Source organism: Aplidium turbinatum, chromosome 17, assembly GCF_918807975.1.
Source record: "Aplidium turbinatum chromosome 17, kaAplTurb1.1, whole genome shotgun sequence".
In the NCBI taxonomy this organism is placed as follows: Eukaryota; Metazoa; Chordata; class Ascidiacea; order Aplousobranchia; family Polyclinidae; genus Aplidium; species Aplidium turbinatum.
Window position 1 is genome coordinate 2,916,274 of NC_137488.1, and position 144,179 is coordinate 3,060,452.

The window sequence follows — 144,179 nt, forward strand, 5'->3', positions numbered from 1 at the left end:
ATAAAAAGTTTGTTAAAAATTTATGTTTTTAAATTTTTTTTAATTGATAGGCCTATCGTGCTTTGAGTTGACTCAGGTAAGAACAATGCAACCTAAAACATATTTGCAGTTCTATTTAAATGCACTGCTATGGCCTAGACATCATGCATAAGCCTTCAGAACTAAATGCCGAAATCGATTACAGATAGATGTATTACTTGGGTCTTGTATTTGCCTAAAATGCTTTTTTCAAGTATTTTTATTCAATTATTTTGTTGTTAAAGTGTTTTTTTGTCATGAGAAGCTTTTAATGATATCATTTCATACTTTCATGTCGCCACGTGTTTGCTTGCCTAGACGTACCTTTTTCTCATTGCAATCAAGCGTGCCGCACATGCACATGCGAGATGTTTGCGTTAAAATTCACATGCATGCTGTGCATGTTAATGCGATGCTCGCAATCCTCACACGCAAAATACAAACGCTTAATAGCAGCGCTGACGCGCGATCTGTAGCATTCGTTTGTCAGAAGTTTAGAACCTTGTGTATAAGTCGCACCCCAAAATTTTGCGACTTATGCATGGATAAATACGGTAGTTAAAATATTTTTGAAAACATAAATTTTTAAATTTGGTCGTCGGGTGCAGGAATTTGGCTGCTGGGAAGAAGCTCTGGTGGACCATACTTGGTCATCGGAAAAATGAAGGAGTTAAGAGGCTTAGGTGTATTGGTTAATTTATATGGATGCAACCTAATTCGTACCCTGAACAGTTTGTACCCTGAAAAGATCGAGAGAAAAAATTAAAAAAAGCGGAAGTCGCTGATCGCAGTTTCCGCAAACAGTTTAAAATTTCCCCCCTGAAAAGATCGAGAGAAAGATAGCACAAAGATAGAGATCAATCAATAATAAATCACTTTCCTTAACTGACTTTATTTTTGACTCTAAAATTGATGTGTGTGCCCTGACTGAAACTTGGTTAGGAAGTTCAATTGATGGTCATGTGTTAAGTAACATCACTGCTAAAAGTTATGACATTTTGCATGTTCCCAGATCTCAAGGAAAGCGTGGTGGTGGTGTAGGTTTCTTGTACAATGTCTCTGCCAAACTTGACAAGAGTCAAATTTTTGCTAGCTATGAGTTTTCTCAGTTTGAACATATGGAATGTATTTCAAAGCATGGTAATATTCCAGTATTAATTTGTGTAATTTATCGACCTCTTCCCTCCATAAAGAATGGATTTAAAACAAGCATATTTTTTAATGAGTGGTTTAACTATTTGGAACAATTGTCTTTATGTAATAATGAAATTATTGTTACTGGAGATATAAATTTGCATCTTGATAATATTGGTTCAGTGGATGTTGTGCAATTTAACAATGTTTCATCTACATTTGGTTTGAAACAATTGATCAATGATCCAACTCATGCAAAAGGTCACACACTAGACTTCATGTTAGTGCGATGTCATACAAACATTGTGGTTGATAAACCACTAGTCATTGATCCATGTCTGACCAATGTTCAGGGTATTTTCTCCTCTGACCATTTTGCATTAATATTAAAAACAAATCTATACAAACCACCTCGTCCCAAGAAGCAAGTAAAATTTCGCAAATGGAAGAACATTATTGATATAGATTTTGCTTCTGATGTCTGTCTTGCTTTTCAATCTTTAAAATTGAACTGTTCTTGTGAAGAACTTGTAAAATTGTATAATTCAACTCTTAAATCTATTTCTAATGATCATGCTCCCATCTGCTCCCAATTGCTCACACTCAGAACAAAATCTCTCTGGTTTACTATGGAACTCAAGAAAGAAAAACAAATTCGAAAAAAGCTTGAACACAAATGGAGAAAAACTAAATTATCTATTCATTGAGATATTTACAAAAAACAATGCAAATATGTGAACATGTTAGTACTTAAGGCCAAGAAAAATTACTATCTTAAGCAAATCAGTGAAAGCAAAACTCCAAAACAATTCTTCAAATTTTCTAAAACATTGATGGGCAAAGATAACAGAAGTGTTCATCCAACTGGAAAGTTTGCTCAAGAAATTGCTGAATCATTTAACCCAGTAGTTCTCAAACTGTGCGTCGCGACGCCCTGGTGCGTCGTTTCAATTTTCCAAGGGCGTCGCAGAAGAGTTTTGTTTCGTAGCTGAATTCAGTTTATCTTATAAAGATGAGGTTAATCCTTTGATTAGCAGTTTCAGTTGTTATCAAAGTTGTTAACTTCATTAAAACACGCCCACTGAAGTCAAGAGTTTTCAAAAAACTTTGTGGAGAAATGAATGCAGCGCATCGGAGTTTGCTCTTTTAATTTTCATCCAAGTGGCTTTCGCTTAGAAAATTCTTTGAACGCTTCTACGAATTGGTGGATGAACTTCAGGCTTTTTTGCAGCAAGAAAATAATCCACTTGCTGATTGTTTAGCTCAGGACAATTTCTTATTAAAATTGGCTTACTTTACTTGTGTGATATCTTCGCCAAACTGAACATTTATATGCAAGGGCCGAATAAAAATGACATTTCAGATAAAATTGCAGCATTCGTTAAAAAGCTGCCATTGTGGAAGGAAGATATAGCAAACCTGTCTGGAAGCTCTCGATACTTCACTTTCTTGTCCAATTTGCTTGAAAAGAAAAGTATGACGCTGCCTTTAAATTTGTGAAGCATATTTGGGCAACATTCGTCCAAGCTCGAGTCGAAATTTGCAAAATACTTCCCAAAAAATTTATCAAACTACGAATGGATTCGTGATCCTTTCGTCCAACCTACTCCACTGTCTTTTACTGCACAAGAAAAAGAAGCCTACATTGACTTTTCTTGTGACAATTCCCTGAAAAGGATGTTTAATTCAGGAAATCCGGCAAATTTCTGGATTTCAATGAATGGCGATTATCCAGCTTTGGTGAAGAAAGCACTACGAATTATTATCCCATATGTCACGTCATATTTATGTGAAGCAGGACTTTCTGCCTTGGCGGTGATAAAAAGCAAATTTCGATCACCAATAAACACTGAAAGAAAAATGCGGGTGGCAATTTCAAAAATTCTCCCAAGATTTAATGAACTTTGTAAAAACAAACAAGCCCACACGTCACATTAGATAATATGCATTGCTTTTTGTTGTTGTATCAACAAACAAAACTTTAATAATAAGTTTCCTCATTAACTTTTATTTGCTGGTGCGTCGCAAGTTCAGAAAACTTTTCCAGAGGCGTCGCAACAAAAAAAAGTTTGAGAACCACTGATTTAACCAATACTTTTCAAACAAAATTAGTTTAATTAGGAATACTCTTTCATGTCTTGACCATATAACTGGAGGAACTCAGTCAGCAGATCCTTGTAACCATAATCACATTGATTTTTCATTTTCTAGTTTTTTTGAAACGGACAAGACTGAAATTCTTAACATTTTAACTGCATTATCATCTGCATTTTGTGAACTGGATCCAGTACCCTCATGGCTCCTCAAAAAGCATTCATCATCTTTTCTGTCTATTCTGACCTCCATCGTAAACAAATCCTTGACAAGTGGTCTTGTTCCCCCAAAACTTAAACATGCCGTTGTTCGTCCACACTTAAAAAAGCCTAGTCTAGACAAAGAAGAGTTCAAGAACTATCGCCCTGTGTCCAATCTATCTTTTGTGTCAAAAATATTGGAAAAAGTAGTTGGCAGACAGTTAAATGATTTCTTAAACGTGCAAAATTTATTTGATATCAATCAATCTGCTTATCGTCAACATCACTCCACAGAAACAGCTTTACTAAAAATCCATAATGATATTGCTACTGTACTTGACTGTAATCACAGCGTTGTTCTACTTTCTCTTGATCTATCAGCTGCTTTTGATACCATTGATCACAAAATTCTTCTAAATCGTCTCAAATCAGATTTTGGCATTACAGGAATGGCACTTGACTGGTTCTCTTCTTATCTTTATGATCGAACTCAATCTGTAGCAATTGACAACTCAATGTCTTCTGCAATGCTCAGGGTTCTGTTCTCGGCCCTGTCCTGTTTTGCCTCTACATAAAACCTCTGTTTGACATCATAAAGCGACATGGGCTTTCATACCACTCATATGCTGATGATATACCGTACAATTGTATTTGCGTGTTACTGATGAAGATTCATTGTGTTGTATTAAGTAAAAATTCCAAAAATGTATGGTTGATATCTCAAATTGGATGTCTTATAATATGTTGAAACTGAATCAAGAAAAATGTGAGTTTATTGTATTTTCTCCGAAACGGTGTATTTCAAAGTTTAATGACATGACCCTTACCCTGAGTAATATCAATCTTTCTTCTTCTAACTCAATTAAATTGCTTGGTGTAACATTAAATCAACATTTGTGTTTAGAAAACTTTGTCAGTTCCACTGTTAAATCTTGCTTTTTTCATCTTAGAAATATTGGTTCCATCAGACAGTTTATTAATGTTGATGCTTGTAAAACTTTAACTCATGCACTTGTGACATCCAGGCTTGATTATTCAAATTCATTGTTAAATAACATTCCACATTGTACTATTTTGCGTCTTCAAAGAGTTCAGAATGCTGCTGCTCGGCTAATTACTTTAACACATCAACGTGAGCATATCACTCCTATACTAAAATCCCTGCATTGGCTTCCAGTATTGTATCGTATTCGCTTCAAAATATGTCTATTAATTTATAAAGTTTTCCATGGTTTTGCTCCGAACTATCTGGACACTTTGCTTGTTCATTTTAAACCTGCCAGAACTTTGCGTTCTCAGCATCAATTGCTCTTGTGCAACCCTTCATGTAAGACACAATATGGAAATCGTACCTTCCCAGTTGTTGCTGCCAGTTGCTGGAACTGTTTGCCTATTTGTGTGAAAGAAGCTGAAAATTTAAATGAATTCAAAGCTCGCTTGAAAACGTTCTATTTCAATGAACATTATGACTGAATGTACCGTATTAATTATCACCATTGTCATGTACAGCGCCCAGGAGCATAGTTTGATTGTGGATGTAGCGCTATATAAATATTGTTATTATTATTATTATTACAAAGACGAAGTTGCTGATCGCAGTTTCCGCTAACCCTCGCTGATTGCAGTTTCTGCAATATTTTTCTGCACTTTCCGCTAACTCTAACCATAGACTAATCTATGCTCTAACCCTAACCCTCGCTGATCGCAGTTTTCGCAAACATTTTTCCGTAGTTTCCGCTAAACGCAGTTTCCGCTAACCCTTACCCAAACCTTAGAATAATCCATGCCCTAATCCTTGCTGATCGCAGTTTTCGCAAACATTTTTCCGCAGTTTCCGCTAACCTTTACCCTAACTCTAACCAGGGCTGCGATTTTTTCTTTCTTGTCGAACGACCAAAAATTTTACGCTTGTTTGTCGAATAGTAATATGACGTCACAAGAGTCATATTATAAGCGTTTGGCCGCGAGTTACCGTACCACACAAGTTGTGTGGTATCAAAGTCACTTACTTTAAGTTTTTAATCGCATGCTGGTTGAGTGATTGCAAAGGAGTATCAAGCGCTAAGTTATGTACCTACCGGACATGTATACAGCCCTCGAAATTAGCTTCCATCTACGACGGCAAAAACATTACCAAATCAACACACCTTGGATTGCGGCGACAATTGCCGTATGCTTTAATGTTTAATCAAACGAAATTTTATGCGCTTCTTCATCGCGTGTCACACGGTGGTAGCCCAGAGCATCACGCAAGCTATTTTATGCGCTGACAATGCTCTTGTGAACTGTAAAAAGTTTGCAACCGTATAAATATCGGCTTATTGTTACGCAAAAGTTATTCTTTCATCGAATGCTTATTGTTTACCGGTGTCGTTGCGAATATAAATCATGGTGAAAGAAGATACAGTTAAAAAGTGGAATTTTCCTGCTATTATCAAACAGAAGGAAAAGTTAGTGTGGTATTTTGCAAAATTTGTAAAGAATTTTATGACGGAAACAAATCGGAATTAGAAAAGCTACGGGGTCCAGTGATGAAAGTAGTACGAAATTCTATATCATAAATGGTTCTTTGGCAGTAAAGTAATGCTTCCGATCATATGGCATCGCGCGTTCATGAACGGCCAGTTTTGCGTCTTCAAGTATTCCAGTGACGACGCGACAACCTCATCCTCCGATACAGCATCTGATGATTCCGATTCTGACAGCTAGTTCTTTATCAAACAGACTCGTGTTTGCTCGCAGTATCTCAATTGTGCCGAAATTATGTTAGTGTAAACGTAAATCGAGGCAATCATCTCGCAGTGAGATATTAATTTGTTACTGGTACCTGGTTGAACAATTAACGTTATTTTATGATAATTCAACGTCACTAGATGTCGAATTAATGTAAAACAAACGTAAATTTCTTCTTGGGCATTGTTACGCAGGCAGCAAAATTCGTTATTTTTGCATTGACTTCACGTCTGTAGACGTTGAATCAATGTAAAAATGATGATTTTTGCTGTCTAGGTAAGCAATGTAACCCGCCAGGAAAATTAAATAGATTTGTGCTGACTCGAACGTTGAATCAACCCAAAATTAACTTACTTTTTCCCCCTGAGTTATTTAACGTAACAGCGTGCGTATCGCTACTTTTGGTATTATTACATCACAATAAATCAAACAGTGTGGTCGTGATAGACTACTCTAGTATGTTTTCGCGTCTCGTTTTTTCGATTCAACATCTGCAGACGTTGAATCAATGTAAAACCGACGGGTTTTGCTAGCTGGGTTGTGTGCTTTTGTGAATGCAAGTGCAAAATCGCCCATTACGTTACCACAGAAACCCTTCTAGTGGGTGGAAGTCGAGTTGCAACCGTGTTTATCTGTCTACTATTCTTTATTCACATTGCAAAACATTTCTGCAATCTTGGAACAACAAGTGCATTAGTCAGACATAAATACAAACTTGCAAACACGTTGACAACTAAAAGTAGCCTACTTCGGTTATTTTATCTATAAAAGAAAACCGTTGTGTCGAATAGCACTAAACGTGTGTGGCGAAATGTTTGATGGCAGGCGTTAGAACTTCGATCAAAGCATTTTCCCGCAGGGTTCAAAATGTTCTGGGAGAGAACTCCTTTCCATAAAATTGGCGGCTTTTTTCATCTGTATTTCTGAACATCTGATCGGAAACTAGGCTGTTTTCTACATGTGAAAAACTTTCATAGCAAGTATCCAACAGTCATTTTACCAGAGCAATATTGTTAATTGGCTCAAACGGCGAAATACATTCTGGCATAGACGTTCACAACTCAACGTAGCCTAGGTTATTTCATCTATAAAAGAAACCCGTTGTGTCGAATAGCACGAAACGTGTGTTGCGAAATGTTTGATGCCAGACGTTGCAACTTCGATCAAAGCATTCTCCCGCAGTGTTCAAAATGGCGGCGCTGACGCCTTGGGAGTTTCTTGTGTGAAGCGTCGCTTTTAGACCTTGCTTTGAAGTAAGCTACCGGGCGCAAGAAAGTTTACGTAAGTCAGCACTCTTATGATTGCATCACGTGATGCCCCCCCCCCCCGATTGTTTCTCGACCTGACGACGTTTAGTCCTCTCTCAGTTTTTTTTTCCTTTTTATTTTCCTTTTTTTTTCGTTTTTTTTTTTTTTCCGTAACGCACGGCGTTTGTCGAATAGTGATGGCGCGTGTCGAGTGACCTCGTCACCGAAAAAGGCAAAAATCGCAGCCCTGACTCTAACCATAGAGTAATCTATGCTCTAACCCTCGCTGATTGCAGTTTCTGCAAACATTTTCCCGCAGTTTCCGATTACCCTAACCTTAGAATAATCCATGATCCCTAACCCTCGCTGATCGCAGTTTCCGCAAATATTTTCCACAGTTTTCGCTAACCCTAACCCTCGAGTTGTTTGCGGAAACTCCGATCAACGACTTCGGCTTTGTGCTATTAAACTGCGATCAGCAACTTCGGCTTTTTTTAATTTTTTTTCTCGATCTTTTCAGGGTACAAACTGTTCAGGGTACGAACTAGGTTGCACCCAATTTATATATTTGTTATCTTATTGTGTATGCTATAGTTAACTGAGTGATTTGTTTACATTGCAATATATTCTCTGCGGGAACGCTAGTCTGCTAGCCAATGGCTAGTGAAAATTTGCGCGGACTAGTAGAAATGTTGCAGTACTAGTCCGATTGGCTAGTGAAAATATTCGCCGGTGAAGAAGAGCTTGTTGTCACTGTGTAATTGTGTAATATTTATATGTCCCCAAGCTTGAACATTTCCAAGCTCATACGACGAAGAACATTTTTACAAACAATATTTTATTTGACTTTTATTTTGTTTTTTTCCCCTCTTTGGATTGCTACCTTGTTGTAGTTGACAAGCTTGTGTGCCTCCGTGACCTAACGAGTTATGCGGGTCTGCTACTATTCGGTGAGTCCGATTCGGTGAGTCCGATTCGGTGAGTCTGATTTGGTGAGTTCCTAACCTCTAACCCCTAACTCCAAACCCCTAACCCTAAAACGGCAATGATAACTAGGCTACGCTACCCGATAATTTATAAAAAAAAATTGAAATAATCCCCCGTTAAGGGATCGGACTCACCGAAACGGGCCATTCCGGAGTTATGCTGACCCAACAAGTCTGGCGCTGACGGTACAGGCCTAACCAAACGCAATCCATCCAATAGTCCCCTTCTTTTGACTGTGAACGAATATTATGTATTGTATCACCCTGGCGATTGGCATGTCATCTCGTACTACAGATGCACACAATGTAATACAGACGAAATCGGTTAATCGAATCACCTATTTGCCAGACGTTTTGATACGATTATACGATTGATTCGTTTAACCAATTTACTAAAAAAAAGGTTTATTGTGAAGGGGTGTAATTGTTGGGAAGATGTCTGTGCTGACTAGGCTGCAACGCACATTACAACTGATGCTTCCTACAACTGTTTACAATTCTGGTTAAACTTTAAAGAGTTTACTAGTTCTGTGTTTACATAACACTATGCTGTATGTTTCACCCAGCAAAACTGGTCCTTTTTACATTGATTTATCATCTGCAGACGTTGAAACAATGTAAAAAAGACCAGCTTTACTGACTTGGCTGAGCAGGTATGATCAAAGCATTTTTCTGCAAACTGCGGCAATCGGACTTGTTTTCATCTCACCGATCTCTGTGACGTCACAAGGCGAACTTTGACCGTTGACGTTTTTGATTCAAGCGTACTTTTTAGCTCGTACCAGCTGTGTAGTTTTGAGTATGGAACGTGGCCTAGGAAAATAGTGGTATGGTAGAAAAACACCGCTCACACACATTGTTTTGAAATCGCAAAGTTTTTTTTTCAAGTCTTTTGCGCTGTCTGGTAAATTAATTAATTTGCAATGTTCTTCAACTAAACGAAACTGCACAAATGAAATTATGCACTGCATTTCACAACAGTAGGCTACTTTTTTTCAGCAATTTAAAAAAAATTCTCCAAAGTTTTCTGGTAAAAACTTTTGGACATGCTTTCCAACACTTCCCTGTTAAGCCGAAATAATTTGTTCATGTCCATTCCTTGGAAAGCCAGTCGCCGACGGATGACATCAAAAGCATTTAAACTTCTTTAGTGTGATTATTCCTTTTGTGTGCTCTTCTGTTTTGATGAAGCCCAGCTGTGCGAAAATTGGTTCTTTGTAGTGCGATGTCTAGCACATAAGATTATGGCCTGGGATTACAGACACTTGTCTTTGTTTTGAGCGCATGCCTCTGTCTCACCTTTGCTTCATTTCGCCTTTGAACATTGCAGACAATAATGCGAAGCAAAAAAGAGACATTCTCTTTTTGCTAACGGGTATAATTATACGATTAAATGAATGAAGTATGCAAACTAGAAGCAAATCCTGATGCTTTTATCCGACTTATTCTTTTAAGCGGTATGCGCTTAACCGATGTTTTTACTTAACATCAGATTGGATTTGGTTTGGGATTTCAGGTTTTGATTCAAATAAACGATTGATACGTTTAAGCAGTATACTATTAACCGATTTCGTCTGTATTACAACATAAATAAATATTAAGCACACACCGCAGTCACCGCATGCCACATTTATTTTTTATGTTTTAAAATTGCATTGTTTGGGTCTGTAGTACGATAAGGTGTTTTTGTGCGTATTGTTGCTCTCTTATGCGTACTGAAATCCTTTACTTTAGTTAGTTTCAGTTAAGCCAAAACACTTATCTTAATACATAATCAGACAAGTGAAAAGTCAGTAAACTGATCAGACTAGTGAAAAATCATGCGGGCTAGTGAAAACGGAGAGCAACTAGTCCGGTGGGCTAGTGAAAAAAAAAGTTAAGATCGACCCCTGCTCTGTCAGTGTTTGAGGGACAAATGATCAATTCCCTGCCTACCCATAACTTAATATTGTATAATTTATAGATCAAATGCTGATGATAATTGAAAGTTTTTTCTCAATTATTGGGCAACTGCATACACCAAATAACACTTTAAAATCTTATGATATAAATAACAATAAACTTTGTATATTCAGGTTTGTTGGGTGGTAAACAATTAACGGAAACATTGTTACCAATATGGCAGCCATGTATAGTATGAAGCCTCACTATACTGTTCCATCAAATATTGATCTCCCAAATAGTATGTATAAACTTCCAAGGGTTCAAGGTGGTGAAACTGTCCTTGCTGATTCTCAGGTACCAGTAATATGCTGTAATTACTGTATACAGTATTTCATACAGTAAATTTTGATTAAGTTTTGATTTTCTAAAAATATTGATGGATAGTTTAACTGGCAATGTGAGCAGTAGTTCAGGCCCTTAGGGGAATCTTTAGGCTAAACGTGTTACACGTTGTTTTTTTGCATATTTTTGCAGTTGATTAACCCAACTTTGATTTTAGTGGGTGCCGCAACTTTTTGGGTCACGTGATCAGTGATCACTGATCACCCCCAAATCGGGGATTTCCCCAGAAATCACGTTTCAGCTCTTTTTACGTCATTTTTGTGCAATTACATATTTGATTTTTGTATATTTTAACTTAAAAAGCACATACAAATAAGTGAGACAAAATAAACACCAAATAATTTGACTGATGACGTCATTGTGACGTCATCACATATATTTTTTTGCTTTTTTAACCTATTTTGGTCGTTTGCTGTTGGTTTTAGTTGGAGTACCGGTTACTAAAACCATTTCACAATTCCTAAAAGTAGTTTCGTCATGGTTGCATCTTTTATGACGTCATCATTACATTATTAAAACTAGACAACTTCAAATTCAGGAACCAAAGGTAAGTTTATTCCGAAAAAAGCGATCAAATACTCTCATTATAAGTTTTGCAAATGCTTAAAATTTTACAATTGCAAGCAATAACAATAATTCCAGTACAGTATGACGCAATAACGACGTCATCAAGGGAATAACCAGAAGAGCAGCTACCAGGGGTGAATTTCCCTTTTGGTCATGCCACTTTAAAATTTAAAATAATATGTAGGCCTAATTATGATCTACAAATCAAATTAATACACGACCCCAGATGATGCAATGTCAGAGTCTTAACACTGTTAATTCAAGATGAAAAAACTAGCGGTTTTCGATGTTAAATTCCTACCACACGTAATTTGATGTTAAAAAAATTCGTGTACGACAAGTTTTTTCAAGTTACAAGATAGAGTTTAGAAAGTCAAAAGCTTTTCTTGAATGATCAGTGTGGATTGGAGATGAAACGTCAATGTGGATTGAAGATGAAACATCAGAGAGGATTGGATATTTTGTGGTCGAATTGCATGTTTCGTACTCGCATGAACAAAGACTTGTGCATTTTATGGATTTTTTCTTACAGGAACATCGAGAGCCACAAGTAGACTGACAAAACGGAACAAGCTGATTTGCATCATTATGTTTCCAACCCCAAGCTAAAGGAGAAGGTAGTTGCTGAACATTTACGAGGCTTGATTTCCGTATTTCAGCTTGATGTATCGCTTTGCGTGTATGTTGCATCAGAGCAGCTGACGTTGGTGGCAGCTTTTCAATAGTGCAAGTGCAACCATTGGTAAACATCATATAACGGCATTCGTCTACATCCGTGATAGTAGGACCATTGCCATAAAGAGCTATGACATACTTTTGTATGTCATTTATAGAACTAGGTGAGCTTGAGAAATTCAGAGAGTTAAATAAGCCACACATTGCGGTAAGATTAAGCATCCAACAATCCCAAGCCTTTTTTTCCAAAGACGAAACAGTATCACAGATTGTGATAGCATAAAACAAAGGTAAAGAAGCGCAAATCATCGGAGATTGAGGTGAAGATGAAACAATATCATGGATTGGAATGAAGCGAGTTTTTTCTCCAACTCCAAATTCAACCCATAGTTTACAGATTTCTAACTTGTCAAAACACGAAATTGCAATAATTACTACATCAGTATCTACTGTTTTGGCTATGGCATCGGATTTTCCATGTTTCACATGGAGAAACATACGGGTGTCTGCCTCTTCGTGATCACATGGGGAAACCTCAGGCATGTCCAATGTTTGATTGTTAAGAGCTGTATCTAACGATATTACAACAATCGTAAACAAGTTTGGATCGACTGAAGTTATCACAGCTTGTTGAACCAGTTGATATAACGCAGTTTTGTTGCTGTCATTTCCCAAAAACTCAGACCAGTTGAGAGGAAGACGAGTATTACTTGTGACAGCCACGTAACATCCAGACCCTGTTTCTTGCAGAAGATAAGCCTCAAAGAGCTACTGCCATCACAGAACATGCCAGCAGTGTGATGTCAGCCGATTATGAAGTAGTGAAAGAATCTGCCTCGAAAACCGATCACTACGTCCTTGATAGTGTTGGGCGATATATCGAATTTTCGATACGATACGATATCTTTTCAATATCGATATTTATTTCAATATCGTTCGATATTTTAACTATTACAGCCCTAACTCGTAACTGCAAACCCCTACAAAACCGTTGCCGAGGCCAAACGGCAAAAGTTGAAATTGCATCGGCAATTGCTATGAACGTTTATTACTGTACTAAAAAATTGTTCCAAAACATGTAAAACGAGAAGCGAAAAATATACTAGAGTAGTCTATTCCGACCGCACAGTTTGATTTGTTGTGATGTAATAATACCAAAAGTAGCGATAAAGCGAGCAACGCGACACGCACGCTGTTACGATAATTCACGTTGAATAACTCACGGGGAGGAAAAGTAAGTTAATTTTGGGTTGATTCAACGTTCGAGTCAGCACAAATCGATTTAATTTTTCCGGCGGGTTATATTGCGTAACAACGATGCCCAATCAGAAATTTACGTTTGTTTTACATTAATTCAACATCTAGCGACGTTGAATTATCATAAAATAACGTTAATTGCTCAACCAAGTACCGGTAACAAATTAATAGCTTCCTGCGAGAAGATTGCCTCAATTTACGTGTGCACTAACATAATTTCGGCACAATTGGGCTACTGCGAGCAACACAAAGTCTGTTTGATGAAGAACTAGATGTCAGAATCGGTATCATCAGAGGATGAGGTTGTCGTGTCATCACTGGAATCGGACACATCAAGAGGCTCATCGCTTGGCTGTAAATCTACACTGTCTTCGCCGTTGTAGCGTGTAATATAGCGTCCACGTTTAGCCGCTTTCGTGCTTTGATACCCATCCACACGCCTCTTTCGCATAGCTCCATCAGGGAGTTGACTTAGGAGCAAATGTATGGCTGTGGCATAACGACTGGGAGGAATGTCTGACCCTAACCTTGCAAGCGCTCGTGTGGCCTCAGCATTTTTATTGCCGACGCTAATGCGCCATTCATGCATCTGCGTCGGCAATCACCTCGACACTTGCCGACACTAATTTCAAAGATTGAGAAACTCTTTTCTTAGTTAGAACAAAAATATCGAAAAGTATCGAAATATCGAGTATTTTTTCAAATATCGTATCGTTTTGTTTTTTTCAATATCGCCCAACACTAGTCCTTGATGGAGGGTTCTTGTTGCATCGAGTGCCATGGAAACTGGAGACAGTTATGGGTCTATTGCACAGTCGTATGCAGATTTTACCATTCGTCATTATCGCTTAGCAACGATGGTCTTTGATGGATATGGTGATCCGTCTATCAAAGACAACACCCATCAAAGACGCGGCATGAACGTCCACCCGGTTGTTCACTTTACTGTAGACACCCAGTTCATTGGAAAGAAGGAGCAGTTCTTGCCTCGAGCTTCCAACAAGGAAGGATTAATTTCTGCTCAACTGAGGAATAGAAGCTGCAATGTGATGAACGCTCCAGGTGATGCAGATGTTGACATCGTCAAGACGGCAGATGGACAGCCCTCATCGACATAGTACGACTTTAATTGGTGAAGACACGGACCTTTTAATATTGATACTACGCTATGCTGACACTGACCCAGACATTAAAGACCTCTACTTCCGCTCCGAAAAGGCTTACGCAACCAAGATACACGACATCAACAAACTTAAAGCAATCATCGGACCAGACATAATTATGCTTACAGCTCCTCTTCATTCACCGGTTGTGATTCAACGTCAAGGATATTTGGTATGGGGAAGAAGACGCTTTCAAGAAACTAGTGAAAAGTCAACCAATAATCAAAGAATGTGCAAATTGATTTATTCTCCCAAATCAAACAGACCACATCATTAAGGATCTTGGAAACAAAGCTATGACCGTTATGTTTGGCAACGATGGCAGTAGTAACCTAGAAACACAGCGATACAATACATTGGTCAAGAAAATTAAAACAGCCAAATCCTTTGTTCACCCTGAACTTTTGCCACCTACATCATCCTTTACCAAATTCCACTGCCTCAGAGTTTACTACCAGATTATGGTCAGGATGGGTAGGCTACTGACGATGGTATGGATGCTCTAGACTGGGGATGGAAAGTAGACAATAATCAGATGGTTCCAATCATGACGGACATGAAAGCTGCTCCGGACAACCTACTGAAAATGATCACTGCAATTGCGAATCGTGTTCACCTCACTGTAGTTGCCGGAGATATGTGCTACCATACCATGCTGGATGTGGACCATGCCAAACTGGTTCATGTGTCCATACAGCAATCACATAATTACAGACGATGACATCGAGAGTGACAGCGATGAGCATTAGTAATACTTGATCCATTTGTTTTCTTTACGCAGATTATGTCAAGAGTCTACATGACCACATCGTATGAGCTCTTTATGCCTGCTCAGTTAACCCAAATATATATAGAAATTTACCGGGTTTATTAATAAACAATACATTGTTATTGTACATTTTTAATTGTTTTGGCAGCCATCTTGGATTGCCATATTGAATTTATAGGCTATCAGATAATTTAACAATTCTGAGAATGGTCTCATTGACTTCACAAGGTATAAAAACCAAGATATAGACACCAAAACTACACGTTTTGGTCATATGATAACCTAGTTATGGTCAATTTACTGTTATTTTAATGGTTTGGCGGCCATCTTGGTTTGCCATATTGAATTTATAGGCTATCAGATAATTCAACAATTCTGAGAATAGTCTCATTGACTTCACAGGGTATAAAAACCTAGATATAGACACCAAAACTACATGTTTTGGTCATATGATGACCTAGTTATGGTCAATTTACTATGTTATTTTAATGATTTAGCGGCCATCTTGGATTGCCATATTGAATTTATAGGCTATCAGATAATTCAAAAATTCTGAGAATAGTCTCATTGACTTCACAGGGTATAAAAACCTAGATATAGACACCAAAACTACACGTTTTGGTCATATGATGACCTAGTTATGGTCAATTTACTATGTTATTTTAATGATTTAGCGGCCATCTTGGATTGCCATATTGAATTTATAGGCTATCAGATAATTCAAAAATTCTGAGAATAGTCTCATTGACTTCACAGGGTATAAAAACCTAGATATAGACACCAAAACTACACGTTTTGGTCATATGATGACCTAGTTATGGTCAATTTACTATGTTATTTTAATGGTTTAGCGGCCATCTTGGATTGCCATATTGAATTTATAGGCTATCAGATGATTCAACAATTATGAGAATGGTTTCATTGACTTTACACTGCTGGGTTTTTTTTTTCGCTGAGGCTTTTCGGTCATTTGTCCGAAATGACTTGAAAAAATTCGGTCATTTTTTATTTATTTCGGTCATTTTTAGTAAGGATGTGCCAATTAATCGGCATCGGTAGGTATCGGCATCGAAAGAAATTGCCGATTCTTTATCAAAGTTTCCTAATCAAAAGTAGCGCGAGCGCGTGGAAATACCGATCAAAGAACGGCTTCTTTGAACAACCGCATCAGCGTCAACGAGCATTCAGAGAGCGGTAGTCTAAATTATGACGTCACCACCATCTTCGATCAAAAGCGAACGAATTTTTAGCACAGGTGGCAATATTTTTACGCCTCAACGGAACAGACTTACTCCAGCAACTGGAGAAAAGTTGATGTCATTGCATTTTAATTTACGTGCCTTTAATTTTGAATATTAAAAAGCAGAAATGTTCTTTGTAATTATTGTTTAATCGTTGTAAAATTCGTAGTCACTGAAAGTTGCTTAATGTTAATATACTAAGCAGAGAGAAGTAAATTTTAAGTATAGGCCTGTTACGCTTAATGCGTTCAACAAACAATCGTGTGATTGCGCAAACGTAATTAAACCAGTTACACGGTAATCTTTTTTCACGTGTTTGCTAAGCAAAAAGATTGGCTGCAACTCGGTGTTCGAAAACAATACTAATTTCTTCACAAGATGTTTTTCTTTTTTCGCCTATTGATGCACTTTGAATGCAAGGCTGGTGTGTTACTTTTTTAAAGGTTTTTGTATATTCAATACCGCTGCGTTCATTTTCTTTTACACTCTAGTCTTTTTTTCTTCTTGTTTCTGGCACCTTCTTAAATTCTGCGAGAAAAATACTACAAACCGTACAAGATAATATTTTGCACACTGCATTAAGCTACATTGATTTTGCACTCTGTAAGCGATGGCAATTTGTCTCTTTTAACTGATTTCCGCGACAAATAAAACGCGTGTCTATCACCACTTTGTAGCGCGCAAGCAATGAAGAACTACCGTAAAAAATCACGCTGTCTAGAGCAGGCGACAAAGTGAACGCTTTTAGACATTTCAAAGGCAGCAACTTGTAACAAAATCGCAACCACTTGTATAGCACCAACTAAAAGCAGCTTTAATCATCATTTAACCAAAGAATCGGCATCGGCAAATATTGAAGAATCGGCATCGGCAAAAATTTTGTAATCGGCACATCCCTAATTTTTAGTCATATATAGTCAATTGACTATATATTTTTTCGGACATTTTGACCGAATTGACTATATTTTTTTCGGACATTTTGCTAAAAAATCGGTCAATGACCGATAAATGACCGAAAAAAAAACCCAGCTTTACAGGGTATAAAAACCTAGATATAGACACCAAAACTACATGCTTTGGTCATAGGATGACCGAGTTATGGTCAATTTACTGTTATTTTAATGTAGAGATGTACCGATATATCGGTATCGGCATCGGTATCGGTGATATCGGCCATTTTTTGAGTATCGGTATCGGCATCGGTATCGGCAAAATTTGGCCGATACTGTGGCCGATACTAAACATGTAAAAAAAAGGCGTTTGCTGCCGATTTTCTGCAGAAGCAAAGATATAGATTTTTTAAAGTAGTAACTAACGTCACATTGAAGTAGAAAAATAACAACCTGTTCAAATTTTTGATACCTCACACTCCCATGACTTCAAGCATTGTTTGCTTACAGTGATTCTTTCACTCAAACAAAACGTTTTGCTTCAGCAGTTTTGCGTTGTTTGATTCTTAAGTTGTGATGGAGACTCAATTTCTCCAATATTTATCATTTGTGTTTCTTTTTTACTTTCAGCAGAGAATAAAACCAGGCCAAGACTACCCAGGTGGTGGGAATGTGTAGTTTTGCATCGTTTTTGCGTTGCTGGACGTTTGAGGGACCAGTGTGCGAGTGTGGCTTGGTTGTTTTGGTGGTCTGGTTCTGTCAGTTTATGATTTGGTTTCCGCCTTTCGTTGTGGTGGACTCACCAGGCTTGAACAATGTCGTGGCGGAGTGGGTGGGGGCGGTGGGACTGCGAATCTTCACTGATCTAATCAATAAGTGGTCTTGTTGCGCCTGGGATGGCGGCCTCATTGTGGGGGGGAGTGTCCTTCCCCGCTGTCGGCACGGGGCTGGGCGCTCACTGGGGCGACGGTCTGTTGCGATTTGCTGGCCATAACGGTGTAGCTTCCATGCTAGCCATTTAGACCATCCAATCAACTATATGTTTCTCGGCAGCCGTTTTGAAGCAATAATTGACATCGACAAGAATTGAAATGGCTAGTGTGGAAGCTGCACCGTTGTGATTGGCGGGTCGCGGCAGCTCGCTGTGCTGGTGAGTGCTCACTGCTCAACCTTGTGCTGGTGGCCGGGGGGACGCTCCTTTCTTCGCAATGAGGTTGTCATCTTGGGTCCACGTCTTTTAGGTGCAGACAGTTAGGCGCCGGTCAGATAGGCGCGCACTCTGTGATAACATTTTGTGTGAAAAGCCTTGCCTTACCTGCCAAGCTGATACAATCTGCAGACTTTACTAGGAATAGCACCTAAGTGAACGGGCGCCACAGTGCTCCTCACCTAAATATCTAGACGCCACAGTGTGCGCACCTACTTGACCGGCGCCTAACTGTCTGCGCCTAAAAACTTGCTCCGCCTAAAAGATTTGTGGTCCCATTGTTTTCTTTTTGGGCCTACTTATTCTGCCATGACATTGTTTGGGCTTGGTAAGTTTGTTGCGGCTAAGGGTGGAAGTTGAATCGCCGACTGGTGGAGCCGGCTTGCTGGGGGCAGCCGAGTTGCACGGGTTTTTTGAGTGTTTGGCGGGGTGAGAGCGATGCAGAATTGTGTGTTTTTGCTACCTGGGTAGTCTTGGCCTGGCAAAAGTTTTTCAACCAAATGACAAGCGCCCTTAAGTTGCACATTACTTGTCGAATAGTTTTTGTACGACTACACAAATCACTTGGTTTACATTTTACATCTTATTATCAATTATGATTAGCCTATTTGGAGAGTTTGCGCAAACACTTTTTTTTCAGAAACCCCAATTATGATGCAATGTTTCTTCCCTTATACCCCAATCCTCAATTATGGTGGCCTTTCATTACTAAAACCTACTATTATGACACAACAATGCGGTTGAGATTGGATTCTTGAATCTTTAATGAATTATGCCAATTGAAAGCTTTTTTTAATAGTTTTATGCAAGTAAGGTAAAACTTAGCATTTGATATAATTCCTTGCAAATACCAAAATTGCTTCTTTTTGTAACACCAAAGTATCGGCCAAAATATCGGTATCAGTATCGGTATCGGCCTAAAAAAGTGATATCGGTATCGGGATCGGTATCGGCCAAAATATTGGTATCGGTACATCTCTATTTTAATGGTTTGGCGGCCATCTTGGACGGCCATATTGAATTTATAGGCTATCAGATAATTCAACAATTCTGAGAATAGTCTCATTGACTTCACAGGGTATAAAAACCTAGATATAGACACCAAAACTACATGTTTTGGTCATATGATGACCGAGTTATGGTCAATTTACTGTTTTGTTCAATGGTCTGGCGGCCATCTTGGAAGCTATCTTGAAAATAACCACTTTCCGGAAGTTGGATTCCTTAAGATTTTGAATATGTTAGTACTGACACTCAATACTAATCAAATCAGTTGAAAAACCATTGGTAACTTATTGTAACCAAAAAAGTAACACAAACAACAAACAAGCGACTACAATAAGAAAAAAACAAGCAAAAAATTAATACATGACGTCACAATGACGTCATTAATAACATAATTTTGTGTCATTTTTATCTCGTGTATTTTGTAGTGGCAGTCAGTCCAAATGTAAAAAAATAACGTATCTAATTGCATAAAAATGCCGTAAAAAGAGCTCAAAATTGACTTGGGGGGAATCCCCGATTTGGGGGTGATCACGTGACCCAAAAAGTTGCGGCACCCACTAAAATTGAAGTTAGATTCATCAACTACAAAAAAATGCAAAAAAACAACGTGTAACACGTTTAGCCTAAAGATGCTCATTTTTGCCCCTAAGGGCCTGCACTACAGTGAAGTGAATAATTTCTGGGCAAAACTGTTGCACAATAAAACAAACATACTTCAACTAACAGTCAGAAACTTCAATGAATGGATCACATTGGATCAGTGGTTTAAAGACTGTTGGAGATACCCTAGGCTATGTGGAATTGCCAAAATTAAAGTCTCAAAACAGATTATGTGGTGATTAATATTCATCCAGCTGTCATATTTTAAGTGAATGAAGTGTAAAAGAATTCTTAACCTGAATTTCAAGTTAACTTTAAAATGGGACTTTGTTATAAAACTTCCAGTTTGTATAATATGTCATCTTAGTGGCATGATAATATTTACAGAGTAATGCTTTGCATTTGAAAGGTCAATCTTGGTAACTTATTTATTGTTTGGTTTTGAGTTTTTATCCTCAGACTGACAAAGCCTTGGTAGGTTATTCCTGGTGGCTTCGCATTGTAGAGGCTCTTGACGCAGGGCCGGTTACTGAGATTGGCAGAGTGAAGTTTCCGATTGTTAAAGTGTTGTTGCCAGGAAATTATTTCATCCAATAGATGCCGTTGAAAGGAGAGCGGTCCTGAAAATGCATTGCTCAAGCGCACACCCCCTGACCTGAACCAGCGTGCCGTGTGATTTGAGTTGTGCTCCTAACCACTGAGCTAACGGTGCGGACGTCTGTTAGTGAAGTCCAGGACAAATAATGGCATAAAAAATATTTTTTGAAAAGATTTCTTTCAACCAGACACTTTAATTGATAATATTATAGTTAACAAATAATTTTTTTTGTAGAGAGTTTGCACTAATCTTTGAAACAAGATGCGTCATGCATCAACAGTTGTACAGAAAAGCTCAAAACTCCATGTTTGGTTTATTGTCATGTTTTCTTATTCCTTGCTTTCATCAGGTTCCTTCAGAGTTAATAACATTGAAACGTCGACAAGACGACCTTATTGCAAAACTCGATGGTCTCATCGAAGAAACCACGTCATTGGATGCCTCAACTCAAACAAATAGCTGCTTGAGTTTATTTGGTGACAAGGTTTGTTTCATACACTTTATTATTGCTGTTACCACTTTGGACCAAGGGAAGGGTCATATGCTTTTTGTACTAACACAAACAGTCATCATTTGTAACAGGTTCATGTTTAAATATTTGGTTTGGAAAGCTTGCAGCTATTTTGCAACAAAAAGATTTCAGTTTTCTCATGAAATTTTACACATCGTCAAGATATGTTCAGGTTTGCCAAGGTTGAAAGTTGTGAAGTAAAAGCGTCATAAATTATCATCAAGAAATCTAGGCCTAAATATGGCAATAGGCTGTAGTGGCCTACACAGATCACGGTTGCTTGTCTGATGTGCGTAAAATCTTTGATACAGTTTTCAGATTTATCTAATGAAGTGTTTTTATGGAACGTACGGATTTGTACGTTTTTTTTTCGTATTACAGATACTGACACACCCGTACAATCGTACATCTCCAGTTTATGATAGTGTTATCTATTGGCGCTTTGGACAAATTAATTAGGTTCACGTTGTTTCAATTGGAAATTAAACACCATCATTGCACAATTTGACCAGTGGAATTTGCCGCTGTTTGGTTGTGCAATGTGCGTACCATAGACGACGTTTTCTCTAAGTACTTTATAGAATTCGTTAACAAAATAAAACTCACCAATCGTTGCAGAAAGAAGCAATCACCGACTTTGTCATCCACGCCAGTCCTGATCGACCTCCGCGATCGCTCAAATTCATCCACCGATTGCTGTCGAAGAGAGTAAGTGAATGCTTACAAGTTTCTGAAAACTGCTTTGACAGTTGAGTTTAAACTTTAGAGTGAACACGTGGATTTATGTAAATGCAAATAAAAAATTAACACTCATTTACAGAATATAAGAAAGAAAATAAAAGAAAACTGGTTTAAAGTAAGGATGGGCATTTTTGAATAGTTAAAGAGCCTATTGACACATATTCTAGATCTAGAATATTTATACCAAATTCGAATATAATTCGGCTTAAGTAGCCTAAAACTGAACTTGAAACGACGTAATAGAGTAAAACAGAATACGCAGAAGTGCACATTCGGTGCTCTAAATCGGGGTCTGCTACTATTCGGTGAGTCCGATTCGGTGAGTCCGATTCGGTGAGTCTGATTCGGTGAGTTCCTAACTTCTAACCCCTAACCTTAACTCCTAACCCCTAACCCTAAAACGGCAATAATAATTAGGCTACGGTACCCGATAATTTAAAAAAAAAATTGAAAAAATCCCCTGTTAAGGGATCGGACTCACCGAATCGGACTAACCGAATCGGACTCACCGAATCGGACTCACCGAAACGGGCCATTCCGCTAAATCGTGGTTCCCGCGCCAGGTGGTATAACACAGGAAAGCAGAGGACGAAGATTGATGTTAGTTGTTGAAGGTTTAGTGAACCAAATAGACCGAGAGCCTACGACAGAAGATTTCACCCCATAAGGTACAAAAGGTTTGAGCCCTTGAAGTTACTGGGGTCAACCATGTCACTCACAAAAAGTATGGAAGATTGACCGCACCGGGTGGATCTGGACCCTAGAGCCCCCTAAAAAGCCCAAAAAGGGGGTTAATTTCACCCCATAAGGTACATGGACCAAACTTGGTGAAAACGAAGTTCTATGTCAGGACATCACAAAAATATCAAATCTAACAATATTTTCGAGTGGAAAGGTGATGTAAGACTCCCCCCAAAGTGACCCCCCAGGGGGTTAATTTCACCCCATAAGGTACATGGACCAAAGTTGGTCAAAACGAAGTCTTATGTCAGGACATCACAAAAATATCAAATCTAACAATATTTTCGGGTGGAAAGGTGATGTAAGATGCCTTCAAAGTGACTTCCCTTAATGTGACCCCCTCGGAAGGTTTATTCCACCCCATAAGGTACATGGACCAAACTTGGTCAAAATGAAGTCTTATGTCAGGACATCACAAAAATATCAAATCTAACAATATTTTCGGGTGGAAAGGTGATGTAAGATGCCTTCAAAGTGACTTCCCTTAATGTGACCCCCTCGGAAGGTTTATTCCACCCCATAAGGTACATGGACCAAACTTGGTCAAAATGAAGTCTTATGTCAGGACATCACAAAAATATCAAATCTAACAATATTTTCGGGTGGAAAGGTGGTGTAAGATGACTTCAAAGTGACTTTCCTTAATGTGACCCCCTCGGAAGGTGTATTTCACCCCGTAAAGTACATGGACCAAACTTGGTCAAAACGAAGTCTTATGTCAGGACATCACAAAAATATCAAATCTAACAATATTTTCGGGTGGAAAGGTGATGTAAGATGTCATCAAAGTGACCCCCAGAGGGTTTATTTCACCATAGAGTACATGGACCAAACGTGGTCAAAACGAAGTCTTCTAGGGCACCACAAAATATCAAATCTAACAATACTCTCAGTTGGAAAGGTGATAAAAGACCTACCCAAAAGTGAATCTCCTCCTATAGTTTAATTTACTTCATCCCTTTCTCGAACCAACCTTGGTGTAACGAAAGTGCTATGCCAGGACAGTACGAATGGATTAAATTTAAAAATATTTTTATATAGGTTTTGATGAAATACATTCACAAGCTGTCCCATGATGCATGAAATGGAACTATAGCCTACTTTACAAAAAGTTTTTGTATAAATCATATTAAGTCAATCGAAAAAAGGCAACAGGACATGACAATACATGGCTTTGTAACACCAAAAACAGAAAGTACGTAAGAAGCATATAGGCTACAGTAGCCAGAAAATTGATCCAAGATCTTGATACCACCACTAAATGTGGACTTAATCGAACAACTGACTATCCAAATCAAAACGTTTCGAAATGAATCATTTGGAACGTTAATTTAGGCAGTAATGAACATTTTCCAGCTGCTACAATAAATAACCCAATAAACCCAATGTAGTAAATTTTTGTTTAATGCCATTTGCTTCATGTCTCCAATCAGTTATTGTAACTGTTCATTCATAAACAGAGATTGTTTGAGCAAATGTAAACGGTAACTCAATTGGTTAGCGCGTCACTTCTGGAACGAAGAAGCTTCAAGATCAATAGCGGCGCTGGTTCGACTCTCGGGGTGTGCGCTTGAGCAACGCACGTTAAGGGCTGCTCTCCATTCAGCGGCATCTAATGGATGGAATAATTCCCCGACAACAAGCCTTCAACAATCGGAAACTTCACTCTGTCAATCTCGGTGACCGGGCCTGCGCCAGTGATTCAAAGCCTCTACAAGTATGCGAAACTGCCAGGATTAAGCTCTGCAAGAAGCTTTCCCAGTCCGAGGATAAAGATTCAATCAATCAATCACTGGTGTCGCTTTTACTTTCTTCGTCTTATTCTTCAGATTCATACAATTCTCCTGTTATATACAGAGAAATAAAGACTGTACGAAACAATTGCTATTATGCACTACAGATATGCGTAACATACAATAGTAATTTTATTATCTTTTACAGACGTCTATTTTTCTTCGAATAATGCAACATTGCAACTTACTATTAACTGGAAAAAGTTCAACATTTATTTGTTATTTAGTGCACCCAGGCATTTTTCTCAAGATTGCAGAAACTATTGGTTATAGGTTCCTAAAACGAAACTTTACAGCCAGTTATTGGCTAATGTTTACAGTAAGAAAGTAAACAACTGATAGACCAGGAGAAAGTTTTATATTTATAAAGGGTAACCCAAGCGACATCCAATGCTGTTTACCTTCTTCTTGACTTTCCTGGATGAGATCAGATTCCACGCAGAGACATCTAAAGATGCTTTATACCTTTACCTTCAAACCACACCACTTTATAAGAACCTCCTTCTTCTTTCCAGCCATACTCTAGCAGCAACGTTGCTGCTTGTTCACTTCTAGTTGAAGATAACCACCATCTTGTGATGAGATGTGTGCGCCTTGTCTTCTGGAGAAGTACTCGTAAACAAAGTGGTAGAGTACTACTATCTACAGTAGCTTCTGGTATGCATGATATCCTTTCATTTTCTTTTTTGGGTTTGTAGCCGTCTAAAAACATTTGTAAACGGACTTCGTTGACATAATTAATTTTCTTGTTTTTGTACATGTTACACACAAAGTTCTCTATGGCGATGATAGTGTCTTCACTAATTTCTTTGTCGTGTCCGAGTTGGCTAAAAGCTGCCTGCGCTTCGTGGTTTGCTTGGAGTAATTTCAGCGGCCGCACTTTCCCTTTCCTGCTAAATGACGAGGTGTAATCAGAATCTGTAAAGGCATGATATGCAGGTAAACACTTGCAAATCGTCACTCCAAGTGCGGTAGGCCTATGCAGCTGGTTGATGTTGATGTACCGCTGCGTGTTATTGCTTTGCAAGCCAGCTTCTATCCATATCTTTAATGAAGGATCAAAAGTTCCATAGCAACCTAAGCCAATTACAAGACAGTCAGTGTCAGACGTGCGGATAACCACATTGCTTGGGGCTGGTACATCGCAGACAGCTTGCTTTATCTCTGTATATAACAGGAGAATTGTATGAATCTGAAGAATAAGATGAAGAAAGTGAAAGCGACAGCAGTGACAATGAAGAATAAAGAAACGACCGTTTACATTTACACGAACAATCTCTGTTTATGAATGAACAGTTACGATAACTGATTGGAGACATGAAGCAAATGGCATTAAATAAAAATTTACTGCATTGGGTTTATTAGGTTATTTATTGTAGCAGCTGGAAAATGTTCATTACTGCCTAAATTAACGTTCCAAATGATTCATTTCGAAACGTTTTGATTTGGATAGTCAGCTGTTCGATTAAGTCCACATTTAGTGGTGGTATCAAGATCTTGGATCAATTTTCTGGCTACTGTAGCCTATATGCTTCTTGTGTACTTTCTGTTTTTGGTGTTACAAAGCCATGTATTGTCATGTCCTGTTGCCTTTTTTCGATTGACTTAATATGATTTATACAAAAACTTTTTGTAAAGTAGGCTATAGTTCCATTTCATGCATCATGGGACAGCTTGTGAATGTATTTCATCAAAACCTATATAAAAATATTTTTAAATTTAATCCATTCGTACTGTCCTGGCATAGCACTTTCGTTACACCAAGGTTGGTTCGAGAAAGGGATGAAGTAAATTAAACTATAGGAGGAGATTCACTTTTGGGTAGGTCTTTTATCACCTTTCCAACTGAGAGTATTGTTAGATTTGATATTTTGTGGTGCCCTAGAAGACTTCGTTTTGACCACGTTTGGTCCATGTACTCTATGGTGAAATAAACCCTCTGGGGGTCACTTTGATGACATCTTACATCACCTTTCCACCCGAAAATATTGTTAGATTTGATATTTTTGTGATGTCCTGACATAAGACTTCGTTTTGACCAAGTTTGGTCCATGTACTTTATGGGGTGAAATACACCTTCCGAGGGGGTCACATTAAGGAAAGTCACTTTGAAGTCATCTTACACCACCTTTCCACCCGAAAATATTGTTAGATTTGATATTTTTGTGATGTCCTGACATAAGACTTCATTTTGACCAAGTTTGGTCCATATACCTTATGGGGTGGAATAAACCTTCCGAGGGGGTCACATTAAGGGAAGTCACTTTGAAGGCATCTTACATCACCTTTCCACCCGAAAATATTGTTAGATTTGATATTTTTGTGATGTCCTGACATAAGACTTCGTTTTGACCAACTTTGGTCCATGTACCTTATGGGGTGAAATTAACCCCCTGGGGGGTCACTTTGGGGGGAGTCTTACATCACCTTTCCACTCGAAAATATTGTTAGATTTGATATTTTTGTGATGTCCTGACATAGAACTTCGTTTTCACCAAGTTTGGTCCATGTACCTTATGGGGTGAAATTAACCCCCTTTTTGGGCTTTTTAGGGGGCTCTAGGGTCCAGATCCACCCGGTGCGGTCAATCTTCCATACTTTTTGTGAGTGACATGGTTGACCCCAGTAACTTCAAGGGGTCAAACCTTTTGTACCTTATGGGGTGAAATCTTCTGTCGTAGGCTCCCAGACTAAAAGGGTTATCGCGTCAAGATCTTCTCGCTAATACAATATTTTACATTCGTGTATAAACTGTATATACTTATTTTGTGTTAAGCAATCAGTTTAACGACAAGGCAGAAACAATCATTCATACAACACATAGGAATACTTGTTTTCATCCGAGCCCATCGATGCCTGATCCAGGCAAGACAATTGAGAAGAATCAGTGCAAAATATCGCTAATTTTAATCCAATTAACAAAAAGCTTGTGTTTACCTTTTCTTAATGTTCAATTGAAGATAGTTTCATCTAAAGCTGAACAGAGTTGCCCAAACAAAGAATATTTCTAAACCAAACTTTGTTTTGACGTCATGTGCGTAAGTTTTGAAATCCTAATAATAACAATAGCGCTCTACAATAGCTAAGGTCTATCAGCGAGACTGCGACACTACATATTTTCAATTCTCACTGCATATTATGCAATAATGCAAGAAAGAACACCATCCGTACCATTTTTAAAAGTCTCTGATATTGCCCGGCCTGGAATTGGCCCAGACGACCTAGCACTAGAGCGGAAGGCGATTACCAAACCAATGACCAAATCAACATAGTGAGTACGACGTCTACATGAAAAGTTGTCTATAAACCGAATCCTACAAACTATTGGATGCGAATCAATTTGGTACCGTATAACGGCACAACTTTGCCTGGTAGCTGACTTTTCCTAAAATTTCTGAGTTGAAGTCTGACTACAATACGGTCTTTCATGATTTATTGGTTTTGTCTAATGGATGACATTGTTAGATGCTATCTATTAGACAAATCCAATAAAACATGAAGAAGAAGAAGACCATATTGTGGTCAGATGTTAACTCGTAAATTTTGGGCAGTTGTCCACACGGGCAAAGTTTTAGTGTATCCTAAATTGCCCATTCTTACCGTAAAGCAAAAAATTCTGGTGAATACTTGTTTGCTTGTTCAAGTTTTCGCCCCTGTTTCATCAATCTATCTGTGCGTAGTTCAAAGTTTTATGGAAGGTCCACGCACATTCTTCATTACTTTCTCCTCTTCATCTCGATCCCAGTTGGGCCAGCGAGGAATGTTTGAATCGTGGCTCAAACGACGTAGTGGTTACGATTATTTTCAAACAAGGTGAGTGTGTTTGGCTTGTCACGAAACTTCAGCGTGGTTGTCACACCTGTGCTCCTGCGAACCTTCTGTGATTACACTTGTTCTATCATTTTATGCAAGCAAACAGAACTGATGCTGATTGAGATCGTAATTATCCCTGCAGTTTACGGTTTCATAATTTCATTGCATTGGCTTTAACGTCACATTTTTCCTACTGGAGAAAAAATTGATACGAGAACAATACTTATTACTTATTCAAAAAGCTACTTTATTTTTAGTCGATGGAGGTTCTCTTGCTTTCGTCAGTCCATCAATGAATGTTCCAATTTGCGGTGAATCCAACATAGCGCGCTTGTTCGGTCGATACCTTGGCCTCTACGACAGCAAATCCGCCGCTGCTAACCTCACCATGAAGACTGACGTCATCTTGGATGCCTGTGACGTCATATCGTCTCCTGTTACGTCTAACGCTGAAAAGTCAGCAGCAGTAAAACGCTGGAGCCAAATCTTGGCTGAATCATGTTGGCTTTGTGGCGGAGAGCCGTCTCTTGCTGATGCTGTCGCATTATCAACTTTACGAAATTCTGGCTTGAAAGTTGAGTGTCAAAACGTCAAGAAGTGGCTTCATAATGGGAATGATCTGATGTAGAAAATTTAAAAAAATTCTCTCTCACATAAGATTGTCTACCTTTGCTCAGTATCTGGTAAACTAAAGTAAACCAAGCTACTGAAGTAGAAAAGTAACACTCTCGTGAGTCTCATGTGGTTTTTCGTAGTGCGCCTTCATAGTCTATTACCGTAAATAAACTTTCGCTGAGGTAGTTTGGTCTAAGAAGTACGTTATGTCTGCGTAGACAGTAGACACCAATATATCACAAGAGAACAGTAAGCCAACCACAATGAATAATGCTGAGAAACAGGTATTTCTCATCGTGCAGTGGTAGCCCAGTATCAATAGTAGCCCATCAAGTCACCTCTTCCTCTATCTTTGTTCTCAGAAAAGCTTGAACAATTGAACATTTCGATTCCAAATCGCGGCGTTCGAGCAGAGGTTGCAGATCCTGTCCTGCCTACGCAAGTAGTGTCGCTGCAGGAACTGAGCTGCATTTACGTCTAATTTTTCTTTTTTTGTTGGTATTCTTTTATGGTGGAGCTTTAGGCAAATTAAAAAGGTCACGTAGGCTACTGGTGTATACAATGGTAGAGGAGCATGGCTGATGACCTCCTTGTTGTGGAGACGTGGTGATGGCAGATGAGTCTGATTGAAGATTTATTGTTCCTGGAAGTTGAGTGGATGGGTTTTCAGTATCCTCACCCCCATCTCGATGACCCAGATCAGCCATGCTTTCCTCAGCATTTGCATCAAATATGCCAGGTTCATTTGCCTGATCTTCAACTGCAGGCTAAGTGTAAGAATGGGTCGATCGTAAACGTCTGCGGAAACAAAATCGTCTTCAGTGAAGTTATCACAGTGTTACGGACAATCGTTCCCCAAACCAAACGTCACATAAAACCGTTATGGTCTACTGAACCTGGTGTCTTACGTCATGGAAATTGCTAAAAAATGAGCCGAGATTGCACAATTCTTTTGTAACACCTGTAAAACATTGCACAAACCATTTCAACACCTGTGAAATTGCATAACAATGTTTATTACCGTTACGTCACAGAAGCTGGTTACGTGCATTTGAAATATCTCAAGTCAGTTTCGTCATTTTAGAATCTTCGTTCAAAAGGTTGGTCGAATATTAAAACTGTTTTGCTTGTGCTTACGAACTAGACGAAATTTCCGTCTTTTATCCTAGTAATTTGTATTGTGGTGACAAGTTTTAGTGGGTAGGCTACGGTGTTTCCTCCCTCCTTTTTCGACAGCTCGTTGGCTTTTTTTTGCTGAAATACAATTCTTGAAAGACGTTTTCAGAAGAGTAATTTTCGGTGTCATCGTATAGGTACAGACTAGGGATTGTAGATCATAGGGATGCGAAACTTCATCCGCTTTTGGCTTTATCCGCAACACTAGAAGGGTTACGTTTTTTTGTAATTTACAAAATATTTTACTTTTTATGGGTTATATAAGAAGAGTGAAGTTGGTTTTAAAGTAATTTAAGGTTTTTAGTTGAAAGCAAGCCAGCAGTAAAGCGTAAAAAAAATGTCAAATTGGCATTTGACCCTTCTAATGTTGAAGGAACAACGGAGTTGCGCGTCCCGTAATGTACCGTCCCTAGTACAGACGAAAGGATTCGGGAATTTTATGTTACAACTTTCCCACGAAGATATTATGGTTTACCGCTGTGACCAAACGGAAATACTGTAGCCTATTCTCGTGTATTTAAATCCAGAAACGATATTGCGAGAAGTCATTGCAACTTCTTGAGCTGCTTTTACTAATCCAGGAATATCATGTATTGTCATCATTTTTCCGGATTGCTTCGCATCCATCCACTGCAGTAGTATAGGCTACGAACGTTTAAAAGGTCCAAAAACGGTCACATCTAGTGACGGAAGGCGGTTGTGAGAAGAGTTATACCATTTTCTTTAGCAAAGTCAACTGAGGCCAACGAAGTATGTGATACTTGGCAGCGTTGTCTTAAAGCTGTATTTTATAAGAAAATAAATGGGGGTGATCATCTTTCCCCCTTGATCATCTTACCCCAGCTTGCTTGAAAAACAAAACTGCTTGAATTTAATATGTCATGCAATAGCCTAAGCAACGTATCTATATCCAAAATGTTAAGTGACATAGGCTACGGGAGAATTTTTTCTTGAGGGGGAATTTAAAAAAACGTGCCTTCAAAACATTACACATTTGCGAAACTCTTAAATAAGCCAAGTTTTACTTAAAATTTTATCACAATTTCAAGCTAAAATATGCTCAAAATGCACCAAATCAAATCTATTTTTTCCTGAGGGAGACCCCCCCCCGCTTTTGTATTTGTAGCGGACGCTGCTTTTCAGCATATCCACCAGTGCAGAATTAACCAAGTGCGAGGCCTGTAGCAGCTTGATTTGATGTAAAGATAATGACTGGGAAGTAATTGAATATTTTATAGATTTGATATTTATTGATTATAGTGTAGCCGCTCTTGCCCCATCGTTATTCGCAGATAGGCAAGTTTTTAATCAACTCCAATTTTGAAAATGATCTCTCTCCAGTACAATTAGTTACCAGTGATGTACGCGCATACAAAAAATATTGACGTCGTCAGCGTTAACACAAACGTTCGAAAAACCATACGCCGTATGCGTCAACGCAATTTGTAAAAAAAAGTTGTCAGCGTCAGTGCATACACTAGCGTAAACTCATTGTGTTTGCTAGATGCCAAACATTCACACGGCATAAACCACTCAAAACAAATAAGTTTTATTTTGAATTTCCACGAAGAAACACAAGCATCTGAAAGCGTTCATCTGACATTTTGATGTGTTTGGTTCCAATATGTTTTAGCCCATTAAAAACATTCTTTCAAGGTATTGGCGTGGAAGGTATTGGCGTGTTGTTGTTACGGACAATTTTCATATCAAACGTCACATAGAACCGTTGTCTACTAAACCTGACGTCTTACGTCATGGACTGTTGCTAGAAAATAGCAAAGATTACATCATCGTTAAATCTTTAATTACTTGAACAGGTGTAAGCCAGGCTTGAACATGTGTGGGCCAAGCTTGAACAGGTGTAAGCTAAACTTGAACAGCTGCTTAAATAGCTTATCATTGGTTATCATTATTACGTCACAGTAGCTGCATGCGTGCGTTTGAGATATTGCAATGTATTCTCGTCATTCTTAAAATTGTTACTTGAGAGTTGGTCGCATATTTAACTGTTTTGCTTAGTGCTTGCCAGCTGGACAAAATTTCCGTCTTTACCCAAGTAATTTGTTTTGTAGTGACAAGTTTAGTGGTGTATCGCATTGCACCCAATTTCGACGGCCAGTGGGCTATTTTTTACAGAAATACAATTCTTGAATAGACGTTTCAGAAGAGTGTTTCTTTTCGGTCATTACATACAGACGAACGGACCCGGGAATCTTATGTTACAATTTTCCCACGAAGAGATTATGGTTTACCGCTGTGACCATAAAAAATAAAGACTTTATTTGTTAGTTGGTAGGCCAAGAAGCACTTCAAGCACAAGAAAAAATAAAGACGAAGTTGTTGGTTGGTAGGCTGCAGAAGCACAAGAAATAATAAAGACGATTTGTTGCTGGTTGGTAGTCTACAAAAGCACAATAATAAAGACGTTTCTTATCAGTTGGTACTGAAGAACTTGGTCACAGCGGTAAACCATAATCTCTTCATGGGAAAATTGTAACATAAGATTCCCGGATCCGTTCGTCTGTATGTAATGACCGAAAAAGAAACACTCCTTTGAAAGGTCTATTCAAAAAGTGTATTTCTGTAAAATTAGCACGCGGCTATCGAAAATGGGGTGCAACGCGGTACACCACTAAAAACTTGTCACTACAATCCAAACTACTTAGATAAAAGACGGAAATTTTGTCCAGCTGGCAAGCACTAAGAAAACAGTTAAATATGCGGCCAACTTTCAAGCAACCATTTTACGAATAAGAGAATAAATTTCAATATTTCAAACGCACGTAGACAGTTTATGTGACGCAATAATGAAAGGCATCGTGAAGCAATTCAAACAGGTGTTCAAAGGTGATGATGCAATGTTTCATCAGTTCTTACGAACGATAGTGCAATCTTGGCTCATTTTTTAGGAAAAATTCCATGACGTAATACGCTAAGATTCAGTAGACCTAAACGGTTTTATATGACGTTTGATTTGGTGAATCATTGTCGGGAACAGAACTTCAAGCTGAAAATTAAAGACGTTTCTTTGTTGGTTATCCAGAAAAACAACATCGACATTCATTGGCAAGAAAAAAGATTAAAGACAATCGATCTGTGCTTGAAGATTCAAGTGGACGAATCCAAGCAAGTTTTGTGGAACTTTAGGACTTCATATATGTAGGCGTCAGTCCTACGTGATTCTATGAGAAGCAGTGGCGTACCGTGACCACTTTGACAGGGTGTTCAGTGACGGCAAAGCAACAGCGGGGGGTCTGGGGGGCTTCCCCCAGAAAATTTTTAAAATTAACATTAAATTTGGTGCGTTCAGAGAGCATTTTCAGCACAAATTCTGAACATGAACAGAACTGACAAAAATAATGTTGTCGGAATGGAGAAGAATACAAAATAGATATTTATTTGACAGCGCATTGAATGAAAGACTTAATAATGTCAAACATTAAGTTGCATTTCTAAAGTCACATACTTCAGTTCACTTTTTATTTCCGACCATCAAAACGAACAATATTACTTGCCATAACACAGCAGGAGTCTGAAAAAACGCGAAAGTTAAAGCGTGCTCGAGATGGAAATGATTTACTTCATGCAAGGATTAGGCACGGTCGCAACACCTTGAGAAATGTACAAGCAAATTAAAAACAAACAGGTGAAAGTTAAAACAAAAAACAATAGCAAAGCAACTCGATAATAAACAAGAAAAGAAAGTCGATTGCTATGTTGGTCGGCTGTACTTTTATCCGCCGTACTACTTAGTAAAAACAAAAATGTTTAACACCTCGAGTACAGAAGGAAAATTCATCTATAGCATAATTCGATTCTTCTTGTTTGTGCAATAAATTTTTGAATTACATCGTCGTAGAAAGCTTGCTTTTGCTTCAGTTCTAGCAAAAGTTGTTTCCAACGCTGATCACCTCAAACTCTAATCCAACAAGCTAAAACTTGCTATTGCCTGGGATTCCCACAATGACACGCCAAGGTGTGTAGATCAGCGAGTGCACAGCCTGGTTGACCTAAAACCATTGCTGTTTTCGCTGCCTTGTGACGTCATTCTTCTTAATTGTTTATTTTAAATAGCACTCGCAAAGCTGTCAGTGCACACCCAGCTTAAAGGTAATGATCGAAAAAAATTAAAGGCAATGACCTCAAACGTTGGAGTATTAAAATTAGAAGGGGAAGAGTTTTGCAATTGACAAAAAAGCAATCAGCAACATGCAGCAACATGTTAGAATACCATGAAAGTAAAGAACATCTACAACCGATGGAAATTTTCTTTTTTTCTGGATTTCTTGGGGTGTGCAGTGCACACCTTGAACACCCTGAATATACGCCACTGATGAGAAGATACCTACGCTCACTTCAAATGCTCTCTTCGACCCTTCTCCACAATGAACTAACGATTGCTGCCTTTTCGGTGACGTAACACTCCGCAAGTTTCGCAAGCAGTATATTATCGTTGTCATAAGCGCAGAAGCATCAGTTTCAAAGAATGAGATATAGATTAAAGAAAGAGAGAGAGCTTTAAAAACATTGATTGCGATACCCTTATTCAAATAGAAACACAATGAGGTTAATTTTATAAACATTAAATAAGAAGTAATACAATCATCATTCAGAACTTTCACCTGCTCTACTTAGAACTTAACTTCGTAAAACTATGAAATATAAAGTACCATAAATTATGTTAACTTCAAACATTAGTTCATGCATCTATTCTGATTACCACTTTCTGATTTTCAAGGCAAAGCGACAAGTATATACACGTATATCGTTGCAGTTACAAAGAGAATTTATGCATTGTGTTTGAAGTCTATTCCCACGGGAAGAAGTTTACCGCAACAACAAATTGTGACGTTAGAAGTCTGACTTATGCACTTATTGTTCCAAGACAGGGGCGGATCTACCGGGTGGGCCTGATTGGTACAGGCCCACCCAGATTGACAGTGGGCCCACCCAAAATCAGATTGTTAAAAAAAAATATATCACTAGAATAACCAAGTGGCACTAAATTTTCTGTGGCATCACTATTTCACAGCATTTGTAAGAGATATTCGGTAACACTAAGTTTTTGTATTGCTGGCCCGCCGTGGCATTACTGGTGAAGGCCCACCAAGATATTTCCTAGGCCCACCCATAAATTACTTTCTGAATCCGCCACTGTTCCAAGATAGGAGAAATAGTTTACAATAGGAATGAAGGATAGTAGACATTACGTAATGGGCGATTTTGCACTTACATTTACAAAGCACACAAGTCTGGACATCTGCAGGAGATTTTCCTCACACCAGGCAAGATGCCATTCTTTGAAAGATTTAACAATGATGGATTTATGTAGCCAGTGCAGGATGACGAAAACAAATTAAGATTTCCTTTCCGTTACATAACTTAGAGCAGGTGATTGATACAGGAGAAAATAATCGCACAAGCACACAATACTAAAACACAATAAATTGACGTCTACATTTCTTCCCCCAAATAACTGGTATTGGCAAGGACAGTTATTTCAGATACATACAACCATAGTGTCTCCTCAGGTTGCCAAATCAAGTCACATAAACTCAACAATAAATTACTGTAAGATTACATTGATTCAACGTAAACAGCCTTATTTCTAATTCGGGAAGAACTCATGAGTTTTAAGGCATTGAAACACAGCAAGCAAGCTTAAAAGCATGTAGGTTACATAGGTTATAGCAAGCGCACAATTAAGATAATTAAAGCACAAACCCACTTTAACTTCAATACAAGCATTCGCAAAATTCAATCGGCACCTTCAATCAAGCATACTTTACAAATATTTCGTAAAATCAAGGAAGTGGCAGTTTCAATTTTTACTCTCCTTACCATGCCGTCAGTGTCAGGGTATAGCCTACCTCTTTCACAATCCCTTGGGCCAAACACTTCTTTTAGTAGTTTCACCCATTACCAACACCAAGTCCCCAACAGCTAAGTTTTTCTTTGGGGTAAACCACTTCTGCCGTTGCTGTAGAAGTGGGATGTAACGTTTAATCCATTGTAACCAAAATTGATCGGCTAGCCACTGCACCAGCTTCCACGATTTACGGTATTCCTCGGCGCGAACAAATTCACCAGGAGGTAAATCGGTTGAAATTTGACCAGTTAGAAGCATTTTAGGTTTAAGTGGAAGTAGATTCGATGCATCGTCAGTTGTCGGCGTAATACCCAAGTAATTTGTTTTGTAGTGACAAGTTTAGTGGTGTATCGCGTTGCATCTCAGTTTCGACGGCCAGTGGGCTATTTTTTACAGAAATACAATTCTTGAATAGACGTTTCAGAAGAGTGTTTCTTTTCGGTCATTACATGCAGACGAACGGATCCGGGAATCTTATGTTGCAATTTTCCCACGAAGAGATTATGGTTTACCGCTGTGACCAGTTGTAGCGAAAAAAAAGACATTAAAAAGTATGCGTTGACGCTATGCGCTAAAAAACCGCGAAAACTTTATGGCGTAACCTCCAGCGCAAACTATCCAAAAAATGTGGCCGCAAGTGTTAGCGTAAATAAAAAGTCTACGCCGCAAGTATGCGGCGTATACGTACATCTCTGTTAGTTACCATCATGCATAAATGCGTAACAAATTGTCAATGTTAGGAAACGTGGTGTCAATATTGTTTTCTTTAATCGAAGTGAAATAGTTGAGTTCTGTAGAGCAGGAGCAATTAATAGAAATGTGCTTTACGAATTGGTGTATGCCTTGCGACGTTGCTCCAGCGCAGAATTGTAGGCTGTCCAATTCTGCAAGGAAAACTTCCAGCGGGAATCTGTCTTTAGTTGATATTCATTGCATCTGAAACTGAACGGCCACTGCCTACATTCTCATCGTGCGTTCGATTTTGGACAATTCATCTCGTGCTTGTTGGTCGGTAATCCGGCACTTAAGTCAGCTTCTGCGCCTCTGACTCAAACTTAGCGAATTGTTCTCTGAAAGTCTATAGGGATCCTGCCAAAGAGGCACACAACGCTGAAGCAATGTTGAGATTTTGCCGCTTTGTTTGAAGAAAGGCTTGACTTGCCTGGAAGCGATCGGGTATGCTATAAAAAAACCACTAAGATTCCAATTTCGAGCAACTCCATTTTCTCGAGGAGTCCATTTGCCTGCTGTCGACATTCTGCCTTTTGTAGGCTACTTGGTCATTTGCAAGTTTCTCCAGTGCCTCCTTTTTGAAAAGAAAATGTTCTTTAATTACCTTAATGGCATCAGCTCTTCCGGACCATCGTGTTTCAGAGAGCTTCTTTACCACTCCACCACCTGAACACTCCAGAACGGCCCACCGGTGTGCTGAAGCAGCAAAAAATAGCCTACATAGATACTTTCAACGAAGTCAAAAAACTGAACTGTTTCTGGACACGATTGTGCGGCGCTTACACCAACTAAATTCAACGAATGAGCATAGCATGGAACATATTCTGCAACAGCACCATTTTTTTGACAATTGCCTGTAGGCCTACTCCGTTATATTTTCCGCTCATGTTGGACGCGTTGTAATAACTCTTTCCAAGGCAATCGGCAAGATTGATACTCTTCTCACAGGTGTACAGTACAGTCGAATAATCTTTCAAACAACTGGTATCGTGGGCTCGTGGCACTCGAACAGGCAGTTGCCTCCAGCGGAAATTACCGGCTTTTAAAGTTTACAATAATTAGGAAGGGATAAAACGTTGGGACTAAGTAGTTTAATCCTACAACTATAATATTCTCCCATGCCATTCCAGTTTGCAATCCAAAAATTACTTACCAAATTTGTTCGACAGTTTTTTTGCAAAAAATAAAGTTTTGCTCACCAAGCGCGGGGCTTTGTGAAGCGCGGGGCCCGTAGCAGCTGCTACATCTGCTACTATAGTTAATCCGGCGCTGACATCCACCCATACATAGCCATCAGTGGGATGGCAACATTCCTGGGCGAAGTCGGCAAGGAATGATAGGACAAGAAGTCGACTATGCAGTTGTATTGTCTACTAACTCAAACTCAGACGATCAGTAGGCTACTTGCTCACAATGTAATCGTTTATGATTTTTAACCTTCGATCCAGCAACACAAAAAGTAAGGAAAAACACCCGAATGGTTGAAGCTCCACCACCAAAAACTGGATGCAAAATGTTGTCGCCTCTACATTATTAACAGTCTTGAGTCAGAAGTCATAGCTGCTACACCAAAATCATAATATACAAACTCTGAACATAACACTAAACTGATTCAAACGTCACACTGGCAGCGGCAGAAAATAGAAGCAGTAGCAACAACAGAACTGATATAGGCTCAATTGCAATGGTTAGCGCGTCACTTCTGGAACGAAGAAGCTTCAAGATCAAGCGGCGCTGGTTCGACTCTCGGGGTGTGCGCTTGATCAACGCACGTTAAGGACTGCTCTCCATTCAGCGGCATCTAATGGATGGAATAGTTCCCTGGCAACAAGACTTCAACAATCGGAAACTTCACTCTGTCAATCTCGGTGACCGGGCCGCAACTTTTGAAAAGGTACCATAAAAAAATCCCCTCTGAGCAACAAAGGAAAACGTATATTTTAGCTCAGTTTAGTCATTCATTCCCCATCGGCTGGCTTGGCGCATTGGGTTAGGGCGGTGGTAGTAATTTGTTATTACATTGACGTTGGTTTGATTCCCACCACAGCTGTTGCTCTTTTTTCTTCTGTAATTACCAAACCAAGTTGAAAGGGGATTTTATAATGGTACTATTTCAAAAGTTGCGACCGGGCCTGCGTCAGTGATTCAAAGCCACTACAAGTATGCGAAACTGCCAGGATTAAGCTCTGCAAGAAGCTTTCCCAGTCCGAGGATAAAGATTCAATCAATCAATCAATCAATCATTTAGAATTACCAAGACTGATTTTTGATACTGATTTTTAAGTTCTGATTTTTGATATTGATTTAAAATCATGCTTAAAGCTTCTTTAAGAAAGGTTTTAGTTTGCAATAGCGAGTTTTACATACGATCACACAACGCAACACGACTGCAAATCTACATCAGGGATATTATAACGATGAACCAAGGTAGGAATTCGGCATAGCGCCTTACAAACGGTTGATTACTGAATTGAATTCCCGAGACGTGCAAACATGCGCTCAAAGGCCAGAACTTCCTGGAACAAATCTAGTGACGTAATATACGTGTGACGTCAGAGACGACAGAGCTCTCTGGCGCTACATATTCACCTTCAGCGGACACGCAGCCCATTTCTAGGACTCACCACTTGCATGTTGCGACCGTGCCATATTTTAAACTGATTGTTCTGCTTTGGTATCATGCATTCATTCACGTTTTAACGTCCGCGTTTTGTCGCTTACCTTTGTGACGCTTACCTTGCTTATCTTTGTTACCTTTTTCTCAGTGATGTACGCGTATACAAAAAATATTGACGCCGTCAGCGTAAACGCAAACGTTCGAAAAACCATACGCCGTATGCGTCAACGTAACTTGTAAAAACAGTTGGCGGCGTCAGCATCAGTGCATAGGGTACACTAGTGTAAACTCATTCTGTTTGCTAGGTGCCAAACATTTACACGGTATAAACCACTCGAAACAAACAAGTTTTATTTTGAATTTCCACGAAGAAGCACAAGCATCTGAAAGTGTTCATCTGACATTTTGCTACGTTTTGGTTTCAGTACGTCTTTGCCCATTGAAAACATTGTTTCAACTGCAGCGCTGGAAGGTATTGGCGTGTTGTAGCGAAAAAAAAGACATTTAAAAGTATGCGTTGACGCTATGCGCTAAAAAACCGCAAAAACTGTACGGCGTAGCCTCAAGCGACAACTATCCAAAAAAATGTGGCCGCAAGCGTTAGCGTAAACAAAAAGTCTACGCCGCAAGTTTACGGCGTAGAATTTGCAGCGTATACGTACATCTCTGTTAGTTACCAAACCTTACCTTAGTTAACCAATCCTTTAGTTACCAAACCTTTTTCTAGACCTCTGCTATGTTTGGCATATATTGTTTTTCCGTTATGATGGTCAGAAATAAAAACAAAACTGAAACTGCAATCAATAGCGTCAAAAAGTGTTGAATGACAGTTAAACGGCGGTCATGCTTCAGTTAGTGATTAACAAATGAAGCATGACTGCGTTGTTATGGTAGCCACTTTAACAAGTCGAAATTCTGCCACTGAAATTGACTAGAATGAAACCGCCAACCAATCATAAGCTACGGTTTAAGTGACGTAAAAAATGGCGAAAAGAAGATGATAGAAAGCAAATTAAGTGATGGATTTTTTGTCAGCTGGTTGGCTTAGGGGTTAGGGTTAGGGCTAGAAATAGTCATTTCATTGACGCGTGTTCGATTCTCACCACTGCTATTGCTCTTTTTCTTCTGTAATTACCAAATAAAGTTCAAAACAAGCATTAACTCTCTGGATGAGTGCTAGAAGGGTCACAATTGGACGGTAGCCTCTTATAACACGTTCTGATTGGTTGGCGGTTGCATTGTAGTCAATTTCAGTGGCAGAATTTCGACTTGTTAAAGTGGCTACCCGTTGTTATGTTAGAAGCCAGTGTTACCATTTTAGTCTTTTTAAAACCTAATCTGGTTTATTTTGTAACCCTTTGGTTTATTTTTTTTCGGTTTGGTTTATTATTTTTTTTATTTTTATTTTTTTTTGGTTTATAATTTGTTTTTTTAACATACTTTACGTCAGGTATTCGGTTCGTTGCAGTGATTATTTCACTGGAACAAATTTTTTAGTTTATTTCTGCTTCAATTTGGCTCATTCTGGTCTTTTTTGTTTAGCTTCATGTGTCGTAATGCGATTTATCAGTATTGTATGTTGGTTTATTTTTTAGTGTATTTCTGCTTCAATTTGGTTTATTCTGGTCTTTTTTTTTAGCTTCATCTAGTTTATTTTTATAAAACCTTGATGGCAACACTGTAATAGAAGCCAAGCAGAAATTGTGCTGCAGAATCTAAATTCTAAACTTGATTCATTGGACTTGGAGGAGGCGTCCAGAGACTCAGAGGCAAGACAGTGCAGTTTTTGTTTATCATACTGTACGGTACTGAACCCAGGGATATCTAGAGAAGGGGATATGAAGGCTTTTAATACGTCTGACAATAGAAGGGCTTCTGTTTATCGTAAATAATCTCTGTTTACCGTAAACTGACAATCGGCACTGTTAGTAGTTTAATAACTCTTGTTATGATAACCTGCATTGCGCTATCAGTATCAAGCCTGGATACTCACTGCACGCTCATGGTTACTTGTTAATTCAACTACCCGTTTATTTGCTTTAAATCTGGCCTACTGCAAAGACTTTGTTAAGAAAAGCAGCTAACTTGTAACTTTTCAACTGTCTTTCCAAACAAGTATTCTTTAAATATGCTCTATGTAACATTTACTAACTGTCATCTGTAGCTGACTGTACCAGTTGCACAACAAAACTTTCTGCAATTGTGAAAAGAACTGCATGTTTTACGCACTACAAACTACCGCCCTGGTAGTGTCATAAGAATAAGGCAATCGCTGTGAGCCTTCGCATCCCCTTCTTTAGATATCCCTGACTGAACCTTTTCTACAATTTAACTTTCATCTGCTTTGTCAGATTGAATGACTTTGTCATATTAAATTTTGCAGATACGGTACCATACATCACTAGTCCATGCATACCGCATAAAAAGAATGGAAGGTGTTCTAAGTAAATGGGTAGGCTATATGAGTGGTTGGTCAGAGAAATACTTCGTTCTTTACAAAGGCACCTTATCAGTGTTTGCTTCTCAGGTATGCCTAGTTTAGTATTGTATAGGGACAGTGGAATACCGGGACGACTCGCTTTATTGATTTTTCTTACGATATGGACAGCTGGAGGGTTTTTGCAAAATTTAAAAATTGGCAGAACTGCAAAAAGTTTTTTTTGCTTTTGGGTAAATTCATTTTTATCAAATGAAATGCTATATATATTTTGCGTGAGGTTTAGGATGCTAGAACATTGGCAGAACCTTGCTACTGCAGTGTGAGGCTAACTACCGTACTGTTACTACTGCAGTGTGAAATCTATTGCTGCATTATTATGACTAGTATAGCATTACATAAACATGATATCACATATTTTCATGCATTTATTTTGGCAATACACACTTTGTACACTTGTAGGCAGATTACATACGCTGCACCTGGGTACGGTATGCGACATATGGCGGTAGACATTAAGCTGCAGTTTCACCAAATTTTGTCATAATACTATGACCCTCCAGGCCTCCAGTTGTCCGCCTCCTTTTTGAGTGAGCAATCCCCTACTTCTACTATCCCTAGTATAGTAAGGCGACTTAACTAATTTTTAGGTGATCTAAACTTTGCATAGGATCGATGTGCGACCATTGAGGTAATTGCGTCCACTTTACAAATTTGTAAATACTTTGCAATTGAAAACGATTTGACAGAAAAAGTTGAACAGTTTATTTATGAAATAATGTTATCACAACTTGTGTAAGTTTTATGATTCTACGCTAACTATGTGACTTGTTTTTTTGGTTTTCAAGTTATGTTTTTTATAAAAAATAAATAAAAAATGGCATCATGACTTTCAAGGGGCATAAAAATAAATACAAAGAAACCGCAAGATCAAGCAGCACTGGTTCGACTCTCGGGATATGCGCTTGAGCAACGCATTGTAAGGATTGTAATCACTGTCATCTAGCATTTTCTTCACCGACTGTAAAACCTATTTCAACATTGGGATTAAAAAAGACAAAGCTGTCCATGTACAAAACAATAAAATACTTACACAATCTACAAATACACAAAGAACCATTTTTGATGTCGTTAGTTTGAGAGCTTACTGAATCACAGAGCAACAAATTCAAAAACAATAACATCTTTAGCTTCAATGGCTACTTTCGAAGGTATGCCTGTAAGGATTTCAATTGAAAACAAGACGTTGAAGCGCAACTGCAATATAATTTTTCAAGTTTGTGATGACTTATCTCAAATTTTGATAAACCAAACCCTTTCATTGACATTCCAATAATCCAGTTTGCTAAATCTCATTCTTCATCTGATAAGACTGTTTTTTCCCCCTATAAGTCACACATGGAGATTGTTTTCCTAAAAAATGTAGTTGTTTTTGAAGTAAATTCTGATCTCTGTCACTAAAATGAACAAAACTAGTGTTAAATAATCTGAAACAAAGCTTCAGCTGTGCTTTACAGTAGTGCGCGGGAGCTCACTTGTCAAAAATTAAGGACTTTCTTCTTGGAAATATATTTTTATGCTGCTTATAACTGCAGGGCTTTGGAGCAGGCATAAATGTTAAGTTGCTCCAGCTGCGGAGCTCTCTTTTATCTTAAATTAGCTCCAGCTCCTGCTCTGGAGCTTATTGATACCAATGCTCCGGGTCCAGACCCAGGATCCGAAAAGTGCTTGTTGCTAAAAATGGCACAACTTTATGAAATTTAAGGTACTTTCATCAAAATGTCATGTGGAACTGCGTTTCAAAACATATTTGTTAATTCGACGTCTGATTACGCAAATAAGTTCTTAGTTTTGTGAAGGGTTGCTGTTAAATTATGTAAATTCAGCCAATAATAATAGCATCTTATGAAATACATCGGAGCCGGAGCTATTTTTCAAACAACTGGTTCCAGCTTCAGCTCCACTTGAATTTCACGTAGAGCTCCAGCTCCGTTGAAAATGCACGGCTCTGGCTCCAAACTCCTGCTTAAAAGTCAGGATGCCATTTTTTACAAAAAAAGAGTTTTTCTTGAAATGTGATTTAAAATCCAGAAAACAAGTCACGCAGTTGGCGCATAAAGATAAATTTCTCACAAGTTGTGATAACAGTATTGATAAATACACTGTTAAATTCGTTTCAATTGCAAAGTATTTGTGAAGTGGACACACTTAGGTCGATGATCGCAAATATGCGCATGGTGTATTTATAAACTTAACATTAACAACAAAAAGTAAACTGCAGTATTAATTATATTCATTCATCAATTTGGAAAATAAAAATATGCCTTATTGTGAGAGTGGTGGTTTAGTCTAGTTTTGAAACCTCTATGTTTGTTTAAGGGACAGTGGAATACTGGGGCAACTTACTTTACTGATTTATTTTGTGATATGGTCAGCTGGGGGGCCACTGCAAAATTTAAAAGTTGACTGAACTGCAAAACGTTTTTTTTTGCTTTTATCTAAATTCGTTCTCATCAAATGAATTGCTATCTTTTGCTTTGAATTTTGGGTGCCAGAACATCGGCAGAACCTCACTGCTGCAGTGTGAGGCTACGTACCGCTACCACGTGAAGTCTACTGCTGCGTTATCATGACTTAAATAGTATCAAATAAACATGATATCACATATTTCCATGCATTCATTTTGGCAATACACACTTTGTACACACATGGACAACTGGGCAGGTCACATACAGTCATACACTGCACCTGGGTTTGTGACGTGTAATGGCGGTAGACCTCAAGTTGTAGTTGCACCGAATTTTGTCATAAAACTATGACCCTCCAATTGTCCATCTTCTTTTTAAGTGAGTAATTCCCTACTTTTACCACCCCTAGTTTGGTTTGGAACCGGCGCTGGAAACTATGTTATTGCCAAGTTAAGGTTGCTTGTACATAATGAAGCACCATAAAACATCTAAATTATTATCTTGCATTCTTCTGGTGACTGCATAGTGCACACTAGGCTGATACCATTTCATAACAAGTTTGTAAAAGTCTAGTCAGCAGACATTATTGTAGGCCTATTTTCATTCCCGACAAAGTAACAGTTTTTTTTTTCCTTTTCTGCGTTTGGTGGCTGTGCAATTTTAAGATATTGTTTTCCAAACACTTTTTTATCGATGCATATTTTAAACCTTTTGGTTTTGTCAGTTTTTTGTTTTGTTGATGCCAAATTCACGCGTTCACTTTATCGTTCTCTACATGTTTGTGCCCGCAATAAAATTGAATTCAGGGTAGGTCTATTTTTGTCAAATTGAATCTCAATAAAGCTGTGCTTTTTGTGTTACTCAGCTCAGAATTTTGTGTTTGTTAACTGATGGCTTGTTAGTTGTTTGCTTATTGTCATAATAGATAACAAGAATTTATTGAAGGTTTAGCTAATCTTGTGTATTGTAAACGCTAAGAGGATTTGCAAGTGTTTTTGTCATCAGTATGATTTTTTCTGCAGTTTTAGTACTATGCCTATTTAACGGTGTCCGACGTTTTCTTTGTAAACAGTTTTTCGTAAAACAATTGTTCGTAAGCAATTCTTCGTAAAAGCAATTCTTCGTAAAGCAATTCTTCGGGCATGCAATTGACCGTAATACTAATTGTTCGTAAACAAATGTTCATAAAAGTTAGGCTACAGCTTTTTTTTTAAAAAACAGTTACAATTGTTTACGAACAATCAATTAGGGTAGCCTATATGCTAGAGATGTGCTAATTGTGCTTAAACACATAATTGTGCCACTGAAAGAAATCTGCAGCTCCTTGCCCGTTCAAAGCACTGGTATGCTGACGGCACCTTCAAGACAGTGCCTTCACTGTTTGAACAGCTTTACACAATACACGGACTTACGGAAAACACTTCAGTGCCTCTGGTGTATGCCCTGCTGGGGGACAAAATGAGAGGGACATACATTCATGGAGTTGTTACCTGCTGTTGCTGTTCCAGAGACAATCATGACTGACTTTGAGATGGCCATGGTCAATGCAGTAAGCAGAGAGTACCCACTTTCAACTCACCATGGCTGGTTCTTCCATTTGTGCCAGTGCATTTGGAGAAAAACGATGGGAATGTATTACCAGATGTTGCTCAGCCAGTAATTGACTACTTTGAAGACACTTGGGTTGGGCGCCCAGATTGTCGTCAAGGGCGCCGTCCTCCAATGTTTGCAATTCAAATGTGGAACTGCTATGATGGCGTCCTCAGTGGCCTTCCCAAAACTAATAATAGCATTGAAGGATGGCACAGAGGGTTCATGTTCCAGGTATCTGCAAATCATCCAGATATTTGGAAGTTCATATCTGCAATCAAGCGAGAGCAAAACCTAAATGAGGTTCGCATTGAACAGTATGTCAGTGGCCAGGCAGGACTCCCTCCAAAGAAGAAGTACAAGGACAGTGCAGAAAGACTAACTAGAGTCGTCCGAACCTGGCGTCAAGACTTTCAAGATGATGAAATTTGTGATTAGCCTACTTGCGTGGAATTGCACACAATACTTCATACTAAACTTGGCTTGTGGACAATTTGTACGAAGTTACTTAAAGTAGTATTGGTAGTGTAAGCAAAGAATTGCTAAACACAGACAATTGTTGTATTCCAATAAATAACAAAAAATGCGCTTTTTCATTGTGCTTGTTTGTTTGTGTCTCGTAACTTGGTTATTCAGGAAAATTTGCATTATGCACCTTCATCGGAAATTGCAAGACAAACCTTGCTGTTGCGAAAAATTGTTCACGAACAATTGACCTATCACCTGTTTACGAACAATTTACCTATACGAAGAATTGATGTATACGAAGAATTGCTTTACGAAGAATTGCTTTTACGAACAATTGTTTACGAACAATTGTTTTACGAAAAACTGTTTACGAACAATTTACCTATAACCCTATTTAACCACACTAATTAATCTTGACGCCTATTACGTTGGCCATTAATTTTGTTCATTGTTTTCAAACTGTTGAATATTTTTCTAATAGGAGAAGAGAAAGAAGGGCGATGCAGCAAAAGATCATCTCAACATGGGAGTATGTGAGATAGTTGTGGATGCAAGTGATCAACTGCAGTGGGAGCTGCGGGTTCCAATGGAATCTAAAGTTTGGTGTCTAAAAGCTTCCACAATACCAGAGCGACAAAAATGGATAAAAGCTCTTGGTGAGTGTCCAATTTGTTTATTGCTTATGAAGATATATGTTAAAAATAATATTAAGAAAAAACATGGATTGTCCAAGTAACAGTGCATTTTCTGAATCAATGCACTTTTGCCTTCCATCCTGCCATTCACAGAAAATAAACTCTGAGATCTTGCCTGGTTTTTAAGATGCAAATTGAAAATCTTTTATCACCATCTTTAATGTAACAAAGTCGAATGGTTTGTCTTGCCAGATCTATGTTGTTCTGAGTGGAGGGTGGTTGAGAGCTCGGTGATATGTTTTTGACCTAGACCTGCATCACACTATTTGTGTTGTGGGTGGTTGCATTGGCTCATTTGGCAACAAATTTTAATTTCAAATTTAACTCCTGATTTTTGAAGATATTCTATGATATACAGTAATACACCTCTTGTATAATTTTTATAAATTTCCTTTCAAAAACCCCTTTACTCCGAAAGTTGTTTTTATACATGTGCCACGTAGTCATGTGCACCAATCGTCACAGCAAGCTGTGTTTTGCGGTAAATCCTGGCCCTGAACAACTGCCAGATGTCTTGGAACATGACGGCGAGTTTTAGTAAAGTAGAAAATATATTTGAGTTGACCTTCAAATGCCAAAAATAATGTCAATACAAGAACAGCATAATAATACTAATGTACAATAAATTATCTGGTTGAACTTGTCGGTGGTTCATAAACGTGTAGAATTTAAAGCATTAACCTTTCTCGTAATCATGTTTGCAGGTTCAGCAAAGGCATGCATGCTTGACACGTCGACCTTAGAATACCTTCCACCTTCTGCTAATGTCCCGAAACTGGAGGGAGAAACAAGTCCATCTGGTTTGGAAGAGGAAGGAGGCAGTTGCTCCATAGGAGGAGTGTCCTCTGATGCCATGCTGCTGGACATGACAGCAAGCATCAACTTTGATACTGACGAAAGAAGCTCTCAATTTGGTACATTAGCATTTCAACTTGTCTGTGATATGGACAATATTGATGCACAGTGCACACCAATCCGCTTTAATACGATAGAGTTTACCTAACTTGACCCTAGTCTCGGTAAAACGCCCATGCTTTGTACATACCCAGCCGGGGAAACTCGACACTTGATAACTTGACCAGAGACTGATAGCTAGATGTTTGGTTGTAAACAAAAAATATGTGTGGTTTGTCTGGTTTGGGCGAAAAATCCAGGATATTGTTTAACTTGACGTTTCGCCTAACTCTACGGCACTTTCAATTCATTTTCAGGTTGTTGTATGGATTCTCCAGTGCTGGAAAATCGCATGTTTTGTATAAATTCCTAACTAGGTCCAATCATTTGTTGGGTTTACAGACATTCGCTTAATCCGGCTAAAGACTTATGAAAGCTTGTTTAGTTGATTGCAAAGTTAACTGCGTCCATGGTTCACAACATTGACTTGGTCCATGCATAGCCTACCATCGATTAAAAACAGGTCATGGTTAATGGTTATATGTTTTGAACTTTGTTTTAATAGAAAATGGAAGCATGACTAACTTGCTCTTGTCTAGCATGAACAACGACGATGGCGATTCCAATCCTAAATATTCTATTCTTTTATCCAAATGTGACTCTGCTAAAGCGAGTGTAAGTCTGTAGGCTTTTTATGAAATAAGCATGTCGTTTACTCTAATAGTAGTGTGACAGATATTTATGGAGGCTTAGCTTGCAAATGCTGCAGATATTGCTACTTTTACATGAGTTTTTGAATAGTCCTAACAAATCTGACTTGGCAGCAACTTATATTTTTTTGGTCGGCTAAGTAGCAATCGTAATCGGGTCTGCTACTATTCGGTGAGTCCGATTCGGTGAGTTCCTAACCTCTAACTCCTACCCCTAACCCTAAAACGGCAATGATAATTAGGCTACGGTACCCGATAAAAAAAAAAATTGAAAAAATCCCCCGTTAAGGGGTCGAACTCACCGAAACAGGCCATTCCGATCGTAATCAGTTGTACGATAAACCATTTCTCTTAATTGATTTTTTATTCTCTTATTTTCTTACTCGCTTAGTCTCAATTGCTTGTGTTGGTACAACCTTCCAAAAGTAACATATCTTCAATCAATCACGATTCTTACTCATCTCAGATCACGCTCCTCGAAAACGCCCTCGTCAGGTCCAGTGAAGACAATTTTGAGGAAACAAAAGAAATCCTCTCGATTACTGAACAAGCCACGCGGGAGCTACTCCAGGCAATAACTTCTGTTAGTTTAGAAGCACCTCCCCCCAAAACACAAGACAAGAATCCACCGCCATTAAAAACAGAAGCAAAACAAACACCGAATAAAAAATCAGCAGCGATTGGTGACGCCGAGAGCAATAAGTTCCCCACGTTCTTTTCACAGAGTGACGTTTCGTTTCATGACGTCGCCACAGAGTTTGTGAAGAAAGGTGACAGTGTTTTGATTCCTATAGAAGAGTTTTTGAGATCCTGTCAGTATTACGTCGGCTTCTTTGATCGGTTTGCGGGAACCGTTCTCTCTCCTTTACGATCGGATATCCATGGGAATATTTTGAAGATAAGAAAAGCATGTGAAGTTCTACCAAGCCAATGTATTTACTTGCAGGTATGTTTTTTATGCCATTAATATGAAATCTTTCGTGGTAGGCTACTGAAGAATTTGACTGGGAAAGTCGCATGCTGCAACAGAAGTGCTAGTACTTTCCATTTAAAGTTTTAGTAACTTTTCAACATGAACGAGTTTGCCTAAAAATTTATGACTAAAACGTTGAAATTGGTTACAATTTTCATATTCTTGTCTGTAAAATACTCTCTGGTTGCAGAAAGGCCTTACAATCCAAAATGATTTTGTCATCTCAGGAATTAGTGGATTATGAGATATCAAAGCAGCAGCACACTGGGTCCAACACAGGAACGCAAGCCTTGCTCTGGCTCACACGCTCCCTGCGAGTCATGAGCGCGTTTCTGGATTATAATTTGAAGAGCAGCAGCGAGACCTGGAAGGACCCCCCGATGTCGCTGTGGGTTTCATACAACAAGTACCTTGCCAAAAACCACAACTGGATGGTGCAGAGACTCTTCAAGTACGCATTTGATGTTTTTTTAGTGTGACTCCTTCTTCAGCTTCAAGCGCTCTTGAAATCTATAGACTCTGACTACATTTCTTGTGTGTGGCCGTTTGCTAGGGACGACGTATAGAAACAGGTTATTGTTTCACAAATAACACAAATGGTAAAGACACAACTAAATAGCTTCATTTGTGACTTCGTATCAGGCCAAAGATGGTTAAACGACGCATTAGCCTTCAAGGTGGTAAAGTGCGCGTACCAAGCTCCTATGCAACAAATGATCATGTGCGACTCCAAATTATGATTGACATATTTTAATGACGTCGCGGCGGTGCATAAATCCGACACACGATAAAACCCAGCAGACGTTTAATTAACGTAAACAAGGACTGATTTTCTAGCTGGATATATTGACCTAGAAGCAAACGATTTCTTTTCAGAGTTGGTTTGAAGCTTCTGCCAGACTTCGATGCATTCTGCCACTCCATGAGTGCTGAACCGGAGCCTGGTGACACTGAAAGCTTGTACAGCCTCATCACCAGAGACGGGCTGAAGTACAGTAAAGAGATGGATGTCGTAGTTACTCACTTGATCGAATTTTTCTCGACGCGTAAGCTAGAAGTGTAGTTAATCAACGTTAATCTAATATATTTGTGCCGTTTAATTGACTGCGTTCCTTTTTCGTTCCATACGTTTCAAAAATGAGTTGCGTGACACAATTGCAAACCTGTCGAGCAGTTCCTTAGCGAATTGCAGGATTTCCACCAGCGAAGTTTGGTGATGTTTCGTGTGACTTATTGTTGAATAAGGTAGACATTTCGCTATTATAAAGCGATGACATCACGATGATGGTGTTTTTATATTGTTTACTACCTTCGTATTGATAGACTTTGTCATCTTTTCATCGTTGGTGCCTTTTCAAGTTTCGGTGTATTCTTTGTGTCGAGTATCCCAAACTTAAATTTTCTCCCTACATTGCTTGAGCTATGCAGCCAGTGAACCATTTGTGAACGCATATGCAATCATCTCCTCATCAATAATAATTAGCGTAGTTTAGAAATAATCCACCAGAGTCTGGTGGAACAATCCAAGGAGAAAATTTGCAGCTTGGCATGCATTAAGTTATGACGTTGCAGGGTATTTGTGTTTAATGTTATTGTGTCTTTATGCAGTTTAATTCACTAACTTGCTTCAAACACAATTCCGTCTAATTTTTTTCTGTCAAACATTTTTTCGCTGTTCGCCTTAATTCGTGATGTTTCCGTAACTTATTTGCCCGCATGAAGCATAGATCACAACATCCTATTCAGTGTTTCCATGGTTCAAATTCAAACCTGATTGTTCTGGATGTTCAGAGATTTGTAATTAATGAAACTTTGAACCGTCATTGGTGTTGCACGCTTTCAACTGAAACACAATTATTGTTAACCTCGCCCACGCTTTGCAAATATGTGTTTGTCTTGTCGCGTACTGTGGAAGCCGTGTGATTATTTATTGTTACCGTCATTCATATACTGATTAGTTCAGAGTAAGATTAACTTTTGCAAAAAATTTTCTACCTGTATATATTTTTTTATTTCTGTCCATTCTTGATACACAGTTTTGTTTTAGTGCCAGTTGTATTGATCGTAGATTAGTGATTACCTTTGTGTCCCACATCTTTTGATGTCTCTCCACACAGTACGTTTCCTTTTGATCATGCGCTACGTATTGTACAAAATGTTGTTTATAGCTACAGATTTCTTATTTGGAGTTATCCGCCATTTACACATCTCAAGTTGGAAATACTTTGTCCGCATGGAGTTGTTGATGTAACAAATCGCGCCTTTAGTTTCGGGTTGCTCACACACCTATATGGCGCCTGTCAACATATACCTGACCCCCCCCCCAAAAAAAAAAAAAACGACAAAAAATAATCACTCCAGTTTTCATATTACCCAAATTCGGTTCTGACAACTATATTGCATTATATCCATGTCTTCCTTCTGACGTTTTAGTTGTTCGTGTGTTATAGTAGTAGGTTGCTTTTACACAATATGCTTTATTTAACTGTTGTTCCACATTAAACATTTGCTGTGATTATCTGTTTGCTTCAGCGGCATCCAATCTTCAGGGCGAACAACCGAATGAGGTGCATTTTAATGGACGAACGATGTCTGCTGCGGGGCAGATGGGCGTCGCTTTAAATATTCACTAAGGCCAAACGCTGCTGCCCAAGACGAGGCTCAAACAAGATTGGCATATGGGCGGTTTTAATGTCAAGTTTTAGAAATTTGACGTTTTTTTAATGGATTGTCAGGTTAAAATATGGCACTGTCCAACACCTTAGGCTATGGTAGAAAATAGACTACAGCGAATTGATTTATGAAACAATTTAAAATTCTGTCCCGTTTCAATGTTTTTGCAACGTGTAGGCCTACCACTGAAACTCAAAATGGTCTGCCAAATGCATTGCCGTTAAAATCGCCTGTTTGAGCCTCATTTTGTCCGACAGCGTTTGACTTCCAGTCCAGATGCTATTATGGAGGTGTCCATGGGCTCACACGGTGAGGCCGACCTTCCAATTTCAATCAATAGCTTTAGGCCGGGGTAGCTGAAACACAGCCAGAGCAAGTCAAGTTGATTCCATTATTATTGTAGGTCAGTTTGGAACAAAATATTTCAACCTAAATTTCTTGTCTTCATTTCGCTTTGAAATAGAAAGACTCGGTTTTTATGAACTGGAAATGTTAACGAAACCTTTGATACCGTAGCAACTTTAATTACAATTAGAGAGCGTTCAAATATTACGTAACGCTGTTTTTCCGAATTTTTGACCCCCCTCCCCCATGTGACGCCAACGTAACGTTTTTGTCAGCCCCCCTCCCCCACGTGACGCTTTTCCATTACAAAGCCCGTTTTGCCAGTTTATATCAAAATTATGACGTGGAAACAAGTGCTGATAATATATTTTGGTTTGTATAAGCTTACGTTTGAGACATGAAATTTTAGCTATATTTTTTTTTTTGGAATTAAAACGTTATGTACCTACTGAAAACGTTTAGTAGCCCACCGTCCAAAATGTTTCGATCCAAACCTTTCATTGTTTGGTTATGTATTGAAAGAAACATCACAAAAGCGCAAAAGAAACCGCAAGGAAAGCTAAGCATCTTCGAATGGGGTCATCAATGCTTCAAAAATGTTTCTATATATTGGAGCAGTACTCTCGCTTGTGTGGTTCGAACTTGGTGCATAATTGTCTTCTTCAGACTCGCACGTATGAATGTCTTCTACCTGTTGAGAGGTTTGTGTCAAAGTCGTTTGCTTCTTAATGAACATCTGTAGGCCTAGGCCAGTGCTATTCAACCGGGTATACTGTATACCCAAGTGTATACCAGATCGAAACTAGGGTATAGAGCTGGAGAAGGGTATACAGCTTAGATCTGTGATAGTAGAAGTCACAACAGAGACAGCAATTGGCATATTTGTAAACTTTTAACCGGACCTACTGGTGTGCAGTTATTACTCGCCAACCTGCTTTGTGCTTTTGAAACAGATACGCTCGAATATACTTCGCGAACAATTAGGGGCATTTTACACTGCACGGAGACCCAAGGGCTTCCAAGTTTCGTGACATTTTCTGGATTGCACAATTGGCATACTTGGCGTCGATTTTTGATCGTTTGAACCAAGTGAAGATCAGTCTTCAAGGGAGAGGGGGTGATATATTTCGGTCAACTAGCAAGATCAATGCGCTGAAGATGAAAATTGCACTCTGGAAAGAGAATGCTTTGTCGAGGAACTTCAATGAGGCCGAGTAGTGGCCGAGTGGTTAGCGCGCAGTGGCAGTGGCCGAGTGGTTAGCGCGTTGGGCTCGCAGTCGAGAGCCTGCATGTTCGACTCCAGCCACCCGCACTTGCTGTTGTTTCTCTGGGCAAGAAACTTTACGATAATTGCCTCTACCCAGTGATCGATTTCGAGTAATGGGTAGTACCAAATTTAAGTCATAAGTAGAGTAGACAACCGGAAACAGACATTGCCGTCGGCTGCAGCGTGGGTCAGGTGTACGTCGGAAGGCGTACACCGATGCATAGCGCTCAAGTCCGCTTTCCCGCAATGCAGGATAAAGATAAACCAAAACAAACAAATGACTTTCCTGTATTAAGTCAATACCGTACATGAGTCTAGCTGGGAGTTTGAGGACATTTCTACTGAAGATAACTTGTCTGCCCTTGTTGTTGGTCACCTGAAATTACCTGCCGACAATTTGACTACGTATTTTCTTGAAGATAACGACCAATGTCTGGAAGCAAACTCGTGGGTTATCCAACCATTTAATGAAGAACCAACTGAGGATGAGGAATTATTGGAACTACGGGCTGATTTAAATCAAAAATACTCATTGCGAGAAGTGGATTACACAGAATGTTGGGTTTCTCTTCTTGAATTTCCCGAATACAAAAATCTCGCGCAAAAAGCCATTGATGTCTTGGTGCAGATGCCTACCACTTATTTGTGTGAAGAAGGACTTTCCAGTCTTGTCGAGATCAAGTCAAACAAACGAAACTCGATACTTGACATTGATTCTTTAATGCGGGGAAAAATAGAGTAAGAGCTAACACCACGTTATGTCCAACTTGCCGAAACAATGTAACAACAAGCTGCCATTAAATCAACTTCAATTTTGACGTTTTTTGCACGGGTAGTTTCTTGTGCCCAGTTCAAGACTACTATAATCACTTTAACAAACAATTAAATAATTATTAGTTTTTTTTACTTCCTGTGCACAATTAAACATTGCTATTTGTGAGGTGCCGGTATACGAGTAGGCTAAGTATAGTAGTAAGTTGCTATACTGTAAGAATGCTGCCTTGCAATTTCGCAATGCAAGGTTTTAAGCACTTAGAACCTGTATGGAATCCCGTAGTTGATACTTGATAGAGATTTTGTTGGTGCTGAATAGGTGCTGTTGGATAGTCCTATGATTTCAGCTTAATTTAGTATCCAAACGACGATACCAGCCAGCACAAACTACCGTAGCCTACTCGTAAGCGTTACGTAACGTTTTGCTTGAACCCCTCCCCCCCGATGTGACGCTTTTCATAAACCCCCCTCCCCCTCGATAGCGTTACGCAATATTTGAACGGTCCCTTAAAGGAAATTTTTATTGCAGCACAGACTTGCAGTTATGCACCAACACGTCATCATATAGCATCTTTTGCTTAGACTTCTTGTGATCATCTTCTTACATTTATTGCGCAAGCGTTTCTACTCCCAACCCATTAGCTAATGCTACTAGAGATCCAATCACCAGAGAGCAGCACTTTTAAAAACAAACCAGGACTTGGAAGACGCCATGTAATTGTATTTCAATTAGTTGCAGCTCAAGAAAGATTTTGGAACAAAACAGACGATTTTAGACTCATACAAGTACACAGTGAAATAGAGTTTGCATTGGAACATCACCAAGCGATAAGCCATCATGAGATGTGACAGTCAGACAGTTACCATGAACTGGTGCGAATAAATTAAAGAAATCCCACCGGCAAACCGTAGGTTTCACAAATATCGCAAACAACAATCGAAACTAAACTGATCGAATGCACAACATTAGATGGAATTAAGAAAAAAAAATAAACCAAATTTGCAAATCTATTTGATGCACCAAGGCACCGTTGCGTGACGTGATTATCAACATACAGTAGAACTTGGTTAATCCGGATTCGGTTAACCCGGATCTTCGCCTAATCCGGATGAAACTGGAAGTACAAATGATTTGTAATCTTTTTCTTAAGAAACAGCTTCGGATTATCCGGATTATTTAATCCGGATCTTCGCCTATTCCGGACAAAAGTTGCGCTTTCTCTATCGCTTTATCCGGATTTTCCAGACAGTTTTGCCATTTTATGCTAAAACGTAACGTGGCTTATTGCGAGAAATTTCTTATCTATTGTTCCGTTAATGTGACGCAATAAATTATTGCGGATTTCTTCTTTTCATGAACAGTAATCCCTCCTAACGCAAAAATTCCTGCGCAAATGCCCAAACTCGTACTGTAACTTGAAAAGATGTCAGTGGAATTTTCGGCGGTATGTCGGTGATGTTTTTCCAATAGAAGACTTTGTTTGACCGTGATTTTTTGTAAGTTTTCTAAAGAAACTCGTCCTCCGTAACTGTTTTCAAAAGTTTTGAGTGACTACAGATTATTCCTACACGCATGTCTGAAGATATAACTTTGGCCAGTGTGTTCTTGCGTTAGACGCAGAGTCTACAAATACAATTGTTTTACATGCATAGGCTACTGCATTTCAAAAGAACTCTTATCACCGGGTCGCTAATATGGTGATCGCGCGTCTAGGAATTGGCAGATGACGACACTAATGCGTTCAATTTCGGTGATTTTTACCGATACCCTTCTATCTAGGTAACGTCAGGCTTGATAGAACTGTCATCGGTTAATCCGGATCTTCGCCTAATCCGGATGGAATCGCCGGTCAAATCGAATCCGGATTAACCGAGTTCTACTGTATATCGCAAAACTATTGGCAGCGTTAAAATATCCCAAAATTAACAGAAAATTAAAAAAGCTTAAATTTTCTTACTGCGCCAATTCTGTCCTGAAAGTAACGGCAAGTTGCAAATGAAGATTTAGAACAATACACCATTGTCTGGGTGAGCACGCACGAGAACACAAAACAGTGTTTGGCAAAGAAGCTTTTTATAATATAAATAAATACTTTTCAACAAATGCGTAATTTATCTAAAGACAGTATTGCCTATTTTAACAGGAATCATAGATGACCCCAGTAAACGCATTGGACAATCACGAACAGGTAAAGTAATCGCGTGGCATTAATGAGTTCAATTATTATTCAAAAACGTGCAGCTTTTAGCAATTTCATTCAGTCGTTCCAATTTACACCTGAGACTAAGCTGCACGCCTTTAGACAAGGGGTACAGGGGGAATCCCACATCAAACCCTGCCCGCCCCTGGCTAGAGCAGGTGGGCTTGGCATCATCTGTGGCAACGAGGTCAGAAGACGTTGTGTCATGGTTGAGTGCATCCGTGACGTCCGCAGAAGGTATTGTGACATCATCAGCGTGGTTGTCTGGGAAACCGGCAACGTTGGTGTCGCTGCTCGGCAACAAGGTGACGTCATCAACATAATTTGGCGGTTGTGTGACGTCAGTGCAACGTTGGAGTGGATTAGGTCTGTTGATGCTGTCACTTTCGGACAGCTTTAAAATCAAGTTTATCCGTGAAATAAAGTTTTGAACTTTGACCTTGCACAAGTCACGTGCCAGGTTTGGAAAAGCGAGAGAAGGGGATTGGATAAGTGATGTCATGTGCTCAACCAAGCGTAAAACGACCTGTAACGACACCAGGCGGAAAGCATGAAACATTTTGAAATTTTTTCGATTGAAGCAACAAACTTCAATAATCTCTTGTGGAGAGCTGTGCGTCCTCATACGAACAAACACTTACTCACCATCTCGTTGTAACAGCGACTGTTTTCGGATCCTTCCGAGATGGTGCGATGACTTTCATAACCTGCTTCGTTGTAGTAAGGTTCGGAATTAAGAATTAGACCTGTCCAAACAAGACTTGTTCATTATTACGCAAAAATCATAGCAAACATTAGGATCACATAAAGTTTGACTCACTATCAATTCAACAACCGATGGAAATGGTGCAGGTTACAGGTTTATGAACGACCGAACCGAAATATACATGTAATGAGACATGTAAAGAAATTTAAGACAAAAAAATCTGCTACTACAGCAATAACTGACCAATGAAAGGCTGCTTCCAAAACACCATAACTAATTAACTATGCATTTCAACTTTATCAGTGTTTGAATTGCAATATGAAGCGTTGACTGTAATGTAAAGCATACCTTGAATTGAAAGCAAAACTTGAAACAAGTTGGAATTTTCCGTCCACTTTTCGCTTCCCTGTTTAACAACAATAAAATTACGTCACAGAAGTATAAAGTTGGAGTGCTTTGTCTATGTCTAGGGATTGAACATATAAAAGAAGGCAAGTTGCCATTATCCCAGTCTACAAACCAGTCCTTATTTCCATCGATTCAACATCTTCAAACGTTGTGTTAGAAGAAAGGTTCAAAAAGAAATAGTGATTGGAAATGCAAGAGGTACACCTAAAAAACATGTGACGGAATAGGGAAGAATATGACGATGCAGGACAACTCTGATAAATCGGGATGACATCTCTATCAGCAGATGAATAATGATGATACTCGTTAATTTTTGATTTCTTTTTCAAAGTCGAAAATCTATTGTATTGTGTAATCTACATAACGTGTAGTCTTGTCTGAGCTCTAAGACAAAAAACAGTTAATTTAGTTTTCACAAAATTAACGCCCACCTTTCCCGACCAAGTACCCAGCAGGCTGATGCAGACTGTTCCATCAACGTAAAGATTCGGGTTGAGTCGACTGGAGTAGGAGATGTAGTGGATGCGTGGAGGTGATTCAGGATAATCTCCCGGAAGTTGGGCGTCAAAAAGAAAGATGCCGTTTTCATATGGAGTCTGGGGAGGACCTTCAATGAGGATTGATAGAAGATCCTGGAGGAACAATGCAACATCACAACGATCATCCGGCGAGAGGAGGAGGAGGCAAAGACACGTTTTAACAACCAGCTTAGTGATAACCACAAAAAATTGCAAGAACTCCACTTCCTTAGGAAATCCTCTATCAAGACATATTGTAGAAAAAAGTACGTAAAAAATTAAGATAAGAGACTGTTTTCACCTATAACTAGCAGAGCCTTTTTACTTTATAATATACAATGCTACACATAAACGCCATGAGCTTCAATGCAGAGTCAAGCCAACAGGATGACCAACGCACCATTCTATCATCATAAGTCTTCACATATATTCCAGCAGGCAGCGAAGCTCGTAAAAGATTCAAGTCCTTCCGCAAAGCCTTGACAAACTGCTTCATTTGTTTAGGAATGAACTCAGTAGCAGCGTATATGTGGTTGGCAGGAACAGCCTCTTCCGAGAAGAACTGCTGTCTCGCTGGAACGGCTACGAAAAACAAGGAGCTAAAGTTTTATATGATACTGTATTATCACATCAGTTTTCGATAAAAATTGTTTTTCCAAACTTTGAAGCCACAAAAGAAAAGTTACTCACCAGAAAGAGCATTTTGTTGGTCTTCAACGGGAAACGCGTTATCTTCCACAACGTTTTCTACTACCTCGTCCTCACAAGAGTTTGTGTCTACAGGAGCAGATTGTTCGTTGCTGATGACTTCCAAGGCGCCATCAATCATGGAGTTTATCGTTGCCTGGGCAACCATCCCCGAGTGGATATCCTCCGGAGAGGCCTCTAGTGAATTATTGAGATTAGAAGGTTCGTCACTTGCTGGCGTGGCATCGGCAGCAAGTGGAACTCCTTCTCTTGGAAGGTCGAGATTAACACTCGGATGTGAGCCATCAGAGGAGCCTCCATTCGCCTCCGAGTCCGTCCACCATCCCGATATATCATCCGGAGTGTCCTCGCAAGAGCTCTCCATAGAACTGTCTCCAATGTCCGGATCAATAAGAAACACTTCCTGCAAAAGCGACAAATAATTACAAATTTTCGACGTTATAAAGACGTTAGGCTGCCGAGAATTTCCGTTGAACACGGCTACACATAGAGAACTCTATCTCATTATCGTGGTAAGGCAAATCCCTTTCCACGAATCGGTTGAGCGGATGTGAACATAATGCATCATTGTTCTTACTTGCGGATACACCAGAGTCTCGCTCTCATCACTCCATTTCACCAGCAACTTCCCGTCAGTTGTCACCCTCAACAGCTCTCCAATCACTTGGCCCCACGACACCATCGCGCTGTCTTCCACTTGCAAGCGAAGGATTATGTCCGAGACCCGAAAAGTGAAGTCTGGGTGGTCAATGACGTCATATTCACTCAACTGAAAGTAAACAAAAGGTTTTACTGTAAGAGAGATAAAGATTCCCACAATCCATCCATGCAACTGTTGCATGGCCCAATTGATTCATCTCCAGAGAACACAAAAAAAATCTTACGTCTTACCGAAAAAAAAGTTTTCTTCGCTTTGTACAGCACAAAAATCGTGATGAAGTTGCACAATACAAATCCATCAAATTTGTACAAAGCCACGTTTCAATGACATGACACTGAACTGGCGGTTGCCGACACGTCATAATCACTGTCAATATTCCTAGCCTCGATTTGTGTAAGCATCTGTTGGTATGTGCACGGTTATGGCCTTATTAAACTACCGCACAGTGGGCTACATGTTACAGTAAGGTCGAAGTCTGTGTATGCCAAGTCCACATCCAATGTCAACGTGGCTCATTGTTATGATAAAGTAGCGCACAGTAAATCAATTGTAAGCTACAGATGACCGCTCACCTCTTCGGTATTCAGGACTTCAACTATTTTTTCGTTGTCGTGATGCTTGAACCACTGCACAGTTACCATCCGATTCTCGTTATTGGCGGTCATGACCAGTCCATACCGGTCTGCTTGTGCTGTCAATCAAAGCACAGTTGAAAATAGTGGTAAGTCCACAAACCTAAATAAATACTGCGTCCGCAATTTTCACGCCTAGGAAAATCGTGTTTTACGTTGATATTACTATAACGTGTAAGATAAACCCGCATACCAAGGGGTTACAAAAAACTGGCAAAACAACTCGGTAACGGTTGTTTTTAGCGTGAAGCATTCTGTCGCCAGAAATTATAATCTCGCAAATAATAAAGGAAGTTTTCTTCGCAAGACATTGACTTTGAAGGTAGATGGGAAGAGGAAGCGGGGACGTCTAAAAGAACATGGCAAGAACAGGTGAAGAATGAGGCAGACAAAGTTGGATTGAAGAAAGATGCAATGGACAGAATGAGAGTAAAGGCAATTGCTGCAAGGAAAGAATCGGCCACCCCCACTAGTGGGGACAAAACTGAATTTGGATGATGATGATAAGTAGAAGACAGCGCATTAAAGAATCAAAAATGACCATTTTAAAAATTGCCTGAGCCTGCTCCCACAAACCCACCTTCTCCCTCCCGGACAACAAAGTCCCCAGGACAGAAATCATGGTCGTCAACATGGTGGGCAGGTATCAGGTCGACTCCAGGTGTCCATGTGGTAGTACCATCCTGCCACTCAACGTTGGTGGATGAATGGGTACAGCACACTTCGATGGTCGCACTGGAAAATCAAATGTGAGAACTGAAGCTATTTGTAATGTTATTGCATGCGAAACGACAGAAACAGGATTCCCAATGTCGTGTAATTTGCGTTGTATGCTGCAGTAGAAACTCTTGCCGCGTTCCACGCATAATGCCTTTGGCCAACGCAACTGTTCAGTTGGCGCTCCCACTCTGTTTACTTGCTTGTTATGTTGAGGTGCGGTTCAGGTTGATAATCTTATTGTCTGAAGTACTAAGCTTAATGCATTTGTTTATATTTATTTAGATGTTCCATTTAGTTTGTTAAAGCTAATATAAGCTTGCGTAATAAAGTATGTATTAGTTCACGACAATTTAACAAACTAATTGAAGATGGATAGCAAGTTTATAAAGCCCAGTTTGTTCAGCGCTGATCCCAACTCTAGTCAAGCTAGTAAAGAGTGGAAACATTGGCATCGAACATTTGCGAATTTTCTTGCAGCATTTCCAGCTGAACCAGAGATCAGTGATGACGATAAACTGCGATGTTTGATCGCCCACGTTAATAAGGATGTTTACGATTACATCAGTGAATGTAATACTTATGAACTTGCAATAAGAACTTTAGAAAGATTATACGTGAAACCAAATAATCTCATATTTGCTAGACATTTGCTAATGACGTGCAAACAACAGGCTGAACAGTCATTAGATGATTACGTATTAAACTTGAAGCGGCTATCTCGAGATTGCAATTATAAAGCCGTAACCGCGGAAGTTTGCCGCAATGAAGCGATTCGTGACGCTTTTATATCAGGGATATTGTCTGCATCAATACGTCAAAGACTATTGGAAAATATTAGAGAAGAGACCATAACCCTCGATGCTATTTTTAATCAAGCTCGCTCATTAGATATTGCTCAGAAAAATTCTGATGCCTTTCTAGTTTCAAATCAACAGCAAACCTACTGCCAAGAAAACACATCAACATTTGCCAACACGATACAGTGTTCTCAGAGAGAATCAGCTGAACAAGAGATTTCTTTGCGTGAAAGACTTCCGTTAAATGAAAGTTGTGCTGCAGCTGACTTGAAGAAAAAATGCTCCCACTGTGGGTGTCCTGACAATCATGGAAGAGAAAGATGCCCTGCGAAGAACAGTAAGTGCTATAAGTGTGGTTATCTTGGTCACTATGCAAGAGAGTGTCGTTCTCGTAGAAAACGAATTTCACAAAATCCGTCTAGTGCTTCTTTATTCTCCTTACATTCTGCTCCAAATAAAGTTAACTACACTGTGTGTATTAATGGTGTTACTGCAAGAGCACTTGTGGACACGGGTTCTACCCTAAGTCATGTGAGCAAACATTTTGCTTTGAAGAATGCAATTCCTATCGAACCGGAGTTTAATGAAATTGGTTTGGCCGTGAATAAAAAAACTTCACAAAGCGATGGATTTTCTACTGTTAAAGTTTACTTTCAAAGACGTGAATACGATAAAGTGAAACTTATCGTGCTTGATAATTTGCTAACGGACGTTATTCTGGGGCAAGACTTCTTGGCTCAGCATAAGCACGTAAAAATTAACTTTGGAGGTAGCGAAGCTCCTTTGTATCTGGGGGCACTAAAATGCGTGAAAACGGATATTTGTCCAAGATTGTTTCAACATTTATCGCCCAACTGTAAGCCAATTGTGACTAAGTCCAGAAAGCAGTCTGCTGCTAACGAAAGGTTTATAACTGAAACTATACAAAAAGATCTTCAGCAAGGTGTAATTGAGCCAAGCACTGCACCATGGCGAGCTCAAGTCCTTGTGGTATCTGGAGAAAATCACAGGAAAAGAATGTGCATTGATTACAGTCAAACTATCAATAAGTTTACGTTGTTAGACGGATATCCATTGCCTAACATGCAAAATTTGGTCAACAAGATTGCTCACTATTCTTTTTTTAGCACATTGGATCTGAAAAGTGCATACCATCAAGTTGAAATTCCTGTAGAAGATCGGCCTTATACAGCGTTTGAAGCCAATGGTAGATTGTATCAAAGCAAAAGACTATCGTTTGGATTAACAAATGCTGTACCTTGGTTTCAAAGAATTGTTGACAATATCATCGAGAGCAATGATTGTAAAGGCACATTTGCTTATTTGGACAATATTACCGTGTGTGGTAAGACAAAGGAAGAACATGATGAAAACCTTCAGCATTTCCTAACAGTTGCAAACAAGTGCAATCTCACATTCAATAATGACAAGTGCACCTACTCCACAGACAAGATCAACTTACTGGGGTATGAAATAAGTAATGGCAGTTTAAGCCCCGATCGCGAAAGAGTGAAGTCGTTATTAGAAATGCCGGTTCCAACCTCAGCCAAAGAGCTACGACGAATTATTGGTCTTATGGCATATTATGCTCGATGGATACCGCAATATTCGGACAAAATAAAACCACTTGTTGATAGTAATAGGTTTCCCCTGAGTGATCAAGCTATCTCGTGTTTTAACGAACTTCGGCAAGTCTTGGCAGAAGCCACTTTGAAGGTAATAGATGAAAACTTGCCCTTTTCAGTCGAAACTGATGCCTCGGATATTGCGTTGTCAGCAATATTACATCAGGCTGGAAGGCCTGTGGCGTTTTTTTCTCGGACCCTGAATTCGAACGAAAAGCGATATTCCAGTATCGAAAAAGAAGCTACTGCCATAATAGAAGCGGTTCGAAAGTGGTCACATTTCCTTTTAGGCAGACATTTTACTTTGATCACTGATCAAAATTCAGTTGCTTTTATGTTCGACCACAGAAGAAGAGGAAAAGTAAAAAACGACAAGATAATGCGTTGGCGAGTCGAATTGGCACAGTATTCGTATGATATCGTGTATCGCGAAGGCAAGCTTAACGTGGCATCTGATGCTTTATCTCGTGCGTATTGTGCCAGTACAACTGGGAACACACTGAAAGAAATTCATGAAAACTTGTGTCATCCGGGAGTTGTGAGAATGCAACATTTTGTAAGAACAATGAATTTGCCATACTCGATAGATGATGTGAAAAGAATGGTCACAAATTGCAAAGTTTGTTGCGAAGTGAAGCCAAGGTTTTACAAACCTCCAAAAGCTACATTGATTAAAGCAACGCAACCATTTGAACGATTGAGTATTGACTTTAAAGGACCATTGCCGTCAAATACTAAAAATCATTTCTTTTTAACTGTTGTTGATGAATTTTCGCGTTTCCCTTTTGTTTTTCCTTGTAGTAACACTACTTCTCATACCGTAATTATTTGTTTGAAATCTTTGTTCAACATGTTTGGTATGCCAGCCGTAGTGCATAGTGATAATGCAAAATGCTTTATATCCAAAGATATAAAACAGTTCTTAAGTGAGAGAGGCATATCCACAACACATTCGTCAGTGTATAATCCGCGTGGCAATTCACAGTGTGAACGTTATAATGGTGTTGTTTGGAATGCAATTAAGTTAGCTCTTCGAACTAAAAATTTAGAAATTTCACAATGGGAATTAGTTGTTCCTGAGGTATTGCATTCACTTCGATCGTTATTGTGCACATCCACAAATGAAACGCCTCACGAAAGACTTTTTAATTTTCCACGACGCTCAACTTTTGGGTTATGTGTACCTTCGTGGATGACTGAAGAAGACAAGGTACTGGTAAAACGTTTTGTACGTAACAAGTACGATCCACTAGTGGACGAGGTTCAACTTGTGAATGCAAATCCAAACTATGCTGTGGTAAAGTTCCCAAATGGAAGGGAAGCAACTGTATCTGCCAGAGACTTGGCAGCGCCAGGACGAGACTTTGCCGACCCCGTCAACCCTGCTGAAGTGGAGAAATCGAATGAAGTGAACTCCAGAATTAGAAATGTTTCTGATGACGTCGAACGTGAAATTACCTGTGAGAGGAGCTCTGCAGACGATGGTGCGGTTATTAACACGCAACCAATTGATCCTAATGTTGAATTGCAAACACAGAAAAACTGGCGTTCTGTTCGTATAAAAAACCCGCCAAAAAGGCTGAACTATAATTGAGCGTTTGCGTATTTATTGTACTATAATTTTTATGAAGGGGTGAATGTCGTGTAATTTGCGTTGTATGCTGCAGTAGAAACTCTTGCCGCGTTCCACGCATAATGCCTTTGGCCAACGCAACTGTTCAGTTGGCGCTCCCACTCTGTTTACTTGCTTGTTATGTTGAGGTGCGGTTCAGGTTGATAATCTTATTGTCTGAAGTACTAAGCTTAATGCATTTGTTTATATTTATTTAGATGTTCCATTTAGTTTGTTAAAGCTAATATAAGCTTGCGTAATAAAGTATGTATTAGTTCACGACACCCAATAATGGTCTTTCTTACATAGAAATGCGTCTTGCACTAGATTCACAGTTGTGCGTTGCCCTCAGTGCTGTGCCACTAACAACGGTTTCAGTGGTGCACATATTCTCAATACTTTCAAATGACATGACTGTTCTGTGTGCTGTTTGATAAACAATAAAAATGTTCGAAATGAGCTTTAGTAGTTATTAGGAACTTCTTCATACTATCATACTTCTTCAACACTTGAAGAGATTTTCGTCAAAACGAAGTATATCTGCTTCTAAGAGCCCCAATAAACAACGCATGTAATTTGTTAATGTACGATACAAGATTATCATATCAACTGAACAGAAGTACTGTACCATCTTCCAAATCTCAACGACTGAACCACAGCGATTGAAGATGATGCACAGTGCACACTGCTAACGTAGCAGGCTTTCAAAGCAACTTCTTCAAACAAAGCATGTGCAAACGATCCACTCACAACTGTCCTGCTTCGTACTTGACTTTCTTCCCAGCCTGGTGCTTGTGGCCGGCTATGGACTGACCACAGTATGACGTTTTGTTGAGGTTATTATTGCGTTCAATTAACGTTGTTTGTCCGTCTTCATCCGACGAATTTCTGTCCAGATCGCAAAGCACGATGTCTGTGTTTTCGGTAGATTTCTAAAAACAGAAGATTCCAGACATTTTATAAGGGCAAAACGACTGATGGAAAATGTGATAAATTTTTAAAGTTAAAAGCTTTTAAAACCTTGCATCATGTTCAGTGTCACGATTCTTTCTATCTTTTACCAGGAACGATATTTGGGAAAGATTAATGACGTAGTTTATTGGGATATCAAACGAAAAACAGTTAAACAATGGTCGGATAGTTCTACTTGTGAGATGATAAATAAAAATTTTTGAAGGACCTTAACGAATGGTTCAGCACTTCCAATATAAATCAAACTAACTGTGCACAGCACTAGATTCCAACACCTGTATGTAATTTTTCTCACGACTTCTCGTACAACTCAAATGTCAATCACAACTTCTAATAGCATCAACTCTTACCTACTCGTATTCAATAATTTCAACTTCAATTTCTATCAATTTCAACAACAATCTCAATAATCAATTACGCCGCTATTTATAGCTAGTTTGTTTTGACCAGTAACTTCGAGAAGGTATACCAAAATGCTATGCCATGAGAACTCATTGGTCTGATCAAGTTTTACTACCCGTAAACATCTTTGTGACTTCATAACAACCTGCTACCTGACTAGTTACTCGATCTAGTCCAGTGGTTTTCAACCTTTTTCATATCGCGACCCATTTTAACAACCCAATGTAACTAACGACCCCCTTCCAAAAATTTTGATTCAGGCATATGTAATATATTTGTGTATGCGCAATAGCACAAAAAAATATAATTAACAAAGCTCACTGCTTGCAGTTTGAGCACTTCGGCAAGGTTGGCGGAAGTACCATTTTTGGAGCTTAGGTTCAACAAACGGGAAAATGTCACACGGAGGTATATCTCCGTGACCATACCAGTGTACCTACTGCACTGAGGAGACCGAAAGGCCGAAACGGTGTGCACTGTCTCATCATAATCCATCGTCGGTTTGCTCCCCACTAGTGGGGGTGGCCGATTGTTTCCGCGCAGCAATTGTTTTAATCCCTTTTCTCCATTTCACCCTGTCCCTTGCATCTTCCTCCTTCAGTCCGACTTTTTTAAATTCATCCTTCACTTGTTGTTTCCACGTTCTTCTTGGACGACCGCGTTTCCTCTTTCCATCCACCTTTAGATCTAGTGCCTTTCTAAGAAAACTTCCTTCCTTCCTCCTTATCACATGTCCATACCATCTTACTCCATTTGCCCTTGCCAGTTGGTCTATGGTCTCTCTCATCTCTAGCATATCCAACAATTCTTCAGTCCTTTTTTCCCTTCTCGTTTTCACCCCACACATTGCTCTCACCATTGACCTTTCCGTTCTTCTCAGGATTGCCAGTTCACTCTCTCTCAATACCCATGTCTCGCTACCATATAGCATTGCAGGCCGCACACAGCTCCGATATACTTTTCCTTTCATCCTTAGTGAAAATTTTCTGCCATGCAACATTTCCCCACATTCCCTGAACTTTACCCAGCCCAATCTTGCCCTTGTTGTCACCGCTGCTTCACATCCACCACTTCCAATTATCCGATCACCCAGATAACAGAAGTCTGTCACTGTTTCGATGCCATGGCAGAACTCATCATCATGGCCTTCCACTTCATTCCTTCCTTTACTGCATTTCCCACAAACAAAACACTTCGCCAATCTTGTTGCGGCTCTCTTGACATTAGCACATCGTACCCACTTTCCACATTCCTTGCATTGCATTGAATTTCTCATCACTCTCTTGCCACATATTTCACAGAGATCTACTTTGGTCTCAACAATAAACAAAATGTCTGCAAATAAACAAAAATAATATAAATTATGAGACCACTCAGTTGAAAAAAATACTCATTTATTGAATTCATGCACAAGGCAGCATCAGTGAGATGGCTTTTTCCTGCTTAAATCTTTTACTTTCTTTTTATTGTTCGTCTTCGCGACCCCCAGAGAAAAAGCAAACTACCCACCCGGGGTCGCGACCCCCAGGTTGAAAACCACTGATTTAGTCCGAGAACCTTTTAGAAGCTTCCAGACTTGCACGTATGCAAATTCTTCTAGAAGTACATTACATAATAAGGAATTCGCAATCAAAGGTCACTATAGCACAGTAACCGATAATAACATTTCGTAAGAATTATACAATTAAAACAGTACGCATGGTCAAGACATAATGTAGCCTACCATGTGGGTTATACCTATTGATCGTGACATTCAGACCATCTGCATTTACATGATTTGGTTGCGCCATAAGGAGATTTAAATAAGAAAACTAAAACAAAGCACAAACAAAATCAGCAAACGGAGAAAACAAAAACAACATGCTGCAGGATGGGAGGTACAATCGTACAATTTATTGCAACTTTTGTATTTGAAATAGTCCTCCCAGCTTTTAAAAATATTTTGAACTGGAGTACAGAGGCAGTCTTGCATTTACTGTTTGTCGGGGATTGAAACAGATACCAAGTTAATGGCAAATATTTCATACAAGCCCAAGTATAATGGGTCGCGATTTGGACCACGCTGACCTACAACATGGCTTCAGAGGAACGTTTACTGCTCAATGTAACTTTTTCTTACCGGTCTTGTTCCCCCAGGCGTGTCGCCGGTAACAATGAATGTGTTTTCCTCCTCGTCAAATCTTATCCGGAGAGAAGATGCATTCACAGACTGGATGATCATATCATTGAGTTTGTTGGTGGTAAGACTCGCAAGGCTCGGGTTGCTTTCTTTGTGCACCACCTTGTTCAAGTGATTGCTCAACATTTTCCTGAAATAATCACTATCATGAACACACAGGAGTAGGTGGGCTTCGGCTTTGTACAAAAAGTTACTACAGTCCTCACAAGAGTCTTCTATTCGAGAACACAATTTCACCAGTTCACCATAGAGTCTCCTCCTCATTATGCAGCAAGATGAAAATAGATTAACTATAGCCTCATCTCGTCAGTAAAGATAAACATAACGTATCCGTTGAACAAGCACGATACTGTCTTAGGTCATGTTGTTTGCTACTGAGCAGCAAACTGGGAAGCAACCTTCGTCATGCAATGACAAGTAACTATGGCGTGCGCGGTGAAGTTAGACCGGAACGACCCGAAATGACTGATGATTCGTAAGACGAAGCAGTTTCCACAAGGCTTCCAACAGTAGCATGGCATCAGCAGGTGAACAATATGCTTCTGCATGGAAGGTACATGCACAATTGGGCAATGAAAACTACCAACGTATTAATCGATAGCCAGGAAGTGCTTCTAGTTTTGTTTTAACTTCGTTTGCATCTAAAGCAAATAAGAATAAAGTTCGTGACAAGCCGGTACTACCACAGCAAACCTTCAGCATCAGGTTAAATAAGTCGTTTGTGTTTGCACGTGTGAAATATGCCAATAAAGTTACAACTTTCACATTCACCATAAAGAGTTATTAACGTGTTTAACTGAACTGCTTAATATGCTAGTAGAGAGTAACCAGTTATTACGTTACGTTGCCCAAACGCGAAATTATGATTATTATTCGAAATATTTCGCAGTTTAAACGCTTTGAAACATAAAAGTGGTTACTTTTTGGATATGCATAAAAGCACCTACTTGATTGCGCGGAGAACCTTTGGAGGACAGTGGGGATTTTGGAGACTGATGTTGACGCCCGAGCCACTTTCTTTAATTTTGAACTTGAAAGATCCGACCTTAAAACAAAGCAAGTTGCATAGGCAGAGAATAAAATAATTGAAGTTCTTTGAAGATATTTAAACTTCCACATCAGCGTCATGGTTTTGCAGAACATTTACAAACAGCACTGCGTGCAAATCGCCGATGATTAAAATGACAAGTAGATCGAAAACCCTTGATCTCAGAATGTTCACAGTGAGCCGTTGTAAAGTATTCAAGCACATTTGTTTGAGTTCATGTGATCCATATTATAAGATCATCGACCGTCATTGGAACTTGGTCCCTCAATAATAATAGAGAATATCTATGGCTGCCTGGTCGACTGGTCGTGGATAGGTAGCATGGTACCGGTATCGTTGCAATCTCAGCATTACAAATGGATTACAAAAATTAACATCCACAATGAGTTATGCTTCAATGTATTCAGCTGTTAGCATGGTTACCTTATGTGTGAGCATGTGCAGGGACTTAACCATCTTATCATAGGAGTTGGAGCTTGCTTCTGATTCGACAACGCATTCTTCCACGTCACTTCCGGTTGCATCAACGTCGTTTGCACTGGTCAAAAAGACAATGTACCGTAAGTTGTAGCTCATATCCAGTCAAGGTGCTATTCTAACTATGCTTGTCTGCTGTACACTGACTTCAACAGATTATGAATTGTAAGTTTAGATTTTCAAGCACACGTAATCAACATGAAAGTGGTTTTAAGATAACAGTTACTCATAATGCGGCATCGAGTGAAATGAAAGCTGCAGTGAATTTCAACAAGCAAAGTTTCATTCACTGGACACAGCAGACGCTATGCTAATCCGTTACAAACCCAATTACCAATGGTATAGAAAGCAAACACAAAATCCCAAGCTCAGATATTGCCTTGACACGCGTTGGCCGTTGAGCCAAGAGAATTGGCCTACTGGCAACCAAATTGCTTGTAGTCTGATGGAATGCATCAGGAGGCATGCAATCGATCATAATGTTATCGATCGATCTCTTGACAACAACATATGCCGGTTGCGGAGTAGTGAGGACATAGGTACGACCCCGGGTCAAAACCGCTCAAGAGCATGGCTCTTAATGGCATGCCAAAAGGTGGATACGAAGATTGGCTTCCTTGCCTTTCTTGTTGATACAACCTGATGCTTTCACATGCGCTACGACAGTTGCTTTCAAACCATGGGCCCGGGAAGCGTTGGCAATGAGCCGTAAAGCCTTAAATTGTAAGGAAAGTAAGAGCAAGGAGAGATTACAAGAGGACCATGAAAAACTTTTCAACAAAAAGAAGTGCATCTTGAGCTGCGTGGAAACAGAGTTGTATATCCACGGAGCTACAATCTACAAATAAAGCTGTTGGTCAAAACTTGAAATGACTGAAGAATGGACAAAACAATTAAAGCCATCCTTACCCGGTGCTTCTGGTAACAGGCAGTTTAACTGGTGGTTCATCATCGTCATCTTCGTCATCAGCAGAAGAAGAATCATCAGTATCGGAGTCTCTTGCAACAGCGGAATCATCTGCATCACAACTGAGTGAATAGATGGGCATGTTTTACTCAAACTACATGATTATTGATTAACTACGTCATCGTAACAAAACAAAATAATGCGAAAATCTCCTTATCTCCGCGGTTGAAGAACACCGCATCGAACAATCTAACTACCATTTGAAATTAGTCTTTCATAAAATTGAGACCATTTCCTTGATATCAACTTCCACGAGTCAAATATAACTAACATCTTCAACAGCTTTTGTTACCTTGGTGAGTTAATGCCAATGGCACTGTGTGAAATGTGCTTGTAATTATGAGTGTTCATGCTCAAAATACGAATGATATAATGTGAGTATTGCCAATCGAAATATCAAAAGTTTGCTGCTTCACTGAATCAGCTGATGATTCTTTACGTGTGCCATGTACAATATCAAACATGGTTGCAACCTTTCTATAGCATAGGTTGAGACTAATATCATTCTTACTTCTTCCCACGGCACTCTCTCGTTTCGTCGCAGAGCTTGAGGAGCCACATCTTGACACCTTCCTGCTGTGAAAGTAGAAGGATCCGTTATGACCAAGGAATTCTCAATGAGGGAAACAGAAAGCTTTTAATTCAAATGAGGCGAAACGAGGCAGGTGATGCCATTGTGACCCATACACAGCCGTTTCATTCTCACTCGTACGGCTGCATTCCAATAACTAATGTTTGCTCTCAGGTTGCCGGGTCTTGAATTCATCAAAGTTTTGTCATATTAAAAAGTACGATTGTAGTGGAAAAGGCGTGGAACAAAGAAATGTCACTGCGCCACACTCGTAAGAATAAATTTAAATTTACATTAATATTTGAATGCTCCCTAATCTGCAGGCATTTCTGAAAAATGTAGCTATGAGAAAATTTATAAGTTTCATGAAAATACATACTTGGGATCTAGTGAAACACTCACGTGTGTGACTTCTGTTTAGTAGAAACTCTTTTTGAGCGCTTGCTTTTGGTGCTCGGGGGTTTGGCTTGACTGTTTAAATTGTTGGCGTCTTCTTCTGTCAGCTGGTAAAGAAATCGAGACCCAAGTCCAATATGAGCCTTCCAGAAATGCAGGATGCGTTTCACGCTGAAGCAGAAAAGAATTTAGCGTGATCACGTTCAACAATCAGTGCTGTGGAGGCGGAGTTTTTAAAAACAAGGCCGATCCTGATTTGAAGCAAAACGATAAACAAACAAAAAAATTTGCAATCGCTGTTTTTTGTTCTCCGTATTGTGCTTTTAAAACGTTTCCTGAAAATGGAAGTGTTTGTACTTGTCAGTTTTTGTGAAAGTCTCTGTTACAAGTTCGATGACAACTTAAATGAAATTAAATTTAAAAAAGTGAATAGGGACAAAAATGTAAAAAAATACTGGCAACACTGAAATTGGAGTCGGCTAGTCATAAACCAGAGGTGTGCAGGAGCGGGAGTTTTGGAGTATTTTGGAGCCGGAGTCTCGGTTTTCGGCCGGATTCGGAGTCCAAAAGCTGGAGTCGGAGCCCGGTTTTTTGCCAGTTGATACTTTTAGCATAAAAAAGTGGGTCTGCTACTATTGGGAGAATCCGATTCGGAGAAATCCCTATTCGGAGACAGCCTTTTTCGGAGAAAAATATTTACTTTACATCAAAACAAGCTTTTTCAGAAAAAGATGCTGTAACTCAAGAGAGTCAAAAAATTTCTGATGTCAACAAAAGTTTTGAATGTAATGTAAAGGCAAACCAAACGTGTTAGCCTATAGGTTTCATCGAAAGGAAATATGTTTGCAACCGCTTTATTAGTTAAGTTCAACTTCGGTACGGTAGCCTAGCTCCAGGCCAGCAAATCTGTCATTTTTACATCGTTTCAACGTCGCCAACCGTTGAAATCGTGTACAAATGGAAACTTTTGCTGACTAGGTATAGGTTATCTCAGAAACATTTACAAAAGCCATTCGATTTGTCAAAGAACACAATTGGCCTAACAGTTCGTATTTACATTGATTCAATGCCTGAATACGTTGAATCACTCAGTTGGCCTATCGTTTTTCTTTACATTGATTTCACGTCTGAACAGGTTGATTCGATGTAAAAAAAGCTGTTTACTGACTGGCGCGGCGCGCTTGTAAACGCAATGGTCATTTCTCCGATCAATTACAACACCGATTTGCTCCAAAATTTCAAAGTGCGTTTCAATTTTATGTGAGCAAACATTTTAATTTAATAGTTCAAACATTTTTCGCTAAATTTCAATTCAATTTATTTTTCTTTGAAATTCTTTAAATAAACAGGACGTCGTTGGATTTACAGAAGGCGTCGTTAGATTTTCAAAAAATCTCCGAAAAGGGCTTTCTTCGAAAAAGGCTGCCTCCGAATCGGGATTTCTCGGAATCAGATTCTCCGAAACGGGCCATTCCGAAAAATATCTATGCTGTACTTGGCGCCGTTAGTTTTTTGTGTACTTCTATGGTTTTATATTCGTGTCACGCGTATATAAGCGTTTTATAAGTGTTACGCGTAGTAGGTTATAAAAAATCTGTATTGTGATTTATGCTTTGCGTTTGGAATCGGGTTGGAGTTAGGAGTCAATATTTTCAAAACATTTGGAGCAGGAGTGGATTTGGAGTCGCAAACTTCGGGGTCGAGCAGGAGTCCCGAGAACCTAACTCCGTACGGCGTACATCTGTGTCATAAATCGAGGTGTGAGAGTCGTATATTTTTCGCCCTACTCCACAGCCCTGATTACAATAAAGGTTACAAATTGAAGAAAAAATCTCCGTAACTGGTTGATTCTATTTAAAAACTAAAAACATGTAAAACGGGTTAACTATCCTACACAATCCGGTTGAGAGGGATCAAGCACGAAGTATCCGAACTTGATTAGTATCTTTGACGTGTTCACAAAAATATCAGTGATAAGACTTTTCGCACGACGCAACTTACTGTTTTAATCTGTCTCCAGTGATATCTTTCGGCGGAGGTTTAAAAGGATCAACATTCAGGCCAAGAAACTTCTCAAAGTCTGTTCTTTTGTCTTCTACATTTTCCATGGAAGGAGCCATAGAGGTCGTATTCTCGGATCTTTCATCATCGCTGATGGTGCCACTCTGAGTGCTTTCTTCTGTTGAACAACTTGTAGTGGTGGAAGACGGGCGGCAGGATAGCGCCCTGTGAGCCCAATCCACTGATATGCCATGCACCTCAACCTGCAATGGCATCTCTCTAATCAATGCACAGGTTGCCAATTGAAGCACAGAATAATTCCCGTCTAACATTTCGTGTTTAGACACTTTCAATTAGATACTTATATACAGCAACATATAATAGTACACACTTGCCCTGACAATGCCTGACATAGTATACAAGGTGAACAGAAAGTCCTTGGACTTTTTTCATTTTATGATTCAACCTATTGAATGTCCCTTAACTGCAGACAGTGGCACACCGTTTTGGCCTTCCGGCCTCCTCAGTGCAGTATATGCCTTTCAATATGTTAAATATCTTGTTAAACTCTCTAAAATTTAAGTCTAAAATGAGCCAAAGAGAAGCCATCATTCAGCTCCATTGCGCAAGGAAAACCAACTCTGAGATCATTAAGTTCTTAAAAGTTGCCAAACCCACCGTTTACCAAGTTGTGAATAGATGTAAGGAACTTGGTACATCTGAAGATTGTCCTAGGAGTGGAATACCTCGCACTTCCAAACAAAGAAAGTGGTTAAGGCTGTCCGAGAAAGGGTGAGGAGAAACCCAAATAGATCCATCCGTCAAATGGACAAACACATGAATGTGAGCAACACTTCAATGAGAACCATTGTGGAAAAGGATCTTCAGTTGTCTCCTTACAATATGAGAAAACGGCAGTTCCTTACACCTCTCCAAAAGCAAAAAAGACTTGAAAGAGCACAGATTCTTCTCAGAGAACTGAAGGCAGGCATAGCAGGGCAAGAGATTATTTTTTTGTGACGAAAAACTCTTCACAATTGAAGTTCAGTTCAATAATCAGAATAATAGAATTTATGCAAAGTCTTCAGTAGATATTAAAGATTCTGTAAGAACAGCTTACCGCCATCAAAAATCTTCTTCTGTCATGGTGTGGGCCACCATCTCCAAAACTAGGAAGTCTCTTCTGATTTTCGTGGAACAAGAGGTTAAAATCAATTCAGATCGCTACATCAACGATATTTTGGTTTCAGCCTTTGAAGAGATTAAGAAACACTACAAATATCAACCCTTCGCATTCCAACAAGATGGTGCACCATCCCACACCTCAGGAAAGACTCAGGGCTGGTGCACACGTCAACTTCCAAGATTCTGGAGCAAGGAAATGTGGCCTCCCTCATCGCCTGATTTGAATCCCATGGACTTTTGTGTGTGGTCGTTATTGGATGCAACAACCTGTTCTGTTGCTCACCCAAGTGTTGATGCTCTGAAGCAATCACTCCTGTGGGAGTGAGACAAAATATCCCAGGATGAGCTACATGCCTCAGTCGAAAGAGTTATCCACAGAGTTATCCAAGTGAAGGGGGCCACATTGAAAATAAACAAATTTATTCCTAGTATAAGCTCTTATTGTGATATCTTTTTGATAAAATTTTATTTATTTTTTATTAATAAATTGTTTATAAGTTGGTCCAAGAACTTTCTGTTCACCCTGTAGACGAGAATTTCGTTTAGTAATCAGCAAAAAGGCAGTGGGCACCATCTCACAATTACTAACATATAGAAATCACACAATATATATTAAATTAAACAATATTCCATTTCTTTGCACACATAAATTTAAACGGAAAAATATTCCTTGCATGCAAACCAAATTTTATTTCACTGTCAGTGCTTAAAAATATTGTTTTGAACATGTTTAATTTTCAACTAATAAAAAACCAAGCTTCAAATAAAATTCACCTGTTCGACTAAGACTTTCAGTTTAGCTTTGGCCCTAAGCTTTGGTCGTGGTCCGTTGCCCAACCACTCGACTTTTCGAAACGCCCGTGCCACCCCGCTCAGGGACTGTCCAGGAAAATACTGAAAACCATCATCACAAAAACTTCCCTGAAAAGCAGAATAAGCTTGTATCGGACTAACAATGGATTTTTTATGCGTGCTGTGCCATTTAATGTTTAGCTGTTACGATATCGCACAACAAAATAAACTATGGTAACCAATCAACTCCTTTCAATGTCTGACAACGCACACAACTATCCTTGTCGTGGTTCAACCTTATTTGTACCAACGTAGAGAAAACAATATTCAGTCGTTCAGGGATCCCTCAATGCACTTATTGAAACTAAGACTGTGCGTACCTGGCTAGCACACTGCATTGAGACGGTGTCCGACAAATTGTTCATAAGCAATTGTTCGTAAAACAATTGTTCGTAAAAAAATTAATTCTTCGTAAAACAATTCTTCCTAAAGCATTTTTTCGTGCATGCAGTTAAAATTTGATGTATACGAAGAAATGCTTTACGAAGAATTGTTTTACGGATGTCATTTTACAAAAAACAGTTTACGAACAATTGTTTTACGAACAATTGCTTACGAACAATTGCTTTACGAACAATTGCTTACGAACAATTTGCCTATAACCCATTGAGACAGCAACAGCAACGGAAGCGAAAAAATGGAAAAAAGATCTACAATAACTCAAACACAACTTTAATACAATTTTGGTAAAGAGGTGACTTTCTTCAACCATAGACAGATAAAACCAAGCAACCACAGGGCATATAACATAATATATTAAAGTGAACATAAACTATAAACTACGACTTTAATATGTTTGGGAAATCTTAAGCAGTGCAATCTTAATTCATATTACCTCATCACTGGGATGGGGATACACATCTCCAAGCAAATCGGACTCATCTGATTCCAAGGACATTCTAGCTCTGGAAAGTAATTGCAGACAAGCTTAAAATACTTGAAAAGCTGCAGCAAACACAAGTTTTTACCATTTACTATTAGCCGATAAACAGGTTTTGTAGCACCGGATTGAAGATCGTTTTGAAATTATAAAATCTTTGTTTTGACTAACCTTGCTCCATTGGGAAACCGAATCACTAAGCTCTCATAAACATCATCTATGGTTCCCAACCAAGGACCGTACGCCACCATCTCTCCCTCCACAAGATCCTGAAAGGAAATAAAGTCCTTTCTCAGATTTCAACAAACTCATGTGCTGAAAGTGGAGAACAACTTCTCATAGTTGAAGATGCAAACTTGAGACAAAAATCTTGTTTTAAGTCAGGAACAACAAGCAATGGATAAGTTCAGTGGCCTACAGCATATATAAACATTAAATCTTTTTGTTTATTTAATTCAATAAACAAATAACTGACCAACAAGGTACACGTCTTATCATCTGTATCCTTTATCACTGCTTATGCCTTCACTTATCATGCCTCACTTATGTGCAGTTACTCTCACACTAACTACAGTTTTCCCATCAAGCACAATTTAATGTTAAGTAAAACTGTTCAGTAAAAATAAAAGTCAAGAAAAGCGTAAACAAACCAGTATGTGATGAAAATTGGAGGTGTCAACCTTCTTGATTGTCTTGTCTGTTCCAACAATGGTAACATCGCATATTACATCCACGTTAAGAACTGTTCCCAGCTGTTTGCAAATTTAGCAATTGAAAATGGTTTGACACACCTCTTTTAGAAGGATCAGGTATATTAAAGCTTTAACCAAAGACGAGACAACTCACCACTCAAACTCTTTGACAAAGTGCCTGACAATTAAATAAACAATTTTGGTAGAGTGTGATTTTTTAAATAACTAAATAAACCAACACAAAAATTGTCAAACACCAAAGTTACGATATAATTTTGGTACGGCAACAGCAACATATTGTGGATTAGTTGTAGCGAGTACAATAAATCATAGGACTGATTGTAAACAACAAAAATATCTGGCGATACCTGTCTGCCATGCTTGGACCGGACAATGTCTCGAGGCAAGTTGGACCGATCAACCACTTGAAGCTACAAATAAGAAACTTGGTCAGTTTTAGTGCAATCACTTTCCTTCTTTTGAACATGAGCTCTTCAAATGCAAACCCCAAGTTTTTTTGATTTGATCATTTTGAGCAGGAAATTGAAAACATGCTGCCTTACACAAAAGTTACTGTATATATACTAATAGTGTCATTAAGGTAAAACAATTAGTTTGCTTGCGAACAAACGTTCATGGCTTAATATTTTAAAAATTGTGCACATAGGCTACCACAAACACTCAGCAAAAATACAGTTTGCTGTGTAATTGAGTGCAACCTTAACATCAGCCACAAAGAATAACCAAGACTAGTGTCATTTAGGATGAAGTCATTATGCCACCATTCATTCTCAAAAGATGTAAGGTTTTGTCATTTGAACGTACAGAGTGCCCTGGTCTTTTGTTAGTTAAATGTAACATTTTTCAGCTACAGGGTTTTGATTTGAGTGATTCAAACCGATTCATAAAATCTTGGACCGACTAAAACCAGCCCTGATTGTGGATACAAACCACACCTTTATGATAAGGTTTGAATAAATGTGTTATGCATTTTAGAAAAGAAGTTTAAAATCTTTATTAAATGATAAAATCATTTTTATCAAACAATATTAAAAACATGGAAGCGACATATCCTAACAAGTTTAAATTGTTCATGTAAAAAGGAATTTTATTGAGTTGTGTTTAGCTTTACACTCCAAATTCTTAACTTTAGATAATCTCTCCAAATATTTGTCATAAACAGTTTGACTTTTTTAGACAAAACTGTTGTTTACCTCAATATCAATTATTGAGTGCTACCTGATTTTGCCAGTAGAGATGCAATGCACAAGGAATAATGAGTTCTTCGCTACAAACCAGCACAGTGTGACAATTGGTGGCATGATATTCTACAATCTGCACTGACAATAACCTAGAAAGTTTAAACAACAACAAAAAAGTACAAAATCTTTCATTGGTGAACTATTACAGTATTAATATAAACCAAAAAAAAAAAATTAGAACCTTTGCTTCTTTTATGGATTGACATTTCCCATCAGGGTACCACGCCACATGAACACATCCATCTTCCAAAGATTCTTCATCAACATCCGAATCCTCATCAAAATCTGGAAGAAATATATCAAGAAAAGTGTGATATTATATAAGTTTTTTATAAAGCAGTCATAAGCTGGGTTTTTTTTTTCACTGAGACTTTTCGGTCATTTGTCCGAAATGACTTGAAAAAATTCGGTCAATTTTATTTATTTCGGTCATTTTTGGTCATATATACAGTAGTCAATTGACTATATATTTTTTCGGACATTTTGACCGAATTGACTATATTTTTTTCGGACATTTTGCTAAAAAATCGGTCAATGACCGATAAATGACCAAAAAAAACCCCCAGGTCATAAGGTTACACCTTTGCTCAAATAAAAATCAAAAACTCAAATCATTATTCACATTCCAAGTAAGTAATGAGTTTTCTAGTTTCAAAGGAAACTGCTTATGATAAAATTGTGATAAAACTGCCAACACATATAAATTGTAAAGTATTAGCCAACTATCAAGTTAAGCTTACAGAAATTATCAAACTTGAACTAACAATAATGCAGACGGCATCTTTGGTAATATTATCAAGAAATACGCTATTACCACAGTGACCAATTAAAGGTTTACCACAGAAAAGTGTCATACAGATTAAAAATTGCTGACATAAACAACCATATTTAAACAACCAATAATTCATTCTAACCAAATTAAATTCATACACAGCACATAGATTAATAAATATGCAAATTACCATATCCTGCTCGTTCAACAAGCCCGTAACAAGATCGACCATTGCTACACTGGCCTACTATAACATCTCCCATACATATTTGTGTTTGTGTCATTGTAGTTTTTCCAAATAGTTCATTGCAACATTTAATTAACAAACAAAAAACAAATTTATATCAGCATAAAACGTCTGAAAAGTATGACAGTGTGAACACTTCAATATGCTTTAATAATGCCTTCTATACTTAGGCTAGGTATTGAGTTTTTAAGGTTTATAAATTAAGTTTAATTTTAAAAGTTAAATAAGTTTTAAAGTAAAACTCAATCTATTGCATCAGTTGAAGTACTTTAATGTGGTCTGTTAAGTTAAAAGAATTTCTTTTGATTTTTAGACTAGACAAAAATTGCACTGCCGATTAGCAATGCAGAAACCCACAAATCATGCAGGCCTTACAAACTTCTTCCGGTGCTTGGATCATACTGTTAAAAGAAGGCTGTTGCAATTTAATTACACACTCTAAACCAGGGGTGACAATTTTTTTTTTCAGCCACATACCGCATTTCACGAGTCTTGACGGGGCATTAAAGTTGTCTAGTTTAGAGCCCAGACAGATACCGGTAGTGTTCCCGTGGGCACTGCTGCTCTAAGCTAAATGTGTTTATATCACTTTGAAATTACGGCTACGAAAAAGAAACTCAACCACCAAAACGTAATACAGTAGTACAATTAAATCTCAATCACTGCAAAGTGCAAAATATCATTCTCGATTTCACTTTTACAAAGTGACACAATCCTTCAGCAGCTTTCATCCTTTCCTATCACTCCATCACTACCAGTGTTTCCATATACTTTTAAGATTTTTTTAACAGATCAAACCATGTCTAGAGATGTTCGAATCTACTTTTTCCAAGATTGTGATCCAGTCCTGTTGACTGTTCCCACAAGAAGTAGCCAAGAGTTGACAGAGAGTACTCTTAGAACTTGGCCTCGGAGTATTTTAGGGGCTCGAAACCTTTCCAAGGGGCTCGGAAACTTAGACAAACTACGTCGTATTCTTTGGATATCAATCAATCAATGGTTTATTTGCCAGAAACAGGAACAGTACATGGTCGAAATATGCAAGCTGTATATAGCCTATACACTGCAAAAGTGGCACAAGTTCTCTTACTGACAGGGAGACAACGAAACGACCATAGGGGAAGGTCGGGTTAGTTGAGCCACTGTATGGGTTAGTTGATCCACTCCTTTTAATTCTTGAATGTAGTGAGGTAACCACATTTTATCATCACGTGATCTTTAAGTTTCTCATCGCGTGGCCTCCAGTCTGGTTTGAGTTGACTATTGATATTAGGCTATATGTGGTGCTGAAGTTAAAAAGTTGTGTTTTGACCTTGGAAAGTAGATTTTAAAAATATAGGTATGTCCAATAATATTTTTTTATACTAAGTTACTGAGACAGTTTCATTTAATTTGTTTGGTAGCTTACCAAAAAAGCTACGTTCTGAATAAAAAGCGGCATAGTGTGCCATGAAGTTTTGCTGTGGTTTTCACATTTTCATGGCGGTATAGTTGAGGTGTTAGTTGAGCCTCTGCCTTCGGTGTTAGTTGAGCCAGTGTAAAAAGGGCGTTATAATCAGTGGTGTATTCGAGGGTAGCCTATACGGCGGTATACGCAGTATGCTCTCTGCTTTTTCGAGCAACTAATAGTAGGCTATACCCTCTGGTTTTCCAAAGAGAGTGCGTATGCTATCTTTACTGATTCCTCATGTATGTTGCTCTGCAAGAATCATCGATGTCATCCATTGAACTTCAGTCTCGAAGTACAACCATAGATATCTTATGTAAGATATCTATGGTACAACTTTACCTAGAGCCGAACTTTTAATAAAAAGGACAATACAAATTAATAAGAGTTTCAAGGAAAATCCGTGAGAGAAAAACACAGTTGGCTTTAGCAGCGAAGGACAATTTAATGTTCAGAAATATTCCTCTGATATATAATTCTAAAATGGTGCCAATTTACGCGAATAAATTCATTCAGAGCATTGTTAGCAGAATGCAAATGAGACTTTGCGCTAATGCCGACACTGGCAATGGTTATAGTTACTGGTTGATATTGCTAACTTGCAACCTGAAAAACATGATAGGAAATTTGCGTCATGAAGAAGCAGAGGTGAGAAGAATTTGTAGACGTTTTGACATTGATGAAATGCGGTTAATCCAAGGATTAAGTGACTTAGTGAAAAAGTTGAAATTGTACCCAATAATTTGAAGCCTCTCTTGACAGCTATTTCAACTTTACCTTGTTTGACAGCAGAATGTCAATGTGGTTTCAGTTTAATGAACAATATTATCACAGGTTTAAGAGCATCTTTGCTCATTAATAATGTGGGCTGTTTGATGTTTATTAACTGTAATGGACCACCTGTGGCTCAATTTACGCTAAAAAATAAGTAAGATCCTGGCTGCTAAACCACCGATCAGCTAAGCATACAAGATGCCAAATTTGTAAAGAGGATAAAGATGTAGATTCCTCTTGGCAGGCTGTTTGGAATGTATTTATAGAAAAATAAACAATTTTGTACTTCTCATCCAATTTTAATGTTGATAATTTATGTTATGGTAGAATGGTTATAATGCTTACGATATCTCCACACACCTTACATAGATTGCAGCCGTTGGATAAGTCTGTTTACGGTCTAATAAATCTCTTTGAACTACATAAAACTCAACAAAGGCACATAAACTTGGTCAAGCTTTAATGAAATGGCGTTATTTGGATGCCGTAGCAATGCCTTTATTATTTGATGTGTGTACATTGAGTTATGAGCTGCTCTTGAAACAATTGTTAACCTGTTTTCATATAGGCCTATTGATATTATTACTTTAAATACAAACTAAGGCTTGGCAAAGAAACATGGTTAAATTTGTGTTTTCAAAAATAATAAATGCGCTCAACTAACCCTCACCCTACTCTCACCGTGGTGTTAGTTGAGCCATTTGACTATTAGTTTTTAAACACCTGTGGACCCGGTTGTCGTCGTTCGATAAGGCTTATACTTCCTACAGATATTGTTTAGTATAGCCTACGTAGGATGTAAAGCACTGTGATTGAAGAAATGAAAGCAACTCATATAAAAAAAATTGCAAAAATGCAAAAAGTGGCTCAACTAACCCGACCTTCCCCTACCGTAGGGCTACCCTAGGCATGGATCACTGAATCTAACTCCGTGATCCATGCCCTAGGCTACCATATGTCCTCTTTTAGGAGGATTTGTCCTCTTTTTTCATAAAAAATGAATTGTCCTCCGAGGACACTTGAAAATGCTCAAATGTCCTCTTTTTTGCATTGCTATTATTTTCAACAGGGTTTTATTTTTATGTGACGTTTGACGAAAGCTAAATAAAGCTAAGCAATACGATACCAAAAAGGAAAATAGCCTACAAACGAATTTATTTTCACACGAATCAGTTCAATCATAAACAGCTAAAAATCGATTTCGATCAGCAAGTAGCTAGATAAAAAGGAAGTATGAACAGTAGGTTATGTTTTCTGTGAGCTGTGGCAGAAGTAGGCTCTCCTTGTTCAAGAAAAGTGTTGATTGACTTTGAAGTTGACAATACGATTGTAGGGACCCGCGATGTAATTTCCATTGTTTTTAACTTTCTACATAATGTAATTCTCCCATAACATTTACGTTTCTTAAAAAACTTACTTTTTGTGCACAAACATAATTTGGATAAATCATTTTCTACTTAAATAACCTTCCACCCGCAGCTTTCCCAAGTGATTCTGTTCAATGGCAATTCATCACTTTCAATCTTCTCCGCTTTAACATTTAACGTTATATCCGCAGTTCACCTCTGTGACGGAATCTCACCAGGAGTTCACCCTCGTTCGTAAACATATTTGCCAATTTTAAATTACGTAACTGCTTGCTTTTTCCTTTTTCTGAAAGTCCTTTATATACCTCTGCACAAAACAATTTTTACACAGATAACAGAAAAGATAAAATACAGTAACATAAATTAGTGTATTTCTAAATGCAAAATCTAAATTCAATTCGAACTCACAAATAAAGAAATTAGTTGCGACTCATTGCGTTACCTCTGTGTCACCGAAGCTTTGTTACGCCAGCAGCGTATCTGCTGTCATTCAGGGGATTAATAAACATTTTAATACAAATAAAACCTAGAATAATACAAATAAAACCTATGTTGCTTTCAACTCTGGTTTCTCTCCAAGCGTAGCCTCAGGGCCGTAATAACAAAGAACGTGGCCCCCTCCGATCATAAGTTCGGGGCCCCTTCCTACGCAGAAACTGGAATGTGGTATTTACTTTACACAACATGCAGGGTTCATATTATGTAGGCTACACACAGTAGAGGGCACAGTTCCGCTAACCGCTAATTAGCGAAGCTAACGCTTTGGTTAGCAGATTAGCATTTTCGCTAATATTTAGAAATTTTAGCGGACTCGTTAGCGAAAGTAAATTATTGGAAATCCGCTGATTTCTTTGTTGAAAGCTAACTTTTACATTAGCTGCGCCCACAACTGTGTATACATAGGTCTACAGTGACAATGTGGACAACTGGACATATATTCCATAATTATGCAAAGCGCTTCTTTCGAGCCTTGTTCTGCGCAAATTGTAATGGGTCGATCATAGTCCAGGAATCTGGCAATCTTGTTTTCGATGGTAATTGCAAGAGCAGAAAGCCTGTCATCTGCCACGGTTAAGCGCAGGATATTCATGATCAGTTTCATTCTGCTGATGGTCCTTTCAGCACTGGCAACAGTAGCCTAATTGGTGTGGTCGGTCAGAAAATATCTGGTGCAAATGCAAATATTCGGATAGCCTATATCTCCTGAAGGCTGTTCTTGTACGTTAAAAAAATGCTTGCCGTGACAAGTCCTGTTTCTTTCTTGATGACATAAATAAAACGATTCAATTCCATTATTAGTTCTTTGGCATCAAGCCAATGTCTCCTGTAGCGCCAGAGAGCTCTGTCGTCTCTGACGTCACACGTACACGTCACTAGAATTTTCCAGAAGACTCCGCCTTGAGCGCATAACTGCACGTCTCGGGAATTCAATTCAGCAATCGGGAATTCAACTTCTGTAATCAACGTCACTATGCCGAATTCCTACCTTGGTTCATCGTTATGTAGAATTGCAGTCGTGTTGCGTTGTGTGATCATATGTAAAACTCGCAATCTCACACTAGTACCTTCTTAAAGAAGTTAAGCTCATGGTTTTAAATCAATCAATCAGTCGTTTGCTATGTGAAATTTAGTCTTTTGTAGAGTTCTACAACATGTAAAAATCAGAGTGTGTTAAGTTTTTGCTATGTGAAAATCAATAGTTTGTTGAGTTTTTGTTCAATATGAAAAGTCGGTTCTTTCAATATGGAAATCAGTTGAATGCAATATCAAAAGTCAGAACTTAAAGCCGGTATCAAGAAATCAGTCTTGGTAATTCTAAAGCATCATTGTGATTTGTCATCATTCTGATTCAGTCGTTCTAGCAAGCGGACGTATTTTTTTTTCTCTGATCAAGCGACCGCATGGTTTGCTAGCTTCTCTAACAGCACGACAGGGAAAACAATTAGAAAGCCACAAGCATTGTGCCATGTCGCAAAAAAGCAGGAAATCTAGCACAGAGCAAGGCTCATTTGAAAGTATTGTTAAAATGCTGGAGAATTTTGAGAACAAGTTCACCAAAAAACTTGAAGAAATCGAAAGTAGACTTTCGGAGCAGGTTAGGATTCAAATGGAGTCTATAGAGAAACTGAACAGAACTACTACTGCCCTAGAAGTTAGAATTTCCTGCCAAGATTCACAAATTAAAGCGTTAGAAAACTCAAATCAAGCTCTAGAACTCGAACTCAATCAATTTAAAGAAAAAAGTCGAAAAGAAACTTTAGCTAAGGAGCATTACGAAAAACGGCTGAACATCTTAATCCACGGAATCGAAGGAGATAAAGACGAAAAGAAACACCAAACAACAGAAATCGTCAAACAACTTTTAGAAAACACCCTTGATTGTAATAATGTTGAACTGCTGGACTGCCACAGGCTGGGCTCTAAACAAACTTCAAGTAAGTCTAACCAACGACCAATCATATTCAAAATTTCTAGTGTGTTGGTAAAAGATAAAATCTTTAAGTCACTAAAAGTTCTCAAGAGTTATAATCAACGACAGAACTGTAAAATATTCTTCACTGACCATCTTCCGAAACAAATATACTTAAAAAAAAAGAAATTGCTCCCACGATTAAAGGAAGCTAAAGAAAATAATGAAAGCTTCAAGTGGGTTACCTCGCCCGGTGATATAAATCTTTATATTAACGGTAAGCTTGTGGATGTTTAGTGTACCTAAGATTTGTGTTTAGTGTATAAGATATGCAACATTCACTCAATTGCATCCCATAGCAAAATCAGTTTGTGAAACTAAGCAAGTGTGTTTCGCCTTGGTTTTGAGAACCTTCCGGCGCTGCAAGCACTGATTGTTTCCTTCGGTGCCGTAGGCATTGTTGGATTCCTTCGATGCTCCGGGCACTAGTTTTCTTTCGGTGTTTGTGGGCACTGGTTGATTCTGTCTTGCTTTAAGTGTAGAAGCAATGGAAATCATTGACATTATGTTTGTAAAAGAGTTTCCTTTCAATACTCCGGACATTTCATTCAACGGCCTAGTTTTGTAGACACGAATGTGTACTATACTTCTTTATGTTCCATTACCCTGGCATGAATAGCCTATGCATACTTGCCTGCGAACTGTAATTAACTTCTGCTCTCTCTGTGTTGATTTTTGTTAATAGTAACATTTAATTTTTTACAAAACCTTATCATTTGTTTGCTTGTTATTTGTCTAATGTCTTTCACTCATGCATCTGCGTGGATTCTTAGTGATAATTCAATTCAACATTTGGCCTTCCGCAATGCCACGTGATGCTATTCTTTTGCGTGCTCTTCATATCTTGAATAAACCCTGCGTGCTGATTACCGCGTCAAACTGTGCTGATCTACATATCTCGTAATTAACTGTACCAATAATGACATTTCAGAGACCCATGTGTCCTCGAGTCAGGCTGCTGCTCTTGATTCAGACGCAGAAAATGCGTTCTACCTATGCGATTCTCTTAATCGGTCACTAACTCGCAACTTCAATAACTGCGAATACCACAACATCAACTCTCCTACTTTTGAGACAATTCGTAGTGCATCATTATTCGTTATTCATGTAAATATCAGGTCATTACAAAAAAATTTTGACTCTTTGTACGATTTTCTTGCTAACTTCGACAAACTTCCTGATGTTATTTGCATAACTGAAACTCGTATTAAAGTCACTCCTCTGTCAAATATTACGCTACCTGGGTACGAGTATAAATACGTTAACTCCATTACTTCTGCAGGTGGAGTTTTGATTTACGCACTAGACAAATATAATATCACACCCTTGAAACCTTTTGAAGTGCCTTGTGTTGACTGTGAAAGCTTATTTGTTAATATAAGTAACACCACAACAAGCGCTAACATGAAAATTGGCGTAGTATACCGTCACCCAAACACCAATATCCAACGTTTTGTTGATGCGCTGGACAGTGTGCTAAGTAACTTAAACAAAATGAATCAAACCTACTATATATTAGGTGATTTCAATATCAATATTTTAAACGACGTTCTCCCTTCACCGGTCACAAATTATCTAAATATGCTAAACAGCAATGGTACTTGCCCTATAATTACTCAGCCAACAAGAGTTACTGATAAATCGTCAACACTAATTGATCACATTTTATCGAACGATGTTTCTCATTCCGTATTACCTGGAATAATTAAGTCTGACATCTCTGATCACTACCCTACTTTTTGTATAATTTCCCATGTTGACAACTCGCATCAACACAAACCTCGTTTCTACAGAGACAAGCGTAACCTTGATTCGGCTTCCTTCATTGAGGACTTGAACTCCCAACTAGGCACGTTTCTGTTGGGTATTAAATCATTACAACCTCAGGAACTGGATTATAAATATAGCGAACTATTACAGATTTTAAAAAACGCAATTGACAAATACGCTCCACTGAAAAAAATGTCAAGGAAAATGTGCAAGTTAAAAAGGAAGCCGTGGATTACCAGTGGGTTGTTTACTTCAATTAAAAATAAGCAAAAAATGTACCAATCGCACTACCTGAAAGGGAATCAAACAGACAGGCTAGAGTACAAAAAATACGCAAATAAGCTCACTAAATTGAAATACATTTCCAAGCAAAATTATATACATTCGGAAATTGAACTGAACAAATCTTCCCCACGTAAAGTATGGGAAGTCATTAACTCACTGCTGCCAAATAAACAAAAATCAAAGCAAACAATCAATTCCATTAATATTGATGGAGTGTCATCAAACAAACCCATCGAAATGGCGAACCAATTCAATAAATTCTTCTGCAACGTTGGAAAAGAGATCTCTGACAGCGTTCCGCTTGCCAACGATAACAACTTCACATCCTACCTTACAAACCACGTTCCTTCTTCTATTTTTCTTGAACCAACGACTGGCGATGAGGTACTCAAAGAAATCCGAGCTCTAAAACCCAACAAAGCAACTGGCTACGATGACATTTCAGCATATTTCATACAGATCGCCTCCGTGATTATTGCCCTGCCCTTCTCAAATCTTATTAACTATTCCTTTCAGTTCGGTATTTTCCCTGATACATTTAAACTTGCCAAAGTTGTACCCGTCTTCAAATCTGGAGACAAACTTGAGGTAAATAATTATAGACCTATCTCCCTTTTATCGTCTTTCGAAAAAATTTTGGAAAAGCTCATATATAAAAGGGTCTCTTCCTTTCTAGACAAACATTCTGTCCTTGCTCCTACGCAATTTGGATTTCGGTCTGGCTCCTCTACTTCATATGCCGCTATTGATATTATTAGTGCCACCTATGAACACGTAAAAAGCAACCTGTACACAGGTTTGGTTCTCTTGGATCTCAAAAAAGCCTTTGACACAGTATACCATCCCATTCTACTATACAAACTCAACCACTATGGAATCCGAGGTACAGCAAACGAATTATTCTCCTCCTACCTAAAAGACAGAATGCAGTATGTCGCGATTAATGAACAGGAATCTGAACAGAGATGCATAACACACGGTGTACCTCAGGGTTCAACGCTGGGTCCATTACTGTTTTTATTGTACGTAAACGACTTACCAAACTGCACGTCTTCTGTTCCAAGACTTTTCGCAGACGATACCTGCCTGGTAATTAACGCTCCTAATCTAACCTACTTAGAAAAGGAAATATCGTCTGAATTACTTAACATCAAGAACTGGATTAATGCCAATAAATTAGTTATCAATCCTTCCAAATCAAATGTCATTGTAATCCCTCCTAAAAAATGCAGCTACCCAGAAGATATCAATGTACTTTATAATTGTGTTCAGATCGAACAAGTTAAGTTTGCCAAATACCTTGGCATTATTTTTGACAATGGTCTAAATTTTGAACCTCATATTAATATGCTCCACAAGAAACTTTCTATATCTGTAGGGATATTGTCGAAACTCAAATACATTCTTCCAAACAAAACATTATTACAATTATACTACGCACTGGTACATTCTCATATCGTATATGGGATAACGATTTGGGGTTCATGCTGCAAGACACAAATGAACAAGCTTAGCACCTTACAAAATAAGGCTGTCAGAATAGTAGCAGGTGGCAGGTGGTCTGATCATGTCACACCTTTCTATAAGAAACTTAACATACTCAAGCTTAAAGATTTGTACGAACATGAAATTGCTAAATTCATGTTTAAATTTGATACGGATGTATTGCCTCTGCCTTTCGCACACTACTTTGAAAAAACCAAACTCATGTATAATGCACGACTTACTAGACACTCTTCCAATGATTGTTATTTTGTCCCACGTTACGCCTCATCCCGACTCCAGCGCAGCATTAAATATGCCGGAGTGAAAGTCTGGAACTCCTTACCAACGAGCTTGCGTAAATTGTCATTTTATTCTTTTAAAAAACAACACAAATACTCACTCATCGCCAAATATTAGCACGATTAATTTTGTATTACCTTTATGCTACCGATAGACTACTAAATATATTTCTCTATGACCATCTTCTAACACCTTGTCTCAATTTTCGTTATTGAATTATTCTTATCGCAATTTTAGAACTTCTATTAGAATCTGGGGTATCTGCTTGACTCGAAGACCCATGGTCTCTTCGCAGATTCCCGTTGCTGGAAATTCCTTTTTTATTGCTGTATTTATTGTATTATATTTACCTACAACGAAATAAAATCAATCAATCAATCAATCAATATATCAGTTTCGTTGTTGCTACTGTTTTCTATTTTTGGCACTGCCAGGATGACGTTTGGATCAGTTTATTGTTAATGTAGCAGCGACGACATTTCGTATCCAGTTGTTGGTGGTGGAGCTTTAATATTCCGGTGTTTTCCTTTACTTTCTGTGTTGCTGGATCGAAGATTAAAAACTATAAACAATTACGTTGTGAGCAAGCATTGATCTTCTGAGTTGAGTTAGTAAACAATACAGCAGCGTAATCGACCTCGTGTCCTATCATTCCTTGCCGACTTTGCCCAGGAATGTTGCCATCCCACTGATGGCTGTGTATGGGTGGATATGCTGAAAGCAGCGTCCGCTACATCTCCCATTCATCTTTTAATTTTTTTGCAGTGATTGTCCACTGTCCAGTTCCATTGTTCGCCCTATTAGCTCAGTAGTTACGTGCCCGCTCAAGACCACGCGGCCTTTGTTCGACTCTCGGAGTGTGCGCTTGAGCAACGCATTTCAGGACAGCTCTCTATTCAGCGGCACCTGGTGAATGGAACAATTTCCTGGCAACAAAACTTCAATAATTGGAAACTTCACTCTGCCAATCTCGGTAACCGGCCCTGTGTCAAGAACCTCTACAAGTATGCGAAACTATCAGGAATAACCAATCAAGGCTTTGTCAGTCCGAGGATAAAGATTCAAAACCAACCAACCCAACCATTTTCTCTGAGACACTTCTTCAGGCTGCCAGCGTTGTACAGAAATTCAAACAACTTGTATCACTCCACGAGTTGGTCAAAGCGCGAAGAAACAGAATACATGGCCTGATCAGTAAGAACAAAAAAAAATTGCGATTATAATTTTTCTTCAGGAGAAAGACGACTCGAATCATCAGCACATTCGTAACCAAACATTCTCTTCCTACGACGTACCGTGTTTTTTTAAAACACCTGCTCAATACCAATAAGCTCTGCTATTTCGTGTGCATTTGTGACCACGTGGTTATATCCTGTATTTCGATAGTCTTCCAAAAACTTCGGCGGAGGGGTCCTCATTCCTTACGGGGCCTCCTCCGATCGGAGGGCGGTTGCTACGCCTCTGCGTAGCCTACCAGTACCCATGAAATTTCATATCATATATTAGCCTATTTCAAGCTTTGATACACCTAAATATCGATAAATGTAATACGTTTTTGGCATGCGAGATTGTATTGATTAGATGACCTATAAAAGTTATTTTGGATATTTATGGTGGCCCATAAACCTACCAGACAATAAACAAACTTGAATTACAATAGACACAAAACGGTTTGCATGAGATCTTACGTAGGGTTGATGTAGGCCTACAATAAATCTTAGAAAGTCATAATTTAAGAAGTCAAATTTTTAAGATGATGCATGTAGAATAAAAACACATAGAAATCACAAGCAGACGTCTTCATGATATCCCGGTATGGTTTTAGTTTAGACTTTATCCATTTCTTTTTCACTATAATAGGCATACAGAACACTATGTTACATTGGCATACCTGGAGTGGGGTAGGTGGATTGGGCCAATGGGCCATGTATTTCGTATTGGCTTAGTCTATAAAACAACATTGTTAATTGCTTTGACAGTGCAATCCAAAACATATTAAATGCCTTAATCTACGTCGTTAACTACTAAAGCATTTTTACGGGGGGGGGGGGGGGGGGGGCATGGCTCAATGCCCCCCTGCGTACGCTACTGGCCACAGGCGAATAACTGCCGGTTGAAAGATGGATTGTTACGTTTGATTCTTAAGGCTTCCATGATCTTAATCTGAAAATCCAATCTGCCTCGAGACATGATTTTAAATTGGTCGATCGCATAGCCGTACGAGACCAAATCATTTTGAGGGGGCAGAACATAAATTTGCCCAAATATGCAGGCTTTTATAGAAATTGCCCAAATATACTGTATGCGGTGCATGATAACAGTGAAAAACTAACATAACAATATCACCAGCTGGCTGGAATTTCTTACGTAATCAAGATAGAACAACTGAATTCATCTTTGAAGATACCTTGCTTGTGCATTGCTCGATGCTTCTGCACTTTGGTAGGTAGGAGTAACAAATATTGTTTTATACACCTCAAATAAAAAACAACCACACTTAAATATTGGATTAGTTGCAAATTCCTTGGATTGCAAAGTAACAAATATAGATTTTGGACCAAATTAATATAGTTTAATTTTAGTTTTAGAAGCTAAAACTATAAATCCCTAGAAGCTAGGAATTATAATATTTTGCCAGCTTGCATGGCAGGTTTTAGGTTTGGAAACCTTTGAAATAAATGAATATATTATGATTGGTTTGAGATTATATATTTCAGCAGTAGCATTTAAAATGTTGGTGAAGTTAACATGACACAGTTGCATAAACAAACTAAATATTTATTTTTATTTTTGAGCGCAACTGCATCATTTTAATTTGGGTAGTTTTATAAAAGTAACCAAACAAAGCTAAGCAACACCACAACATTAACATTACATTTAACAGGTATAACATTTTTTTGTTAAATGTTGTGGTGTTGCTTAGCTATGTCTGTTTATGGTTGAAAAAGTACTGTAACCTCACCACCCGAATTGTTTTATGAAAGTATTTACCAGATTTATATACGGTCATATTTTGTAGTTGCCCAAGTCAAGATGATGCATTTATGGATATTATGAAAAAAACTAAACACTATTTAAATACAAAACTTAAATACTAAAAAATTAAACACTATGTAAATTTTGATGCCAATAAGGCAACTGCATCATGCCAATTTGGGCAGTTTTAAATAGGGTATGATCAGATAATTTCATATTTTTTGTTGCCCAAATCTTTAACGATAAAGTTATGTAAATGGGAAAAATTAATGAATTTGTTCATTTTGAGAAAACTGCCTGACGCTAATTTGGGCAGTTGTATAAACAGACTAATCAGTTTCATCGGATAATTTCGAGACATATTTTGGTGGCTGCCCAAATTGGCATGATGCCAGGCCCGGATTTATGGGGGGCAGAAGGGGCAGGTGCCCCGGGGCCCCCGACATTTGAAGGGCCCCCTACGTGGAAAACATGTGATTTTGTGCTACTTCTTTTCTTTCAGCCTTCGAAGTTTCTGCAAAATACTGTGCAGTGCTGGATTAATGCTACTGTGGACGTAGAGGTGGTTTTTCGCGCCTACGGAGCAAAATTTTTTTTTGCACGGGGGCCCCCGATCTAAAAGTGCCCCGGGCCCCCCATCAGCTAAATCCGGCCCTGCATGATGCAGTTGGTTAAATGCATTTCGTACTACAGTTTGATCACCATGCAATACAATACATCAATACGGGTGTGCTAAATGAAAATTTTGCGGCACATTTCTTGTGCAAATAAGAGGCTGTAGCCTACTTAGTTTGATAGGTAAAATATTGTAATTTATAGTTTTTCGTAATTCATGCAATTTTGTAGCTTTTCATACAGCAATTTTTGCCCTAATAATTGCAAGATTTTGCCCGGATTTGCGACGTTTTGAAACAACAGGGGGGGCGGCTGCCCCCCCTGCCCCCCTGGCTGGTACGGCTATGGTCGATCGAGACATTGTCAGTGCACGTTTCACAAGAGACGATGTGCTCTTTAATTGCACTTTTAGTTGTTAGGTTTGGGTTTAATTTAAGTGCTCCCGGCCCTTGTCAAAAAATAATGTCTGGATGACATATCAATGTATATCTGGTTTGCGTCACGCAAACAACTAAATTTATACACAACATTCGAAGAAAGAGCAAAGAGGGTAGGCGACGTCAGTTGAAAATATTGGTGCACTTTAAATGTTTTATACACAGGATGCATGTCACATGACAATTTATTTCTTATAAGTTTAGTTAGGTTTTTTGCAAAACTTCTTGAATCTTTTCCTAGAAAGGGTATAGCCTATTAATAAAATAACTAAAATCTACTTCTTCAGGCGTGTTTTTTGGTTCATCAGCCATGAAGGTGCTTAAGATTTTCACATACATCAGATTCTTCTTCTTCTCTCGTTTGACTTGTAGTAGATTAGATTGGCAATGCTTCCTCTTGCAGCCAAGATACGGTAGTTGGGTCCAGTTGTCGAATACCAACGATTCCACTTGGGAGCCGTAAGATGGAACATTTGTGGAGTATGTGTTGCATTGTTTGTTCTACCGCTCCGCAGACATATATCGGCGTATTATGCAACCCCCACCTAAACAGATTAGCTCCAGTGCAGCCAACGTCACATCTGATCCTGTTTAATGTAACCCATGCCTTTCTTGAGAGGTCTGCTCCAGGAGGGGTGGAGAGTGCTGGTATAACTAAAAACTGGGGAGGGATATGTGGCAGCTTGTTCCATTCCTGGGCCCATGCCTCCATGCAGCTGAAGTTCTTATCCACAAGCTGTGGAGCATATTGATGGAATGGGCGTCTTGATGGTAGGCGTTGAGGTCTGATTAGTCCATTTCTTTGGGAGTGACTGTGGAGAAGGTGTTGAGGATCGACTCTTGCATGCAAAGCCAGTTTGTGAGAGGCTTCTTCCCTACGTACATGAGCAGGAGCAATGCCAGCCAAAGTTGTCAGATAAGTAGTAGGTGTGGGGCGGAGACAGTCAGTGATGATGCGCAAAGTGTCGTTAATGCATACATCCATCTTTTTTGTGTGTCTGCTGGGGTTCCACACAGCTGAGGCATATTCGGCTGAGCTGTAGACCAAGGCTAATGCACTTGTACGTGGTGAGCCCTGGATTCGACTGATGACAACAAACCGACAAGTAGTTTCATCAGATGAACGTTGCAACAAGTGCTAGAAACGAAGCATATCCATTTAAATAAAACATGTTTTTCAATTTCTTGATTTCATTCTGAAACAACTGATCATCAGAACACACCAAACGAGCACGAGATAACAGACACAAGATTAAACCAGATTTCCATTTCCTAGGGCATAGAGCGTTTTAATTTAAAAGCAAGCCAGTGTTGGTAGGTAGGCTAGATTGATTTTCAGACTAAGATCATGGAAGCCTTAAGAACCGGCAGTTCTTCGCCTGTGGTTCATTGTTCCTTTTATGTGTGTTCTAATTGTTTGTCCAATGCCTGTAGTTTACACATCATGTGATCTGTTTTCCACCGCATAATTTACTTGTAATCAGAGGTGGGCACCCGCTACTTTTAAAGTAGCGCGCTACCCGCTACCGCTACTTGGGAAAAAGTAGTGCGCGCTACCGCTACCCGCTACCAATTTACAAAAGTAGCGCACTACCCGCTACCGCTACTCGGGCCAAAGTAGCGCGCGCTACCGCTACTTTTGTCTAAAATGACACGAGGAAACACTCAAGTCCCTAGTGACGCAAAAATGACCTTGAAAACGAATGTTATCATTCGTTTACGCTGTCATTTTAACGTCGTTATAGAAAACACATTCTAAGGGAAATTTATTGTTACGCATCTTTCAAAAATACGAGCATTTCAAAATGAGAGTCACTAAGTCCTGCCCGCTTTCGCTTAAGCACATCTTTTCCAACAGAGAAAAGTCTCTCCATCGCAGAACTGGAAGGAATGGGGGTGTTGTATTTAATGAACAGATGTTTTAACTCGGTGTTCGAAAAGCTCAAGGACTTGCTCTTGTCCGAAAAAAAGGCGTCCACAATTGCTGCTTCCTTCTGCACCGACGTTTCACGGGATGGCGCAAACACTCCAAAAAATACATCCTCGGAGTCATGACTGGTGTTGGTGTCACTCTTCTCGGTATCAACCTAGCTTGATGTCTCCCGCGACAGTCAAATTACATCTGTCTTGACTTTTTCTCGCAGTGCGCCAGCATCATCCGTGGAAACGGTGATCGCGCAGTGATCGATTTCGATTAACGGGTAGTACCAAATTTAGGTCATAAGTAGAGTAGACAACCGGAAACAGACATTGCCGTCGGCTGCAGCGTGGGTCAGGTGTACGTCGGAAAGCGTACACCGATGCATAGCGCTAAAGTTCGCTTTCCCGCAATGCAGGATAACGATATGAAAAAACAAAACGTAGTGCAGAAATTGTAGCCACGACGTATTGGAGGAGGGATGAAGACATGATGCCATAATACATTTCATGTTGTTGAAGCACTTGTTGAATCGTTTCTTCACCCTTCAAGGACTTTCACTTTCAATTCCTCACAGGTCACAAGATCACTGATCTCGGCCAACTTCTTCCCGCAAATTGTGATGGTTGTAAGCAAGACAGGGGCGCCGGAAGCTGGGGGGCGGATGCCCCCCTGCCTTCAATTTTTCTGCAGATGGAGGGGCAGGGGAGTCAATGGTGCCCTTTTAAAGTCATGTAAGCTACTGCACATTTTGCAATATAACAATTTCTGCTATTCGCTTTTAGCCTAATTATAATCTTTCATTTTTGCCTCAAAATAATATTTACGGCACAAAATTTTGCAACACAGTAGGCTACAGGCCTTGAAACTCGTTTTTTTTTCCTGCAGCCATCGTGGCCTACTGGAAGCTCCTTCTTGGCGGCCTAATCTGCGTGCTTGGAGACCAAAATACAAAATAAAAATAACGATAGCACAAGTAAATAGAATTAAACTTGAAACAATGCAAAAATGATCACTTAGCGTTGTTGAAGTCTGGGCCTGGGCGACGTCCTACCATAGAATCGTTACACCACGCAATAACTGCTTAATTAGGATTGTAATCCAGTACTGCGGGACTATCTAACCAGATCTAACGATACTCGTACGAGTGTCTCCAATGTGGCTGATGTTAAAGAAGTTCGCCACTCCCCTAGAATTCTTTTTAGCAACGAAAAACAACGTTCGACATGTGTTGACGATGACGGCAAGGTAATAAAATAAGTATTTTAATGATGTGGGACATTACTAACAGAAGCATAATTTTTGCAAAATATAATCCAAAAATATTTTCCCCTCGGATGTCAACTAACCTAGTTCTCCTTTTTAACAACGATTCAATGTCCGACAACATCGAATCGACATAAAAACGACAATATTGCCAGCCGATGTAAGTTAGCACTTCGGATTAAGACTTTGTTAAAATAAACGTCGGGAATTACAAACAAGACTTACAGCGCTGGTGATCGCAGATGGATATATTCCATCAATAACAAATATTCCCTCACAATGCAACAGTTTGCGATTATGACGCGCTGACCTAATTTTGCGTCACTCTTTGATACAACATATTTTCGACAGTTAATCCACGATCATTCTATTGCGAAATTAAATAATTGGATAGAAGAGACCGGCGGCCAAACTTGGCCGATTGAGGTGGTAGCACCGGCGGTCATTCAAGCACTACTTAGCGGCCATGGCCGCGATGGCCGCAGGCTGCATTAAGGCTTGACAGTAGGTTACAAGTTACATCATTATAACATAGCATGATGCCCTTCTTTGTATACCGGACATTTGTAGGCTATCATTACTCAGTACATAGTGAGCTAATAGATTAGCATAATCGCTATGTCTTATCTTAAAAATTGGCCTTTTAGTAAACAAAAGTGCCCTTTTTTCGTAATCTTGTCCCCCCAGTCAAAAATCGTTCCGGCGCCCCTGAAGCAAGACTCCGTAATATGCCTTGGACTTGCCCTGGAGAATGTCTAAAGCTTGGCAGATAGACTTCATCACACGGAGATATTCGCCGAAGAAGTTGACGTCAGCTAGAAAAGACCGAAACTTTGCAACCAAGCCGATTATATGGCTGCTTGACCACGCCAGTATTGCAAAAAAAAACAAGCATTTTTTTCAATTTAAATTAAAAAGTAGCGGGAGTGCGACTGAAAAAAAGCAGCGCCTGTCCCGCTACTTTGAAAAAAATAGCGCCGCTACTGCAGCCGTTACTCCAACTGAAAAGTAGCTCCGCTACCGCTACTTTTACCAAAAAAGTAGCGTCGCTAGTAGCGCGCTACTGCCTACCTCTGCTTGTAATCATTCTCGTATCATTTGTTCAGTTTGTGCTTTTCAGTTCAGAGTGTCGTTACAGTTGTAGGCCTAGTGCAAAGTCAAATTTATCTTACGATTTTTCATTTTATGTATATTGCAGATTTAATTCCTGATGAGGACACACGTACGTGTCGAAAACGTTTGAGTTTATTTTAATTGTTATATTTTTGTGTGTAAAAAAAGTAGGCCTATGTTAAACCCGCTAAGGTTACTCTGTTTTATTTCTCTGTGTAATAAGTGGAGGCTAAAAAGGGTAAATAATAAGTGTAAATTTAAGTAAATAAGTGACTTGGCTGGGCAAGCGCAAAGCAATCATCCTTGTTGTTAAACAACTACAAATTATCTTTGCAATAAATTTTATTTCAAACATAATTGCAACAAGTGCAAGTTGACAGAAAAAATCAAATCTAGTCTACGACACATGATAGGTTGGTTGCTAAATCAGCACAGTTGTTTCAAAATCACAGCAAATAGTCAAAAACTATAAAAGAGCAAAATGAAACAATACAAATAAGCACTTGTCATAACAGGAATCAAGAATATCGATTAGAGTAGTGTTTGTTCGGGGGTAACACCCTTCAGGTAAAACACCCAAGTAGTAGCTCCACCAGTCGAGCGGGCACAGGTCAGGGTCAGTTTTCCAGTGATAACGGAAGAAGGTTGGCTAGCCCCATCAAACGAGACGGTAATGTTGTGGTTCTTTTTGGCTCTAATTGATTCCATGGACTTGGCACTGAACAACGGATTGTCAACCTGGAACAACGTTGAGAAATCACGTTATTTTAAAGAAGCTCTTAAAATATTGAACGAATCGTTGTAATGGTCAGAAATCGATACAAACTTTACCGACTTCATACGATTGTGCCGCATATTTATTACTTCTATTTTAACTACAAAAGACTACAACAATTTCCACCTTTTTTAAAAGCTTCTTTAGCTCCCATCTATGGTGAAACAGACTATTATTAAGATGTTTAAGTGAGTTACTGCTATATTTTCTTCAAGACTACAACGACAATGTTAAATGTTCTCCTAGTGGCCAAACAAACCCCTTCACCCGAAGGAAGGGCGTGTTGATCGGAAACTAATTCAAACTGTGCAATAGTGTGCATTGTGCATTAGCATTATGTTTCATTCTTTATGGAAGGTTTGGCATTCTAACTTAATTCTCAAATTAAGCTCAGACTCATCAAGTTGCAGAGAGAGAGAGAGAGAGAGAGAAGAGAGAGGAGAGAGAAGAGAGAGAGAGAAAGAGAGAGGAGAGAGAGATGTACAACCTCGCAAAACAAATGTCACAACACAGCAAACGCAACAAAGTTGTGTACCTGGACACTGTATTGAGTGGTGGAAGGGAATACATTGCGAAATGGAATTGATGTCGTCGACTTGTTACGAACCACAAATGGACCCTGGGGTTTCGGGGACTCGCATTTGCCTTGAAGGGGAAACGAATATTCGCCTCCAATGACTGAGGTAACCGATAATGTAGCTTGCGATTGGCCGAGGTTGACAGGCTCGTAGGTGACGTCTAAAGTGACCTCAGTGCCACTGCCCGATGACGCAGGCGCTGCTGTGATGGCCTTCTCACATGTCCATTCGGTGCTGTCGATCTATCAAGAAGTCACACAACTTGTCAATGTCACGTCATCCTCAAATAATCGTGTGCTCATGCTGTTGTGAAGTGGTGATAAGCCCCGCGGTGTCGAAAACTCGACGAAATTTAGAGACAACTCAACGTGTGTCTTCGATTGTAACCTCGCAAAACGCAGGCACATCAAACTATAAACATTTAATTATTTTAAGAAGAGTCTTTTTAAAAACCGACGTATCATTCCATGACATGATATGACTTAAGACGATTTGCACTGAAAGTGTGCACTCTTGCATTTATTTCAATCCCTCGACGTAACACATTGGTCATCTTACTGAACATCACAAAACTAACCAAAGTTTTTTGGTATCTGTTAACTGATTTTTACTCGGTGGTGCTGACCCTTGTCGCGCTTACCTTGCAAGTGTAATCGGTCTTCTGCCTGGCGTGGTTCTGAAACTTGATGGTCAAGGTCTGACTCCCTCCAAGCGCTGTCTTGAAGTAAGTCGCCTTCTCAGCACAAGCTGGAGTCGCCTTCATCACGAGGTCGTACGTGTAGCTGCCGAGGTCGTTATTGGTCAGGATCAGCTTCCCGACTGCTTCGGTCACTCTCAAAGGTTGGTATTCAAACATGCAAGTGCCCTGTAGAAGAAGCGAGTGCTGTGATTGACAACCATGACAAGTCACGTGGTCATTTATACCGAACTGAACTTGCAGTTGGTTAGCACAAAAAAAGCAAACTTGCATCACAGATTTTCGAGGAAGTGAATGTATGCGGAAAATATAATACCAACCAGAAACGGTTGCGGAAAAGTAAATAAAAGTCTATTGATGCGACAAAAAATTGATTACTTTTCAACTCATCAATTTTTTTGTCAAAAACCGCCAAAACAACCGTTGGTTTTGCCTCCGATAACGTCACGATCTTACATTTGAAACATTAAAGGTTTAAGAAACGCAACTGCGGGTTACCAGACATGAACTTAACAGTAAGAAACACAATGCAACACAAAAGTGGTCTTGCCTCAGAGTTAGGCGGGACAGTGAACTGTGTGGGCAGGTTGATGTCAAATATCTTGCATTCCGTTTGAAAGGTTACTGGGTAAGAAAGTGGGTTTTCCACTTTGAGGGTGTGCAGAGCGCTCCGTCGCACAGGGGTGGTCAATTCTATCGTCCCCATAACTCCCGGTGATGTGGCGCGGAGGGTGACGTAATAAAACAGGTATTCCCCGGTTCGCTCGTTCTTGAAAACAACCTGAAGAAAGCTACACTCATTAAAACACGAATTGCTCCTTGCTGTTTACCAATATTGACTAACTCGGACCATTTCTCAGGCTACGTTACTATCCAGAGGATATTTTGTTTCGTTGAGGCATTGGCCAGTTACTTGTTTGGCATTGGCCAGTTACTATCCAGAGGATATTTAGTGCTAGGGAACAATCCACAAGACTAGAATCTTCACTTAGATCAACTATTGCAGTTAAGGTGCAATAAAATCTGTAAAAAATAACAAGAATTACACATTCACAAATGTAAATTGTACATAAAGACGACCTTGGCACCAAAAGTTCCTTCCTTATGGGCGAAGAAGTTGAGTTTGTAATCTCTCTTCATAGAGCCTGGTACGTCAATGTAGTCCAACCCCTTCAGGGTGGTACCTGGGTCAAGTTTGTCCGGTTTGATCATTTCAACTGTAACCTTGAACCTGGAACATCGAGAATATGCAAAGAATCATAACATCACATTGTGACATCATAAGTCAAGATTAGTTATATATTTATGTTGGTGTATAGTTACATGGTAGATTAGCTCATCGTGTCATGATGATAGAAATGTCGGTTTCTGGAAAGTAAATACTCAAGCTGTTCTTTTAAAACCGTTAATATTTTCAATTAAATAAAAGCAAAATTGTCACTGAACAAACTTTTTTAGTTTTTATGGTCAAGGTGTCTGTGGGAAAAGCACCAGCTACAGCATTTGATGTACCAACACTTACGAAATTGCGACACAATCATGGCTGCAACTGGTGGACCGCATTGATATATAAAGAAAGCACTGATGCAGACACTGCTGCTATGCAAGTAGATTTTAAAATATTTTTCGATGATATAGAATATTTCGGGTCTTGTAATACATTTAAATTAAACATAAAAAAAAGTGAAAAAAAATCTGTAAAATATTCCTGATACCGATTAGTCCCCACCTCTGAGGCTTACGCAGCCAGTTGGTGAGCGAGAGCAGTTCAACGTAGGATGTCTTGCATGGGACGTCCCTGGTAACACTGGCTATGGGTTTGGGCGGGTCGGCCTGTCCTTGGAGGTTGTATAGAAGACCTCCCCCATCAGGAAGAGGAAGAAATACCGATCCCTGAACGAGGAACATAATTAAAGAGCATATACTTTTAAGTTGGAACTTTTTTCTTTATCTACAGCACCATAACACAACTTCTGAAGTCCAAGTGAAAGTTCACTAAGGAGATAAGTTACTGTTCCAGTAATCTTAAGCATTTCAAACTTTAGACAAAACAACTTGCCAGCAACCACCACTATAATACCTGATGTTTCTTGCCATCCGTTGTCATGGTGAGTGGACGATATGTGATCTCATATTGCTTCATCTGTTGTGGCTCAACCACGAAAACGTCATTGCCGGTCCAATACTCCCCGTCTATGGTTGGTTGGAGGTTCCACCTTTGATTGGACCGGTTTGGCACCATAATGTTCCGGATGTCTCTGCTACGGACGTGGCAATTGAAGTTGACGACCTAGAGAAGAATCAAAGTTTCAAGTCTAAAACTTGACCAGAATTTTTCTGAACTTTTTTGAATTTTTTCCAAAATATCACTGACTTGACCAGACATAGCATTTTAATATCCTTTGACGAAATGATAAATTTAAACTTTGATTGATTAAAACATTTTTCATTTTTCCAAATATATTTCTTGCAATTTCTATCCGTCTTAGAATTTCATGTTCACACCTCCCATCTGGTCAACCCTTTTATACAACTCTGAAACTTGGACAGTGTCACAAAAAATGGAAAAACGGATCGATGCCTTCGAGCTCTGGTCATACAAAAAATTTCATGAAAACAAAAGATCACTAACGATAAATATTATCCAAATTTAATTCAAGCAAAATTCTCTTACAAATAGTCAAAAGAAGAAAATTAAAGTATTTTGGACACACATTAAGGCAAAACTCGTTACAAAGATCATTAATAGAAGGAAAGATAAACGGTAAAAGAAACAAAGGTAGACCAAGAATGATTTGGACATCAAACATCACTAAATGGACAAAATTAAGTTATGAAAATGCTCATGGTCGAGAACAATGGCGCAGCGTATCCAATCCTCAATACGAGGAAGGAACATAATGGTGATGATGATCACTGAATGTAGCTTCAAGTTACATAGAAAAGATGAAAACATAAAGGGACGGTAAATGCATACAACGTTTTCTAAACAAAAAGTATCATAGTTTTCAAAAATCCCGCACCTCTTTGAGTGGCGGTGTTCCAACGCACATTCCTGTCAGTGTCAGTTTTAATGCCTTCCCTCCTTCAATGTTGCACTTGAGCGAGTCGTATCGGATGTCTTGGGACAGCTCAAGAGGATGAAAAGTGACAGTGAATGGCACCTCCATGCCAGGGCTGATATAACCCTGATGAGTGAAAGAAAAATTTCAAAAATGGAAACACTAATCGTTGCTTGTTAAGCACAACACAACTACAGTTATGCAACGTTGCAACACTTCCTAACATCGCAAAGCAAACATCAAGGATATACATCAAGAGTCACTTGTCATCGCCTCCTGTGATATGATGATTTGGAATATGCTTTTGTTGGTAAACAAGTAACTATTGATGGCAGAAGATTTGTTTGAGACCTAGATATTTCTATATTCTTCAGTGTCATCCACTTTACTTTACAATGCTATAGCCTACTTTAAACTTTAACTACAATGTCCCAAACAAACATGAGTATCTAGATGGATGCTTTAGCAAGAGAGTGCTTATCGAATATATTCAGAGGAACTATCAAAGCATATGCGTCTTGTTATAAAAATTACCATGATTGGACTTATTGAAAAATCGGGAGCAAATTTCGCAGAATCCCATTTGAATCTGAAAGAAAATATTTTGATTCAAAAACAGTTGTTGTTTCTGTTTGAACAAAGAGCGAAATTATGAAGAAAATTTTAACAATTTTTAAGTAGTGCATATACTGCACATTACACCTTTCTTATTCGATGAAACATTAAGCTACATACATTTTTTTCTTTTGTATTTTTGCCACAGACGTTAATCAAGATCTCAACATCTCCAAGACGTTGACGTTGGTAGTTAACATAAACCTTCGACTAATTTACTAGTTTCGGTAGATTTAATTTGGCCATGTTGCTGAACTGTATTAACATTGGCCGTATCATTGTTGTCAATGGGTTTATTTGTCTCATGATACACTCCGAGCAATGAATGCTGTAGAAATGCCATTAAAGGATGTTATTATGGGTGCACGGTCGTTTGGTCGACAGACATTTGGTCGACAGGACGTTTGGTCGACAGGACGTTTGGTCGACAGGACGTTAGGTCGACAGAACGATTTATTTTAGGGTTAGGGTTAGGGTTAGAGTCAGGGTTAGATTAGGGTTATGGTTAGTTAACTAACCCTAACCCTAAAATAAATCGTTCTGTCGACCTAACGTCCTGTCGACCAAACGTCCTGTCGACCAAATGTCTGTCGACCAAACGTCCTGTCGACCAAATGACCGGGTACCGTTATTATGAATACGCATACTGATAATATACATGCGTATGAAAGCCCAGTGCTTGGAATCTCGACGCCCTTTTCCCGCCAGGCTGCAGTTATCTGCAACTCTAACTTCCATATTTCCGAAGTGTGGAACAGTGAATGGAAAGAAGTACGAGACCAGTTCAATTCACAGTCTTTCCCAATACCAATACACCACTTGGAGCAGAACTACCTCGGAAGGAATGAGTGGAGCTCAATCGCTTGCGAACTCGGGTGGACCATTTCAATGGTAAAATGTTCCAATGGGGCCTCACCGACTCACCTTCTTGTGTACGTGGCACAAATTTGTAAACTGCACAAGTGCACAGTGCACACCCTATTTTCTATCAATGTCCTGTATACCGGCCCCAAGATAGATGTGTGGACCTAACAACGCTAGATGAATACACAATCCACTGGGTGCTGTGCCTGGATATAACAACGTGACCTGCGGCGGCCTCAAACGCAAGAAAATGATACTAGTAATATCACAGCCACAAAACTATACGAAAAATTTTAATTTTTAAAGATAAACGATATTCCTTAAAATAGATTGCTCAGCTTCCTATGACGTCACCTACCCGGCCCCGATGTCGCCATTGTTCTGCATGATGAACCGTCGCTCGTTCTGGCTGTTTTGCACCACAGCTCCAAACGGGATCGAGTCCTGATCCAGGGAGATCTGGATGCCCTGGCAGCTTCCCGTCACTATGAACAATGGCTGGGACATCCCCGCGCACTCCATCATGATCTGTCGAAAACAATTGTAGGCGTCACAATACAAACGGCGTTAATTTATTTTTATGTAGTGACACCCATAATCATTATCTGACAAATACACTGGCATATTGCGTTGAGCTATAAAACAAATCAACTAGTTGAGCTATAATAAGCGAAGTTACGCATGTTGCATAAAAATCCGCATTGATGTACAAACCAAGGAGTAGTGATGAACCATGAACCAAAAGGCTTGTAGGCTGCAAAGCCATCAGCATGCAGCTGTGTATCTGGGAATCTGAGAAAATTGCCTTCCTTGTCTTCCCATCCACGTAAGTTACAGCTTTTAGACCACCGTGTGTAAGGCTAAATATGACAAACCAACAGACAATTGTTTTCACGAACCTCCTCGGTGAAAGCAGGAATTCTCGTTTTAGGGGTGAAGAATACTTCTACAACCTTTGTGCCACCATTGCCTTCCAGTGTGAAAGGATGTGAGGGTAAGACTTTAAGGACGGTGGAGTCGTGAAGGGCTTGGGAGACAGGGGTAACAGACAAGGACAAAGCTATAGCAGCGGGGCTGCGGTTGATGATGGGAATTAGGTGTTTGGCAGCTTGCCCCACACGCAACGCTCCGAGCTTCACTTGCTTCTGTTTGGCATTGGCTACCTCAACCTAAAATAAACATAACAATTTCAGTATTAACCAATCATCACGCAGTTATCTCTGCTAGCTTTGCTAACTTGTTACTATAAAAAGACTAAGATCAATAAAAAACAATGCAGGCATAATCGGCAACTAAAAATGATAAAAACCAGAACAGAAATTAAAGCAGAGCACATAAACAACTTAAAAAAAATCAATAAACGATTTTTACTTTTTAATGATGGCACATTGTTAAAAGGAATGACCTCAATTAGCATATTTCTCGCAATTTTGCTCAAATTCTTACCCTCATTTCGGTGCCTTCCCCTTTCATGATGACGTCATGCTTAGACAGCCCGTTGACAAGGAAAGTGACTGTTTCATCATAAGTGGTAGCGTCACGAGGGTAGAAGGTGAATTGAGCTGATGCGCTCTTTCCGGGCTGAAGCACTGCGGCGACAAAAGCAACCTCAAGGTGGCTTGTGTTGTGGTAGAGGCATTCCACACTGCAAGTGAAGATATGAAGATTACAAAAGCTTTGAAGTGTAGGTAGTCGGATAACTCGGCATGCGACAATTCAGCAATTACATTTCAGCTACTGCCAAGTCAGCAAATGAGAGTTATGTGCTCACGTCGGACTTGCTTGGTCATTGCTTGTCAAACTCATTTTGCTGACTTGTGACATGTCAAGTTATGGCTTGCTCAGTTGTCGCTTGCTCAATTCACAATTGCTGACTTGTAGGAGACTCCAAGATACATTAAATATAGTTATTACTTTCTAAAACCTCTACGGCTTGTTTCACCCTAAAAAGGGGGTCATCAAAAGATCCTTATTCAAATAGAGTTTAATTAACTAAAATAGATTTTATTTGAATAAGGACCTTCATATGACGCCGCTTTTAGGGAGAAACAAGCTGTAGAGTGTAGAGGTTTTAGAAAGTAACAACTAAATTTGGTGGAATTTGCTCTGCTTGGATTTATTGTAGTGAAAATAGTATTTACTGTTTAAAGTACAGATAAATAAAAAAAAGCTTCCCGCTGCTCGGCCGAGGTCAATGAAGCTTGATCTCGAAACAAAAGCGTTGCATTACTTGCAGCAGCATGTCATCTTTACTGGCATGTAAAAGAAGCGTAATATGATGTTGCATATCAGTTTAATTTACCACAGGATGTCCAAGAATATTATTGACCATCAACAAGGTTACTTTACCACTGGAAGAAATTTCATCTATCAGAATCTACTGAAGAACAACGGGAATGATTCAATAGGGAAAGGGTGAACTAGATATGGAGGTCGGGGGTCTCCGTTATAGAAAATTGCGACTTGCTGTCAGTATTTTGACATGCCTGTCGCTAGAAAGTAACCATAGTTGACAAACTGCACAAGCATTATTTACGCTCGTCACACCACTCATGACATCATCGTCGCTTGCACAATGCGACACTTTACGGCTTTTACCGCACAAACTAACACACGGAAACAAAGACATTGGTTAACCTGATGTCCTTTTCATCCTTGTTTGTGATCTGCAGTGTGGTTGTGTTGAGCGGCATTCCTGCCCGGTAGATGAAGCAAGCTCCAAAGTTGTGCCTGTTGAAAGAAAACTCCAATCCGGGGTTGACTCCGGTGGCTGTCACATGACACAAGTAAGTCGGTCCATCATGTACCTGTCAGAAACCTCTCATCGGTAAATATTTGATGGATCTCTTTGCGGAGTTTAGTTATTTAAAGTCACTTTAGGTTTTCGAAATAACTATACTGACTCACAATAATGATATTTTCTAATTACGTAAGAAAATTTTATAAATTGGCAAACATAACCATAACATGCTACATTTCTTGGCCTGCTAAAATAAGAACAACAAGTAAAAGATGAAGTGTTTTTGAAGGTAGTTTCATTTGTGTATTCATTTATGAAGGTTAATTTGTGTATTAACCATAAGAATACAAGAAAAATGTTTTGTGGTTGGATACCTCACAACACCCCAGTAAAGTCGTTATTGTTGACGTATGATGCTCTCTCATCAAATTTACCTTCAAAGTAACTTCTTGAACTTTGGTTGATCCAAGCTTCTTGGGTTGAAACATCAACAGGCACCGTTTTCTTGACCCAGCGGTCACGACCCCAGAGTCAGGGTTCACAGTCATGACTGGCTTCTTGACAATGTTTGGATTATGACTTTTACTTTTTTCTTCAACGCTCCAGTTGAAGGAGAAGTTGTATTTACCGCTGTTGACAAGGTGTAGCTGTCTCACTGCCTTTTCACGAATTTCAACCTGCAGGAATATGAAATGACGATAAGAGATATGAGATTTCCTAAAAAAAAAATCCTTTGTCCAAAATGGAACCGTCTTCAATATAGGGCCATGCGTTTAAATCTTGTACAAAAAATGACGCTTTTAATGCAGTTCTATTCTTGACCAATGACATCGAATTTTCTTTCCCGCGAATACGACCAAACGATTCCAACTGGTGCGCTAGGCCAAGTCAATTGAAGCCACAAGCAAGGCATGGATCTCGAAGGTGGTCGTATAATCGAGGTTTAACTTAATCAACAACAGTATGTTTAAGATTTTCAAAACACAAAAATCGCCCCTTACCTCTCCCAGGTTAATAGCATTAAGGCCAACGGGGGATAGCTCCACTTTGTGACCTTGAGAGTTCTCACAAAGAAGTTGAACACTCAGATCGTGCCCGCTCGCTTTCACGTTGAGCGTCAACGGCTTCGTCTTGCGGCTCACTTTGATAATCGCATTAAAGTTTGCCTCTCCCATCTGCTTAGCAGTGTAGCTGACTTGGAGTGCTACCCTGCAATCGCACAAGATGCGAGATTGCTTAAAATGACTGCAACAACTTGTCACAAAATGATTTACAAACAACAATATAAACAATCAGCAGTGTTTTAATAGGCCTACCCTATTATTTGTACGTCACGGATACAAAAATTTCACATCTACTTTGTGATAAAGTTGACAAAATACAGAAAAAAACAGGTGCACTTATTGAATATTCAAACCATGGTTGAACAGGTAAGACTGTCCTTCTACCAACACCCAATGGTTGTTGATAGCCCCCTTCCGTTCATGTTAACTTGATGACGTTTGAAAAGCTTCAACACAGCACACAGACCATGCGACTTACTTGGAGTTTGCAGCTAGGAATCCTTTAGTAGGGGAGACCTCAAGACTTGATGAGTAAGCCTCGGAGTGGCAAGAATCCTCCATAATCTCATAGTTGAATCCAAGGGATTCATTGTTGATCAAATAAACAGAGTCGGTGGCTGTACGACCTAAACGGAGGAATGTTTAAAGCACAATTTAACGCCCTTGCAACGTAAAAGTCTTCACAAGAATACCACACAACAAATATTAAACGTACTAATTTCGTTTCCTCCATTCTTATTAGGTGGAAACAAATCAAAAGATAGCGAAATATTCTGGGCTATACTGACTCATCCATCATTGGAAGTGCGTATGGGCACGGTTGTTTCCATTACGGCAGATGCAAACAAAAGTATTTCACTGATTGATCCTTTAAATTTCTACCACAATCATAATAGAACGTCACCTACCGACAAGGAGCGACTTGAAGTTGATGTGGGAGGAGCTGAGAGCAACCTGGGGTTCATTGGAGTGTCCCACTAGGAGGAATGGGATGCTGATGTTCTGCTCTAAAATGATAAACTTCCAAAAGGACTCGCAAGTTTCAGGTTTTGTAGGAACGAAGCTGAAAGACATCTGAAACAATGCACGGTAATAGGAATTACTCAACATTTGCAGCTAAGGGACATTGATGCTGGATGATTCACTCAAAAACCTATTCAAGACACAACTGATCAGATTACATTGAATGCGAACATTTGGATGACTACCTCCATTTTTTTGCCGCTAAGCAATTGGCCTTCTTTGACGAAACAAGTAAACTTCGATGGCATCCTGGCATCCGGGATGTCTTGGCAAACCCATCGAAAGGTATAGTTTTGAGAAGTGGGATTCATTATCCAGAATTTCCTGAAAACATAGGGATCTTAACACCCGTGTTCACATTACCTCAGAATAAGAGCCTATAAATCGTCACAATTAGGTTTGATACATAAAAAATACGAAAAAATACACAAATAAAATCATTAAAGACTTCAAACTGCCCGATCGACTATCACCGGCGGCCCATTTTATTTGCTCACCCACGATTTGTAACCCCTCATTCCATGTAAGACATTAGACGTTGAACACAGACTGGTGGTTGGAAATGATAGGAAGTGATGGCCATATACCCCTTCAATCCGTTCCACAGTGGTTCAAAGCTCGTCCTCCTATGCACTATCGACCAATGTGGGGTTCTTCGACAAACCAGATGAGGATTTGAGGATTTACCGCTAGCGCTCCCGTTACAGAGAAGGGCAAAATTTAACGGCAATTGGATCAAGCAACCAGCCACTTCACGGCTAGTCATGAATAAAAATGACTTACTTCATATTTTTTGCATCAACACCAATTGAGTTGAACTCAATAACTCTCGTGTTGGGGTCCAAGGTGGCTCCTGGGGGGGTGTCCCCGGGACCGGGAAGATCCGGATTCCGACGGGATCCGGATATATAATCGGAGTCCGCCAGTTCAAAGTGACAATATGGCATCAGACTGCGTCCTCTGATGGCAATGGATGGGGCATCATGGTCAGGTTCCATGTTGCCAATGCTGTCAATTACAACGCACGTCAAGGTTTTGTTTATTGCTGTGGGAATCTATGAAACTCCGCATATATTTATTGATAAATTCAACAACAAAAAGGTACTGAAAGAGTATCTGTATCAAATAGATTCAAAATGAGTTTATCTTTCTCTGTGACATTAAAAAGCGCTGAACAGAGATTGAGTAACGTCAACATTTAGTTTATCACTGTTTCTTATGAAGGCCGTGTTGAAATACAGAAAGCTAAAATCTTAAAATTCGTATTTAAAGAAATAAAAAACTCATCACCTGCAAAGAAGGTTAGCGTGGAATTCCGTGACCTCTGCGGGTGAGAATCGAACTGAGAAGGTTTGCTTCACACCAGGCTTGATTGTTCCTTCATCGGGCGCCACTGAGAATGGCACGATGGGGTCGTCGACGATAGAACGGAGCGATGATTCAATTCCAACGCTCCTGGAGCACATTCAAGTTGATATTTCTCAAGTTTGCAAAGTTCAAGAAAAACAAAACAAAGAACCACGAATTGGTCGAATCTCCACTGGATCTACCGCCCGTTACTACGTCATAAAATAAAGTTGTAGCTTATTCTACAAAAATCGATGTCTTGTTGTTTTGTTAGGTTTCTGTTGATGGGTTACAAGTGAAACATTTTGTTAGTGTTAGAGTTCCATGCAGCCAGTGTTGGATATCGGCTTAATTTACATGTGAAAAGTGGCCAATACAAACATAAGCCAAGAAATTCCTCAGAGACTCATCATCTGGCACTCACCTGGCTGAATGCGTGCCGGTGGATGGCCTCGCATCTCCGTCATAGCCACGAGGTACGTAACCGTCGATGACCATCTGCCAGGAGTAGTCGAATGAAACTTTGCCGTCGTTCATCAATGTAAACCTAAAAGACACAAAGGGAGAAATAAAGAAAGGACTTTCCTTGGCTTCATAATACTGAACAATGCTGTGGAACCCTATAGAGATTACCTGCATGAAGAAGCAGGTATCAAGTTGTTAGTGATATGGTTCTGTCTAGTAGTATGCTTGGCTTGCCTAGTCCTGTATCCGGCTCAGCTGGTTGTTGAAAAACAAAGCTCATATCTTCCAAGAGTGTAAATAATTGGGTGAGGGTAGCTGTGGGAAAGCCGGCCGATGGAAAAGAAACGGGCCATCCTTACCGAAGATTGAACCATGGTAAGTGGTTCCTAGTTAACAAAATTGTCTCGCTTTTTTGACCTATACCCTGTTTTTAACCCAACAAGGAAACCATACAGCCTTGCTCATCTAGCCACTGACAATCCAACAAGCACTTACTCAAAGACGCGTGTTTGGAACATGAGCGTATCTTTGAAGTTGATGGCCGACGTTTCGCACTGAATCTTGGCGTAGTCCACTTTTGCTGAAACTAGTAATTCAAGCTGTCGAGTGCTCTCTTCTGCCACTGTGTGCTCAGGTTCAGGTTCGGTTTCCACAATCTGAAACAATGATATTAATAGTAATATCATTAAACAAATTGAACAAATCAAATTCATATCATTAATATCATTAAACAAATTGGATAAATTTCAACTTCGCAGTAGAAGATTTCGACGCCGGTATCCAAAAATTGACCCTACTTCTTTTCCGATTACTACGATACACAATCTTTCAAACGTCCCTTTGACAAAATCTGAAATTGATCTATTAAACAAAGGGTTGAACTTTAGTATTACAGTTACACCAAACAAATTGGATAAATTTCAACTTGCCGCTGATACAACAGATGCTATTAGAAAGTATCGCCTAAAAGAATTTTTTCATGACCATGATGACAATTTTTCTCATGATTCTTTTGGTAAGTTTGATCCCAGTAATACCTCACATCCTATCGATCCTCCTGCTAACTTAAGGCCTAAAAGCCTCTGGACACCACCCATTGGAAGAAACACCGATTTAGACCACTTTGCAAACACAATCAAACATGAAATTTTAAAGAAACCGCCAAGTGATACACTACGCCAAGCCAATCTAACTACTACAGAACTTGAAGCTCTCAACAATTTAAAACAACGTGCCGGAAAGGAGATCATAATCACACCAGCAGATAAAGGAGGTGGTACCTGCATTTTATCTCGAGATGACTACGTTAAAGAAGGCCACAGACAACTCAACAAACAAGATACCTACAAGCTTTTAGATAAAGACATATCAACTCAAATTAGTAAAAAAGTTATCATGGTCGCTACTGACATGCTTCAATCAAAATTGATTTCTGATAAAACATTTAAAGTAATTTGTCCAAAAAAACCCCAACCTGGCAATTTTTACTTATTACCTAAAATTCATAAACCTGATAACCCTGGTCGTCCAATTGTTTCATGTATCAACACAGCTACAGAAAATCTTTCATCTTTTGTTGACTCTCTTTTAACGCCCCTCATGAATAAATCTACAATTCCTTAATATATTCAAGACACCACAGACTTTCTCAATGAGTTAAACAAAATTGATACTGTCCCCAACAATTCCTTACTCGTCACAATGGATGTTACATCACTTTACACAAACATTCCCCATACTGATGGCATACAAGCAGTAAGCACCCTCCTTCGAACAATCAACTCATCTGAAGTATTAATTAAACACACTGAACAAGCTATTGACTGCATCTTAAAAAATAATTCTTTTCAATTCGACAATCAACATTACTTGCAAATTAACGGCACTGCCATGGGAACTAAAATGGCTCCAAAATATGCGAACTGCTTCATGGCTAATTTGGAACAACAACTTTTAGGACTTCTTATCAATCAACCATTCAAATATTTCAGATACCTTGATGACATCTTCATGATATGGACAGAAGGAGAAGAAGCTCTAACCAATTTCATTCAAACTTCAAACAATTTTCATCCCACCATCAAATTCACATATGAATCTTCTCATGAAAAAATTACCTTCCTTGACACCACAGTACACATAATCAATAACAAAATTCAAACTGAACTCTACAGTAAACCAACTGATGCCCATCTTTACCTTTTGCCTACATCCTGCCACCCCAAACACGTCATCAACAACATTCCCTATTCCCTTGCCATACGCATTCGTCGAATTTGTTCTAATTATAAATTTTTAAACTTTCACCTCGCATTTCTAAAGATGTATTTGATAAAAAGAGGTTACAGTGAAAAGACCACCAATCGCGCTATTTATCGTGCAAAAAACATGGACCGAATGTCTTTATTATCCTACAAACACAAATCTTCTTTAAACAATGAGTGCTCAATCCCTTTTGTAACTAACTACGATCCTCACCTACCCAAAATCAAATCAACTTTTGTTAAATTCAATTACATCTTGAAAAACAATTCTGTTCTAAACTCAATTTTCAAAAACCCTCCAATAATTTCTTATCGACGATGTCCCACTCTACGGGATATTTTGATGAATTCGAAACTGAAACCTCTTCTCAACACAACACAACCAAATGGATTTTATCACTGTAACAGCAAAAACTGCTCCACTTGCAAATATTCAATCACTACAAACTCCTTCAACAATTCCGATAACACAAAAGTATTTTCAATTTTTCAACACATCACTTGCAATTCAGAAAATGTTGTTTATTTAATATCCTGTTCGAAATGTTGCAAACAATACATAGGTGAAACCGGCCGTAAATTAAAAACAAGGATATCAGAACATATACTTAGTATCAAAAAGAAAAAAGTTGATTACACCGTTGCTGCTCATTTTAACCAACCTGACCACAGTATTCACAATTTTCAAGTTTTTGGTATCGACAAGTTATGCAAGACAACAACCTACAGAAAAGAAAAAGAAACGTGGTGGATTAATATCCTCAACACCACTGAACCATTTGGTTTAAATAGGAAAGACTAATTACCCTTTTAATCAACGTACTTCCTTCTTACTTTTTGTTGCTTTTCCCCTCCTTGCGATTTTTTTAATTAAATGTAATTTTTGTACGCTACAATTCACTTTATGACATCATAACTCCATTGCATTTTTATGTTATTTTTTTACGTTGCTAAGCTGGTACAGTAGAAGGAAGATTGGTATTACAACAGCACTTAAATTGTCAACGGAAAGCTTCAAGTCAGCTTAAAATTATTTCAAACCTAGACCTTGTTTACATTTAATTTAAATTATTATTTATTTATGGTTCAAACGTTATCTTTTGAAGTGTTACCTTGTACTTTATAATTTTTTACATATTCTTTTTTTAATGCTAATTTATTTGTGCTTTTATAGAGTACTGATGAAGCCGCCTTTACGGCGGCGAAAGCTCTACCAATAATAAAAAAATTTTTGTAGTTACCAAACCTGGTTGATTTTTTATTGATAATGATATTAATATCTTGATAATTGAACATTTCTTGATGAACATGCAGTAATGTAAATTAAGGTATATTACCGTAAATTAACGGCAATCTAACATTTCATCGACCAAGTGGCTGCCTCAGAGTGAGCAGATATAGGTTTAATACAAGCGGTAGGCTACTGTTGGGGTCATTTTGGCTAATGGCTGCAGATTGATTATTTGTACATCGCGGTCAATGTCAGCTTATTTGGTAACTTTATGACTTCAAAGACATGAAGCTAATGAAAGTACTCTCCTCTACGAAACTACGAAGGAATGTGACAAATAAAACTGAGTGCTGGCCAAGTAGCCTAATCTCACCTTCTGTTTAACGGCCTTCCCAGTGGTCTTGGTTAGATCGGCAACGTCCGTCCATTTGACAGTGCGCATCCTGTCATCCCAATCACCAATCTTCAATCACAATCAAGCATAATGACGTGATGCAGACGAAAACAAAACAAGTTCTACTTGGCCGTATTTGAAATGCCAAGCCTACTTGCAAGAAAACGATTTTATGTTGATTTGTAAAGCTAGTGCAACCTCTGCACTAAGTAGGTTTGGCACCAATAAAAGCATAAATTGTAACTTTGCTGTTCGCTTCAGCGAGCCTTAACCCCGCAGAACCCACTGTGACATATATGTAACATAACCTTTGATAGGCTATTATTTCTGAGTTTCGCCTTTTTTTTGTTCAATTCTTCCATTAATGTCCAATGTGACATCAGTGTAACATTTCCTAGCCAGTTTTGATTGGCTGGTTGCAGTCATGTGACTTCAGTGCTTTTACAAAGACAGCTACTTCCAGGCTTCCAGTTGCAGCTCTGGGGTAGTGAAAGTTAGCTATCCATCTAATGCTGTAAAGGTAAGTTTATCAGTTTTTAGTTTGATATTACTGTTCTACAACTATTAGTGTTTTGTTTGATCTAATTTTTGTTGAAATATGTGTTCTCTTAGCATTTTTTCATCAACAAATGTTTTACTGTTACACCGGTGTCACTCTGGCTTTCTTGCATTACAATGTTAGTAGGCTAGACAAGCATGTGATAATTTAGACACAGTATTTTAGTTAGTATTTATAGTATCTTTTGTACTGAAAATGAGATATAGTATTTATGCATGATGACATTGCTAACAAGTGGACTATAAGAAAGTTTTTTTTTTGTTAAATCTAGGCCTACATGCTGTAAATTAGAACATAAGTAGTCAAAATAGGTTCTTGTTCAAAAAATGGATTGTAGGGCTAGTTTTGAGTTGTTTATTTAGGCTATACATTGGAAAATAATTGGCCAAATGAGTTGAAAAGAAACAGTTTTTCTTACAGGAACATCCTGAAAGCATTTGCAATTTCCAATAGCCAACATTATGTCTTCTCGGAATCATGTGATCATGGAGTATTATATTGGAAATGATAAGTGGAGATGACAGTGAGGTTGAAGAATTTGCAGAAGATAGTGACTCCGATGACGACGGTTGTCAAGATTCTCAGGTATTGAGTTACAACTTAGTCACTTTAAAATTTAATGTACTTATTTTTAAACTTCAAGATTATTGGACACCTGGAGTTGGACTTAGATTAGGGGTCGGCAACCATCGGGCCATGCATCACTAATGCCAAATTACTACAAAACTTGCAAACTTTTTTGATCAACCGGGCTAGTGCTAAAATAGGAATTTTATTTTTAAAAATAAGTAAACGTTTGCTGTGAAAAATACTCAAACACCTCACATAATCAAATAGCAGCGTTATTGATAGAATCCATGCAAGGTGTTGTCGCTTGTGTATGTGGGCCTGTGTTTCATTGCTTTGTGTACATGCTCAGACAGTAAAATCCATCATTTTTACATAGATTCAATGTTTGCAGACATTCCATCAATGTAAAAATGATAGATTTTACAGGTATCTTATTAAAAAACAAGTTATTTTTGAAACTATTGCAGACTGTTGGTAAAGATCAAAGTGACTCTAGTGATGATGATTGATGATCAACCTCTGTCCCACTTGATTCCACAAACAGCCAGCAGCTCATCCTACAGATCAAGTGCATCCTATCAGTGGAGAAAGAAAGATTTCGTTCCACCCAATACTACTTCTACTGGCACTACAATCCAAACTCCTGATGATGAACTGTTTATCTCCATTTGTATATTTTCAGCAATTTATAACTTCTAACCCTCCATGCACAAATGTCAGAAAAAAAGAACATTTCGCACTAGCCCAAAAAAGTTGATAAGAGAGGACAGTGTAGATTATGTGAAAAAAAAAAAAATAATACAAACACTTTATGCCCTAAATGTAATGTAAGATTGTGTTTTGTAGAAGAAATTGTTTTGTTGATTTTCATGCCTGAAATGTATGCAGGCACTGCTAAATTTACAAGATTGTTCGATCAGTTTCACTGTTCAAAATTGAGATGTGTGTAAAATCGTATATTCGTTTTTCTTTTTTTGCTAAATTGTAGTTTATTGCCCAATATTACGTAAATCTCCCAGACAACAAAATCTGTCATTTTTGCATTGGTTCCATGTCTGCAGACGTTGAATCAATGTAAAAATGGCTGATTTGTTAGCTGGGGTCACAAAGTCAAAATGTACTGTAAATACCCGTTATGATATATGTCACAAGGTAAAAATCCCCCTAAAAATAATCAAGTGTGTGTTTTTGTACTAATTGTTTGATGTACAAGATGTAATCAGCTAAATAACTGAAAATAATTTTTTTTTCAGCTTGTTTATGTTGGTCTGGGTTCTGCGGGGAGATGGCTGACAATACAGATTTGTCATTTTTTCTCTGCAATATATTACTATCAGCCTAACACTTTGAAAATGATGGATACTAGAAATGAGCCTTAGATGCAGAAAATATAATTAGTTGTCAGTAAATCATTTACAAACGTTGAAAATTTATGAAACGATGCTGATCATTTGTCATCGTTAACTTCAATGTAAAAATCCACCTGTTCAGATGGAGCGTTGAATAGAATCTTCGATACGTTGCATTTCACAACAGCTTGCTTCACCTCTAAGGGTTCGTCCGCTGTGAATGTAACTGACATCTCCTTTGAAGTTCCTATCAATGGAAGCACAAATTTCACTTCACTTCAAAGAAGGGCTGCAGGCATTTCTCTCTACAGCAGAGTACATGATCATGAGAAAAATCATGAGCTAAAGTCGAAGGGACGCCACTCCGCAATCAACGGCATGATTTTAATCTCTTGCCAAAAACACTGCCACATGCTTTTGAGCGGTGTCGAACCAGCGCCCTGTCGAACTAGAGCGCCCTGTCGAACTGTCGAAACCAGCGCTCGAAACCACCAAATCTCGAAAAAAGCTCGAAACCAGAAAACCAGAAATCGAAACCAGCGCCCTGTCGAACTGTCGAACTAGAGCTCTCACCACTGGGCTATGCGATCGGTTTTAATTCATCCTGCGACTAATTGATTGTGAAAATATCTGAGTGACTGAGAAAGCCTCTTGTAGAGGTTTTGATCTATTGACGCAAGGCCGATCAGCGAGGTTGTCAAACGACTGCTAACAACTGAAATAAGAAGGAAAGCAAGCATTTCTACGTGGTCGTCCCTTCCAGTACCAGCTGGGGAATCTAAAGTTGCTACAACTGTCGCTAACAGAACAGTCATGCAGAAGACATCACGAGAAATAAAGAACAGAAACAGGCGTAGATTTTTTTGTCGACAACCTAGCTTCCTATAGCCATGGCGTTGTCTTCACTGCCTCAAAGGAAGCTTGTGCTTATGTGTTTCATACGCTAGTCTAGTTCTAGATATACTGTTAATTCGCGACAACACTGCAAGAGCATGATCCAGTGTAGGAATGTAAGTGCGAGGAAAGTTCAAATCAAATTAAGTACGGTACACAGTGATTTGAAACGGTACAAGGTGAAATGAAAACTTATTTATAAGAATGGTTTTAGACTTTCTACTAAAGCAAGCAAGTTAAAGTGAAGCTCACCTGGATGCAAGTGACCGACCGAGGGGGCGAAAGTGACGTTCGGATGTTCATCAAAGTTAAAGCGGAAGACAGAGTTGGCGGAATGGTTCGCCAATGAAAACGTCCTGATCTTAGGTAGCCCAACCTCGCAGTCCCCAAATATGATGGTCTCCCCCATATTTGTCGACCCTGATTGGGTGGCATCCGTCATAGTGTGTAGCGCTAAAGAATCCGTGTCCAAAACCCCATTTTCTTCGGCAAGTTCGGCCATGTCGCCCGCAATATGGAGGTTATCAAAAGTGATATCATCCTGCGATGCAAACAAACAATGGTCTCCGTACTTGTGCAGCATTTCCTACGCAATCATCATACTGTAGTGTCCACAGCGATGGTCGATCAAGATAACTAGACAACTTAAACTTAATTAAGTTATTGCTTTTACATGCAAGATCATCAGAGATAGGGATAATAATACATAAGTATAATAAATACTGCATATCAAAAATAAATCTTACATACACCCTAAAACAATCTTGCGTGTATCTATAAGCCTAGAAAATCGTGTTAGAGACGTAGTAGAAAAGTAATAAGCACTTACCTCAAATCCCTCTCCGTACAGTTGCAATTTATGTTCCTCGAACTGATTATCGACAGTAGCTATTTTGATCTGCCCGTTGTAAACTCTGGTCTCTGTTGGTTTGAAGGCCACATCAAACCTCGCCTCTTCATCGGGTTCTAGTATGACACTGGCAGTGTACGGGAGGTGATCTGTGTAGACGGAAAATTTTAAGTAGGTTGGTAAATGGTAGCAGGAAATATAAAAGTACTTTTTTAAGTTGCTACTATCAACCATCTACAACAAAATACTGTCCAACAAGTTCGATGAATTTTGTAAATGGATCTGATTTTCGTCTCTGCTGACTTTAAAGGTGTAACTTTAACTATTTTTACACGTTGAAGAAATGTCATCAATCCAAAAACCAACGTATAAAAAGCTTTCAACAACATATAACATACTCGTTCTGCCAGGTAAAGTCAATAGCGAGCGGGACTTGGTGTTCGGATGCGGCACCAACGTGAATACGTCACTGGCCTCCGCAGTGGTATCAGCCAATTGAGAATCGCCACGTCCTGTAGGTTCAACTTGCTGGTCCAACACCATGTTGACCTTGGTCGAAACAAAACGTATTTGTGTCTCAATGTTGAACATTACAAGTTTTCAACCAGGTGATGAAAAAATACTAAAACTAACCTACATACCGTCAGTACAAAATATTATATATTCCTATTCTTCAGTTACCGACAACATCGAGCAACGAGTTGTGATGGTCAGCAGTGTCAGACGGAGACGATCTCACCTTGCTTGGGAAGTTTCCATCGTTGGTCAGGACAAGAGGAAGAGTCTCCATTCTGTTGAGGAGAAGGCGCTGGTACAAAAGAAGAGGCTCTCCTCGTTTGTTCCGGACAGCTGGCAGAGTAACAGCCACCCTGGGGAGATTCCCTTCACCGCTAATCTCGAAGGACAGACTTCGTTGTTTCGCTGCTGTTGACGGTACACCATCCACAGTCGCCTGCATGAGCACACTGTGACGTCACTTTCTTATGAAACGTTTTCCACCATGCAATTCAAACAAGAAGTTAAAAAGAAGATTTTTGCTTACACTTTTCATGTATTCACCTCAAAACTGCACACATAGGTCTGCATGGCCGGAGGATTGAAGGACACAGTCACATATGTGTCACCATGAGGAGGAATCTGTGTCTTTGAAGTGTCCACATCAAATATATCGGAAATCCGAGCAGATACTTTGTTGGATAGAGGCTTGACAGATACAGACACATCAACCGCAACCTTTGAACATATAACCAGTGGTTGAGAAAACATTATATTCGATCATTTTGATGTTAAAATGCTCAACAAACAAACCACAATCCTGATTGAAACAAAATTAAGGAGCTTCTGAAAACTATTTTACGAAGCGATCATAAAGAATCGTGTTGCAATGAAATCGGTGAAACATTCCACCATGACAATATTTATCACCTTGTTAGTGTTGGAGATCTTGAATCGAGCGAAAGCCTTTCTCCCAACGATGACGTTGCAAAACATGAACTTGTTATCTTCCTCCCCGTACACACCATTGCCCTCTAGTGTCTGACATTAGAAAATTATTTAATAAGCAAAAGGTTAAATACAATTCCGTGCAATATTTCTCGTACAAGTTACTGAGATGGTTAAATAAATGAACGTTTATAGCGGCAACCAGCATCACCTTCTTGTTCTGCAAATAGACGTTGAGGTTCTTGCAGATGCGATGTTCCTCAAATATCGACGTGACGTCAGTGGTATTAATGTTAGGAGTGCAACCCTCAGAGATGATCCGGTATGGGATCCCGGTGGCGTGGTCGAACGGGTCGCGATCGGTTACATCAATAGAGAGAAACTGAGAAAAGAATTATAAAGCATGGATGTAGGGGTATACTGATATACAGCACTTGTTTGTGCTGCAAGTCTATCTTGCTATAAAACTGAAAGTATGATAATGAAAGTATGGTAAGCACCTTCACGTGGTCCTTCCTGTGAGTAGCCGAGTTCAATTACAAATGAAAAGGCAAAACGGAGCCCATCAAAAAGTGAGAGAAAAAGACTACTACTATTGAAAGTAAAACAAGTTTACATCAATATGTTAGCCATAAGGTAAGAAACTGTTTCTTTGAACTAGTTGCAACGATTGATCCCCTGGGCCTGGACGATAAAGATCGAGTAATGGGAAGATGTCTTACTACTAACACTGAAGGAGTAATGAAAGTTGAGGGACCTATTTATACCTCTCCGCCTTTATTCTTTCGGTAACTACACTCGCCCATATATTGCAACCTGGCTTGAAGTGATTGGACTAGAATAGGCAAATGTATCAACTAAAAGAAAGGAAGTGGCCAATCTATATCTACTAGTGCCAGTGTTGCCCTAGTGCAACTGGATGCAAGTTTTAGGATTCTTGGGTTTTTCGATTCTTTAAGGATCTTGCCCTAGTGCAACTTGCCCTAGTGCAAGTTTTAGGATGGATTCAATACTTAAAGAGAACGAAGTGATGGACAATGACTAGTGCTTGTTATCTGGGAGTCAAGTAAATAGTTTAAGCAACCAACGAAACCTCAGACCCACTTCTTCTGTCCTCTCGTTGCTTTCGGCCAAGCAGTCCACAGTAACATTTTGAACCCCTCCTGGCAGAATATTCCCGAACCCGGGGTACACTGTGAAGGGGCCCACCTGCAACCGTGTTTGATTGGCGGCTGCCTCCTGACGTAAAGAACCAGCACGTCCAATCCGGGCTGTTGAAGAAAAACATTGTAATCATGTTATTTGACGTTAATATGGTGCTCGAAGTCATCAATGGTTAGTATTTGATCATCTCTAAGCCACCAGACTTGAAATGATCAGGTTTCGTTTGGTACAGCAATTGAAGATCTTGCTCGGCATCTTTAATATTAACACACTTATAGTTTTACTGTAACAACCCGATAATACTAAAATACCAAACATATTGATGCTATTTATTGCGCAATACACATGCTATGCCGTTATTTTGAGGGCACCAACCAGACGTGTCCATTCATTGAACAGAAGCAGCTATGCCCACTGTAAACAACAAGGTAAATCACTGAACTTGATCATATATTTACCTGCTGATCGGCTCGAAGTCGACCCATCCCTAGACTTGGTTCGCGTTCTACCACCTAGTACCATGGGTCGTGGGCGTACATTGGGCGCATCTCGTAGAACCTTCGCGATTGAATACTGCAAAGCAATGATGGAGCATGAAAGTACAACGTATCACCTGGAGACCTTCAGGCAAGGCAATTGAAGAAGATCACCTGGAGGTACCAAACCACATACTCCATGCTAAACCAATACGATCTACCGAAGCACTGATCAAGAGCATGAGAGCATCAGTAAAAAGCTGCTTTCTAATTTTCAAATCTTGTTCTATTGCTTATTGCCTAGCCCGTACTGTAACAGCTATAAATCAAGTTTAGAAAGCAGCACGAAAAGGTTGAACAGACAGTTTTCGTCAATATATCTCCAGACAAATGATGCAGGAGTGGCAATCGTTCGTCGCGCTTGGAATAATCTGACCGGTAACACATCAAACTTAACAGATAAACAATGTTAGTTTCTTGAAGTTCCTGTCATGAAAGGGGACTTTAATGTAGAATCTTATAAACAGCACTTTGGGAAAATGCATTTTCAAAAAGATGCTTTAGAGATGAACAAGAATAATGTCATAATCAAAGATTACGTGGACATGACAAGTCATTCTGTGTCTTGCTTGCAGCATGCTTTGGGTAATGGGTAGGTATCAAACCTTTTTCCTTCAGAGCTTCGGGGAGGAACTCTCACCTTTAGACTGAACAGTTGACATTGTTTGTTGACGAAACATTTCAAAAAGTCATCAAACCACTGACCTTGAAATCAAACTCTCCCTTGTTCTCGATTGAAAATGATCTCGTCTTCTTCGTATTCAAAACCATAGGTCCGAAGTTAATGTCGGTGCTTGGGAAGATGACGTACTTGCTGAAGATACTCCTCACCTGTCAGGACAAACTTTACTGCAATCGCTGTGATAGTAACACACTCAACTAGGTATGTAATGCGAACACATGGAAAACTTTGAACTTAATGAATTAAAATGAAAACAGTGAAAGAAGTAAATGGGCAAGAAGCCCGACATTCATTCTAAAACAGCGGGAAGAATAGCCGAGTGATAACCCTGCCGCCCATGTCAAATGAACACAACTAAAAACATTATTTGTTCATGGCTTCAGGGTCTACCACAGCGAGGTTTATCCGACACCCTGGTTTTGGCTTGGCAGATTGCTGTGGTAAACTCTCAAATAATGCACCTGGTGCTTTTTAGTTGTGCTTAAAACGAAGAGGTGAATGAACCAGTGAACCTACTCACCGATAAACGGATGGGAATGGACGCTATGACTTCCTTCCCGTCGCCGATGGACGGTTCAATCACCTGGCACTTAAGCAGGGGAAGATCTCGGATGGACACTTCCGTCTGTGACCGGAACACCACTTGAACCTGCAACAATTGCAGGGTTACAAAGTGAAGTGTGTGCCTTCAATTTTTCAAGTTATCTTGACCAAGATTACAAAAATGGAAATGCAAAAACAAAGGACTTGGCTTCGTTTCTTCGTTCATCAAACTCTCCTATTTACATGAATATGCAATTTTTCAACCACAAGTCTAATTGATTAGAGTTGTTATCATATTGACAAGAATGCAACATGTACCTGTGTGGGTCTGTCATTAGGTATCAAGGTCCCTTTCTGTGGGAGCACACTGAATAGGGAGTCGATAGGGGGGCAATTCGGGGCCGTCGCTTCGAACAAAAAGCTGAAGAAAAACATTTAGTCAAACGTTTATTCATGACATAACAAAGAAAAACTTAATGAGTTGATGTATGCGCTAAATATATGCATGGAGAGAAACATACCGTGCTAAACATATAAACAGACAAACTTACTTGAAGCCGATTTCGTATTTTCCTTTGTTTTTCAACGAGCAAGTCTGTTTGGTTTCATCCTGCACTCTCAGACTACCAAAGTCCAGTCCTCCATCAGCCCCCTTGGGAAAACTCATGTCCAGTGCTACGTCATAGGCTTCAGCTGTGACCTGGATGTTTTCAGTCTGCACCAGCCCCATGATGTTCCCGACGTCAGCAACCTTGAACGCGACAACAATAGAAAGTAAATCTAAACGATATGGCACAGCAGTTACTTTCAGGTCAAATAGAACTTCAAAGGTACATGCTTCACATGGTATATCCCAAGCAGGCTAGTCATAATATTTAGGTCATTATTTGACATTTTTCTGACAAGTTTTCTTTCCCAAGAGACTGGATTCTTCACGAACATAATAGATCAAGCAATCGCTTACTGTGTTCGCAATCTTAGAAAGGAAAAGTGAATCAGCATTAGATCAAGTGAAACAAAGGCATTGTTGAGACAACGACAACCACCTCGAGTCTTATTGCTTTCTTTATGTTGCTTGCTTTTGTTGCTCTGAAGTTGAGTTGAAGTGCAAATTCACACCGGGCCTCAATAATCCCTGCTTCAAGATTAAGAGAAAAGTCCTCGCCCATGTTCTCCATTCCAGCAATCCGCCAAGCCACGGGCAGCATTGTGCTGTTGCGGAGGTATAAACTGCGGGTGTCTTTGCGGTGAAGAAGAACCTGAAGTGAAAACTTTGTGCTACAAACAAACTTTTAATACGATGAAGCAGGTTCACATTATGCAAAAATTAGACTCTAGATGAACCGAAACAGTCTCAGTTAAGCATAGATAGCGATGCACAGTAGCTCTGTTCAATTGATTCACATCTAGCCTAGGCATAAACGCAGCAACACAAACCTTATCAAAGTGCAGATGCTTCCTGTCTAGTTCCAGTTCCGGCCTCACACCATGGCAAGCCACGTTAAAAATTATTGGTTCCGGGTTTTCCCGCACGCAACATACGATGGTGTCTACGAACCGGCCGGCGGTTTTCGGGTACGCCCAAATTGATAGTTGCTAAAGATAATAATAATAATAATCATAAGTGATAATAACATTAATAGCGATGTCGGTTAAGTCATCAAACATTGATGAAAACTTTCAACATAAAATTTTGGCGATTACGCTCTTCGTTTACGATTACGTTTATTACTACGATTACGCTCTTCTTCTTCGCTCTTCGTTAGCATAGCAGCAATGCAATGATGATAATGTTATAACGATAATGATAATGAGTATTTGTTCAATTGATGCGTTATTCACTTGAGATGATTGTCTTGTCAGAAACTCAGCAGAGGTAGGTGGACGACATGTTACCTTTGATTCGTTGGATTCAAGCACCATGTTTGGAGGATCGAGCAAGAATGTCGTTGCATTGCTGTCGTGCTGGTAGCAGAAACTTATGCTGGCGGGTAAGGGGGAAGTGTTCAGGATGGTGATCTTCTCCATGTTTTCAGGGTATTTCCCTTCTTTGTATCTGCACACAAACTAAATTGACACTGTTCAACTCAACAACTACGTAACAATCCACGAACGTTGCAACGACTGACAACAAACTAGTATGAAGCGAAGTATAGGCCAAGGCCATGATGAAAACAGATCATATTTCAAATCTACCCTTGTGCAGATAATAAAACGCTTAAAAATATGTCTCCAAGTTCGGTTTAAAAAGCCATCGAAGCCATAGGAAGCTACACTTTGCAGCACACATATGCAGAGGTGTCGATGAAGAGAGATTGCGTAATTTGGTGAGTAATGTGCGAGTATTGAAATGTTGACAAGCTGAGCTTTGAAACATGAAACCATAACAAACAGAATAAAAATTTACAATGTTCTGTAACGAATCAACTTCCACTCGTAAGCTATACCTTTCTCTCGTTTTCCCACAAAGCAAGGGACCAAACTCAAAAATTTCTTCTTGAATCAAATACTTTTTGGCAATAATGTCTTCAGGAGAAGCTTTGGTCTTCCGTCTATGTGGGAAGACGATACGTGGCTCCCTGCTGATGGTGGGGAAAGCACAGATCCCGCGACAAAAGAGCTGGTATCTTCTCCTGGTTCCAGTTAATTCGAAGCTCATGGTCTGATCAAACTGACCTAAATCATCCGAAACGAATTGGATCCGGATGGTGATCTCCGAATAAGGAGCTACAGTCCATCTGAAATTTAATTAATAATTTAACAACATTTTTCTCAAGAATTTGAATATCCGTTTTTCAAATTATATTTTGACGTCACAGATTTCTGTTAAAACGGAGATTGATCTCACGCTCCAGCTGTGATCGTTGGAAGTGAAGAGAAATGGCTCATCATCGCAACTAGTCTCCGAATGCAAGAATAGTTCCGGTTTGCAACAAGGTCTTTCTCCCTGTTTCTGATACTTCCTGTCTATACGAAATCTGTCTTATAATGCTCAGTTACAGTTTCGTCTATCGTTGCACAGCCAATGTTCAGTTTGTCTGTCATGGAAGTTCAGCAGAAAGCAATTATTTTCTAGTCATTTCTGCTAGAGCAACAGACAAAATATCATCTTGCTACAAAATTCAAGCAAGTTGCAAGAGCAACCACGGGAATCCTTGAAGAACATTCACAAACCTGAAGTGGTGGAGCTTCAATTGTTTAAATTCGGGAATTGTCTCTCCCAAAACGCTGCTGTGGTCGGCTTCCGATCCTGGAGTGACTGGAGGTGGGGGGGATTTCACTCCTTCACTAGAACCTCTTCTGCTCCTCCTGGGAGAAGATCGACGTCCGGTGGCCGTTTTGACAGATTCTGTTCTCAACTCTTTCTTCTTCTTCTCTTTTCCCGGCGTAGGAGCGTGATCCTCCCTCTTGGAATCAGATCTAAGGAGGAAAGGGAAATTATTTCTTGTCACTCACATACACTTCACATATTTAGTGTCAAGATGTTCATTCCTATGATATGAAACAGACAAACAACTCAGTTTAAGCCTTACGTCAGTCTATGAAAATACAGGTATAGCTCATTAATTGATACAAGTATTGAGGTTGAGAACTTATATGTGGACAATATAGGCCTATCCACAATATAACAAAGTCCACAAACCCAATGAAACGGAGATAATGGTGATATTGAGATTGTTGGGTGTACGAAAACATCATCAAGAAGTTAGAACCCAGCTGAAGGGAACTTACCAGTTTGAAGGCAGCTGATCCAATAAGTACATTTTGTTGTCATGAGATTTGAGAAGAGAAACATTTGTGTTTCAAATTACAACGTCACATTCAATACTTAATATTTGATGCTTTGTACAGTGGTTTCGGGTATTGATTGGATTTTTTGTTTATGAAAAAACAATCTTCAAATATGCATGAAAGTCTCATGACAGTGTTATGGTTTGATCTGTGGTCAAACGTGTATACTTTTCAAACAAGGTAACGATAGGTGGAGTATCGTATACTCCATTAGTGTTCTCTAATCCACCAAAGCAACATCCACATAAACCTCGTACCCACACTTTGTCGCAGTGCAAAACGATTTTGATGTTCTGCTTGATAAAAAAATACAACTTTAAAACACTAAAGGCCTATTTCATGTCTCTAATGATGATGAAACCAGCTACCTCGATAATTCTGCAGGACTTAGTTCCGTCGAATAAGCGTCTGTTTCCTTTATGAGAGGCTCCTCGACCGCCAGGTTCGGATCATCAGGAGAAGTTGCTATGAACTCATAATGAGCAGCTGGATCTCCACTAGGAGCTTTGCGCTTCACGGGATAAGGAACCACCGAAAACATAGCCGGTGGTGGGATAGGGGGACCTTTGGGCCCTAATCCAAGGCCGTCTAACACCTATCACCACAACACACAAATTTGTTTTAGTTATCACAGCGATCTTGCTTGCAAAAGTAGTGGAGATTGTGATGAATACAAGCTTGGTACGGACAAGATAATGAAATTTTTTATGCCAGGAATTAAAAAAAAGGCTTTTGGAAGTTTGGTGTAGGTTTGTGTTTTTGAGTTCAAAAGAGCAAGTTGCAAAGATGACATAATAATTTTAGCAAATAAAAAATATTTGGAAACTTGATGATCATGAAAGACATTTATACAAAAGTAACAATTTCATTGTCACGCAACATCACCTCATCGACAGTTGGTAGCCGGTTCATCTCAAGTATCCTGTTGCAACAAGGATTGTCTGGATTGTTGGCGTCCATATGAAGATGAGGAACGCCCATCCCATCCAAGCGGCGACCACTAGCAGCGTCGTCTGCAACATCCAATCCCTGAAAACAAGATTTATAGTTTTAAAGACATTGTTCCAAGCAGCATTTGCTGTCGTAATGAAAAGACTGTGGTTGTTTTTATTCTAGCGAATACGAAAGTGTGGCGCATACGAGCCATGTCACATGCTCACTAGATGTTTTGAATCACAAAGCAATCACCACCAAGGCAGTAGGCCAGACTCTAAGTCATAGCAGGAGATTTTGGTGCATTATTTGTACAAGTTTACTGATTTTCATACAGTAGAAACTATCAAATAAGGTATAAATCATTCTAAAACTAAACTGTTTTACACAATTTTAGTAGTTGTATCCTTTATTTAATTTGTCACACAGAAATGCAAAACAGGTAGCCTACAACTGCTACCAGGACAGGCGTAATCAACACGTAGGATTTGTTTTAAAATAGCGGTAGATCTAAAGTCGCAATCTATTCAAATTATAAATGTAGTTTTGAAAGTGGTTCGTATTTTACCAAGACCTTAAAAATTTAACCAAACTTTCTAAATCTGGTAACCAATTACAACCATTTAGTATCACTGATATATACCTCTAATTTTTCTCTGTCAGCCTTTTCTCTTTCCATTTTTTCTCGATCGACTCTCTCTCTTTCAAGTCTTTCTCGTTCTTGTCTCTCCAAACGCTCTTTTTCTCTCTCTTTTTTGGTTCCTTTTTTCCCGGATTGTGGGGCTTTATCACGTGACAAATTACTAATTCCTTGAAACCATAAAAAATAAACAAAATTGAAAAAACAACAAATTTCCATTCCATTAATGTACATTAATTAAAACCACTGAACCCTTTCAAATTCGCTTAGTTTCAAATTAGTCTTTGTACAAAACAATACAAGAAAGTAAAACTTTTGCATTTAACTAAACTATTGAGCAGTGGAAATTGATTCAAGACGAAGAATCTAATGTATATGTGTCATGAATGCTTTGACTAGATCATGCGTTTGCAACATCACAAAAGCAACGCAATATCAACGTAAAATAAGAAAATAAACGTTTTTTTATCTTCGAGTAGTTGTACTTTTAAAGTAAAGAAAACTCTAAAGCAAAAAAATTGCAACGTTGTATAAAATAAAAAAGCATTGGTAGTCACTATACCATAAGCTTTGCTATGGTGTTGGTGACCTTTAAACTTCACACAATGTTGTTATGTTAGTCTTGAATAAATCACAAAACACTCAGTAACTGCTCACATAGTGGTCCTTGCGTCACCCAACAGCAGGTACTGTACACGACCAATGTCTTCGAGTGGTGTTGTGGATAGGGGCAGCACCAGAAAAGTGCTTAAGTTGCAATTATTAGTTACGATGCACAAGTCAGTGGCAACAAACGTCTGGCATTCGTATTATACGAAAAGGAATATAAGAAATCAATGAAACCGTTTCTCACCATCTTCATCAGCGGTTAGACCCTGGGTGATGGTCACGTCTGGTGTGGTGGGTTTGGTGACGACGAGTTGGGTGCGATCCCAATACTGGAGAGCGAATGATATGTCTTTGAGAGACTTATCAAATTTCTTGAAGCGTCGTTGAAGAGGAATGTCGGTGTCCGATTGTTCTTCTTTTACCTCCTCAATTGGCTTTTCTTTCGGCTCCTCTTCGGACACAGGACGTTGCTTTTTCTTGTGTCTGGAAGTGAAGAAGAAAACAAACTTAGGAGCAAAATGGTTGGAACGACTGGGTAATCTTATCAAAAAATAATGAGCTCAAAATATAGAAACTAAGCTCTTGTTCAGCAAACGTTTGGAAAGCTCAAGTGCTTCGTTTAATAACACTGAAGATGAAAACAGTTTAGTTTTCGGAACGTATGTTGAACATGACTTTAGCGTCTACATTTTAGGTTCTTTATTGTTTGACTAAAACAAATCAGTCTTGCCAACAAACTAACAGGGTTATTTTACAACCTAATAGAATCGATTGATCTTTGCTTTCAGTGTTGGGTGACAAGGTGTGGTTTAACATGTAATAAGTGTAGACAACAAAAAGTTGCTTCGTTTGTGATAACTACCGCGTTGGCGCAGGAATTCAATCTTACCATTCCACCTACTCACAGACACTTGCACCAAGAAATTACATACTCACCTGAAGGATGAGAAAATTAAAAACTTTCTAGCGATAGGATTTCAACTTATACTAATTAAATCTTATGAGAAATCGCCCGCCAACTAAGTATGTCGATACGCCAAAATGCCAATATCGAGCAAGAGTTGGTAATGCAAGATACAACAGAAACGAAAACTTGGCAATTGATTACACACTGTCAGTGTTTCTTTAATGTCTTTCTGTAGCCAAAGTTTTCTTTTTCTAAATCATGATTTAAAAATCACATGATCAGCATAGTATTGGGTGTTCAATTGGCTGTTGAACGACCTACTTCTTGACATCTTCAGATTCTGGCCGTTCAGTAACTCTGGACTCTGGTCTTCCTTTGTCCAGGCCGTCATGGGATGAACTGTGGCCCACCATGGCAACCGACACGATTGTCTTCAGCTGGGTTTTGTCTTTACCTCCTGCAGCAGCGGGAGTGAGGGTGTTGCCATCTTGTTTGCCTACATAAACAAAATCATTTAACTTTTCTGTTCAGTATGTAAACATTTTTTACAAAGATGCTATAGTTTGTTATGGTTGGAACACACGGTAAATAGTAGGCTCAGCCCATGTCTTAAAGGTTTTAAAAGAGAGCAATAATAACATCTTTAAGAATCACTGAAATACACTGTACTTCGTTAATTTATGCAAATACGAATGGAGCTATGATTATTCTACAGTACATGAGGACATTTGTGTTGCATTATGGCACATGCCTGAAATACTTCTCTTTGCCGTTTCTTCTCTTTTTCCTTTTTTACCCTTTTTCTTTAGGTTCTCTTCTTCAAGCCTTTTTTCTTCAATCATTGCCATCTTTTCTCGTTCAATTCTCTCACGTTCATGTCGTTCTTCAGTTTCTCTGTAACATTTTTCATTTTAAAAATTATGAAAGCAAGTTTCAAACAAAATAAACAAAAGATTTACTTGTCATAAAAGGCTGGCAAAGTCTACTCATCGAAAATACATATCGAAAAGCGAAATATCAGCTCAGTTCACAGGTATGTAATAGTACAATGGGTAGTCTAAGTGTTGCTGTATACACAATCCTCAATTTGCTGAAGATCAAGCCGTGAATGGTTCAATAACAACAAGTACACACAATAATGTATTGATGACAAATATGACGTTTTGCTCCAGACAGGCTCCCAACAAGAGTCTTCAAAGATAATTCACATGAACATGTGAACTTTTCTAGTTAAACAATTAGGCTGCAGGTTATAGATTTACAACCTCTTGATTCTTTCTTTCCTTCTCTCCAAAATCTTCCTTTCAATTTCTTCTTTCTCTTCCTCAGAGAGAGCGTCATACTCCTCTTCATCCATGTCTTCAAGCTTACTTTTTCTCCGCTCTTCCATCTCGATGACAGATTTTGCTAAAGGAACATTACATCACTTTACGAAAAAAACTTTCCGCACCAATGGCATTGCCAAAAAGCTATGTTCAGTATAGAAACTATTTTAGTTTTCTACTTTTTCGTTGTTGTATTGTTGAGTATCGGGTAATGTCTTTTACGTGACAGATCAAAGTTTACTGCCAAAAATCTTCCCTAAAATATTAATCATTTCAAAAAAGCTCTCAAATAGAAAAAAAACGTGAATATGGTCTTGCTAATTCTAGTTTTGGTTTTCTTGGCTTAAGCACTAAGTAGCTTGGACAGTCATTAGTCACCTGCCGCCTCTTCCCTTTCACGCCGTCGTGCGCGCACAGTAGCATAGTCTAACTTTTGAGAGACAAAGTAGATGTGTTTCCGATTGTTGATCGCCTTGAGCAGTGAAATCAATGTTGATTGATAGTTGGCGCTAAAGAGAGTGTCGAGGCCATCGAAGATCGCCCCCTGGTGGCAGTCGTTCAACTAGAGAGAAAGTCACGTGATAGATTTCATGAACTTTGCAAAGTTTGTGCGTAAGTATCATTCACCATCAAGTTATAGCCGGCCTTTGGCAATGAATATAAGTGGTAATAAAATATACTTTTAATGAAAAAATGCACTTCAAAAGAGTTCAGCATAAATTTTACAAAAATACTAGCGGACAGTATATTACAATATCGTTGAACTAAAAGTAGAAATATATTTAAAAAGTTGTACCTGCAGTCTTTCAGCCAAAATTTCAACAAGCAACTCTTCTGGCAAAACGCAACTGACCAGTCCCTGCTCTCCGGCCACCGATGCAGACACACTCAACCTCTGACATATTGGCCCCTCAATGACCGGCGGGCTGCTGGGGACCTGCAAGTTTGGATTTTCATAAAAGTTATTTATTTTCATAATAATTTAAAGCATTCACGATATGATCACCCCTTCTCATGCAACCTAACTTTAGCAAATACAAGTGATAATATTATTCTTACTTGGGATCCGGCGTATTCCGATATGGTAGGAGGGCCTCCACCCCCGGCTTTACTTCCCATCGTACTGTGAGCTTGCTTGCTCAATACGCTTGCTTTCTTCGTTGATATAATCGACGTTCCGCCTCCGATCTTACTGTCGGCTGGCCCTAAACCACATCGCTTGTTACACGTTCTGGTGAACGAATAATTTGAGAGGTTGTCAGAGTACTCTACTTTTGGTGAATATATTTTTATATCATCTACTTATCTTAAGTTTCAAAACAAATATTTCCTCCATTAAGCAGTGATGGTATGCATACCAGCATGAGCCGCTACTGCCTCTACGCTCAGTCCTCCAGGCATTGTGGTGGTAGCATCTGCCTCTTCATCACGGAGTCCTCTAGCAGTTTGTGCACAAAGTTCACGCGCTCTCAAGCCGGCCTAAAAAGTTTGTTTCAAGTTTTAAAGCTGCCATGGAAAAGGCAATATTAAACCAATACTAATATGATTTCGCATAAACTTATATTCTAAACAATCTAGTTACGTAGATTGGTCGCAAGTTCCAATGCAAAATGTTGTCGCATTGGAAACAGTGGCATAAAATAAGTGCGGCGTTAGCTAAGTGCTGTGTGGCTAAATGACTGACTTCTCTAATCGAAACCATTTGAGTGTGAATTGCTTTTCTTCACACAACCAACATTCTCCATAAGCAACCTCAGGTAATCCTGAGCTTAAACTTGCCAAGTCAAAGTTGAACAAATTAAATATTTTCGCTCAATAAACGCAATAAATTGCTAACCTGAGGTTAAACATCATTAGCCGTCTAACTCAGCTTTGTAGTAGGCCTACGTTGTCGTTTATCTCTTATATTCCATATTATTTAGGTGTCAATCTTTCAACAGACCATTTATACCTCAGATAATGTAAAATGAATCTAGCTAGTAAAACCGCCTTTTCAGAATTGATTTAACGTCTAAAGACGTTGAATCAATGTAAAAAAGTGTGGATTTGCTGAGAGCAACCTGGTTTAGTTTGGTAGCAAATGCAGACTTGTGTTGTGGCAAGGATCTCGTCTGAAACTTTAAACACAATCATCTTTAACTAATTCCTGGTTCACCTTTGAACTAACGCGATTCTTCTTTGCCTTCATGTCTGTGTGGAACTTTAATATTGTGTCTTCCATTCCATGGTTGCTGACAAATTCCTTAAGCGATTCTGCACTCTAAAAGTTCTCTGTTAAGTATTTTTACAGAAATCTTTTAAAATTTTTCTCTCCTATTACTTGGCTGCATGTCTCTTGCATCATCTAAGCCGAGTTTGTTGCTTCATGAACAAACTGCACCCCCCAACCTCCACACTGGAGCTCACAGAGCAATAACATTATCGCAAAAAATTGACTGAATATGATGTGGCTCAAATAAATTCCAAGCAAACTTCAGAACAGGCAAACAGCTACAAATTATTTATAATGTCCAAACCAGAAATTTTAAACGCATAACTAACCACAAAATGGACCCCTTGCATTACTAGTTGAACAATCATTTGTTCAACTTAGCCAACAACATCAGCCTTAGCAAAACAACAAAATCGCTTGATGGACATTTTGATACACCAAACAACTGCGCACTTTTACAACACCTCCATCCAGTTAAGTATTTTTATTTCGACCTAACGGACGGCACACTTGTTCAATCCAGGAATATCTATTATTCCGGGACTGAAAACCCTCAACACTTTAAACGACGCCATACATCATTGAAGTCACTAGGTCTTGTGTTTCGTCATGCCCTGCATTTGCATCCAACGCTTACAAGTAATTGCAATGGAAACCAACGAGATAAAAGGAATAAGTTTGGTCTCTTTTCTACCATTGCATCTGTGACTTTTGTTCAACAGCAGCAACTTCAAGAAAATGAAGTATCTTCGGACAGGTGTCAAACCCACAACAATGCTTGATATGAACGACTCGGTAACATGTCTTGTAATGCAAAGAAATTTATTCTCACACGAGTCAGTTCAATCATATATAGCTAAATATCGATTTCGATCAGCTAGAAGTTAGATCATCTTCAGTTAGATCTAGATCTTATTCAAATAGAATTTTCTATTTGAATAAGCTTAACTGAAGATGATCTAGCTTCTAGCTGATCGAAATCGATATTTAGCTATATATGATTGAACTGACTCGTGTGAGAATAAATTTCTTTGCATCACAGGAGCAACTTTGACTTCTTGAATCTTTATCCTCGGACTGGGAAAGCTTTTTGGGTGCTTAATCCTGGTAGTTTCATATACTTGTAGAGGTGTTTGACGCAGGCCGGTTACCGAGATTGACAGAGTGAAGCTTTCCGATTGTTGAAGTGTTGTTGCCGGAGAATTACTCCATCCACTAGGTGCCGCTGAATGGAGAGCAGTACTAAAAATGCGTTGCTCAAGCGCACACCCGCGAGTCAAACCAATTCCATATATCTTTTTCAATTAATTTAGTATTGATGAGAGCGAGAACTTGATACTGGTATTGTGAAATCATATTGCATTTCCTTTTTGCACCTATAACCTCCATAAAATTTATCCCTTCTTTTGTTATTTTGGCTAAATAACTTGTTGACTCTGCTGATGTATTCCGTATATTCAAGTTTCCAATATCAGAGTTATAAATATAAACTGGACTAATCATAATAAAAAGAGTACAACACGAAATACAGACACTACTTAAACTACAATTTTCAATTTTAAATTCCAATTGCATTTAAATATTGAAGAAGCAACCCAGTGTTTAAAACCTTTGCTGAGCCAAAACTTTAGTTTTGTAGTTTAAGTTTTGTATTCATGATCTTAGCACTTGTTCATTTTAAAGAGCAACATTTCAGGCAAGGTTGATTGACAAACAATAAAGATGTTGCAGGACAGTCTAAGACTATGATGAAATAAAACATTCATCTGCTTCAGAAACTTGTCTGTAAATCCGGAGATCCTTGGAAAGTTGTTAGCCTAGCAGAACTATCGTAAAGCAAGGTTTCAAGTTCCTTTATCAAGATAAATAATGACTGAAAAACAAAACAAAAAACGCAAGTGCATTCCGTATTCTCAGCAAGGTCGGTTGTCACCGGTAGCTAATTCTGACTGTAGCTATATTATATGTGTGTGAGGCCCTCATGCTGAAGCAATGTACATGACATCTAAGCTTACTAAAGAAATCTAAACCTTTGTAATTGGTGGATGAGAGGTGACAATGACTCAGCACGAAACTACACATGTAGCACCTAAACAGCACGAAACAGAACCTCGTCAAAATCGGTCAGCTTAGTATTATGTTGAGTCATTGTCACCTCTTATCAACGAATTGCAAATGTTTAGATGGCTGCTCTCAAGAACGTTGCCTTATCTAGGAAGGGAGGAGGATTGATAAGCATCAGCAACATTATTGTGCCAGTATAAAGTTTGCAAAGTTAAAGCAATGTAATGCTGTTAGTTTGTTTTCATTGGACAATCGCCATCCATCGCCGATACGACATAGTTTGGAAATTTACAAAATTTTCCACGTAAAAATAAAATTGAATTGCCGTCATTTGTTGAAAACTTTTGAAACAATCGCTAGGTTCAACAATAAAACTTTTGGACTCAAAGCCATTGATCCAGATCACAAAATTAGAAATTTCGAAATTAGAAATTAAAAAATTAGATATTCTGAATGAAGCTGCGACTGAACGCAAAACTTGGCAGTGGTACTCTAAGTTGCAAAGTCAACTCTTTCCAAGATAACCAACATGATTCCTGAGAAAGTTGCTGAAACTATTTGTTACCAATCCAAAAGAGATCCTCTTACCGGAGTGTTGCCATTCGATATCGCCTCAAGCACGATGCCGTCTATTGTCATGCGGGCAGCACCATAAGTCTTTGCCAACAATACTGATGTGTTCGTTTTTCCTAGATAATAAACAAAAATTAAAAATTTCTCTCATCTACAATGGGGTAGTTAGAACGTCAAAACTGTAATATAATAGACTATTGAACAAAAGTTACGTGTAAGTTTAAAAAATATCGAAAACTCTTTTTGCTGGTTCATACAAAATTCAAGCTTGTAGAAAAAAACGCAATCGCCTACTTCTTTTTATGATGTGAAGCAATATCAAGATTAATGCATGAAAACATTGCAGACTTTACAGTAATTGAACGTTATTGCAACATTGCCTCCTGGTTATCGATATCATCATCCATTCTGTGGTTTGGAAAAAGCAAATGATTAAAAACAGATATTTCAGACACAGGAAAACAGTTTGGAATACAGACACGTATTCCAACAAATTTACTCCCCCATAGCTACACCCTTCTGTTATTGTTGGGTTGGATATCGATGATGTTATAAACCAGCAACTCACCAGATCCCGGTGGACCGTGCACGATGACAACAATGCCGCGTCTATTCCGGGCCGATCGTCCTTCCGGGGTCAGATCGATGCCAAGATGGCGGGCTATGGAGGCAGACACCGGGGTGATTTCAAGATCACCCACTCCTGCCCCACTGTCCGCCCCTACAATTAAAAGTTATAAGAATGCCTTAAAACAAAAATTTATAAATGTAAAAGATACAAATTATTTTTGATTATGATCAGTATTTCTTTGAAGGAATAATACACATTCCTAGATAGCAGCAATAATTCGCTGGACAATCTGCAACCAACACAAAAAATATTAAAGTTCGTAGACAACATTCAATTATTACGATTAGGACATGAATGCAAAAACATCGATTTGTGACACGACTCTGGCGTTTCACAAAACATAATAGCAGCGTACACTTACATTTTAACTTTACAGTACGGAAGAGGAAATCATAAGAACAAGCCTAGTTGACAAATCACTGTTTGTTCCGATATACAGAATCGACTCGACGAAACATAGTTAGCTGTTCAACATTTCATTTCATTTAAAGTAATATTTTATTCCTCAAATGCGCACAATAATAGTAAAAGTCAACGAGTGTGTTCGAGAGTGACGAATACGAACCTGGCTCTGCAGCAGACCTCGCCATTTCGTCTGTATCGGTCTTCTTTTTGCTTGACTCGTGAGACACGCTCCCGTTCTGCAATACGTACATATAGCATCAGCTACTGCATGTTTCTTTGCGAAATGAATAACATGCTCTTTCTTGATAGTATTTTTACTCTTTTTAGCTGTTTATGATTAAACTGACTCGTGTGAAAATACATTCATTTGTATTCTAAATCAAATATAGTTATTACTATCTGTAGTAATAACTATATTTGATTTAATTTGCTCTGCTTTGCTTTTTTGCTTAGCATTGAGCACTTTTTTGTAGTATTGATAGTTTTCATTGTTTTTCATTTGTATTCTTGTGCATTTGTGTGAAAAATCTCAGCAAAAGTGTTAATGTATGTTCGTAGGTTGTAACAACTACCTGGTTATGGTTTTCAGTGACAGAAATTGATTCCGGCCCCTTAAAATCTGCAGAAGATTGCCCTTCTTCCGTTTTCTCTTCAATCGTTTCTGCTAAATCCTCTCCTGCAAATAGGTGAGCACATTGCAGAGAACATGAAATTAAAAATTCCATTTAATTTCTAAACAGCTCGTTTGCATGGCAGCCAAAGGCAAAGCAAGCATTAGTGACAGATACCCACGTACCCTGATGGTGGCCAACCGCCAGAGAAAGCCTATCCAAGGTAAATTTCGCTTTTTCCTCACTGGCAATAGAAACCTAAAAACTTGTCAAAAATGTAAGGGTGGTGAAAGGCAGAGCCCCTCGACCCCTGAAGTAGCGAAGAAGGCTCATATGAAGAAGATCTATTCCTTGAATTTTAAGATTTAGTTATTTGTTGCTTCATTTGTGATAGGCTATTTATCCATGGCAAGTCTTGCCGCTTCAAACCCAATACCTTCCAACTTCTCTTGGTTCTGTTTTAGTTCGTGCATTTTTTCTTCTTGCTCTTGGTAATATTGCAGAAGTTCTGGAGGAAGATCTTCTCCAGCCAAACGAGGAGGAAGAAGAAGGTTTCCCATCTCATCGTATCCTTTCATCATCCGAAGGATCTGAATGGACAAGTCAAGACACAACTTTTTAAGTTTCGTTTTGTCGAGTTCAAACTAGATGATGGGGAAGGTTCATAACTAATCATAACAATCATATCATAACTATTGATAATAATCATATAATAACTAATCATAACAATCATATCATAACTATTGATAATAATCATATAATAACTAATCATAGTAATTATGAAATAACTAATCATAATAGTCATATAACAAGTAATCATAATAATCATATAATAACTAATCATAATAATCATATAATAACTAATCATAGTAATCATATAATAACTGATCATAATAATCATATGTAACTAATCATAATAATCATATAATAACTAATCATAATAATCATATAATAACTAACCATAATAATCATATAATAACTGATCATAATAATCACATAATAACTGATCATAATAATCATATGTAACTAATCATAATAATCATATACCAACTAATCATAATAATCATATGTAACTAATCATAATAATCATATAATAACTAATCATAATAATCATATAATAACTGATCATAATAATCACATAATAACTGATCACAATAATCATATGTAACTAATCATAATAATCATATAATAACTAATCATAATAATCACATAATAACTGATCATAATAATCATATGTAACTAATCATAATAATCATATACCAACTAATCATAATAATCATATGTAACTACTCATAATAATCATATACCAACTAATCATAAAAATCATATAATAACTGATCATAATAATCACATAATAACTGATCATAATAATCATATGTAACTAATCATAATAATCATATACCAACTAATCGTAATAATCACATAATAACTGATCATAATAATCATATGTAACTAATCATAATAATCATATACCAACTAATTATAATAATCATGTGTAACTAATCATAATAGTCATATAATAACTAATTATAATAATCATATAATAACTAATCATAATAATCATGTAATAACTAATCATAATAATCATATAATAACTAATCATATAATAACTAATCATAATAATCATATAATAACTGATCATAATAATCATATGTAACTAATCATAATAATCATATAATAACTAATCATAATAATCATATAATAACTGATCATAATAATCATATGTAACTAATCATAATAATCATATAATAACTGATCATAATAATCATATGTAACTAATCATAATAATCATATAATAACTAATCATAATAATCATATAATAACTGATCATAATAATCATATGTAACTAATCATAATAATCATATCATAACTAATCATAATAGTCATATAATAACTAATCATAGTAATCATGAAATAACTAATCATAATAGTCATATAACAACTAATCATAATAATCATATAATAACTAATCATAATAATCATGTAATAACTAATCATAATAATCATATAATAACTAATCATATAATAACTAATGATAATAATCATATAATAACTGATCATAATAATCATATGTAACTAATCATAATAATCATATAATAACTAATCATAATAATCATATAATAACTAATCATAATAATCATATAATAACTGATCATAATAATCACATAATAACTGATCATAATAATCATATGTAACTAATCATAATAATCATATACCAACTAATCATAATAATCATATGTAACTAATCATAATAATCATATAATAACTAATCATAATAATCATATAATAACTGATCATAATAATCACATAATAACTGATCATAATAATCATATGTAACTAATCATAATAATCATATAATAACTCATCATAATAATCACATAATAACTGATCATAATAATCATATGTAACTAATCATAATAATCATATACCAACTAATCATAATAATCATATGTAACTACTCATAATAATCATATACCAACTAATCATAATAATCATATAATAACTGATCATAATAATCACATAATAACTTATCATAATAATCATATGTAACTAATCATAATAATCATATACCAACTAATCGCAATAATGATGTAATAATTAATCATAACAATCATCATCATCATCATAATCCATCGCCGGTTTGCTCCCCACTAGTGGGGGTGGCCGATTGTTTCCGCGCAGCAATTGTTTTAATCCCTTTTCTCCATTTCACCCTGTCCCTTGCATCTTCCTCCTTCAGTCCGACTTTTTTAAATTCATCCTTCACTTGTTGTTTCCACGTTCTTCTTGGACGACCGCGTTTCCTCTTCCCATCCACCTTTAGATCTAGTGCCTTTCTAAGAAAACTTCCTTCCTCCCTCCTTATCACATGTCCATACCATCTTACTCCATTTGCCCTTGCCAGTTGGTCTATGGTCTCTCTCATCTCTAGCATATCCAACAATTCTTCAGTCCTTTTTCCTTTCTCGTTTTCACCCCACACATTGCTCTCACCATTGACCTTTCCGTTCTTCTCAGGATTGCCAGTTCACTCTCTCTGAATACCCATGTCTCGCTACCATATAGCATTGCAGGCCGCACACAGCTCCGATATACTTTTCCTTTCATCCTTATTGAAAATTTTCTGCCATGCAACATTTCCCCACATTCCCTGAACTTTGCCCAGCCCAATCTTGCCCTTGTTGTCACCGCTGCTTCACATCCACCACTTCCATTTATCCGATCACCCAGATAACAGAAGTCTGTCACTGTTTCGATGCCATGGCAGAACTCATCATCATGGCCTTCCACTTCATTCCTTCCTTTACTGCATTTCCCACAAACAAAACACTTCGCCAATCTTGTTGCGGCTCTCTTGACATTAGCACATCTTGCATGTACCCACTTTCCACATTCCTTGCATTGAATTTCTCATCACTCTCTTGCCACATATTCCACAGGGATCTACTTTGCTCTCAACAACTGTTCCTTCTGCTCCACTCACCATCACTTTTGTTTTTTCAAGATTTACCTTCATACCCTTGGTTTCAAATGCTTCTTTCCATTTCTCAAACTTTCTCTCCATTCCCTCCATACTATTACTTGTCAAGACCAGGTCGTCTGCATACAAAATTTCACTCAATAAGCCCTCCCTCACTCCTTCAGTTACAACGTCAACCACAATAGCAAATATCAGAGGTGACAAAACTGATCCCTGGTGTACACCAACCTTCACAGAAAACTCGTTTGAATAATTTGATCCAACTCTCACTTTTGTTCTTGCATCCTCATACATAGACATCACAGCTCTCACTAATACCTCAGGTATACCTCTTTTCCTCATTGCCCATTCCATCACTTTCCTTGGTACTCTGTCAAATGCCTTTTCTAAGTCGACGAAACACATATATAGTTTTCTCTGCTTCTCTCGGTATTCCTCCTGCATTCTTCTCAATATAAACAGAGCATCCACTGTACCTTTTCCTGGCATAAATCCAAACTGCATATCATTTAATTTCACCAATGTTCTTAACCTCTTTTCTAGTATTCGCTCCACAATTTTCATTCCATGCTCTAGTAGTTTTACACCTCTATATGCACTGCAACTTCTCACATCCCCTTTTCTCTTGAACAGTGGAACAACAATACTATGCTTCCACTCCTCCGGCATTCCCTCTCCATCTAATACCCTTTGGCTAAGTTGTAGCATTACTTCAATTCCCAACTCTCCACTTGCTTTTATCATCTCTACGCTCACTTCTGATGGACCAGCTGCTTTATGCAGTTTCATTTGTCCCATTGCCTCCACCACTTCATCACGAGTAACCTTTCCCACTGGACCCTCCACCAGATCAACCTCTGTCATATGATCCCATACATTCTCCTTATTCATAACATTTTCCATATGTTCCTTCCACACTTCTCCTCTGCTTTCCGGGCTGAAATGCAACTTCCCATCTCCACTCCTTATACATCTTCCCCCTACAATATCTTTCCCATCCTTTTTCATTTGCTTTATGAGTCTGAATACTTTGTTTTGGCTTTCCCCCATTTTATTAAGTTCCTCCTCAGCACCATTCTTCATAGCTCTTGCAACAACCCTCTTTGCCTTCTTTTTCATACTCTTATACTTCTTTTTATTCTCTTCTGACCCATTTTTGCGCCACTGCTTGTATGCATCTCTTTTCTGTGAAATCGCATGCTTCACCTCCTCATCCCACCACCATGTGTCTCCACGATCCCTCCTCACCTTCTTTTTCCCACATACTTCATCACATGCTGCTAGGACACCTTTCTGAAATGAAGCCCACAAGTCCTGCGCACTCATGTTTACCAGCTCTTTTGCTCTTTTCACAAACTTAATTCTCGTTTCTTTTTCCTCCAGTTTCCACACATTTCTCACAAAAACTCGTTCTTTCTTCACAATTTTCTTCACTTTTTTCATATTTAAGTCTCCTACTACTAGTTTATGCTGCAACTCCCACGGAATTACTTTCACATTCTTCAAGTACTTTCTCTGTTCCTGCCCAACCACAATAAAATCAATTTCCGACTCATGTCCTCCTGAGCTGTAAGTCACCTTCCTTTTCTCTTTCTTTTTAAACCATGTGTTGGCAATACAAAGTTTCCTTTCATCACAAAATTCAAGTAGCATTCTTCCTTCCATGTTTCTCTCCCCAAAACCATACCCTCCATGAATGCCCTCGAACCCATTTGCTTGTTTTCCAACATGCCCATTAAAATCTCCTAATCCAAACACCAACTCTTTTGAACTCCATAAATCCCATTCCTCTGCCAAAACATCATAAAAACTTTCCTTTTCTAAGTAATCCCTACCACTTTGAGGTGCATATGCACAGATTATCCTCACTACCTCCTCTTCAAAAGCAAGTACCATTGTCATCACTCTGTCACTCCTTCTTCTAACTTCTATTACTTTCTCACATAATTCCTCTTTTACCAAGAAACCAACACCACCGATTCCTGTGTTATTTCCTGA

The 144,179-nt window shown here is 38.8% G+C and overlaps 4 protein-coding genes and 1 long non-coding RNA gene across 6 annotated transcripts in view; 3 read left to right on the plus strand and 2 right to left on the minus strand.

Moving 5' to 3' along the window:
* Nucleotides 1-10,487: 10,487 nt before the first annotated feature.
* LOC145786598 (aminoacyl tRNA synthase complex-interacting multifunctional protein 2-like) lies at nucleotides 10,488-29,072 on the plus strand. The gene is made up of 5 exons (XM_082598282.1): nucleotides 10,488-10,650; nucleotides 21,023-21,157; nucleotides 21,803-21,892; nucleotides 28,140-28,272; nucleotides 28,530-29,072. Exons 1-5 carry the CDS (start codon nucleotides 10,531-10,533, stop codon nucleotides 28,898-28,900), a joined length of 849 nt encoding a protein of 282 aa, XP_082454408.1. The 5' UTR covers nucleotides 10,488-10,530; the 3' UTR covers nucleotides 28,901-29,072.
* Nucleotides 29,073-40,919: 11,847 nt separating this feature from the next.
* Nucleotides 40,920-51,882, plus strand: LOC145786552 (pleckstrin homology domain-containing family A member 8-like). The gene is made up of 8 exons (XM_082598224.1): nucleotides 40,920-41,050; nucleotides 41,665-41,808; nucleotides 46,726-46,900; nucleotides 47,644-47,853; nucleotides 48,399-48,508; nucleotides 49,010-49,489; nucleotides 49,744-49,967; nucleotides 50,393-51,882. The coding sequence occupies exons 2-8, from the start codon at nucleotides 41,710-41,712 to the stop codon at nucleotides 50,577-50,579; spliced, it is 1,485 nt and encodes a 494-aa protein (XP_082454350.1). The 5' UTR covers nucleotides 40,920-41,050; nucleotides 41,665-41,709; the 3' UTR covers nucleotides 50,580-51,882.
* Nucleotides 51,883-55,275: 3,393 nt separating this feature from the next.
* On the minus strand, nucleotides 55,276-80,173 carry LOC145786489 ((E3-independent) E2 ubiquitin-conjugating enzyme UBE2O-like). 2 transcript variants are annotated; one of them, XM_082598155.1, is made up of 24 exons: nucleotides 80,010-80,173; nucleotides 79,229-79,332; nucleotides 78,154-78,216; nucleotides 77,744-77,845; nucleotides 77,265-77,362; nucleotides 77,049-77,118; nucleotides 76,136-76,282; nucleotides 74,177-74,439; nucleotides 72,182-72,346; nucleotides 71,720-71,781; nucleotides 71,151-71,259; nucleotides 70,188-70,302; nucleotides 69,664-69,761; nucleotides 68,657-68,846; nucleotides 65,914-66,095; nucleotides 60,990-61,144; nucleotides 60,350-60,468; nucleotides 59,694-59,885; nucleotides 59,099-59,519; nucleotides 58,809-58,990; nucleotides 58,322-58,522; nucleotides 57,831-57,888; nucleotides 57,422-57,522; nucleotides 55,276-57,302 (listed from the first exon to the last, which is right to left on the minus strand). In XM_082598155.1, the coding sequence occupies exons 1-24, from the start codon at nucleotides 80,101-80,103 to the stop codon at nucleotides 56,793-56,795; spliced, it is 3,801 nt and encodes a 1,266-aa protein (XP_082454281.1). In that variant the 5' UTR covers nucleotides 80,104-80,173; the 3' UTR covers nucleotides 55,276-56,792. The 2 variants fall into 2 exon arrangements, with proteins under 2 accessions (XP_082454281.1, XP_082454280.1); XM_082598154.1 differs by having other exon boundaries at nucleotides 71,720-71,784.
* An 18,447-nt stretch (nucleotides 80,174-98,620) lies between these two features.
* Nucleotides 98,621-144,179, minus strand: part of LOC145786373 (hydrocephalus-inducing protein homolog) — a 67,361-nt gene continuing 21,802 nt past the window's right edge. Inside the window, exons 35-93 of the mRNA XM_082598019.1 lie at nucleotides 139,137-139,290; nucleotides 138,662-138,765; nucleotides 138,250-138,325; nucleotides 137,622-137,774; nucleotides 137,069-137,169; nucleotides 134,360-134,464; nucleotides 133,563-133,683; nucleotides 133,264-133,409; nucleotides 133,001-133,141; nucleotides 132,583-132,766; nucleotides 132,145-132,286; nucleotides 131,631-131,773; nucleotides 131,201-131,375; nucleotides 130,217-130,455; nucleotides 129,367-129,533; nucleotides 128,676-128,819; nucleotides 128,159-128,385; nucleotides 127,173-127,418; nucleotides 126,446-126,736; nucleotides 125,895-126,054; nucleotides 125,436-125,594; nucleotides 125,045-125,257; nucleotides 124,550-124,749; nucleotides 124,317-124,419; nucleotides 123,976-124,104; nucleotides 123,479-123,604; nucleotides 122,696-122,810; nucleotides 122,178-122,344; nucleotides 121,285-121,455; nucleotides 121,056-121,166; nucleotides 120,690-120,863; nucleotides 120,370-120,582; nucleotides 120,029-120,179; nucleotides 119,610-119,779; nucleotides 119,033-119,321; nucleotides 118,021-118,133; nucleotides 115,388-115,477; nucleotides 112,015-112,175; nucleotides 111,479-111,601; nucleotides 110,998-111,162; nucleotides 110,491-110,715; nucleotides 109,893-110,031; nucleotides 109,593-109,758; nucleotides 109,163-109,310; nucleotides 108,622-108,829; nucleotides 108,055-108,297; nucleotides 107,518-107,687; nucleotides 106,327-106,525; nucleotides 105,780-106,049; nucleotides 105,239-105,408; nucleotides 103,936-103,990; nucleotides 103,363-103,527; nucleotides 102,420-102,629; nucleotides 102,069-102,232; nucleotides 101,420-101,570; nucleotides 100,890-101,120; nucleotides 100,283-100,507; nucleotides 99,600-99,884; nucleotides 98,621-99,027 (exon numbers count right to left, since the gene is read on the minus strand). Coding sequence (XP_082454145.1) covers nucleotides 98,821-99,027; nucleotides 99,600-99,884; nucleotides 100,283-100,507; nucleotides 100,890-101,120; nucleotides 101,420-101,570; nucleotides 102,069-102,232; nucleotides 102,420-102,629; nucleotides 103,363-103,527; nucleotides 103,936-103,990; nucleotides 105,239-105,408; nucleotides 105,780-106,049; nucleotides 106,327-106,525; nucleotides 107,518-107,687; nucleotides 108,055-108,297; nucleotides 108,622-108,829; nucleotides 109,163-109,310; nucleotides 109,593-109,758; nucleotides 109,893-110,031; nucleotides 110,491-110,715; nucleotides 110,998-111,162; nucleotides 111,479-111,601; nucleotides 112,015-112,175; nucleotides 115,388-115,477; nucleotides 118,021-118,133; nucleotides 119,033-119,321; nucleotides 119,610-119,779; nucleotides 120,029-120,179; nucleotides 120,370-120,582; nucleotides 120,690-120,863; nucleotides 121,056-121,166; nucleotides 121,285-121,455; nucleotides 122,178-122,344; nucleotides 122,696-122,810; nucleotides 123,479-123,604; nucleotides 123,976-124,104; nucleotides 124,317-124,419; nucleotides 124,550-124,749; nucleotides 125,045-125,257; nucleotides 125,436-125,594; nucleotides 125,895-126,054; nucleotides 126,446-126,736; nucleotides 127,173-127,418; nucleotides 128,159-128,385; nucleotides 128,676-128,819; nucleotides 129,367-129,533; nucleotides 130,217-130,455; nucleotides 131,201-131,375; nucleotides 131,631-131,773; nucleotides 132,145-132,286; nucleotides 132,583-132,766; nucleotides 133,001-133,141; nucleotides 133,264-133,409; nucleotides 133,563-133,683; nucleotides 134,360-134,464; nucleotides 137,069-137,169; nucleotides 137,622-137,774; nucleotides 138,250-138,325; nucleotides 138,662-138,765; nucleotides 139,137-139,290 — 9,993 coding nt within the window. The 3' untranslated portion in view covers nucleotides 98,621-98,820. The remainder of the gene's footprint in view (nucleotides 99,028-99,599; nucleotides 99,885-100,282; nucleotides 100,508-100,889; nucleotides 101,121-101,419; nucleotides 101,571-102,068; nucleotides 102,233-102,419; nucleotides 102,630-103,362; nucleotides 103,528-103,935; nucleotides 103,991-105,238; nucleotides 105,409-105,779; nucleotides 106,050-106,326; nucleotides 106,526-107,517; nucleotides 107,688-108,054; nucleotides 108,298-108,621; nucleotides 108,830-109,162; nucleotides 109,311-109,592; nucleotides 109,759-109,892; nucleotides 110,032-110,490; nucleotides 110,716-110,997; nucleotides 111,163-111,478; nucleotides 111,602-112,014; nucleotides 112,176-115,387; nucleotides 115,478-118,020; nucleotides 118,134-119,032; nucleotides 119,322-119,609; nucleotides 119,780-120,028; nucleotides 120,180-120,369; nucleotides 120,583-120,689; nucleotides 120,864-121,055; nucleotides 121,167-121,284; nucleotides 121,456-122,177; nucleotides 122,345-122,695; nucleotides 122,811-123,478; nucleotides 123,605-123,975; nucleotides 124,105-124,316; nucleotides 124,420-124,549; nucleotides 124,750-125,044; nucleotides 125,258-125,435; nucleotides 125,595-125,894; nucleotides 126,055-126,445; nucleotides 126,737-127,172; nucleotides 127,419-128,158; nucleotides 128,386-128,675; nucleotides 128,820-129,366; nucleotides 129,534-130,216; nucleotides 130,456-131,200; nucleotides 131,376-131,630; nucleotides 131,774-132,144; nucleotides 132,287-132,582; nucleotides 132,767-133,000; nucleotides 133,142-133,263; nucleotides 133,410-133,562; nucleotides 133,684-134,359; nucleotides 134,465-137,068; nucleotides 137,170-137,621; nucleotides 137,775-138,249; nucleotides 138,326-138,661; nucleotides 138,766-139,136; nucleotides 139,291-144,179) is intronic.
* On the plus strand, nucleotides 115,694-117,904 carry LOC145786374 (uncharacterized). The gene is made up of 3 exons (XR_014291290.1): nucleotides 115,694-115,928; nucleotides 116,388-116,552; nucleotides 117,005-117,904. It is a non-coding gene; the product is annotated as an uncharacterized LOC145786374 (long non-coding RNA).

What these genes read in the sequence shown, in the direction of transcription:
- LOC145786598 (XM_082598282.1), top strand. Translation starts at nt 10,531, where the DNA reads ATGGCAGCCATGTATAGTATGAAGCCTCACTATACTGTTCCATCAAAT. An exon ending in CTGTCCTTGCTGATTCTCAG is followed by an intron (nt 10,651 to 21,022) that starts GTACCAGTAATA and finishes TGCTTTCATCAG; the next exon opens with GTTCCTTCAGAGTTAATAAC. An exon ending in ACCGATTGCTGTCGAAGAGA is followed by an intron (nt 21,893 to 28,139) that starts GTAAGTGAATGC and finishes ATCTGTGCGTAG; the next exon opens with TTCAAAGTTTTATGGAAGGT.
- LOC145786552 (XM_082598224.1), top strand. Translation starts at nt 41,710, where the DNA reads ATGGAAGGTGTTCTAAGTAAATGGGTAGGCTATATGAGTGGTTGGTCA. An exon ending in TATCAGTGTTTGCTTCTCAG is followed by an intron (nt 41,809 to 46,725) that starts GTATGCCTAGTT and finishes TTTTTCTAATAG; the next exon opens with GAGAAGAGAAAGAAGGGCGA. An exon ending in ATGGTGCAGAGACTCTTCAA is followed by an intron (nt 49,968 to 50,392) that starts GTACGCATTTGA and finishes ATTTCTTTTCAG; the next exon opens with AGTTGGTTTGAAGCTTCTGC.
- LOC145786489 (XM_082598154.1), bottom strand. Translation starts at nt 80,103, where the DNA reads ATGACACAAACACAAATATGTATGGGAGATGTTATAGTAGGCCAGTGT. An exon ending in AGAGAGTGCCGTGGGAAGAA is followed by an intron (nt 71,260 to 71,719) that starts GTAAGAATGATA and finishes GTTGTGATGCAG; the next exon opens with ATGATTCCGCTGTTGCAAGA. An exon ending in CGCCTGGGGGAACAAGACCG is followed by an intron (nt 66,096 to 68,656) that starts GTAAGAAAAAGT and finishes TTCTGTTTTTAG; the next exon opens with AAATCTACCGAAAACACAGA.